This window comes from Kickxella alabastrina (genome assembly GCF_025024165.1).
Source record: "Kickxella alabastrina strain RSA 675 chromosome Unknown BX661scaffold_35, whole genome shotgun sequence".
Taxonomy (NCBI): Eukaryota; Fungi; Kickxellomycota; class Kickxellomycetes; order Kickxellales; family Kickxellaceae; genus Kickxella; species Kickxella alabastrina.
This window is the reverse complement of record NW_026251506.1, coordinates 1-105,007: the sequence shown is the minus strand read 5'-3', so window position 1 is coordinate 105,007 and position 105,007 is coordinate 1. Positions and strand designations below refer to the sequence as shown.

Sequence of the window (105,007 nt, the reverse complement as noted above, 5' to 3'; positions counted from 1 at the left end):
GAAATTTCAGTCTTTGTATTTTCTTTATTTCCTAAGTGATGCTTTGTTTTGTTCATTTAATGCACATTCTCATGCATATAATCGTGCATGCTTTAATTATATGTTAATGCATCACTTCTATGTCAACATGTTCAGTTCCCCTTTTTCATATAAACATTCTTGTAAAACAAAAAAATAAAATCAGACTTTTGTTATGTAAGAGGGAGGTGGGGAGCACTACTGTAATAGTGTTAGAAGATGGGTATATAATTATAAAGATTTTTTATTACTAGTGTTTCTAAAGTGCTATTGTCGCCGGCCTCGCCTTATATATATCTCCTTGTCTTTGTGGCACTCACTGGCAATTATGTGCTCCGTTCGCGAGAACTGGTCCTTATGAAAGTAACCGGGGTCCCTGATATGGCATAATTGGCATGTCTGTATTCTTGCGCCCAGCACATCCATTTCGGGACAGGCAGTATGTCCGGATGTCAATTGTGGCGCCTAATTTGGTCCCCTGTGGTTTGGTCCATATCAGATCCATCTGTGAGCTGACGAGAATCTGTCTCATGATTTTCGCCCTCAGCGTCTACCTCCATATCCTCGGGCTGCGTAACAATGGCGAGCTTTATTTTTTTACGTGGTAATAAAAAGTATGAACCTACAAAAACCAATATATTGTGCTATTTTACGCAAAATTTGCTGTTTAATCCTGCCTTGCCAAGGTTTGTTTCAATGGTTTTATCCATTAAAAACTCATCATTTTAGGGTGTGCATTTATTTATCTACTAAAACTGCACATACATAAAATAATTTTAATAATGGGTGTGAATAATAAAGTGAACATTACTTGGCAAAATTGCGCAATAAATTATATTTCAACAGTTATGTCAAGGGCTATACTTACGCTCACTTACTATGACCCACCGCATACGTTGCTATGTCCATCAAAATGTTTATACAATTAGTGACATCAAATGACCAATTTTTGGCAACACGTGCGGATTGAACAAATAGCGGCATGCATTGATTGGGTGCATTCGTTTTTTGGCTATAAAATATGCGCACACTAATATTTTTATTAATTGACAATACATGTGTAAAAAATTATTAGCAAAAGAAGCTGCTTGAAGAAAATTGATGTGCACAGATTTACTGCGAAAGACGTTATCCATGCTTGCTTGCAATAAATGCGAGCATGTATATAACTCCAATTAGCTTACAAAAATTAAATGACACACATACACTGACAGCTGACTGTGTTTTGAGAATAATTAATCGACACATGTGCAAACAACGCTCAGCAGCACTCATTTTGAATCGTTTTGCTCGACATCATATTATTGCATTTCCCCTCCTTTATATGGCACGGCCATGCCCATACTATTGCTTGTTTTTGGATTAATATTATATTCATTTTTATTCGAAAAATTAACAAAACGCCACCTGCAAACTTTACTTTTTTCCGTTCATTTTTCAATATTATCAACAACATCAAACCTACAAAAGATATGATCCAGTCTGTACTTATATTCAACCAGCTAGGAAAACCGCGCCTTGTTAAATTCTATGAGCCTTTGGACGCGTCCATTCAACAGACCCTCGTGCGTGAAATCCATACCCTCGTGTCCAAACGCCCCGACACCTTGTGCAATTTTCTTGAATCAAGCCAATCAGTCAATGGCGCGCGCATAATTTATCGGCACTACGCCACACTCTTTTTCGTTTTTCTTGTCGACTCTTCCGAAAGCGAGCTGGGAATACTGGATTTGATACAGGTGTTTGTGGAGGCCCTGGATAGGGTTTTTGAGAATGTGTGCGAGCTGGACTTGATTTTCCATTTCGATGAGATACACTATGTTTTGGCCGAGGTTGTGTCGGCCGGGATGGTAGTGGAGACCAATTTGAAGGAGATTTCGAGGGCGGTGACCGAGGCTAAGCGGATGGCCAAGCCTGTGCAAGAAGGATCAAGGCTGGGCATTGGAGCGCTCAGACGTGGATTCGCTTGACGGTTACGTTTTTTATTTTACTGTCTCACGTACTCGATGTAAACACATAGTATATCAAACGGTCGGCTAATTCACAATTACTAGCTCTTGATATCAAGGCTAATACGCCAAAGAAAATAATGAGACTACAAATATGAAACAACTGTATTTTATTGCCCTTTTATGCTTTCAGCCACAAGCACCAACAGCGCGCACCCACTCTTGTCCATTTTTTTTAATTTGCTTTGTATTATTTCAATGTCATCAAAGATTGAGCGCATTAACTCCAACAACCATGACTGGGGCTCCGATGCTGCCGATCATTTTTCAATGAAGGAGTACTTGGCAGATTCAGCTCACTTTAGTTCGACAGACCAAAAGCTGGACAAGTATTGTCGAAAAATTGACACTCACATCCTCATATACGCAATTGTGCTTTGCATCTTGGGCCAAAGCGACCGCGGCTCCATTGGTGTCGCCAAGGTGGTCGGTCTAGAAAAAGACCTTGGAATGGTCAAGAATGACTTCAACATTGCTACGACGCTATTTACGGTTGGGTACCTTTCGCTCGAAATGTTTTCCAACTTTTTGCTCAAGCGCCTGGGCGCATCTGTGGTGTTGCCTACATTGGGAATACTCTGGGGCATAGTGTGTGCATTTCAGGGAGTCATTAAAACAAAAACACAACTCTACATTATGCGACTGTTCTTGGGAATGGCTGAGTGCGGATTCACCGCGGGTATTCTGCTTATAATGTCGTTTTTCTACCCCAAAAGCAAGCTGACTACGCGCGTCGGGTTTTTCTACTTGAGCTTTCCGTTGGCCAACGTGTTTTCTGGCCCTCTGGCTTTTGCCTTGTCGCATATTGACCATCCGACAATAAAACACTGGCAGTGGGTGTTTATTCTCGAAGGGCTCATAACTGTCCCCGTGTCTGCCCTTGGCTACTACATTCTTCACGATCATCCAGAAAAGTGCTCATTCCTGTCTCAAGACGAAAAGTCACTCATTGTGGCATACAAGCGCCGGGAGGGCACCCTGGGTGGGTCCGAGCAGCTATCAATGCGGGATACAAAGCGGGCACTGATGGACTGGCAGCTGTGGTGTATGACATTTGCAAATTTTGCCGTCTGCACAGGGAGTCACACTTTGTCGGTGTTTGCACCCGAAGTTATCAACGAGCTGGGATTCTCGCCCATGCATTCTCAGATAATGAGCGCCCTGCCATCCCTCTGCGGTGCTGTTGCTATTTTATTAGCCGGAAAAACTGTCAAATTGTGTCGGAGCCATTGGCTCGCTGCATGCCTAGCCTTGGGCTTCTCTCTCCTGGGCAGTATACTTATGTTGGCCACGCTTAATGTGCCTTTGCGCGTCTTTGGGCTCTGTTTGCTTGGTACTGGATCGTTTGCTGGCTTGGGCATTCTGCCGGGATGGGTTATTACAGCAAATTCGCAGACCGTTTCCAGCTCGACAGTGGCATCTACACTAACTGTATTTATGGGCGCTACTGCAAGTTTTGTGTCGGCAAATGTATTTTTGAACTGGGATGCGCCAAGGTTTGTAATCGGCCATACAGTGAATGTGGCTCTTCTCACCCTGGGGATTCTGGCATGTATCGTGACGCGGATAAGCATGGGTTTCAGAAATCGTCAGTTTGACCAACAGAAAAGACAGATGAAAATCAAAATCGAAATTGAAAGCATAAAAGCTTTTCGTTTTGTATACTGAAAATAATATTTCAATCCTTTTAATTTGTATTTGTTTTAGTTGGTGAGTGTTTTGTGAACAATTTATAAAGGTTATAATACAATGCATATCTTCAGTCTGTGCAACAACATTTAGCAGAGCCATCTTTACAGGGCCAGAAACCCGGGCCGAGACCCATCGGCATGCATGTATGTATAGGATAGATGTGGGACGTCACTCCGACGCCCTGATCCAATTCCATCGATTTCAAAACCGTGTGGCATTCATAATTGAAACTGTTTTTGCTATAGAATGATAACTGCATATATTGATGCAATTTTGTGGTACATCAACATAGCATTTGTTATGATAGTTATTTACATGTGAGCGGCACTGGAGATTTTGCACACTTGTGTTGAAATTCTGGGAGAGACGTCCTGTGAACGTGTAGAGATAAAATGCTACGTATAAAAGTGTATTGAATATATAAATGCTATGCACTGGAAAAAGGTAAGGAACATATTGCTCTGTTTAGTCATTGTGTGACTTATTAATGATTGTATATTTGGCTGGAATAGCCTATCGTGATCTATAAAAATGTGGGTCTAAATCGATATATTCAAGTCTTAAAAATTACTTAAGGAGCTGGAAAAAGGGGGCAGCGCTGTAAACATCATGGTGTTCCTTGTTGTCAGCCAGCAATAACAGAAATGTGCATAGTGGCCATGAGGGCGATCTTGGTTCTTGAAAAGGGAAGATAGTAGCCTGGAATGTGTGTTGGGCACCACATCACTCCCTACGAGACTGGTCGCTAATCTTGTCCCAGTACTCCTGAATCAGATCCAGTGATTCAAAGTTGCTTATTGGCTCCCAGGTGCTGTCGCCATTAATCCAGTCAATTAAGTAGCGGATACCACCACGTGTGTTCTTGTGCCCAGTGATGGCTAACACCTCGACATGTGTTTCATCAAAGTCGGGCGCTGACGCAAGAGGAATAAGCTGTGACGTCATATAATTGCGCAACAGTGGTTCACATGTCATGTCCTCCAGCTTGTAGGTGCCAGGTGCTACTACAGCGACAATGGGTAAGGACCAGTATGCTTGGCCTCACGTTTGTGCATGTGCTTGCCGCGGATAAGGACTGCTGTTCCAACCTCAAACTCCATTACCTTGTGTCTGTTCTTGAATCGTGCAGTTTGCTTGTCATTAGTGACAGCTGTGTGCTGCGCCACTGTTATAAAGAGAGTGCCTCGCATGCTGAGTGCACGTTCACGTAACTGCTCGATCTGTTCAGTGGTTGCCTCCACATCCAGCAGCTCTTTATCAGTGTGGTCGGCAAGCATGTTTGGCTCACGCCCAAACATGGCAAATAAAGGCGTAAAACCATGACGTGGAGAAATCTTGGTGTTCATCGCATATTGTGCGAAAGGAACACAGCGGTCCCATGTTGCTTTGCGTCCTGCCACCAGCTTGCTGATAACTTGGCTGGCTGTAATGGAACTTATAGTGGATTTCTGAAATATATATATATTTAGTACGAATAAGGGAGCTTAAAGAGCTCCGCTTATTTATTCAACACTATCGACAGTGAAAATAGAAATCGTGATCATAAACAATCACAATTTCAAATAATCGTAATTTCACAATTGCAAATTGTCACGTGACATTGTAATAATTGATGTCACAGTATATACCATTGGAGATCAGATATTACCTGCCCAAGTTCGTTCGCACTTTGGTCAAGACAAATTTATTACTCTTATCTTCTGCAAAACTGGTATTGTTCACGCCAACCTCAACATCAAACCGCGCACTGCCAATAGTGAATACTTTGTCAAGAATGGCATTGATCCCGTATTTGCCAAGTGTAAAAAATGCACAAGAACGCCGACCCAGCAGAATCGTATTTCACCAGGACAATGCACCACCACCTCACAAACCAAAACGTACGTTGTACCACATTTTGCAGATTGTGATGAAACAACTTGAAGCAGTACCATACCAGGCCTAGCGACTTGTTTTTAATGCGCGGAAAAATCCAAATCTCACAAGCTCAGAGGTCTCAATTTAAAGGATATTCGAGCGGTGAAAAATGCATGGCTGTGGTACCAAAAAAGCACCGTGTCACGTAATCATTGAAGGTAGCCAATCACCGCCTAGGCGAATATTTGTTGTTTCGCGCAAGGCTTATAATAAGTCCTCGCGGACGCAAAAAACTAGTCGTTTTTGGTTTCAGTTTAGTTATAATTGAAAGAAAATACATTGACACGCTTAAAAATAGCTGTCTCATTGCTGACAATTCGCGACACGAACTCATGCAGAAACCCAATGCACCATGGGGACATTCCCTGGTCATCCTGGCGGACACATGCAGTGATGACATCGACAGCGCCCAGCTCCAGCAGCTGCACCATCTGTGGATTTGCCATCTCCATTTCGTTTTCTTCTGCTGCTGCCAGCCGATATGCCATGAGAAAAGTACACAGCCGCACGAGACTCTACACCGGCATGCGCAAAAGCTCAAGCTCAGACATTGGCTGGCGTGCGACACCGAGCAATGCAGACAGAAATACCAGGTCGATCATCCGCCGGTGGTACTCAGTGCGCAGCGCAAACTGCTTTGCCATAGCCGCACATAACGACACAAGCACAGCGTCTAGCTGCTGTCTCTGCTTGCTGCTGCCTCGAGCCAAGACATTGGCTGACTGCAGAAGTGTTTCGCTGAGCACCTCAAGAAACCCGCAGCCAGCTGCCTGCCGCATGTGCCGCTTGGATACTGCCGCGTCTGATGTGTCTAGCAGCCCGAGCAGCGTGGTGGCTGCCCGCATTGCCACTTCTTTCTCCCTAGGCGCGTACATAGCGTTCACCAGCACCTCAATTCCGCCAGCCCAAATCACCTTGCCGATCCGCTGCAGCATCATCACCAGCACCTGTAGCAACACAAATGTCCTCAACCGGCCCTCCTCCTCTGCTGCTGAACTGCCCAGGGCCTGCGCGACTATCAGCTGCACTATCTCTCGCCACATGGCCATATCGAGCAGCAGCTCAGATGCAATATCCCACAGCTTAAAGTTGTCTGAATGCAGCACCAATTATGCCAAGAGATTAGCCATTTCAAGCGTCTGAATGTCCAATTCTGCCTCATTGTCCGCACTCCCTTTTGGGATTTATTGGTCCTGGAATATCAGGCGTGTCGCTGTTGCTGTCTTTGGCTGTGTGCAGCAGAAATCTAACTCATACTGTGATTGGTCTAAAAGATGCGAAAGTACCTGGTATGTGCCGAGTGCTGCTCCGACGCCAATTGCGAGGTGGTACCAGCTATCGTCTATGGCAGTGAAAAACAATATTGAAAGTGTATAAAAAAGAAATAATAAAATGTGAATTGTGAATTGGAAAGGAAAGGAAAGGAAAAATAAAGTAAGAAAGAAGAAAGAATAACGTTAAATTGAAATCATTTGGCAAAATAACAAAAATCGAAAATTATGGATGAAATCAACCATGTTCAAGTAAAATTGGCCAATGTGCGAGTTTAAAAGGATGTTGTTTACAGTTAAAGTGATTGGTGAAAGGTGATCGGTGGGTTGGTGAAAGGTGATCGGTGGGTTGGTGAATCTGTAAATAAAAGAGGGACAGACAAGAGTTTTAATCTTTATTAAACGTGAAGAAAATATGAAGAAAATGTATAATTTTATCTTTTGCAGTTAATTTTTTGGGTCGTAAAAAGATTTATTAAAAACAACAAAAACCTAAAGAGCTAGCTTCTTGAATGACCCAGCATTGATCTCGTCCTCGGCTGGTCGCTTAAGCTGGCCATTATCCTCTCTGAGGAGCTCAATTGCCTGAGGATGCATAAATCTGGGAGCAGCATCCCAGTTAGCCTGTTGTTTAAATGTACTGTCCCGCCAGAGCTGGTGGCTAATGTACTGGTTTCCTGGTTCAAACAAGAACTGGCGCATTGAGTGGAATAGGTTCCTGAATATCTTCCCTGGATTTCCTATCCCAAACAATTCCAGATACTTTTCCTCAACCATCATGATGCTGTACCGACTCAAAGCCAGGCTTTGGTTGTCCAGAAATTTGAACCTCTGAACGTCATCCCTCTTAGTGCCAGCTGGACGCACTGCGTCCATAACGACACAGAGAACACTCTCCAGGTCATCAAGGATTCCCTGGATGGGGCTGCTGAGCATAGGAATGCCCATGAAAAGCGGCGTCCCTGTAAATGGGTCCTTGGCCACCTCCACCTGTCCCACTGTCGTCGCATTGAACCCCCACTGCTTGGCAATATCAATGTGATTGGGTTGAGTTGGGCCAGTGTCCCTGGCAGCATCCTCAGCAGTGCCCCAGCCAATGACCTTGGCACAGCTCCAGTCAATGACATACACCTTGTTGTTTTTGACACACACGTTCCCTGCTGAAATGTCCCTGTGCAGGACACCAGTTTCACTTGCCTGGGCAAGACACAAGGTTAGCTGCTCGACAAAGCCAGAAACCAGCTTGTCTTTCTGATTGTCGGCCTTGTCTTTCAGATACTTGGCTATTGGCTGGCGTTACGTTAAAAATCGATCTTGAACAAAAATGAACTAAAAGGAAGCTAAGGGATGAATAGCCTCCACTGTTCATATCATTAGTATTTATGTGTGCGTATGAATTCCCGCATATCCAAGTAGGGAATTAACTAGCGATTGATTCATTAATCAATTGCCAGAGACAAGCCGCAATTCCTTGTATCACACTTCCTATCTTTTTAGCTCCCTACCTCTATGCCTTTATATTGCCTGTTTTCTTTTTCTTTTTGTCATGAGTTGCATCTACAACATCACAAGGTGATCAAACTTGTAATGATTGCTGTGCCGCCATGTATTTAATAATAAATTTAACAAAACCCCGAGAACATTTTACAATGTTTCAAGGCCCATGGACACTCATCTTTTGTTCTTTTTTTTTGTTTTTTTGTTCAGGCAATACATTAGCAAGGAGGGTGGTCAGCAGCAAAGGGAGGAGTGGGTAATGAGGATACAAAATATGAAAATGAGGGCTGGTTGTATGACAAAAGAGAATGACGTGGAAAGCCGATGGATGTATTTGAACATCCCTTGGCATAAGTTGTTTTGAAAGTAAAAATGTGGACTGTAGATTTTGCGAGTAAAGGGTTGGTTATTGAAAAGTCAAGAGAAAGTAAGTGGTGTCCGCGGTCGCTGATGATATATTCCATATATGAACATGGCGCGTAAAGTGTAATTGGTAAGTGGTGTTGTAACAAATTGTGGTTGAAATGAGAAACCAAAGAAATGTCTTGGGAAGTGGACGCTCTATTTATATGGAATGCGGCATTCAAATGAATGAACAAGAAAGGCAGCCGAAACAGACCTACCATTTAGAAAAAGAGATGGAAAATGAAAATACAGCAAGCTCTTCGTTTTGCGCCAGCCTAAAATAATTTCCCCATGTTTTTGCACCAAGAGGCTTGTATTTGGGCGATATAATAAGCCCAAACTGCCAAAAATAGCAGCAAGATATATCTCCATGTGCTTGAAGAAAAATGTGAACATTGCATCATTTTGATTCCAACATTGCATAATTTATGCTGTGAAATAAAGTGAAAGTGATTTTGATATTTCCAAAAATACAAACATGCATTCGGCCATTTTTGCAAGCCAAACAATGATGTATTTTTTTGGGGGGCAACTTTTATTTCAAAATTTTACATGTATATTTAGAGAACCTGGATAAGAGGCTAGACTTGAAACATAAACAATTAGTATTTGCTACAAATAATATTAATCAAAAAAGGATATTTATTTTTCCAAGGAGAACAATTCTTGGCTGCCCAACAGCCATTCCTTATATGCTCTTGTTATGACATAAATAAACTAAATAAAACGTATCATCATTGCTCTGATTGCCACGTGCATAATCAATTAATCTCAGTATAACAACATACAACGCCATGTGCCTTAATGTTGGAATATAGGAACGTTCTATGAACGTGTAGATAAACTATAATGACAAAGTATATTTAATGAATAAGTGCTATGCACTGTGAAAGGTGAAGAGTAGAAAAGCATATTGCTTTGGTCACTGGGTGACTTATTGTTTGTGTGGCTAAACAGCCAACACTGGTTAATCAGTTGATCACCATCAACCAATACTTAACTGTGACATATCTGGAGTCAATTCACACACTGGTTTGAATAGTATTGGATGTCAGTGCTTTAAAAGCATGTTCACAAAATGATGAATCATTTCCGGCAATGACATGTACAGGATGCTGCTTCCATTATTGCTAAAAATGACATGTATAAATAAGACATGGTTTCTCGAATATTCAGTTGGTAGTTCTTTAGACACTCTTGCTCCTTTTTTACTCACAACTGCAAACATCTTTATTTTATTTACCAGCAACCATCATTTTCAACATGCAGCTCTTCTCATTCACCACTCTTTCCCTGGCTGCCGCTGCTGCCAATGCTGTTGTGCGCGCCGACGCTTATGCCGATGCCATTTTTTGACAGGTTTGGAGCGTTTCATTACCCAAAGCAAGCCTCTTGGTACACAGAAAGAGTAAAAAACATATTTCAGGCTGGCAAGCCTTAGAACCCACTGCGTTTTTCATTTTTCCATCTCTTTTTTCAATTGGCAGGGCTTATTTACTGCTTTTCTCCATCTATTTGCATGTCTTATTTCATATAAAAGGAGCGCCCAGTTTTCAAGCTATTTTTTGGTTCCCTATCTCTCTCCCAACAACCACCACTTCCTCTAAAATACTACCACCTTTTTTCTAATACGCACACATATTTTCCTAACATTACGATATCACGACTACAGTACACACGCACACACACAGCAGCATCAACTTTGACTTTAGCATGGATTATCAGTTCACAATACACAACTTTTGTGGGAGGGGATCGCACACATACAACAGTTCTCGCCCAGCGTCATCCATTGCACTACATTGGCCCATATATTATATCCGCCGTCTGCCACAGCCACGCTCATTTGTACATCACAAAAAATAATGTGTCTAGTAAACACTCGGTAAGATATCTGCAACTGGTCTCATCAATGTCATGTCTGGGATGTCTGGGTATATAAGGGGACCTAAAGAACACCCTTATAATAAAAATCGGGCCGGTTCCATTCCATAAGACCTGTAACCGTGGTATATACGGGGGCCCACAGAACATTTGTTCAATATGAATCCGGCTGGTAACACGCCTAAGACCTGAAATCAGAGGCAGCGGAATGGGAGGAGGGTGGGGTTTACCCATGTACCTTCTCCGGATTGCCAGCGTCTGGATGGGCTCCTCACAAAATCACAACACGGGCATGGCTAGAAAGAGTAGCGCATGTACCAAACCCACAACATGACAACCAGTTGCAAATATCTCCGAGCGTCCAACGACATTTTGCACTCGATGCTCTATGAGCTCTAAACAGCTATAATTTGCGCGGTGATGATTTTTAAATGGCACTTTACTTTTAATTGTGCTAATTTTTGTCTTTGCCATCCATCATGGCAGAAAATAAAACCAGTGTACACACACCCCCAAAGTTTCCATTGAAAAGTACAATTACAAAAATTAGACTGAAAGCCAAGAGAATGAATTTCGTAAATATCGCTCGAAAAAATCAGATAATATTAGAATAATAAATTGCATAATTTCAGTTTGCATGCACTTTTGCAGCCGCTGATTTAGTCTGTGTTTTGGCTGATCATGTGCAACAGCCATCAAACAGAAACACATGTACAACTGTTGGGCACTTGTCCAGCTTAATCTGCGTTGTGCTTAATTTGCTGTTTAGTTGATAAGAGAGCGTTGATAAAAATAAAAATAAAATAAGAGATGACAGCAAGCATACAAACAATGTGGCTGTATTGACATTCGCTTGGGATTGCGATTGGTATTGGAGAGCATTGCAGAAAAAAGCTATCGCAGCAAAAAATGCTTCAGCTTTTTGTTAAGAAAAAACAGGAGATATTGGAGTGTGTACAGCTAATGATACATTCAATTAGGAGTTATTCGTTAGGATTGAGATGGGCATGTTCATTGTGTAGATAATCTACAGCCCCATTTATACAGCCTGTTCTGCAAAACCACATCGAGTGCAGCTCAAAAATAGCAGCGTTAATGTAATGCTGCGCAGCCTGAAGACATGGAAGTAGATGTCGAGGATCGTGAAACAAGTTTCCGTCTGCATGCCGGTTGATAGGGCACTAATTGGATCATGCAGGCGTAAATTAGGAAGGTATAATAATGATGTCCAGACATGCTCCCTACTTTGCAATGTACACGTACAAACGCAAATATGCAAAAACCACAACATTGACTTGCCAAGACACCGGTTTGCTCACAGAAAAACCAGTTCTCGCTAGCGGAGTGCACAGCTGGCAAAGTGCACAACAAAGGCGATGAGATACATATATAAGACAAGGCCAGCCCTAGTTCTGCTTTTGATTCCCTTGATAATAAAAACTATAACAAAACCCAACCATACTTTTAACACTAGGTGACTAGTGCTCCACTCAACTCATAATACCTTTAAAACTAGACAAATAGTGTCTCCTCCAAATTACAACTGCAAGAACCAATTAACTGACAAATGAATAAAGTATTGGGGTTTAAACAACAAAGCGGAAAATATGAAGAAAAAAAATTTATACAATGCGTTGTTTTTCTTTTATTATAATTTCAAACCAAAAAGAATAGACTTAAAAAACGTCTTTATACAATCTGGCCGCAAATCTTTCTCTACATTTCTCTTTTCCTTTTACTTTTTTATTTATAAAAAAATGCGCAGAAAAAGAAAAACTATGTATAAAAAACTGGACGGTAAAAATGACGCTGTATTTTTATACTGGCTTTGATGTTTCTTGTATCCACATTTGTTTTTATTTATGCCAATAATTATAAGATTTTATTTAAGCATGACCAAACCTAAAAACAAGCATCAAGACATAAAAGCTAACACCCAAAGTACTTGAGTCTTGATAATATAAGAAAAGCAAAAGTAAACACAAAAACTGCCTACGTATACCTAACCAACAACACGTTCGCACACATTGGGTCCATAAACGATGTCCAAAGTAAAACATACTGATACGATTTATAGTTACTTAGGCAAACAGGGTATGTTAATTTGTACAATCCTGGCCATAGATACTTTTTATGTCTGTTACCTGCTCGAAACTGCTAAGCCCAAATTTTAAAATGCGTTAGCTAAGCCCACATTCAATGTTTTATTGAATAAATGTATTAGTTTGGAAGAGGGTATATTTAAATAATACTTTTTTTTAAAATATTTCTCATCTTATTACAAAACCAATACCAGCACTCTTTTGTCTCCTTGTGTGAGTTTTTGTGCTTGGTCATCCAGTTAACTGAGTTAGTAAATTTTTTACTCTATATTTATTTTTTATTGGTTAAATGAAAAATATATACTATCTTGCGTGTGTTATGAGGGAGTGGTGTAAAGAGCATTATGGTAGTAGTGTTATGAAAGTGGTGGGTGAATTTATAAAGGGTTTATTTACTAATGTTTCTAAAGTACTTCTAGCCCTAGCCTCATGTTATATATGTGCCTCGTCGCCTTTGTTGTGCACATTGTCAATCGTGCGCTTCGTTGGTGAGAACTGGATCTTCTGCGAGCAGACCAGTATCTTAGCAAGTCAATGCTGTGATTTTTGCATAAGTGCGTTTGTACATGTACATTGCAAAGTAGGGAGCATACCTGGTTATTATTATGTCTCCCTAATTTACACCTGCATAGTCCAATTAGTACCCTATTAATTGGCATGCAGATGGAACCTTGTTTCATGACTTTCAACCTCAGCATCTACTTCCATTCCCTCGGGTTGCGTAACACGTGTAAAAGTACTAGTAAAACTTGGAAAAACTGTTACATTATTAAATTATTATTTTGTAAACAATATATATATTAAAACAATGACATAAAACAAGGATAAACGAGAAAAGAAAAAAGAAACGCAATTAGCCAATGCATTATACTATACATTGTCGCATTGCGTGTTTGTTATTGTATATCGAAACACATTCTTATACATATACAGGTCGCCGATTCTGCGCTTGCAAAAGCTCCGACTTGTCAGCAACCTCAAAATTCTCCAGGGCAAACTCTACATCAGCCTTGACTTTGAAATTAGGCGTAATTTTAGTCCCCTCGGTGATAACAAGAATAGTGCCCTGGCCGTAATACTCGACTTCCCACAAAAGCCTTGAAAACAGACGCGAGTTAGCCAGCGGAACCCACAAATTGCAAACAGACTTTGCCCGCAACTCAGGGCTAGAAAACATGCGCGCCAAATCATTAGCACTCGACTCAGTCATCGGGCGCTTCTCAATCATGCTCAGGCGCTTATCCGCAGTATGCATGCGCGAAAATGATGGAGCCCAGGCTTGGATGGCGGACTCCTCGTCGGCTACTGTGAGACAGTCAGGGCCGAGAAGCCGTGGGAAGGCGCGCAAGGTCAGTTTGATCAGGGACGCGGGAACCAGCGAGCTGTACATTGCGTACACCCAGTTGCGCTTCTTGCGCTGCTCTAAGGACAAAGTGGACGTGCTCGATGTGCTCGGCAGCTCAATATCGTCATCGCCGAGAACGTCGGGGAACTCACGTGCCAGCAGCGGGTTACGCTCAACGTCGGCGGCCTTTTTAATAGGCAGGTGGTTGATCGCCGGAATATACACGTCGTTGATATACAGGTGAGCCACAATGGTGAAAAGTAGAATGCCGACGGATACGACCACGCGCATAATGGAATCCGCACTGCTGCCCAGTCGGGCAACCATCATGCAGATCATATAGATTTCAGAGATGTAGATTGCAACAAGCATCTGCTTGATGGTCTTGGGGTACGACAGACCGCCGGAAGTCCACTTGCAGTCATTGTAGACGTAGAGAAACTGGTAGCGGTAGATGAGATAGAACAGGCCAAAGTACACGGCAACAAACCAGCTGACAATTGGCGCGATAAACGAATAGGAGAAGCCCATGAGGAATATAAGCGAGTGTGTGGGGATAGCCGTGGCCCAGTCAAACTCGGACGGCTCCTCGGCCTGAGACAACGCCCGCGGTGTCTTGGCAAAGAGCTTGGGAATCAAGTAGCGCATGGCCAGCGGCACGCCCTGTAATATTTCGCGAGCCGCATTGGTGAATGAAAGCAAAAGCACGTATGCGAGAATGCCGGTTGCCGACTTTGGCACGTCCTCCTGGATGTGCTTAATGATAGTTCCTGGGTTATTAATCGAGTTTGTGAGAATGAGCAAGATGGAAGACGACGAGATGTTGACCAGGTAGACGTTCCACACTTGGAAAAAGAACAGGCGGTTGATGAGGCGCATGTTGATAAGGCTGGTCTGTGGGGTGCCCTCGAGGCGCAGCAGCAGGCGCAGTATAACAGGCAACAGTGACATGAGCACCAGAATGATCGCGGGCGGCACAACACCGCTAAAAATCCCCAGAGCAATGTCGTTGCCCTTCAGCCACTCGAATTGCTTCAGCTTGACAAGGTTCTTGGCCTGCACCAGACCGGTCACAAATGCGGCCAGCAATGTCCACAGAACAGTGATCCCGACGGTAATGACAAATGACACGTACCCACGAATGCGGCGACTCCACGGGCTAATCTTTAGGTTGGACCAAATGACGTCCTCTGGGTTAACGTCAACCGCCACGCTGCTCATCGAAAACGGCCTATAGTCAATGACGGCCTGCGTAGCCATATGGGCGGCAATCTGCTTATTGAACATGACCATTGCCGACGACTCGCGCTTAAACCCGTTGACGTCCTTGATACTCTGAGCAATGAAATGGTTGCACATGGCGATTTCAGCCGCCAAGTACTCAAAGGTCTCGACCTTTTTTCCAAACAGGGGCATCCACCCCCTTTGAATAACCGGGCGCTTGGGCTGCACGTACATGTCGCCGGACAGGGTTGACACGGCAAACTTCTTGCTGCACTCAACGGCGTAGCGCGTCAAGAGGATTTCAAGCCTTTTTGCCAACTTGTCGCGCTTGTTGACCACGTCGGCAAGCTCCTTTGATGTACGGTTGACAAATACCTGGCGGACGCCCCCGGGCAGCATGTCAAAGGTCTCGGCGAGCCGGGCTTCATTGTTGACTAGGCTCTTGGGCACATCGGTGATCAGAACAGTCGAGGCAGCGGCCCTCGCAGCGTAATCGGGGTGTGTCAGCCACCACATGCGCAGGTGGGTGTAGATGCGCAGCTCCCCAATAATGCACCATACGGTCCAACTAACAAGCAGCGCGAGAAATCCAACATGAGCCCAAAGCCGGCTACTCATAGGGTCCACGTTTCCAATCGACAGCGAGCTGAGGTCCTTCAGCCCGTTAGTGCCCAAAATATTTATGGGCAAAATAGACGCGGCCGACAAAATACTGGTGACTGCAAAAATAATAAACATGCACCGGATGCTGCGCAGGAACATGTATGTGTCGAGTCCAGAGCGCCGGATTATTTCCTCGTCGGGTACGCGCAGTACGGCGGGAATCCAAGCAAAGAAGCCGTTGCCGATGGGGTCGGAGCGCCTTCCGCGCTCAATCGCGTATGTGCGTGGCGCGTAGACGCGCTTGAAGCGCGGCCGCAAAATGCAGAATAGCATAATTATTATAAGGGCAACGCCAGCATTGATAATAAGGGAGGCTAGGAATGTGCGAACCGAGTTGGATGTGTCTTTGTTGGAGCCATCCGAGCTCAAAAGCGAGGAAAGGGACATGTGTTTTTTTGTGAATGTGTGTAAATAATTAGAAATATTTGAAAAGGAGTTTAATGAAGTGGTATGTAATGTATGAAGTGGAATGAAATGATATATGATATGATATGCTGTGTGTGGAAAATGAAAAAATGAAAGATGAAAAATGCAAATGCAAATGCAATAATATGAATAAAAATGGAGTTGAGGAAAGAAAGAAAAAAGAATTGCGCAGACGGCGGCAGGGTGCGCTCTGGCTATTATTATAAGTGAAAGAAGATTTTACGAGCGCGCACAAAAAAGCCAAATTTTCTTTAGTTGGCAATTGAAATAATAGAAAATGATGCGCGCGAATCTCTAGGCCAAATCCCAAAAATAATTGCATTTGCCTTTATGTAAAGAGAAGTTCTGTTTCTTTTTTATTTAAATACAGAACATGTACCTCAAATTGCAGTGACATCATCTATCGAGGACAAAAAATACATGTTTTCTTTGTAACCTTCCCCCCAAAAAACTGACATACTTAAAAACACAATTGCGCGTGATTGGGGGTATCAAGAAACGATGTTGTTGCAAAGGGTTCTAATAAATCAACTTGAAAAAAACGTGCTGCAAAGGGGTTCGTTGGCGGTGTGTTTTTATGAAATCGCTACAAAGGGCCCTCTTCTCTCCGGTTGATCATTTGAGAGGGGGCTTGGTGTGGTTTGGCAGGGAACAAAGCTCGAATTCAGTGGTTGCTTGGCTTGGCTTGGCTTGACTGGGTTGGGCTGTATTTGCTTCTGGGCTGTGCTGCGCTTGTGAAGCTTGTGTCTCAGCAGCCCGTGTGTAATTTAATTTTCTGTGATTTTAAACGTACGTAATGTGAATGAACAAGTTGGTTTTTAATCATGTTGGACCCGTGGGCTTTTGCATTGGGCAAACGGATAGACAGGCGGAGGGAAGAGACAAGTTATGTGGATAAATCAATCCATGCGCTGCCTGCGGGGGATGAGTAGCTGCAGCAGAGAGCTGCCTCCTTGGCTTTGCACCCGGCTGCTGGTGCTGCTGCTTGCTGCCAAGTCTCTTTCCAAATGATTGCACTTAATTTCCTAACTCTGGCGAAAGGTTTCAACTCACCTTTACGTTTCGTTAAAAGGAAGGCACCTAAATGCACACTCCAAGGTTACTCCCCGCAGGTTGGGAGGGGCGGGGGGGGGGTCTGTTATGGTGTAGTTCTTATAAAATTTTGATTACAGCTTAATTTGGGTTTGGGTTTTCTGTTGGATAAAGAGCTTATAGAGCCCCCTTTTATTTTGTTTTAATTTTTATTTTGCGGCAAAAAATCGGGGGAAAAAAGCCAAATATTGACCTTTATTCTTCTTCCGCTGGTGGATTTATTTTTGTTTTTTTGCGATAAAGCCCAATCGATAAATCGAGAGGGAAAAAAAGCCAAACAAAAGGAAAGAACGGATGGATAGGATGGGATGGACGAGCAGATTATTCACACAGCGTTTTTGCTAGTGTTATTATTTTTAGCAAACACAAAAAAACAGCCTCTTCCCCGCTTCACTATATCTCTCATTTTATTCAAGTTTACTTTCTTTTTTGTTCTTTTTCTCATCTCTTCTTAAAAATAAGACAAATTTCAAATTATTCAAATTTATAACTACTATTTTTTATTTCTTACTTTTATTTCATATTTCTTTTACCCAATACTTTCTTTACAAAACCAATCGAGATGACCATAGTCAAGGAATACAGAATTAGAAACAACTGCACGGTCGATGAGTACCGCATTGCCCAGCTCTACGCCGTGGCCAAAATGTCCATGAACGAGACTGGTGGCGGCGAAGGAGTCGAGGTGCTGAAGAACGAACCCTATGACAACGAAATGGGAAAGGGCCAGTACACATACAAGATTTACCACCTGGGCAGGTAAAGTATTTGAAGAAGAAAAAAGCATTTTTAGTAATTTAGCACTAATTTTATTCTGTTTGTGTATTATTTATTGTGGAGAATGTTGCTATTGTTCCCTATAAAAAAATTGGTGTATTAGGGTTGGTTGGATAGTTGTACTAAAAATAACGTATTCATTTTATTCTAATTTTACTATTATTATTATTATTATTATTATTATTATTATTTTGGTTAGCCGTATCCCTGCTCTGCTGCGTCCCCTGATCCCCAAGGATGCACTGATCCTCCACGAGGAGGCCTGGAACGGATACCCCCACTGCAAGACAGGTAACGTTCCCTAGACAGCAAGCATATTGCGAGAGAGAGCCAAAGCCAAAGCCAAAGCCAAAGCCAAAACATACACACACAGCTAACAACAAACCCCCTTCAAACAATTGCAACCTGTGCTCATTTTATGCATCCCTGTATAAACCATTTTTGTTCCCACAACAACGGACAAATGCAATATAGTTGTGACTTCGCCGTACATGAAGGAGAACATGCGCGTGGTCACCGAAACGATGCATCTGGCCGACCGCGGCACCACGGAGAACGCTCTGAACCTGAGTCTCGACCAACTGGCACAGCGCCAAGTAGAGTACATTGACGTAGCAGACAACTCGACAATCTCCAAGGCTGCCTACAAGCCTTCGGAAGACCCCTTCACTTACAAGTCGAAAAAAACCGGGCGCGGGCCGTTGAACAAGTCTGGGTGGGAAAAGGACTGCGAGCCCGTAATGACTTGCTACAAGGTTGTCACTGGGGAGTTCAAGTGGTGGGGGATTACGTCGACGGTTGAGCCCCTGATACAGAGCAATATGCGCAATGTCTTTACCATGTTCCATCGCCAGTTGTTCTGTGATACGGATGAGTGGTATGGAATGACTATTGAGGATGTGCGTGCGTTGGAGGAGGAGACTGCAAAGAAGCTTGTGGAGAAGCGCCAGCAGGAAGGTTCGTCCAAGACTGACTTTAATTGAGGAAATGTAACTTTAGTTTCATTGATTTTTACAACAATTTTATTTATCTTTTTTTCTTCTTCTATACCCCCATCATCTATATAACATTCTTTTTTGTTTGTTTTGGTTACAGTGGTTATAAGCCGAGTTCAACAGGAGCAAGTTTAAAAATGAAAAAATAAAATAAAATAAAAAGCGTGACTTTTTCCCACAGTACAGAGTCAAAAACAGAAACCTCTTATATTTTAAACCTCATTCATGCGCTTGATAAAAAAAGTAATGCTTACCACCTCTCATCTTTCTTGAAATTTTTCTTTTTCTTTTTGTATTTCAACTTTATACTATATTACAAATCCCCTCTCTCCAGACAATACAAAAAAAACAGATAGATAACAAGAACGAGAAAAAAAGGGGTTTTTTTAATTTTATTATAACTATCATTATGCCGAAATACTACTGCGACTATTGCGATATTTTCCTCACGCACGATTCCGTATCTGTGCGTAAAGCGCACAACACCGGGTGGAAGCACATAAACCAAGTGGCCGCATACTACCACGGCCTCGACCACGACAAGACACAGGAGATCATTGCAACCATTAAAACGGCCTACGAAGGTAAGGAGCTTCCTGATCTGCCCACGGTCGTGTATCCGCCGCCTGGCAGTGGATATGAGGGTGCGGGAAGCGGCAGAAGGTATTCCGGCGGCGGAGCCAGCGGGTATGGTGGTGGGAGAGGCGGGGGGAGGGGCGATTATTATGGCGGGAGAGGCGGTGGAGGACGCGGAGGACGCGGTGGGCCGAGAGGCGGTGGTGGGTCAAGGGGAAGCAGCAGCGGTGGGTACCGTCAGAGATCCAGATCCCCATACGGTCGCAATAATGGTAGTGGATCATTGGCCATGCTGGCTCCGCCGCCAATGTCAATGCCGATGCCTCAGCAGATGACACTGCCGGTTCCGCCAATGGGAGTGCAGCAGCAGTATTCCTCCAGCACAGGACGCTTGTTTAGGTCGCCAGGCGGGGGAAGCAGTGCAGGGCAGTATGACCAACAGCAGCAGCAGAGCCACTACAGCAGCGGTACTGGTGGACCACCGCCACCTCCTGGCATGGCATCGTCGTTGTCGTCGAACTCCCGTAGTATGCGCTATCCCGGGCAGCAGATGCCGCCACCACCTCAGTCGCAGATTCACGAGCGCGAGCGTAGCCGCGAATGGGACCACCGATCATAATCTTATAAAAAAATATATAAATATAAATCAAACACTCGATACGCCTAGAGTTTGTTCAAAACATTAAATGTTGTTTATGTTCTTTTTTATCATTTTAAAATTAAAGCAGTGATAGTGATATTAAAAACCACACTAACAAATCCCTAACCATTGAGAAACCTCTGAAAGCGTGCTTACGCATTTATTTTTGCTTTTTGTTAAAAGGTAGGTTGTGTGCGTTGACAATTCTTTAACATCTTTTTCAAAAGGTAGGACAAAGGCAGCATTACTCTTAGGCACTTGGCAGCGGATTATCGATTTCCCCCCATAGAAAAGTTAAAGAATAAGACTGAAGATATCTATTACTAATTGCACTGAGGTAAACGTAAAAAAGAACCCTCTTAATTTCCGTTTTCCTTTTCCCTTCTCACATGGCGTCGTAGCCGACCAAAACGTACGCTGGGCTGGGCTGGTACAGCATCTGTGACACCAGCTCAAAGCCGGAGTACATGAATGCGCGCACAAGCGTCGCTGCCGCCGCCGTATCCACCGGCCCACCACTCACCGTGCTCAGCGCCTTAGGCAGAGCACAAATAACCGACGCACAGCCCAGGACATCCTCAGCAAGCTCCATCAGCGCCATAACCGCCGTGCGAAAGCTCCCCTCGCTAGCGACAAACTCAGACACATACACGAAAAGCACATCGTCAATGATGAACCCGTGCCAGGGGCGGCGCTCACACCCGATGGCGCGGAACTTGATGTCGGCTGAAATATGCCGCACGCCGGATTTTAGTGTGCCTTGGCTGGGCACGCCGTGTGGGAAAAGCTCGCGCTGCAGATCTGCTGCTGATTGGAGGGCAATCTCGTGGTTTCTTTTCCTCGCATCAGCCGAAGCAGATGCAGAAACAAGAGCGCCTCTTCTGCAGCCTCTTTCCATGTCCTGCATCATGCGAGGCATTGTTCTATTGCTCATACTGTTGCCGTTGCTGCTCCCAAACGACTGCTGCTGCTCCCGGACAACCGTCCCTTGCCTCTGGACTATCGACATGCGGCCGTCGTCCCCAACCGCATACCTGGCAGCGCTGTCACCGCCGCCAGGCTCAATAGCACCTACCGAAGAGCCGTCAAAAACACCACCCTACTTCCCTACCCACCGTGTAAAAGTACCGTTCACCCCTGCTGTTTGCAGCACGCTCAACACTGCACTCGGCAGGGAAGAAAAGATCACGACCGGTCGCCGCTGAATTATTCTCCAGAGACGAAGGGCTCATCTGCTGGTCAGCGTACTGGCCATCGGCATTCTCGCCAAACACCGCCGCCATGCTGTCCAGATACCCAATGCCTCTGACATCGTTGGAAATAGTCGCCGCACTCCCGCTAGCGCTGCTGCTCCTGGGCGACAGGTCCTGCAACGGGATAAACGCATCCCTGGTTGCCTGGCGGACACTGTCGCCGTAGATACTATTCGGTTTACCATCATCAACCGAGGTATTATCATTGAGGCTCGAGCTAAAGCTGCTAGCAATGCTGCTTGAGGAAGAGGAAGAAGAGGAATAATCGCTACCGATAGTAAACATCATTTCAGAAAGAAAAAAAAAGTTGACTTGAAAAGATTGAAAAAAAAGGTGGTGGTTAAAAAAAATAAAAAACTAACTGTTATAGAGCTTTATGTTGGGCTCTGAAAATATTGACGATGAGGAGTAGAGAAAAATGACCAGTGTCTTTGTCAGCTTCGGGTATTGATAATTTTCCTTTTTCAACTAAAAAAGGAAATGTAAAACAGATTTGAAAAGTTGTTAAAAGATTTTGTTAGGGCTTTTTGTAGTAAACAAAAAAAAAGCTATTCTTCGTAGTGGAGATATTGTTGTATTGTAAAAAATAAGAAGAGAAAAGAAAAGAATGGACAAACAAAAAAATTTTATACTGCTTTTATATTTTTTTTCTTGTCGTGTGTGAAACAACCCAACCAATACGAAAAAATGAAAATGAAAAGAAGAGGCGCATTTGTGCTTCTGTCTTATCACAGCCAATCACAGCGCAACAATGCGGGAGTGTTTATTTTTCGAAACGAAGATTCCAACCTTCTTTCTTTTCGTTAATATTTGAGTCACAAGGGGTCCAAAACAAAACGCACGCTCAGAATATTTAAATAAAAATCTATATATAACAAAAAAAACCAAGCCATTTTCTACATTTGTTTTACTGCACGCATAAAGCCATGATCAACAAGTTCGACGAATAGCATAAAACAATAAAGGTAATTCAATCAGTACATATCGCCGAGCGCCTTCTGCAGGTCCCTTGCAGAGTTATACACCCGCTCGGTATTGCTCGTGTGCGCGCGGCCGCCACTGCCACCGCCACCGCCAGAAACATTGATGCTGCCTCCACCATTCTCATTAACTCTCTCCAAGCTCATCTCAACACTGTCATCCCAAAAGGCCCTGCGCTGCTGCTGCAGCTGCTTTCTCTGTTTTAAACCTTTCCTCTCGCCCACCGCAGCAGCCGGCGCCGCCGCCACACGCGAGGTCGGCAAAGTATCCGAGTGATGCAGCCCCGCCAACGTCGCAATCTGCTCACCCTTGACATCCAAAAGATCAACCAAATCCTTCAAATCCCCAGCCATCTGCCTCCTACGCCTCTGGTCGCTCTTCCGCGTCGGATCCAGCATCTCGTACTCCCCAACCATCCGGCGGTACCGACGCCCCACAGCATCCAGCTCCTCCCGTAATTGCTCAATAACCACCCCCGTAGTCCTCCGTGTATCCCCCAAGGGCGATCCACGCTGAGCCAAACTCCGCGCAATTACCTTCCCGCTCCGCGTCGGCGTCGGCGTAAACGAATGATAGAGTGAATCTCCACGCACACCCTGCAAATCATCCTCACGCGAAACATACGCTGGCGGTGGCGACAATGTTGACCGCTGCGAATGCGGGCGCTCCATAGTCATGACATCAACGTAGGCATTCAGAAGCCCCTGCAGCTGACGCATCGGCAGAGACTTGTACGCCACTGCGTGCTTCCCATAAAGATACGGATCATGGTTCTGTGCCTCCAGGGACCGACACACCGGGCAGTCTGCCGCCTTGGTGCTTCGCAGATGGTGGAACCGCTTAATATGCTCCTGCTCAAGCCCTGCCAGTGTCTCGCTAAGCTGCCGCACAATATGTGCACTGTAGATAGCGTCATTCAGACTATCATATCCGTCATCTGCGCGTACATTTGTTCGCAGACTCTGCTGCTGCTGCTGCTGCTGCTGCTCATGCTCATGCTCATGCTCATGCTGGTGTTGTCGACGAAGAGAATCTAAGGTCTGGCGTCTCCCTAGTTGGTCGCTGTTGCCTAGATGCGAAGTTATGGATTCGCCAGAAATCCGCTCGCTGCGTTTCTGCGCAGTCATGGACAGCGGCGGCAGCTGGCTGCGGTGGCCGGGCGTGCTGGCCGCATGAACTAAGGCAGGGCCGACAGAACCGGGCACCGGCATAGGCGCGTCGTCCTGCACCGTCGTCATCGTGTCCGATAGCTCGCCGTCATCCTCATTGTCATACTCGTCGGCCATAGCATCCATGGCTGCATCAACATCAGCAGCATGGTCAGTATTGGCAAAATGACTTCCAAACGCACTCATCGCTTGCTGCTGTTGGTGCTGGGGGCGGCCCCGCCCAGCCAACGGCGACATCTGCTGGCGATAGCCACGGCGTCCCCCCATCGAGAAGCGCTCCCGCAGCGGCGACACAGCCCTCGGCGCCGGCGGCGACGCCAGGCGTTCTCTCAGTTCAGGCTCCTCCTGGCTACTGGGCCAATGCACCCCCTGCGCCAGCCGGCCTCTCCTTGTCGGCGTCTCGAACACAGGCGCCCCCACTATCCGCTGGCGAGCAGCCAATGCCGGGCTTCTGCTCTCCCTCGGCTCGGACTCTTCCGGCACAGACCCCACGTCCGCCGGCTGTTCCGGCTGCGCAGCTTCCGACTGATTCTGCGTTTTGGCGACCAGCAGTTGCTTGCCAATACGCTCAAAATGAGATTCCATCGATGCCAGAACACTGCGCATAAACGCCTTGTCCACGGGACCATCATCCCCAGCATCAGCATTATCAGCTGAAACGTCCTCCGTCTGCACAGCCGTCTCGGTCGCCATCCCACGCCTTGGCTGCTGCTGCTGTGGCTGTTGCTGCTGCTGTGGCTGATCCAGAGTCTCAGAAGCTTGTTGTGCGGAAGCTCTTTCGAAACTACCATTCTTACTGACGACCGCCGAAACCATCTCCTCCAGGGTCCTGTAAAGATCCTCCTTGGATATCGACCCCTCACCCAGGGCATCCAGCACTCTGGCCAAGCCCTGCGCCAACCCACCGCTACTGTCACCACCATCAGCTCCGCTGCTGCCGCTGATTTCACGGGTGACCGATGCAGACAGTGGTTGCGGCAGCGATGACACCGACGGCATAAGCGGCGACATCCCGCGCATAACGCTATAATTACCGGCCGCAGTATCGCTAGTATACCGCTCGACATACTGCTGCGTGCTCTGTGTGCGCTGAGGTGCCACCTCACTGCGGTATCTCTGCATAAACCTATCAGTGGCATTAGCCTCGGCATCCGACGCCGCCACCAGTGCTGGTGGTGCCGGTGCAGCTTCTGACCCGACAAAACTGCCTGACTCATCGTCAATAAACCGCGAAAAATTATTGCGCCTACGCGGCGTTGGTGCAGCTGGGCGGGAATCTGGATACGACCGGTTGCTAATATCCGCTGCCTGCTGCTGCTGCTGCTCGCGTTTGCGCTCGCGCTGCTTCTCTTCAGCCTCCATGCTTATTCCCGCATACACGTTGTTCAGCTGGCGATCCAACGTACTCATTGTGCGCATCCGCCGCGAGTCATGGTCAACAGCAATCGGCCCAAGCTGCGAGCGACCAGTGTCAGCCGGCCGACCACCCTCTTTGGCACCAACACCGGGTGGCGTTTCTATCTGCGTCTGCGAGCTCATAGTCGTAAGAACAACCTTGACCATATCGTAGATCTCCTTCAACGACGGTGTCCCTTCGGCATTCTCCGACACCACCTGCGGCTGCTGCTGCTGCCCACGCCCAGCAGATTGCTGCCCTTGATGCCCCTGCTGCTGCTGTGGTAGCTGCTGGCCCCTGCCAAATCCGCTCATGCCCATATGCCCCATGTCCAATCCTCCATTGACCCCACGGACGGCGTCGGCGACTCATACCTTATAGTATGCACAGCGTCAGACTCGTAGCTCAGCATCCCGCGCAAATCACCCTGCGACCTGCCACCCCACTCCGAACCCGGCCATCTGCAACCACCCGCGCTCTCGGCGAGTTCTCCATCGACGAAACACTGTCAATCTTTCCCAGCGCTACATCCTTATACCTCGGCAGCCTCGCAATATCCACCGTCGGTTCCTGAAACGGCACATACGCTGCCGACGTCACCGTCGACTGCGACGTCCAATCACGCGACACAAACCCGTGCCACCAGCTGCGTTGCACTGCGCATAGGCGACGCCATTCCACGTGACGCTCCCAGAATCCGTGCATGCGCGGGTGCGAATTGCCCAGTGGCGAGGGGCGTGCGGTTGATACGGATTGACTCGGTTGGCTGCATGTCGCCTAGAAGCAGTGAGCCGAGTCCCAGTGAACCATCGTCGCTCTGGTCATAGTCTGGGCTGACTTGAGCGGCCTGTGCAAACTCGGCTGCTGCCCGAGCATTGCGCTGCTGCTGCTGGTAGTCCTGCTGGTGGCTCGCCTGGTGGCTCGCCTGGCGGTCCTGCTGATGCTGATAGTTCTGCTGCTGCTGCCGGCTCTGCTGCTGTTGCTGGTAGTGGTGGTGGTCGGGCGTCGACTGTCGCGAGGCAATCGTCAGCGGCGGCGGGCGGCGCATATCATCAATGGACCGCGGCCCCGCCGGCCTGGCATTGCGCAGAGGCGCCATCTGACCCTGGGGCTGCGCCCTCTGCATCTCGCCCTGTGGAATTCCGACGGCGGCGTCTGCAGTGCATGGGCATCAAACGGCGGCACCACATGCAGCACACGTGTGGACGGCCCATGGTATGGGTCGCGGCTCATGACTGTCCTTGGGGTTGTTGGCGGCGGTGGCAGCAGTACGGCGCCATCAGCCTGGCCATTGTTCTCGCGCTGTCCATAATGGCCATAATGGTCATACTGGTTGTTTTGCGCATGGCGTTGCTGCTGGGATGATCCGTCACAGGCGTAGGCTGCGCGGTGCCCAGGGACGCGACGATATTCCGGTCGCCAGGCCCAGGCGCTGCGAAGCGGATCCACCCGCGACCCATCGGCGATTTTGCACTGCGATGGCTACCCTCAGTTGAGTGGCTGAGATCGGCAGGGATCAGGCCACTGACCTCCGAGTCGGCATCTGACATGCCCAGGCTGTTGGCCTTGCCCATCAGTTCAATGGGGTTGCGCATATCCATAGCGAACCGTTCCTCCTGCTCTCGCATCGCCTCCACCGTGGCCTCCCTGCCATCCCACGTGGAGAAATTGCGCCTCCTCGCCAACGTTGACTGATTTTGCTGCTGCTGGGAGACCCGATGTCCCGGCCGCATCCATTGATTGCGTCCATTGCCAATAATCGACGAGCTCGACGCAAACAGCGACTCCGGCGGCCGGTCGAACCAAATCCATCGTTGTCATGGTCAGATTCACCCATAAGATCAGAGAAATCCATTTCATGCTGCCTCGCAATATCCTCGTAATCAGGGTTGCTGCTGGTCGCGTAGTTGCCAAACATCTCATCAGCATCCTCCACCGGCCCAAACCCGCTATCCCTCGCGGAGCCACCCCCCCGGGAGTGCTTGGCCTCGACGAATAGCCCAAACTACTGACCATATTCCCGAACCGCCCACGGCCCGAGTTGCTGAACGGGCTGAACTGCGTCGGTGACGACAAATGCCCACGCTGGTGTGAGCCACCACCGCCACCGGCCCTGCCCTGGCTAAAGTACTCCGAGTCCTGCCGCATGGACTCGGGCGACTGAGCGCCCAGGGTCTCCTGACTGCCCATATTAGGATGGTCAAGCGAATCAAACGACCCATTCAGCGAGTACTCCCCCCTCGGCACAACAAACCGATCATCCAGCGACCGATGCGCGTCGATATTCTGGAAAGGCGGAGGCTCCAACCGCAACGTCGCATCATCATCCGCTTCCACCCTAAGCTCCTCAACCACCCTGATATTCTCCGCTCTCAAAGCCGCTACAGCCTCTGTCATTTCGTCCACCTGCTCATTCTGGATCTCCCTGACGACTGAGTATACCTCGGCAATGGTCGAAATGATTTGGCCTTCGCTTGAGTTGTCGGGGGTAGGAAGTGGATTCCTCAACTGATGCGCTGCACCAGGCTGAATTATCATATTGTCTCGCCCTATATTCGCGTATTCAGCGCATCTTCCTCGCTGTTCGTCGCTGAAGTTACTGAAAGCTGCGCCGTGGTGAATGTGGTGTTGATATCGGGTGTATCTGGAATCTCCCGCCATTCTCATCCCAGTCAACCTCCTCCTCCTCCTCCCGCTGCTGCTGCTGCTGCTGTGGGAAAGACTGGTTGAGCCGACCCATTACTTGCGCCAACTGAGCGCCTATTTCTTCAATCCCACCAACCTCTCGCGTATGTTCAGGCGAGCTAAATGTGGTCAGCCTCTCGTCACGCTCATCGCTCTCGTCGTGTTCACTGTCCGAGGGACCATCCCTTATAACATTAGGACCATTAGGCTGGCGACCATCGGGGTGGCTACGCATAGTGGAGTGTCTGTCGAGCGTGTCTGAGTGCAACGAGCGCGTATGGCTGTAGTCGCCGACACCACCGCCATTAGCGCGGTTCAAAAAAGAGTCCTCGGAAATATCCTCGGCCGTCAGACCCATCGTCTGACGCGTACCACCGCCAGTTTCCCCAGAGTGCGTGGAAAATTCCTAGTTTTAGACAACAAAGAAAGCCAATGACAATATACAGAACCATTAGCTTAAATCAGCCTTATCATTTGCAAAAAACGCGATCCTTACTTTTGTTATGCGTCAATCGCACAGGCATAATCCAAAAATCCAAAAAGAAGAATAAAAACAGCTTACCATCTCCTCCATTCCTCTGTCATCCTCAAAACTATGCCCAAACATATCGTCTTCTTCACTATCATCTCCACGCCGTCCATTTCGGTACCAGCCCTGCTGGTCGACACGGGACTCCGCCGGCGTATCGCTCATCCGGCGTATCTCCAGCCGCTCTAAAGGCCCATCAAACTGGTCTGCAAAATCCACCCCCGTTTCATCCTGGGACACAGCACGGCCAATCTCCGACACTGCATAACCCAAATGCTCAGCTGTGTTGTCCTCGTACCCGGAAAGTTCCTCTGTTGGAGGCTCATTGTGATCTGAATACATTGCCTGGTAATTAATTGAAGGCGACATTACTTTTAAAAAGGAATAAAGTTGTTAGAATTGAAATTAGCGAAAGAAAATAAATAAATAAATACGAATAGATGTAGGAAATATAAAAGTGCAAATTTGGAAGCGAAAAAAGGGTTTAGTTTTTTGCTTGGAGGGTTTTTTTATTTGTTTAATAAAATAAGTGCAAAAATGAATAGTGTTAGGGAAGTGAAAAAAATAGAGGGTGGGCAAACAAAAAAAAGGATGAACGGAAGAAAAAAATAAGACCTTTTTTATTTACGTTTTTTAAAAAAAAATTACTAACGCGACTTTTTTCTATTGTCCAAATACTGAAAAATAAAAATATTATCGCGACGCGATTCAGATTTTCGTCCTTCCCCCTCTCATCATTTTCACAAAGTTCATGAAAATAAAACTGCAATTCCTGCCTAGTGGCTTTCGTCACAAACATAAAAAATGCAAGCTTTAATTTAATCACGTGATTAATACCCATTATATCTTAAAATATATGTGTATTATTAGTTGTATTTGATGTTGAATAATAAAATGTGTTCTTAATTAAGCTAGTTGTTCTCTCGCATGAAATCTTTTGTTTTAATCGTTTATGCTGTTTATTGAAACTAGTCGGCAGCACTAGTTTTCTTTGCTTGCTGATTACTCAGACTGCTAATCAAAAGTGGGTTCAAACCTGTTGAGAATAAGTGAGAAATAGCTATGTAGGAAAAAATTGGCTACCTTAATTCTGCGCCACTTGAGCTCTTGCTCGTCTGACTATAGACAATAGACATAGGCTAAACTCTGCGCATGTTTGTCTCGATCGTCTTTTGTCACTTTTTGCGTGAACCAAGTAGGTGCATTCCCAATTGTTTGCTAAAACAATTAAAGATGATGTGCATGTTTGGGCTTGCTGCAATACCTTTGTTCCAAAAACGTCGTCTGACTTCAGGCACTGATTATTCTGCTGGATGGGCTGTAAAGTTCACAGGAGCCACTCCAGTTTCAGCTTGTGCCATGCCATTAAGGATGGAGGTAGAAATCCTTGAAACTGGGAGTTGGTTATCCAAAAGAGGCTCAGTGCTATTAAACGCTAATTTTGAATTCGGGATCAGGCCATTAGAAAAAGAGGACAGAGTGAGAAATGGAAAGTGTGAGAAATGGATAAAAGGATAAAAGCATAGTCACTGTAATGAGGACTTGTAGTTATAATATATATTAATAGAAATGGGACTACGAAAAGAGCTGAAGAGCTCACTATTCAGAACTCGCTGTGCGCATAAAATACCATAAACATATTTCACACGTCTACGCTGTCACATGACGCAACCTCCATTTCTGATGTCACAATCACTCATTTTATTACAAAGTATTATTTTTATACTTCTTACTTAAACCACCACTGTGAATTTCAAGCATATCAATGATTCTTTTAATATTTTCATTTATATTTATATTTGATGGTTATGTATTACTTTTGCAAATTTGATCAAGAATATTTATAATAAATATCTTCTGGAGAGGATCGTAATTAATAATTGGCTCATTACTGGCATATTGGCCAAGCACCTGCATTAACATTTTCTCATTACTCGATGAGAACCCAGCATTGCAATTACCATCAATAAAATCAAATAGTTGGTCTCCATTTAGCTTCAAATTAAATGCTGAGCTACTACCACAGCTATTTAAATGCTTGTTTTCTTCGGAATATTTTTCCTGAATGATTCTAGCAGGAAAAATTTGGATCATAATTTATTTCATACCCAAACTCAACACGAACAAACCTTTCCATTATTTTAGTAGAATTGGAGAATCAAGATAACAGCCATAAATGTAAAATCTGCTGTTCATAATATTTAATGATTGTATTTTGAATTTAAATTATTTATCTTTCATTACTCAATTATTTATTTTAGGCTTATCAAGGGTTTTCTTTATTATACTATTGGTTGATGGCGATCAACTTATTGTTTGTGTGGCTAAACAGCCAAGACTGGCTAATAAGTCACACAGTGACCAAAGCAATATTCTTTCTACTCTTTACCTTTCACAGTACATAGCACTTATTTATTAAATATACTTTGTCATTATAATTTATCTACACGTTCATAGAACGTCCTATATTCCAACGTTTTTTTATATGTACGCTCATGCGTGTACTTTGCAAAGTAGGGAGCATGTCTGGGCATCATTATTATGCCTTCCTAATTTACGCCTGCATGATCCAATTAGTGCCCTATCAACCGGCATGCAGACGGAAACTTGTTTCACGATCCTCAACCTCGACATCTACTTCCATGTCTTCAGGCTGCGCAGCATTACATTAACGCTGCTATTTTTGAGCTGCACTCGATGTGGTTTTGCAGAACAGGCTGTATAAATGGGCTGTAGATTATCTACACAATGAACATGCCCATCTCATCCTAACGAATAACTCCTAATTGAATGTATCATTAGCTGTACACACTCCAATATCTCCTGTTTTTTCTTAACAAAAAGCTGAAGCATTTTTTGCTGCGATAGCTTTTTCTGCAATGCTCTCCAATACCAATCGCAATCCCAAGCGAATGTCAATACAGCCACATTGTTTGTATGCTTGCTGTCATCTCTTATTTTATTTTTATTTTTATCAACGCTTCTTATCAACTAAACAGCAAATTAAGCACAACGCAGATTAAGCTGGACAAGTGCCCAACAGTTGTACATGTGTTTCTGTTTGATGGCTGTTGCACATGATCAGCCAAAACACAGACTAAATCAGCGGCTGCAAAAGTGCATGCAAACTGAAATTATGCAATTTATTATTCTAATATTATCTGATTTTTTCGAGCGATATTTACGAAATTCATTCTCTTGGCTTTCAGTCTAATTTTTGTAATTGTACTTTTCAATGGAAACTTTGGGGGTGTGTGTACACTGGTTTTATTTTCTGCCATGATGGATGGCAAAGACAAAAATTAGCACAATTAAAAGTAAAGTGCCATTTAAAAATCATCACCGCGCAAATTATAGCTGTTTAGAGCTCATAGAGCATCGAGTGCAAAATGTCGTTGGACGCTCGGAGATATTTGCAACTGGTTGTCATGTTGTGGGTTTGGTACATGCGCTACTCTTTCTAGCCATGCCCGTGTTGTGATTTTGTGAGGAGCCCATCCAGACGCTGGCAATCCGGAGAAGGTACATGGGTAAACCCCACCCTCCTCCCATTCCGCTGCCTCTGATTTCAGGTCTTAGGCGTGTTACCAGCCGGATTCATATTGAACAAATGTTCTGTGGGCCCCCGTATATACCACGGTTACAGGTCTTATGGAATGGAACCGGCCCGATTTTTATTATAAGGGTGTTCTTTAGGTCCCCTTATATACCCAGACATCCCAGACATGACATTGATGAGACCAGTTGCAGATATCTTACCGAGTGTTTACTAGACACATTATTTTTTGTGATGTACAAATGAGCGTGGCTGTGGCAGACGGCGGATATAATATATGGGCCAATGTAGTGCAATGGATGACGCTGGGCGAGAACTGTTGTATGTGTGCGATCCCCTCCCACAAAAGTTGTGTATTGTGAACTGATAATCCATGCTAAAGTCAAAGTTGATGCTGCTGTGTGTGTGCGTGTGTACTGTAGTCGTGATATCGTAATGTTAGGAAAATATGTGTGCGTATTAGAAAAAAGGTGGTAGTATTTTAGAGGAAGTGGTGGTTGTTGGGAGAGAGATAGGGAACCAAAAAATAGCTTGAAAACTGGGCGCTCCTTTTATATGAAATAAGACATGCAAATAGATGGAGAAAAGCAGTAAATAAGCCCTGCCAATTGAAAAAAGAGATGGAAAAATGAAAAACGCAGTGGGTTCTAAGGCTTGCCAGCCTGAAATATGTTTTTTACTCTTTCTGTGTACCAAGAGGCTTGCTTTGGGTAATGAAACGCTCCAAACCTGTCAAAAAATGGCATCGGCATAAGCGTCGGCGCGCACAACAGCATTGGCAGCAGCGGCAGCCAGGGAAAGAGTGGTGAATGAGAAGAGCTGCATGTTGAAAATGATGGTTGCTGGTAAATAAAATAAAGATGTTTGCAGTTGTGAGTAAAAAAGGAGCAAGAGTGTCTAAAGAACTACCAACTGAATATTCGAGAAACCATGTCTTATTTATACATGTCATTTTTAGCAATAATGGAAGCAGCATCCTGTACATGTCATTGCCGGAAATGATTCATCATTTTGTGAACATGCTTTTAAAGCACTGACATCCAATACTATTCAAACCAGTGTGTGAATTGACTCCAGATATGTCACAGTTAAGTATTGGTTGATGGTGATCAACTGATTAACCAGTGTTGGCTGTTTAGCCACACAAACAATAAGTCACCCAGTGACCAAAGCAATATGCTTTTCTACTCTTCACCTTTCACAGTGCATAGCACTTATTCATTAAATATACTTTGTCATTATAGTTTATCTACACGTTCATAGAACGTTCCTATATTCCAACATTAAGGCACATGGCGTTGTATGTTGTTATACTGAGATTAATTGATTATGCACGTGGCAATCAGAGCAATGATGATACGTTTTATTTAGTTTATTTATGTCATAACAAGAGCATATAAGGAATGGCTGTTGGGCAGCCAAGAATTGTTCTCCTTGGAAAAATAAATATCCTTTTTTGATTAATATTATTTGTAGCAAATACTAATTGTTTATGTTTCAAGTCTAGCCTCTTATCCAGGTTCTCTAAATATACATGTAAAATTTTGAAATAAAAGTTGCCCCCCAAAAAAATACATCATTGTTTGGCTTGCAAAAATGGCCGAATGCATGTTTGTATTTTTGGAAATATCAAAATCACTTTCACTTTATTTCACAGCATAAATTATGCAATGTTGGAATCAAAATGATGCAATGTTCACATTTTTCTTCAAGCACATGGAGATATATCTTGCTGCTATTTTTGGCAGTTTGGGCTTATTATATCGCCCAAATACAAGCCTCTTGGTGCAAAAACATGGGGAAATTATTTTAGGCTGGCGCAAAACGAAGAGCTTGCTGTATTTTCATTTTCCATCTCTTTTTCTAAATGGTAGGTCTGTTTCGGCTGCCTTTCTTGTTCATTCATTTGAATGCCGCATTCCATATAAATAGAGCGTCCACTTCCCAAGACATTTCTTTGGTTTCTCATTTCAACCACAATTTGTTACAACACCACTTACCAATTACACTTTACGCGCCATGTTCATATATGGAATATATCATCAGCGACCGCGGACACCACTTACTTTCTCTTGACTTTTCAATAACCAACCCTTTACTCGCAAAATCTACAGTCCACATTTTTACTTTCAAAACAACTTATGCCAAGGGATGTTCAAATACATCCATCGGCTTTCCACGTCATTCTCTTTTGTCATACAACCAGCCCTCATTTTCATATTTTGTATCCTCATTACCCACTCCTCCCTTTGCTGCTGACCACCCTCCTTGCTAATGTATTGCCTGAACAAAAAAACAAAAAAAGAACAAAAGATGAGTGTCCATGGGCCTTGAAACATTGTAAAATGTTCTCGGGGTTTTGTTAAATTTATTATTAAATACATGGCGGCACAGCAATCATTACAAGTTTGATCACCTTGTGATGTTGTAGATGCAACTCATGACAAAAAGAAAAAGAAAAACAGGCAATATAAAGGCATAGAGGTAGGGAGCTAAAAAGATAGGAAGTGTGATACAAGGAATTGCGGCTTGTCTCTGGCAATTGATTAATGAATCAATCGCTAGTTAATTCCCTACTTGGATATGCGGGAATTCATACGCACACATAAATACTAATGAATATGAACAGTGGAGGCTATTCATCCCTTAGCTTCCTTTTAGTTCATTTTTGTTCAAGATCGATTTTTAACGTAACGCCAGCCAATAGCCAAGTATCTGAAAGACAAGGCCGACAATCAGAAAGACAAGCTGGTTTCTGGCTTTGTCGAGCAGCTAACCTTGTGTCTTGCCCAGGCAAATGACTGTAACATCAGAAATGAGCCCGAGTCACGTGATAGCGTAGACGCATGAAATATGTTTATGATATTTCACGCGTACAGCAAATTCCGAATAGTGAGCTCTTTAGCTCTTTTTGTAGTCTTATTTTAATTAATATATATTATAACTGGCCAAATTTGCATTACACTGGCTGCCGAGCCATATAATGGCATTTTCAGGTAGACATACGATTTATTGCATGTAACAATGTTATATATATTTGTTCTGGACAAGCCGGCAAAGTTCTCAATGAATTGTTGGCAAAACCCAATGTGCGTTGCCTTAAGTCCATCAGTGAAGGAATAAAGTACCAATTGTCGATAAACCATTTTATAGCCCAGATCACAATGCAAGACCTTTTGCATTGCTGTTACCAAACAATTGTACTGCTCAGCTAAATTCTCAGCTTTTATATGTGGAGATTAGTCGGCTTTCTTGCAAGTAGCAGCACCATGAAGTTGTGCAATTTTGAGCTTTAGACGGCTGCTTTGAGGCCCATTTTGAATATACATGTTTCCTCGATAAAACTTGCTAACCCATTTTTAACTGTTGATATGGAAGGTGCGCCTGTGCTGAAATACTGGTGTAAAACTTGGTGAATGTCCAGCAGTGTCTTTCTCTCTAAATAATGATATTTAATAAAACCAATATTCAGTATTTGCATTATTTTTAGGCAGATATCGTTAATTAAAGTCATTTTAAAGAGTTTTAAATGATAAAAGTGTTATAGTAAGAGGGGGGTGTGAGGAGCATTAGTTGTCTAGTGTTAGAAATACGGGGTTGAATTTATAAAAGGTTTTATTACTAATGTTTCTAAAATACTACTAGGGCTAGCCTCGTCTTATATGTGTGCCTTGTCGCCTTTGTTATGCACATTGTCAATTGTGCGCTCCGTTGATGAGAACTGAATCTTCTGTAAGCAGACCGGTATCTTGGAAAGTCAGTGTTGTGGTTTTTGAGTGTGTGTGCGCTCATGCGCGTGCATTGCAAGATGGGGAGCATGTTTGGGCATCAATGTAATGCCTCCCTAATTTACACCTGCATGATCCAATTAGTGTCCTATCAATCGGCACGCAGGTGGAAACCTGTTTCGCGATTCTCGATTTCAATATCCACTTCCATATCTTCATCCTGTGCAACAATAGAGGCTTGGAATGTGTGTTGGGCACTACACTGCATTACAAAAAATGGTTCATTTTTTCTTTTTATATTCTTTTGCTTCATAATGATCACCAATAACATTAAATTTAGTTATTCCTGTTTTATATCCTTGGATTCCAATAATAACACCTCTACACTTCTGCGTCATATCTTTTATATTTTTATATTTTTCATCGCTTAAAGACTGCATGGTTACTTTTTTGCCCTCTTTATTTTTTAATTTCATTGTAGTTTGTTTATTATTTTTATTCTCCCCATCCTTTGCATCCTTTTTATCAATTTCTTTATAATAAATCTCAATGTTTATATCTTCGGGGTTCGTGATTATTTCTTTGTATACTGTATCTTCCCAGTATTTTTCTCCAGTAGGAAAATAATCCTTGCAATTATAAATGGCGACAACCCACATTTTATCTTTACATATCTTGTATAAAGCTTCAACAAACGCGTATCTTAAGTCACCCTTTTTTGGTACTTTTATAGTGGATTGGTCTGACGGAGATTCGGATGTTTCGAGTACAATGTGTCTTTTTTTTTAACACTATCTTTTTTATTGATAACAACATGTCCTTCAAAATATTCATCATTCTGACCCATTATATGGTATTTTATTTTGACCATTTGACTGTTGTCCTTGTTTCCATTCTTGTTGTTGGAATTCCTGAGTCCACTAAAGAAGCCGCTTCCCCCCTCCCTTGTTTTTGTCGATGTCATTGCTGTTTTTTTGGCGGTATCAATAGTACTGCTACCTTTGCTCTCGACGGGTTCGCGGACGTGGTCGTGATTTTTGGTCGAGGTAGGTTTAGCCCTATTAAAATGAACAACTAATAATGATAGATATTTTCCATGGTTTTTAAATAAAGGTAGTAAATGTATAAATTTAAATGGAGAAAAGAAGAGAAAAGAAAAAACATTTGCTTAGTTGCTTCATTTTGGTTTGGTGTACAATTTTATAAATTGAAGAGCGACATTATTTTTTCTCAGCATAATTTGCAGAAAAAAGCTGGAAAATTGAAGTATTCATTGTACATTTTAAAGACTACCATTTTTTTTATAAAAAGCATACCGAATACTCGATTGTAGTTTGTAGTATTATAGAATAATGTAAATAGCCATGGTTTATTATAAAAAGACGTTCTTAGTATATCAAAGACAAATGGGTTTTCTACCCCCGCTTGTTTGGCTATTCACTTGGCATTATAATGCTAGAATGTTCATCTGCTTAAGTGCTTAAGCGATTATACAACTGAGCACTTGAAAGTTTTGGCACCTAACAGCTTGGACGCTTGGCGCCTCGATTCAAACGCCCACAAAGACCGAGCAAACAATTTTTGTTGTTTGGGGCTGGTCTGCTCATCGGTAAGAGCGTGAAATAAATGCAGCTATTGCTTGGCACAAATTTCTTCACTTGACTAAATAACGAATTTGTATATTCAACACAATAAAAAAACAGGTTCATTTTGTTTACCACTTGGCGCGCTTGCTGCGGTGGTTGCGGCGGTTGCGCTTTTTACTAAAGGCAGCGTTCTTGTGCAAACGGAAGTGGCTATCAAAGTAGCCAGAAGGGTTGGGCGACCCACCAAGGCTTGGGTCGTCCTCCGACGAGACACTCCCGCCAGTCCCATTGTCCTTTATCATCGAGTCATTGACTTCAATCTTCAAGTCCCTCAGAGAGCCAAATAGCGCGTTGCTCTGCAGGCGATACTTTGGCGTGCCAATCTCGGGGATGAATACAGGCACTGGGCCGGGCGTGGTTGCCGGAGTGTGCGACGGAGTTCCGTCAGTCTTCCAGTTGGACTTTTTGAAGAAAACGTCTGGCGGCGTCAGCATGCCCAGGGCGCGGCGCATGTGTGAGGTCAGGTAGGTCAGGCCGACCTGGTACGACGCATTCATCCAGCCGAATCCCTCGCGGGGCACGTGCTTAAAGTCAACACCAACGTTGCCATACTCGACCTGGAAGCGGTGCGTCATGTTGACTACATCAAACTTTTCGGGCACAACGCCGTTAAAGTCGACAAAGGCCTGCGTGATGGTAAACAGCCAGCGGTAGGCAAAGCGACGAGCGACATCGACAAAACCATAGTTGTACAGGCCGTACCAGGCAATGATCTGGTGCGGTGCCCAGCCAAAGGGGAAGTCCCATTGACGGTTAGGGCGCTGCAGCGAGATGACGCCGCGCGACTCCTCGGTTCCGCTGACCAAGCCGCCCATGACCTCGAATTTGCGGCAGCTCACTTCAACCAGCTTGCGCGCCTGCGCTGGCGTTGCACACCCGGCCCAAAGGGCCCACAGAGCAGTCACGCTCTCGTAGACGGACTGCTCGCCCAGCAACACGTCGTAGTCAAAGTACAGCCCCTTTTGCTCGTTCCACAGGTAGCGGTCAATGTTCTGCCGCCGCTGCTCAGCGCGCACGCGCCACTCGGCTGCCGTAGTGTCACGTCCACCAGACCACGAAAATTGCCCGTCAAAGTGCTCGTCCAGCGTGTCGGCAATGTCCACCTCGTACTTGTACAGGAGGCAGTTGAGGTCGGCCGTCGCCAGGTTGGCGCAGCGCCGCTCCAGCCGGTATGATGTGTCGTGGCCGGACTCGCGCACTGCACGGTCGTGTACAAAGTACGCATCGAGCTCGGGCTCGCTGATTTGGTCGCTGGCGTACAAAGTCTTGTACTCCTCGATGCTGATGCCCAGCCGCTCGGCGTACGGCTTCATTGTGTGGTCAAAATGCGTGCTCTCGGTCTCTGGTGGCATGCCGATGCCCGTTGGGTGGTAGCAGCTGAGCCCAGTCTTTTGGTCAAATCGCGGGGCTTCCATCCACACAGTCAGGTACTCGGTGATGGCCGCATCGAATGAGCGCTTCAACCACTCGTGGTTGCTTGCCTTTTCATCAGATGTTGATGCTGGCAACGCCTCGAAGACCTTGAGAATCATGTCTGTGAGGAAGGGCGGTTGCGAGCGTGTCAGGTAGTACGAGCGGTTAGCGTTGAGGATCTTGCCGTAGTGCTTGATTTCGTAGGCAAAGTTGTCAACCATGTTCTTGGACAGCTGGTAGCGGCCGTCATTAAGCAGGCCCAAAGCCTCAAAGTAGCTGTCCCATCCGTACTGCTCGTTGAAGCGCCCGCCGGGAACGACAAACGGCAGCGGTCGGTAGACCAAGCGACCGTTGGCATCGTACGAGACATCGGCGGCCAGAGATAGAATGCCAAACTCGTTGTTGATCGACTTGACGTAGCGCGGGGTGATGTCCTTGGGCAGCTTGACAACCTTGATCTTGAGGTTGCTCAGATCGCGCGCAATGCCCGTGTAGTACTCGAACGCTGGCTGGTCATTGTATGGCACGTAAATGATGGGGCTGGCTCCGGGCTTGGTGTTCTTTGGGTCCAGGCAGATAGCCTGAATACCAGACTCGTCCATGCAGCGCACCAAACCGTTCCAAAACGATGTACGGATCATGCGCGACAGCCGGTTGACGGGGTTCTCGTTCAGCCGCTCCTCATCAATGACCACCTGGTTCATGCCGCAGTCGCGGGCCAGTGCCATCTCCTGCAGCAGGTTGGACAGCATATACGTGCCACGCACCTCAAATGTGCGGAAGCCGCCGCTGCCGGCCGTCGGCACCTTAAGCACTTTGGGCCCAGAGTCCTCGATTGTGATCTGGTAGTCGCCGTTTGAGTCCTCCTGCGCAAGAAGGGCTTTCTCAATAACGTCAATGTCGATAAGGAAGCGCCGGGGATGCGAGCTCTTGTCATCGACTGACCCACGCCGCCGGACATTGCTGAAAGTGGAAGTGGTGCGAAAAATGCGCTCGGGACTCTGATTCAGGCTTTCGGATGGCTCCTCGTCAAGGAGCTGCATTGGCAGCGATAGGTGCGGGTCCTGGTGGTACGGCCTCTACAATTGTAAAATTGATAACCAGGCCAAAATATTCTTTTTTTTAGTAGAAAACAGACCAATGAGGATGAGATTGGGTTGGGTTGGGGAAAAAAAACAGTGATGACGACATCATCATGCATTAATGCTAGGCCAGAGTGGAAAAATAAAAAATTATCGAGGCGGAGCAAAGCGAGGCGAGGGGATAATATCACTGAGCCAAAAAAGCTGCCGTAGCAATATCGAGAATATCAAGAGCATGGTGTGTGGGGGGAGGGGGGGTAAAAAAAAGTAGTAAAAAAGACCAAAAATATGCCAGTACGCATGCCTGACCTTTGTATTCTGGTTTTGTGTGTCAAATTCACAAAAGAAAAAACAAAAATATTATGCAGTGATTACTATGAACAAAAACAGGAAATGGTGGACCGTGCATACAAAAAATAAACAACTTGATTGATGTTTTTGTGCCTTATTGAGCTTTGCTGTGTGCCTGATATGAGATTTCGTGAAGATGAATCATATTATAAATGGGCTTCTATTTACCTGATAGGTACGGGACCGAGACCGATGAATACCAGCGGATCTGCGCGAGGCTGGTTCGCGGTAGTACTCGCTGGGAGGCGCATGAACGTCGATCTTGCGGCCTGTATCCACTACCATGGTTTTTTTCTGTATTGCTTAGTTGGCTAGAAAGTGGATGGAAGAAAAAGTATGGTCAAGGAAAAATATAGAATAAAGCAGCAACCACAAAAAATAGAAAGAGAAAAAAGCAAGAGTGAAAATAGATGGAGAAAATTAAGGAGAAAAAACGATATCCAGAGACAGGGAATGGCAGACTCTTTATATATGGAAAACTAGAAGAGAACAAAACAAATGTATGCGTGCACTCACAGAGTGAGAATCGGAGAAAGCTAAAAAAAGAGAAAAAAATGGAAATGGAAGTAAAAGTGATAAATGGCGAGTGAATGCGCAGTGGAAAGAAAAAGCAGATGGAGGCTTCGTAACCAGGAGAGGACCAAGCGACAAAGAGGGATAAGGGGAGGAGGGGGAGAGCAGAGGTTTATGCGTGTATGTGTGTGTGCAAAATAACGAACGAAATAAGAGAGAAGGGGGTGATAGGGGTGGGTTTGCGAGGGGGGTTGGTCAGTTCCATTTTTAGTTATATATTTTTTTCAGGGGACGGGGGTGGCCTAAAAATGGGTGGTTGCGTGGCATCGAATTAGCGGGAATTTCTTTAAAAAAATAATTTGGCGCAACATCGCGAAAGAATAGCAAAAAAACAAGATTTATGCCAGTGTATTTTTTCCCTTATTGAAATATTTTTTTGTTGCCGAGCTGTTGCTTTTGCATGGGTCGTCTATTGTTTTTATTGTGTAAAATTTTTCAAATAAGCTGCGCCAAATCAGTTTAGTTTTGATGTATTTTTTAGACGCCGTGTTCTCCCCATTCTCATATGCACCAATTAAAAATTATTGGGAATCCAGCAGTTGGGAGATGGGAAAAATAAAGCAGGCACACGATGACAAGCAGTCATAATACCATACATCCCCTCACCCACCCAGCCTGCCTGCCTGCCTGCCTGCCTGCCTGCGTGAGCATATTGTGCATTCTGGAGTTGATAGAATGGCTCACATGTCTCACCGGAAGCAGTCAACGGGGGATGATTTTGAAATCCCTGCTTTATTTCAAATCAATTATTTTTAAAGATTGTATCTTGGTTTGAATGGCCAGAGTCCCATGCCTCATTTGCTTATTTCAATTGTCATTTTTGTTGCATTGAGCATCTTTGCTTTTTTGTGATCTTGCTATAAAGGCTAAAAGAATGATGAGAATAAAAAATGTTGCTGCTGTTGGTTGCATTTGTGACAACTTTTCTAATACTCATTAATCGAAGAAAGCGTCTTTTATATGGTCACGATGCACCAAATATCTACTGCCGAGTCTGTGCGGGTCATTTTGCAGTAATGAACATGAACATTTTTTCATTCAAATAAGAATACAAAAATTGGAATACATTTGCTTTTTGCTGAACTTAGACATGGATACAATTAATTCAGCCACAATTTTCCCAGACATAAAACAATTTGTACCTGAGTTGAATCTTTCTCCGAGTCAAAAAAGCAAAAGTGCTTAAAACAAATCTTTATGTTGAATCTTTATGTTTTACTCGTTTGTTTAAGTTTTTTATTGCTTTCACATCATGATACAATCAGGCTTTATCTAGGAGTAACAAAAAAAGTAAACAATCTCATTGTTGTTGATGTTGTATTTTGTTATTGTTATTGTATTTTCTAAATGCGCACAGGACGGGTCCGACAACAAAAAAAAGACAAGCACATGAAATTACATGCACGCACGCATGTTTTTGTATTCGGATATCCTGAGTAAGGAAAATTATTACAATTAGTGTCAGCTTTTATTTTTGTTCAAATAAACATTTCAATACGTAAAAAGAAAAAACATCCACCTTTACAATTTTTGGATTTAAAAAATAACAAGAATTTTTAAAGTGTAGATCGGTCAATTATTTGCTTGCATCTAAAAATACAAAATACGCATTTTTCACAATTTTCTGCAATTTTTTGTCTCTTTTTCGTTCTGGTATTATTGCAAAAATATAAAAAGATCAGATTGTATCCGATTAGCAAGTCGTCAGACACAAATACAAAATAGAAACACGAACACATACAGGAAAATTAATTATTTTGTTCTCCATTTGTACCTAAGCAATATTGATTGATTGCTTGCATGACATGTGCGGAATTACATGACCTGACATGACCTGACATGACATGACATGACATAACATAGCATGACATAGCATAGCATATCCTGGAAAAAAGGTAATGCCATTGCGTTATTTTAAACACATTTCTATTTGAACATTCCCAATTTTTTTGTTCACTGCATGTATGTATAAATGTATGTGTTTGTGCATATAACAAGAGAAAGGAGCATCCAATGCACAATGAAATTGCAGTCGCATTTGAATATATATGCATATGGGTGGTAAACAAGCAAAAAACTTAATTAGCAACTGTTCTACTCCGTGCCAGATTTTGTTTTCGGATACTTCCAATCTCAACATCCATCAAGGTTCCAAAAAAACAATAGGTATTTATTTGACTAATTAATTAACTTATTAATCGTTATAAACAAAAAAAATAATTTAAAGTGAGTTATAAAGTGAGTTAAAAAACCATTTTTTGTTTACCCATAAAAATAATCATCGTCAGCTGAATACGCATTGCAGCTGGTAGTACGGCTCTTGCGTAATTTTCTCGAGCGTTCCTTAGCCAACTCAGACTTTCTATCAACAACAACCCGTCCTTGATTCTGCACCCCCGCGTCTCCCGAGGTATCAAACTCGACCTCAAAGATATCGCGCAACAGCGGATTATCGACAAAATGCACCGGCAACCCACTCCCCAATACAGCCTTAAACACGTGCAAGCGAATAATACGCTCCCAGCGGTCAAAGATAACTGAGCGGCCAACAAATATCAATTGCATTTTGGGCGCCTTTCCAGTCTCGATGGATTTGAGCACATCGCGCATAGCCGACCTCTGCGCCTGGGTGACTCTCTTTCCGTGTCGCTTGGAGCTCTCATGTTTAATGCTCAGGAGCGTAGCCACAAGCTCCTCCTGCTGATCAAACTCATACAGGTGGGCGTCATGGCTAAGGGCTTCATGCATTAGGGCAAAGTTCTGCGCCGCGGCCAGACGCAGATCAATGCTTTCAGCACACAGTGCCTTCATATGAGCCTGGAAGTCACTCTGCTGGAACGTGCGCTCGGCCAGTGCCTGGTTGCCGGCCACAAGCACGGTCATTAAAAACCCGTACGTCTCCAGCGCCTGTCTGAGCACAACGACGGGCGCGGCGGCGGTGGCCGAGAAAAAGCGGTCGCTGATAAAGCGCATCACCTCGGCGGCGTCATTATGGTCGGTGCCTGAGATGAAGTTGGCCAGGCCTAGCATGTTCAATGCCAGGGCGCGCACGCTATCAGTCTTATGGTCGTTAATCAGCGTCTTGAGCTGCTTGTCGATGGACGCATACTCGTTGGCGTGCTCCATGCCAAAGTTGACAAACCATTGGCCGATTGCCAGTAGTGCAAGCAGGGTTTCTTTTTCGCTCTTGTTGTTGCGCACGCTGCGCTTTAGTGCCTCTAGGAGCGTCACGCGGCTGTTTTCCAGCCCATCGCCGATGAATCGAAGCGACATGACGCGGACAATAGTCAACAGACCCTTTTCTCGCGAACTACAGGAAAATATATAAGTTAAATAAATGCGTTTAGGCGCAAAGAGCCGGGAATAAATACAGAATACAATAGGGAAACAGTACAGCAACAAAATTAGAGCAATTAGTGGTACTTACACAGCGCGTTTGTCACCTACAGACTCGAGGGCATCTCCCAGAATGCTCTCCCAATTGTCGCCGGCCTCAACGGCCTTGGCGCCGGCCTCCTCGTCTCCGGCCACCACCCATGCATCGTCTGACGCCACGCTGTCTGTATCATCAAACTCATCGTCGGATACGTTTGCGCTAGGAGCCTGCTTGGGTGTGCTGGCCTTTGAGCTACGCTTGCTTGATGGCCGACCAATACCACTGGAGCTCGGTGTGCGTCCAGAGTTGAGAGCTGCTTTTAATAATTCGCTTGTGCTTGTTCCGCCAACCATTGCCTGCCGTACTTGTGGTTAATGTGGGGTTTAAATAAGAAGACGTGTTCGGGTAAATTCTACAAAACAAAATAAGTAGAAAAATAAAATTCAAAGTGAATAATAGTAAAAACGAATTATTAAAAAGCCGAGGCGCTGGCTCAGTGGTGTTTATATAAAGTAGGACGAGGGATGGAACCCCCTCCCCCACTGTTTTTGTTCGTTCAGGCATCAAACAAGCCGCAGCCGCATGCATGTGTCGTCATTTTTTCGCCGCTTTATTTTTCTTCAATACTGCGGCTACGCCAAGCCAAAAATTTCCATAAAGAACTTTAACAAAAAATTTTGAATTCAGCGCTCTTTGGGCAAAGGGATTAAAAACTCATCCAACCTGCGCAAAGTATCGAGATCCACAGAATACTTTTCTGCCAAAAGTGTAGCAGCAGCAGTCGGCAATTCTCCACCAGAGGGCCTCAGCTCTCTCAAAAGCCCTGCAACCTGCACAGCTGTGATCCGATTCCTCGTGCCCGCAGCCACCTCGATATCGTCGTCCTCACGTCTGCTGCGCAGCGTCTGTACGTTTGTGTTTTCATTGGGGTTGGCCGGTGTGATTGTTGTTAGGAGCTCCTTTGGGTTAAGAAAGCGTTTGAGGTTGGAGCTGAGCTGCTCGTGTTCTTGCTGCTCTTGGGCGTCCTCGGCTAGTATTTGTTCGCGGGTGGGCATGGAAACTGGCCGGTTGACGGTGCTGTTGGTGCTGCCGGTGCTGTCAGTGCTGGTTCCGGGTTCGATTGTGGGTTTGGCGGCGCCTGCTGGCTGCTGTGTGTGGACTGGCGTGCGCGGCAAACGCATGTTTTTGGTTAAAGCGGCCTTTGATGCTGACTGTCCCATTATTTTAATGTAAAGTTCTGGAAAAAAAAGCTCAAATTAAAGGAGCGAATTTAATTTGTAAAGGGCAAAGTAAAAAAATGAGGTATCAGCAGTTTCAGCAGCACACTTTATTCGTTTACGTATTGTCATTTATTTTTATCTCACTCTGCCCATCTCCCCACTTGATGAATGATCTGGAAAAAAAAGCGCTGGCCACAGAGGGCAAAAAAATAAATGTAGTTGATCAGTAATCAGCTAATCTCAGTGCGGCAATCAATCAATCAATCCACTCCTATATTTTTTTTGCAGGCTTTATCTTGACCAGAAACCAACACCAAGCATTAAAGAGAAAAATGCTGGTCTCAATTCAAATTTCAATTAACGAGCCTCTACCTCTTTTGCTTTCTTTTTCTAGTTTATTGTTGTTGTCTCGTTAATTTCAAGCACACTCGCTTTTTTTCTAATTCACTTATCTTTTTCCATCTCTCTTTTTCTCAGGGTTTCAGCTTGACTTTCAATCCTGGCTCTACATTTCATATATTTTCTATTCTTTTTCTAAATTCGCCCCCCTCCAAAAACCCCCGTTTTAAGAAAAGAAAAATGTTGCGTTCGCTGTTTACTCGGCCGGCATCAGCGGCACTATCGTTGTCAGCACGTACCCTGCTTATCTCCACACCTACGATGATTATCCAGCAGCAGCACCAGCGCAACTACGTGACGCGGCAGCAAACAGAAATCATCAAAGCAGTGACCCGCGATGCGCCAATGGAAGTCAACCCACGCATTGATGTTCCCGAGCCAATGATTTCCGCCAGCGACCGCCAGCGGCTGCGCTCCGACCCTCTTCTGGCTCAATTAGTTAATATGATCATGCGCGATGGCAAAAAAATGCGCGCCGAACGGTTTGTTCAAATGGCATTGTTGGATATTCGCGAGCATTGCAATTCTGATCCGTACAAGCTTTTGTCTGATGCTATTGAGTCGGTTTCGCCCCTGATGGATACAAGGAGTGCGAGGCAGGGGAGCAAGGTTATTCAGGTACCGAGGGCTCTGAATTTGAGGCAGAGGAGGAGAAAGGCCATTGTTTGGATTCTGGAGTCGGCGAAGAAGAGGAATGAGAGGGAGATGCACTTGAGGTTGTCTGGGGAGCTGCAGGCTATTGTTAATGGCGCATCGGGCGTACTGGAGAAGAAGTTGCAGCTGCACAAGGCTGTTCTGGCCAATCGCTCCAACATCCGCACAACCAAGCGCTGAGCTTCATACTCCCCTTTTAATCCCATTTCTGGGATTTTGGGATGGTGCATGGTGACCAGGTATGGCCCATATATTTTTTTACAAAAATAAAATGATCTTATTATATATTAAAGAAATACTTTGTTGCTATAGGTTCGCCAGGTGCTTGGCGTATGCCCGGTGGCTGACCGACCAAGAGAATGCGGGGGCTCGCGATGTGCCAAACTTGGGCAATGGCAGCATATTCTTTCGATTCACAATGTGCGCCCTGGTCAGACAGCAGTAGTCCACGTCGTTGGACCCCAGCTGCAATGTGGTTGCCCAGAGCAAGGAGCTGATTCCAGCCCCATGCGTGACAAACACTAAAACAACCCTTCGTGTCTCCCTTCCCAGCACCTTAGCCTTGGTTACCTGTCCAATCTGCCAGCTGACTGCATGATCGAGTGTCGACACGAACCGGGCCATCATGTCCTGAAATCCCTCTGGATACGCCGGCATCACCGAGCTCGCCGCCACATATGCGCCACTATACGGCATATTTGTGCACGCTTTTCCGTTCTGAATGCTGCTGATGCAGCTATGGATTAAAGAGTCGGGCACTTGCTGGTCGAAATAACCTTCTCTCATGACCTCGGAAAGCCCCGGCTCAACGGAGATTTTCCAACTAGTAGGCTTTTGGTGTCTTTGCTGGAACCCAGAGCAGAGCCCCTCGGATGTCTGTGCGCAGCGCAGAAAGGGCGAAGTGAGAACTAGATAGTCTGTGTTGCTCGCAGTATCTGGGCTGAGGCCATTGATGTGGCTTGTTTCCAGCTCGTAGATTAGCGCTCCTGTCTTCTCTGCTTGTAGGCGGCCTTGGGGCGTCAGTGGCGGGTCATGGGGCGCTGAGGATGTTGCCGCCCATGTATCGTCTACGTGGTCTGTGCGTTCGCCGTGGCGCACGAAATAGCATGTCAAAGTGTCCAATGGTAAATCGATAGGAGGCATTATGAAAAATAATACTGAAATTATTAATAGAAAAGAGAGGAAAGGATATAAAATGAAAAATGAAAGTCATATAAGCATTCCAACAACTGTTTAAAATGGTTTTGTATGCACTGGCATGTGATTATACTCTGACCACGCGGCCTCTCTAGAATAATTTTCGTTATAGGTGCATGTAGACAGGTCTGGAATTAGCCCCATGATGGCCAAGGTGGCGTGGTTGACAATTCGATTTATTCATTTAATTGAGCATGTTTTTTTTTCTACATGTATGATATTTCACTCAGTGTATCTTTTTTTCACCCTCAGCCCATCAGCACATGGGTAACAAGGATACCATTTTCAATTGTCTGTAAGGCAGAGAATGTCCATCTAATTTTATAGTTTGCAAGAGCATTATTCATTATTAGCAAATGACAAGCCGCACAGTACTGTCTAGAGCCATTCTGGGAAATAATACCGATGTCGTTGTATACGACGGATGCGCATAAAAAAGGAAGCGAGCAACGCTTTATCAAAACAACAGACATGGCAGTGGATATGTTATCAGTGGAGGAAAACTGCAGCTACCACAATGTCATTGATTACAGTGTGCTAGAGCTTTAACAACTTGTTGTATTGCAAAGCACAGTAACAAACCAGCGTTGATAACAAAAGAGACCAAGCGCATACTGAAAGTGGTGGATAAAATATAGATCGACTCACATAGCGCTGATGTGCACAGGTATGTTGGCGACAAGACCGCTCGCAGCACGATGACTTTATTCAATCGTCCATTAGTTCAGAAAATACAGTTGCCAATTATCAAGTCTTCGGAAAACGGGGAAACTCCGCTTATTAAGTTGCTAACAGTGGCAGTAGCCATGTCTTTTGAAGATGGGTCCCCTAACGTCCAGAAATAGTTGTGTAAACCGCTACGCAGGATTAACAAAGTTTTATTGCCAAATGTTTTGACAGCATCAGGCTTAATCAGAAGTCTGTGCAATAAAATAACCCTTGGTGGTACTTGCAGAAATCTTTGTTATTGCTGTTATAGGCCAGCTTCAAATTGGCCCTGTGATTCAAAAAAGGCCAGCTGGAAATTGTGCCGGCCTTAGTTGTAGTCTTAATGGATTTGATTGAGCTTGTCATTGATTTTGCGCATGGTTTTCAAGGTTTGATGTGCTTTGCGCCTGTTGCGCTGGCCCAGAATGCAGCTCTTGATCGTGCCAAAAGCACTCTTCTGGGGTTATTTTCCAAGGACTCGGAATGTTTTTGGAATATGTATTTGGATAAGATTCGGATCTGAAACAATACCAGTAACAAAATAAGGTATTTTTTCCATGGCTGGGCGCAGATTTATTCTGAAGCGATTATTGCGAAGACGCTGGCTATGGCTATGACACCAATGGCGGCAATGACAGCCATATTACTGCCTGTTGTTTATGTGCTCTTTTACAGGTTGCGCAACTGCAATTTGAAGCTGTCCATCATGCTGACATAACGCCGCCCATTTACTCGATGCTGATATTATTGTTTCCTGATTGGTTATTTAATGAGCAGCTTGGCAATTTTTATTTGCCTCAATTCTGGATCCATGTCGCGCCGGAATTGCTGGTCAATTCAACCAATGCCAGGCGCCAAGTCATTTTTTAATTTAGGCGTAGTTGTAGACGTTACCGCTGGTGCCGCTGAAAAATACACCGGTTCAGTCGCTTGCTGCACGGTTTGTTGAGAAATCGCTCGCCAAAAATCATGTTTTTCATTCTGCTTTATTTCAACTGACTCCTATATGTGCTTAAAGCAAGTCTCAAAACAATTATACATCGATTATTTGTCCGCGCTCTTCCATTCAATGCTGCCCTGTCATTTTATTTGGTTATAAACAATGTGATCAAAAATAAAGCGGCGGTTAATAAACGGTTAAATACACACCTCGTTGCTTGTACAGCCTGTTGTATCCTTCGTACGGCAGTGCTTCTTTTATTTGTGTGTAGATGATTGCGATATTACTACTTGTATAAGAAGTAGAAATAAAAGGATACATATAGCTTAATTTAAAGCGTGAAAGAATGAGAAAAGTCGGTACCGCACGCGTATACATTTAAGCTCGTGTATTCTTTTAAATTAATGCTAAAAAGCGACATTACTTCTTTGGCTTTGAATTGTTTGATTGACTGAATGACGGCAAACTGGCACAGCCAACCATTAGGCCCAGTTAGAATATTAGAGCCAGAATAAATATTGACCGCCCAGCTTTTTCTGTTACTGTGACAGTGAAACGGATGAGGAGATGATCACCACATAAGCTCGGTTGAGCAGAGAGGCTGCGAGCTACTGGATTAATGCTAAACAGGAATTAATGAAGTGGCATTTAAGGAGGTTTTCAATTGCCTATAAAAGGGCAATTAGGGAGGACTCAGTAGGAGGCCTCTTTAGTGAATTTTGAAATAGTTCTAATACCAAATATAATTGATGGGTCTAAATAGTTTTCTCGGTGGCGCAGCACTTCTACTTCAGTGTGAAACGTGTCAAGCTTATTGTGAGCAGTGTTGGTTTGTTTGTGGGCTATGGAAATTAGATGCTGCAGAACTGCCAGTTTAGCGTGCGACTTTGTGAGGTCAGATTCGACCATAATATGGGCCTGTGATTCCTGAGCGTGAGATGCGACCAGCTTGGCCTGTGCAACTTTGGCAACTTTAAGGGTGGACTCCAGCTTCAGAACTACAGCGCCAATGCTGGCACAACCAAACTCGGCTGTGTTTTGGATCTCTGCTTCCTGGGTGCGAGCTGCCTCCAATTCGGCGAAGCTCATCAAGCTGCGCATAAAATGCGTCGATTTCAGTGCGCAGAGCTGCGTTCTCAGCATTCGTCTCCGCGCGGTTGGTCTCGGCCACATAGAATAGCGCTTATTGGTTTGCATACTGGAGCTTGTAGATTGTACGAGAGGCTCCGTTGTTGTTGTCGTCAGTCTCGGGCTTGGGCCTAAATAGAGCGCGGCAGGCCCGACGAAGCACACTGGCTGTGCATGACGCAGTCGATTCAGTGGTTGATGCGGCAGTTGAAGTGGTCAACGTGACAGGTGTTGTGGCAGCAGGAGTAGCAGTGGGTATGCGCAGGGTTGGGTGCACCTTGCGTGCGACAGTATTCATACGAAAAGGCATGGTAAAAACGATGGATAACAAAAAGAAAAGAAAATTAAAAAAAACAATAATAATAAGGAAATGACAAGGTGTTCAAGTCGTAGTGGTGGTAGTGATTTTATAAACAAGGTATGAGTTTGTTGGAAGAAAAAAATGGAGCAAGGGGGAGAGGGGAGAGGACCGTTTTTTATTTTTCAGTTGGGCAGAAATTTTTGTTGCTCTTTTTTTCTGTTTTCTGCGATTTGAGAAAATGCAGCATCGAAAATCGAACTATGCGTTTTGAGAACATAGAAATTGAACACGGCCATATTCTTTGCTCGATATAGGTCAATCACGCCACTTGAATTTTTATGAGGTCGACGCGTTATTCATTGCATTGTTATTGCAAATAGTAAAGCATGGATATTTGTATTTTTTGCATATCCTTTGCCTTCATTCGGAAGACATCGCATGCACGCGTGTGGATTGCCAATCACTATTTATTTTCCTTTTCAAGGCGCGTATCTAGAGATTAGCCGAAAAGGATCTACACTTATTAATCCTCAGATAATGATGAAAGATGCCTATTTACTATCAAGAGGACTGCTTTTCCAGTTTGTCGGGCACATTGCTCCCCACAAGCAGGGTCAACAGCAGTATCAGTATCAGTATCAGCTGCTGAAGCTGACATCCATATTCATGGTGGTGACTGTGCGGGGGATCACGGTCAAACAGGGTTTTTTGTTTACTTTTCTCCTCAAGGATCGCAATGGTGCGTCTTTGCTATGCCTGAAAAAAAAGATGGTGTCGCGGCAATAATTCACTATCTACTTGGTTAAAATAATATCGCTATTTTCGATTTGTTTCTCTTCTTCCATCCATTTCTCTTTTTTTGAATGCGTCGAATAAACGGGAGGGAAACAAAAAAATTGATAACTTTTTTGTTTATAATGGGGAGAGGGGGTGAAACAAAAAATAATTCAATTGTTGTTGTGCGGAAAAATAGACAATGCGCCGAACAAGGTGAGGGGTCAAAAAATAATCGGCGTTTTGATGATTTGACGCCTTTTCCCTCCACATTCGACAGAAGAAAAATAATAAAGGCACAATGAAAAATTAGTTTGCCGACACCCTCATTGTCAGGAACAGCCAGAAAAAAGTAGCTATTGGCCTAATTGGCTCCCCTTAACGACACCAAGACAGAACAGCTCAAGTCGTACAGTTGGTCCTAAACCAGTGCGGACGAGTATTCGGGGCTCGAATGCTGAATGCATCTTATTTGGTCAAAAAGAGGCAAAGAAAAGAGACAGACAAATCATTTTTTGAAACTGGCGGTTGCTAGCAGTCTTATTGCACGTAAACAAGCGTTGTCAAAACGGCGCTTGCTTGCTCGCTTAGTCTAGTGTTTCTTTTATTTTTGTCACGCACATTAGTGCTTGGTTTTTTTGTCGTTTAGGCTTGCTAATTCAAAAATAAAATGTCGAATTTGGAATTCAATTTTCCAATTTTGCAAAAAGCTCTTTTTGGCTCGATTATATTGTGCATATTTTAATCGAGTCCTTGCACAAGCCTCGCAATCAAATCAGAAGCGCATGAAAAAAGTTAGACGACCCACGGTGAGTAGCAATATCCATTGTACCGGAATCAGAAACAGATGGCCTGTCTGTAGACTTTCTGGGAAGCCAGAGCGATTCTGAGAATTATTTGGTGGCCTTCACCCTAATTGGAACCATTGGTAGTTCAACACTCGCAGGCAGGCACGGTGACGGGTACTATTTGCGCTGCTCAGTGCATGCAGGAAATAAAATTGTTATTTATTTTATAGCCAAGGATCGAATTTCATTATATCCACGTGCGCCGATTGGAAATTGAATTATTATTTGCTAATTTCCAAAAAATAAACAAAAAATAAAATAAAATCCAAAAGTCAGGATTCAAAACTCAGAACTGATCAACAATTTATAGAATAAACAACTTGACTCAATCCTTTCACAAATAAGTATTGGCAAAGCTTGCCTTGCGACATCATATTCCCCTCTCTCTCTTCATTCAGCATATTTTGTATATAAAATTAAATTGTTGACTATAGATTATTGTTATTTAAAAATGATTATTTTGCTATCATTGGCGTGAGCTATGGCAATTTTAGTCATTGTCAGTAGTCGCAAGAGCGAGCTGTTTATAACATTTTAATTGAGCCCTACCCAATTTTGCATTTGAGACACAGCACGCCTTTATTTTTATAAACTAAGCACATATATATGCAGTCTGATGCGGAGGTGAACCTATTGTGAGTGTGGCAAAAGGGGAAGCCAATGATATTCAACTAAGCAGTGTTGCGCAGACTAAAGATATGGAAGTGGATGTTGAGGTCGAGAATCGCGAAACAGGTTTCCATCTGCGTGGCGATTGATAGGACACTAATTGGATCATGCAGGCGTAAATTAGGGAGGCATTACATTGATGCCCAAACATGCTCCCCATCTTGAAATGCACGCGCATGAGCGCACACACTCAAAAACCACAACACTGACCTGCCAAGATACCGGTTTACTCGCAGAAGATCCAGTTCTCATCAACGGAGCGCATGATTGGCAATGTGCACAACAAAGGCGACAACGCACATATATAAGACGAGACCGGCCCTAGTAGTATTTTAGAAACATCAGTAATAAAGTCTTTTATAAAATCACCCCTAACTTTTAACACTAGACAACTAGTGCTCCTCACACCCCCCTCTTACTATAACAGCAGCCACAAGGAATACTGGAAAAAAGGAAATAAATATTTATTAGAAAATTAAGGTGTCGTCATCCTCATGGTGGGAGCACCTTGGTATTTATCGAAGCTAAACTATAATAAGTACATGGCATCTCCTATGCTGCATACATGTACACAAACTTCATAACAAATGACAATAGCAAAATAAATGATATTTTTGATGCATCTCAAAATTACATTAATTTCTGTTGATATCACTCTCTTGCAAAAACAGGTTCAATCATGAACAACGCGTGCCTTCACAATCAATGTGATTGGATCAGAACATCGGGTGACGTCCCGAATCTGTCTGATGCATGTGTGCGCGTCTGCGGATTTCACCCCGGGTTGCTGGCTTGGGTTGTAGCCCCCTAAGGGGCTCTCAACAAACCAATACTAGCACATTGCAAAATGGTTAAAATACTATCAGGTGCACTTCCCAGAGTCACTTTATGCTATCAGCAGTTAGCAGATAGACAAACCTAATGATTCAACTTGGCACCAAGGACATATATACAATCCAGTTCACGATAGACCAACTAGGCGCAGAATAAAAGCAAGGAAATTATGTCAGCTTATCTCGGATACGGCTTCAACAAGACAAAAAACAAACATGCCCAAAAGCGCATGAGTGATATGGGCCATATGGCCAGATTTTCAATAGAGACCATGATAAATAAAATAGCATAGTAGACATTTCGTCTAGTTTATTATCTTTTTTTGTATTTTGCTTGTTTGATATTTTGCTCAATAAATTTAATTTGACCACTCGCACTAGCATATAATTACTGGCAACCCCGCTTATAAGGATGCTGTATACTAAGGCTATGCAAACCCAACTACATCTCCAGTTGCGTGGTATCCGCAGTAATAGAATCAAGTGTATGTGTTTATTCTTAAATATTAACTATTTCTATATATTCAAATCAATATATTCAGGTCATATTTTAATCTAAAGAATTAATTAAAAACTAAAAAGCATATCAAAAACAGTGCAAATATTATACTGCAGCTTAGTGGTCAGTAGGAATGGTATTGGTAATGGGGTGGTCAGCAACATTGACGATCTGGCGGCGGTGCTTTCTGACAACGTTGTTGGTAATGGGATAGTCACCGGCATTGACGATCTGGCGGCGGTTCTTTCTGACAACGGTGTTGGTAATGGGGTGGTCAGCAACATTGACGATCTGGCGGCGGTTCTTTCTGACAACGGTGTTGGTAATGGGGTGGTCAGCAACATTGACGATCTGGCGGCGGTGCTTTCTGACAACGTTGTTGGTAATGGGATAGTCACCGGCATTGACGATCTGGCGGCGGTTCTTTCTGACAACGATGTTGGTAATGGGGTGGTCAGCAACATTGACGATCTGGCGGCGGTTCTTTCTGACAACGGTGTTGGTAATGGGGTGGTCAGCAACATTGACGATCTGGCGGCGGTTCTTTCTGACAACGGTGTTGGTAATGGGGTGGTCAGCAACATTGACGATCTGGCGGCGGTGCTTTCTGACAACGTTGTTGGTAATGGGATAGTCACCGGCATTGACGATCTGGCGGCGGTTCTTTCTGACAACGGTGTTGGTAATGGGGTGGTCAGCAACATTGACGATCTGGCGGCGGTTCTTTCTGACAACGGTGTTGGTAATGGGGTGGTCAGCAACATTGACGATCTGGCGGCGGTTCTTTCTGACAACGGTGTTGGTAATGGGATAGTCACCGGCATTGACGATCTGGCGGCGCTGGTTGTCAATAGCGCTAGCGACGTGATAGTCAGTGACATCGGTAGGCTGAGGACCATTAGTCGGGATGGGAGAAGCAGTAGGAGCAGGGGAAGCAGCGGCAAGGGCCAAAAGAGCGAGAACGGGGATAAAAAGCTTCATTGTTGAGTATTGATTAAAAAGCTAAAAGGTAGATGAGTGGGTAGGGTGTATTAAAAGTATTAGCGTGGAGAAAGATAGAAAAAAAGCTGGGTGTTTTTGTTTGCGTGTGCGGTTTGTAGTGATAATAAGATATTTACGACAAACCCGAGATTTAGCTGTCCTTATATACTGCAATTTTTGCTGATTAATGTATGTGGATTTTGCTTCACATACAAAGTTTTTATTAGGAATGAACATTAAAACATGCATTGTGTAATTAATAAAAAATTCGTATTAAATATTTTTACTTTGCTTCAATCACTTGTGAGTTTAATGTTCAAGCGCATTATAGCAGAAATATCACACTATTCTGTTAAATTATCGAGGTGGGTACAATTAATTGTGTCATCCACCTACCAACATTCATTGGCCCGCCTTTTCCTAATCAAAATCATTGTGCAGTTTTGTCTACCCATCTGACAAGCCAATTGAAACAACGCATTAGATGACAACCTCCAAGCATTTTTTTGTAAATCTGTATTGTGAGACAAAGAAGCAATTGTTGAACATTGCCACTATTGACCCTTTCTCTCTTCCTCCCTATTTCGTGTTTTAAAGTTTTATATATGATTTTATTGGATTGTATTTTCAAAAAAGGGGATCGTCACTTGAATACACAAGCAATTGATGCTTTTGTATGAGTGGGCAACTGCGCTTTATTGTTTGATTGTTTTTTTTGCATAACCGTATTTGTTCTTGCCTGTGCGTAATAAATGGAGTCAGTGGTACAACTAATACATAATGTCTTATGAATCTGCCAGAATGTAGTTTCTGGATCATTTCAATAACGAAACAATTCTACACAAAGCATCATAGGGATAGGGTGGGAGGCAACATTAGTGTCATCAATGTCAGGAAGGATCACTTTTTTTTGTATTTTCAATGAAAGTGCAGCCATTTCCCGCACTTTTATTGTTTTCACAAATGAAAAAGTATAAGGGCAATACAATAGAAAATTGTGCCCCTTCTTTTTTCTTTTCAAGGTCTGCTATACACAATGCGCTTGCGTGCAGAATAGAGCCATTTGGTTGTTTGATTATTCTTGATTTTAATCTGTTACGTATCAGGATTAAATTCCACATTTTTTAATGATCAGGATCACTGTGACTAATGCGGTTATATTCACGTGACAGTGCATTCGCCTGAGAGAAAAGATACTGCACTGCATGCACGCAGACACACGCAGACGATTGAGGATTGGGGATTTGGAAATGAAGCGTTGTGGGCGGACGGACGGGCAGCAAAAATAATGGTCATATTCAGGGTATTATTAAGCCACTGTTGTGATTGGCTGACATTACAACAGCTCTTTTACGTTTGCTCTTTTTTTCGTACATTCCAGAATAACTAATAATTCAAAGCTGTTTTTACGCGGTTTTGCGAATTACGTCTCTCCCCTTTTTCTCTCTTTCTCTCTTTCTCTTTCAATATATTATTTTCTCCAAATCTCATTGAATCAGCTAGCTTGAATTTGTACTTTGGCTTGTTAGTTTATTTTTTATTGCTCTTTTTTGCTTTGTCCGGAGGTTGTATCAAAAACCCAAACATTGTATCACGGCGTCAAAGTAATTTTTATTTCATTCATTCAATTTTACTTATTTACTATTTCAATTACTTGACATGGCACCGCCAGGAACTCAGCGCGGCGCAGGACGTCCGCAACCAACATCCGAGCGCCTCATGGGACTTGCAAAGGTAAGAAGCATAGCTGAGTTAGCTCATCTCGGGGGAGGGGAGTTTAAAAAAATTAATTGAATCAGCAGACATTTTGCAAGAAATTCAAACCGGAAAGAAACTAAAATCACAGTAAGAAAGCAACTTCTTTTACTTTTTTTATTACTTGTAGACAGCCCAGTTTTACTGGTGGGTTGGACACGTCGTTATGCTGGTTTTCGGGGCAATATACTACGTGAAGCGGCCTTTCGGATGGCAGTCAGCGCAGTGGTACTACAGCAAGGCGTACATGGGAGCGATAATGAGCTACGTAATTGTAATTTACAAAACCTACGGGCCACCGCAGATCAACCTCGAGTTCCTGCACCGGCTGATGGTGGATGAGAATGTCGAGTATCTGATGCTGGCCTTTTACTGGCTTACGCAACCGTCGATGGTTGTCACCCTGTTGCCGTTTGTTGTCTTTTCGCTGTTCCACGTGCTGACTTACCTGCGGTCAACGCTGATTCCAGCACTCTTCCCCGATGTGACGGCGGAGCTGCAGCGGTCGCGCACGCCGGCGGCGGATCAGAGCGTGAGATTGTCGGCAGCAGCGCGTGCGAGCAAGATCATGAACGATTGGAGCTCCAAGTATTACACGCCGGCGCTGCGGGAGGTTGGAGTTTGGGAGGTGGCGGTGATCGGGGCTTGGCTTGTTTTGGGCGCTGTAACGTTCCAGACGCCGCTGCTGGCGCCGCTGTTTTACTTCCAGTTTTTGCGCATGCGGTATGCGCTGAGTGCTCCGACGAGGGCGGCATTCCGTCGTGTGCGGTCGACGCTGGATTCGGTGTTGACGCCGCCAGGCGCCAGCACCAAAGTGCCGGCTGTTGTCACGGACTCGTACATCAAGGTCAGAGACTACTTGGTTGCCATGGGAACCAACATTTTGAACCCAGTTGCCCAGCAGCAACAGCAGCAGCAGCAGAGGCAGAGATAGGCTCTTTATTCTTTTCATTTTTTTTGGCTTGTGTAAGCTCTCAATTAAATCTTTTTGGTTAATCAGGTGCTTCAACGATCAAGCAAAATAGAGTGGGGGGGGGAGTTGGGCGGGCAGGAGCAGGGGCTGGTTGGTGTAATTGAAAAACAATGTTTTTTACTCTGTAGTACAGTGGATTGAGTGAGCCCTCCCCCCCTACTTCAGAATTTCCATTCTTATTTTTTATTATCTTTTATTTTTTTTCCCAAACCGAGAAGGAAATACATTAAACGCATTTATTTCAATTTCAATATAAACAGTCAATGATCATTGGTACATTCACAACCTCGGCGTCGCAGTCTCTCGCACGCGTGTCCAAGACACTTCTCTCGCGCCCACTCCCAGCCTACCGCCTAAGCTCGTTCCACACGACCACAGCATTCCGCAAAACTGCCAGCAGCAATGAGGTTAAGCTGAATCTAGATTGGGATGGGTTTTTCAAAATGCGCCGTCAGAGACGCCTTTGGGAGCGGCTGGCTGCACTGCCGTGTGCGATGCTGGGACTAGGTGCTGGAGCCGCGGTATTTGCCAGTTTGCCGATTAACCCACAGCAGACATTCATGGGACTTGATCCGTTGATCGTGTTCAGTGGCGCGACGATTTTCTGCGGCGTGCTGGGGTTTGTCGTCGGCCCGTCGGTTGGCCGCGTGTGGTATCGGATTGGAAACGGGGAGATGGCTAGGGCGATTGATGCGAAGGAGGCGGAGTTCTTTAAGCACGTGAGGGCGAACCGGTCGGACCCCAACTTTAGCTCTGCAAGCAACCCACTGCCGGACTTTTACGGCGAGAAAATCAACTCGCTCAGCGGATACCGTCAGTGGCTAAGGAAGCAGCGCGAACATGAGCGCAAGGGCACGTTCAAGCTGGGCTCGGCCAAGAGAAAGTAGTAGATTAAAAAATATATATTTGTGCTTTCTTTTTTTTCTTTTTCTTTCTTAGTTGTTCACCAGTGATTTGATTTTGGAGATGATGCCGATTAGAGCGTGGGCGGCGGGTGAGTCTGCGTGGGCATCGAGGAATGGCGTGCCTTGGTCGCAGGCACGGCCGATGCGCGGGTCCAGCGGAATGGTGCCAAGTAGGGGCAGGCGCAGCTCCTCACAGAGCGCCTTGGCGCCGCCAGTGGTCGGATAGAAGATTTGCGATTCGCCGTGGCACGAGGGACACACAAAGCCGCTCATATTCTCGACAACGCCAATGATGGGCACCTTGGCCTTGCGGCAAAAGTCAATCTCCTTGCGCACATCCTGCAGGGCAACCTCCTGCGGCGTAGTGACAATAACGGCTCCCGTGATTCCGCTGTCGCGCAGCATCTGTACAACCGACAGATGCTCGTCAGAGGTGCCCGGGGGGGTGTCGAAGAGCAGGTAGTCGAGGGCACCGCCGTCGCCTGTGCTCCAATCGACGTCCTTGAGAAACTGCTTAATCATGCCGTTTTTCTTTGGCCCGCGCCAAATCACCGCTGACTCCTCATCCGGCAGCATAAAGCCAATGGACATGACCGCCAGGTTGTCCTGCACGTACACCGGGGACCACCCATTGGATGACCGGTGGATCTCCTCGCGCTCGCACCCCATTATCTTGGGCACTGACGGCCCGCAAATATCAATATCAACGACGCCAACGTCGACGGTTTCGTCGCTGGACAGAGCAAAGGCCAGTTGGGTGGTGAATGTGCTTTTGCCGACGCCGCCTTTGCCCGAGAGAATCAGGATCTTGTGCCGGATGTTGCGCAGCCGCTCGGATATGATTGAGAGGTCCGGGTCAGGCCCGGATGCTTGTGTTGAACAGATCTCTTGGTTCGGGCAGCCCTCGCAGCCGGCTGCGCGGCCTGCGCCGGTGCTCTCGGGTCCTGGGCAATGCTCATTTGCGTTTTCTGGCACGTTGCTCGCTGGGCCTGTGTTTTGAGTTTCTGTTGTTTTGGAAGTGGACATTTTTTGTATTTGTAAGTGTTTGAATTTAGAAATATAAATTAATAGAAAGAATTGTGGAAAGAGGAAAGAGGAAAGAGAAAAGGGGCGTGGTGTTTTGCCTATTTGCAAATTGGGTCAATGCGCTGCATTTTGTCCAATAAAAAAAAAAAAAAAAAAAAAAAAAAAAAAAGAGGCATAATTTTTTGGCTTACAAATCCAGAAAACAATCATACAAAATTGTTATTGGGTGAGTTTTTGACAAAGTCCCTCTATCCATTCATTTTGTAGCCCCCAGATAACACAAGTAGTGGTTGGGCTGTCAGGCAAGTAATAGCTGCCATGATGTGAGAAAAAGTGTTTTTAAAAATAAAATAAAAAGTATCTAGTCTTGTTGCGCTTTTGGATGCTGGGCCAGCCTTTGGGATCAGGCTTTGCCGATGTAATGTCGCGGTTTCAACACCCGAAATTAAAGTTAGACTCGACGGCGGTCTCGGCTTAATCCTTAAGCAACCAAACTTTTAATTTTCTGTGAAGTGCCGGACCTTGTTTTATGATTTTTTTTGAGTATCATATATAAATCGTGTGACTGTGAATACTGTATATATAATTAAAAATTAAAAACCTACATAGTTCTAGAAGAATTTTATATTCACCACATGAGGATACATTTGACTATATGATTTGATAAAGTCTTTATACTTGAATTCATCCGGCAGACAAGTAACGTTCTTTAACGACAGAATTGCCAGCAATAAATATTCCAAGCACTCAATCTGTGCCTCCTTATTATCGTCTACCACAACCATACCCATCACGCTTATTTCCGTAATCGTATGCGAAATAGGACTAACCTGGCAAAAGTTGAATTTACTATTGCCGTTGTAGATAATATCAGTAAGGACTAGTTGGCTCAACCCAGGTGTTTTTACAATAAGATCCAAGAGTGCAGTGTAGTCTATGGGTGAGCCTGCTCCCAAGTTGTGAAGGTTGGTCCACGCGATTTTATGGGGGTCTAGGGTGGTGTCCCCGTTTATATCTATGTAGAGCCCGGACTGTTTTATTTTAATCGGGCCTGTGTAAAAATCATTTGTTACTTGGTATAATACGTCATCTATAATATCATTGGGGGGTTTTGTGCGGATTTCAACATTGCACGTGCTGATTTTTTATTTTTATTTTTGCTTATGGTGGAATCACTCAGCAGCTTTAGCGCCCTGTGTGAACCCTTTGATTTCCACATTACCCAGGTGGGTGAAACTAATGGTTGCATTTAATAAACTGCTGTTATTGTATATATTCCTAACGATCAGATTGCGCAAGCAAGGCATGTGTAAATTAAATGGCTGGTTGTTGCTTTTGATCAGTTTATCATTTGGATTTTCCAGGTATTCGCCTGCCTGTTCTACTTCAAAATGTTTGAGATTTTCAAAAACAATATCCTTTACTTTAGTATTATCATTGTTTATGTTGGTTTTGTCTACAAACATTTGCCAATTGAAATCATCAAGGTTTCCATAAATACATATCTTTTCGATTTTTTCCGGATTCACCCTAGGCAACGTGATCACTCCCCGGGCGCCAACATCAACAATCAAACATCTAATATTCGACAAGAATATATCTGCATCCAACATCACATTAGGCAAAATATTACACTCATACGATTCAGCCTGATGCGCATATGCGCTAGCAATATATTTGCAGAAATATTCTGCATATATATCGCAATCACTTTCCACACAGGCAACCAAGTTACTGATGCTGGGCATGCCAGAGACAAAATATTCTGCAAATAATTTAGTCGCCTTGAAGTAATTTTCATCGCTGCTGTATGCTTCAGCATAATAAAAGTCACAATTGCGTGTGGCGACATGCAGGGTTTTGACCGTGGACCATTGACAGTATCCGTAAGGCATTAGTCTTTGAAGTCTGTTGATTGTTGCGTTAGTTACCTTTACGGTGTGAAGTTTTGGACAGTTGATGGCCAATACAGGGGTTTGGCCTTGTCCCTGAATGCTTTCCACACACATTTGGTAATCCGCTATTTCGTCGTGTTCGAGCCAGCCAAAATTAACGTCTATCTCTCTTAGCTGTTCAAAATTCAGCGCCCCCAGTGATGTTGAATTATTATCTCCAAATAAGTCCCAGGAAAAGCACGCGTCTGCGTCAACAAGCTGGAATTTCTCCAAAGTTTTGGCGAATAGTCCAGGCAAACTGCGCAAAGTGTAAGAGCGCGAATGATGCAGTATCAGGTGAGTAAGCTGCGGCGCAAACCGAGCAGCGGTGAATGTCACCGGGTACGCCAAATCCACGTAATCTAGCTGATCCACGTACATATTAAATAACATGTTGTAGAATGCAGTTCTATCGGCTGCGCATTCGTTGAGGGTTAGTTGGGTCACTTTGGGCATGTTTCGTTTAATGTTGGATGCCAGAGATTTGACGCGCTTTTCAGTTACGTTGAATGAATCGTCAGAGGTGCTAAATTTTAGTTCTTCCACGTCTATATCGAGCGTGGTGACGTTTGGCCAATGGCATTGTTTAAAGCTCAGGATGTGTTCCAAGTGAGCAAAAGTGGGGGCTGTAATGTCCAGTTGTATGACTGCTGGGAAGTGCACTTTACCTTGACTGTTCATTGATTTTATATCGGCAGCCTCATCAATGGACAGGGTAAAGTTGAGCAGGTTTGGGAAAACAATGCTGGAAGATTGCTCGCCAATTGTTAGTTTTTTCCAGGCAAAACTCTCGTTGACGTTTGTTAAAACCAGGTGCTCCAACATATCCACATATACGCGTGGAACAAACTCAGTCGAGCCCAAATCAACTTCTAAATCGGTTAGCTGGGCAAACTCGGTTGATTCCACGAGTGCAAGCGGCTCGCAGCATTCCAGGTATTTAAGCTTAGAAGCGTAGAGCCGGGGCAGCATTTGGGTAATAGGTTGAATGCCATTGGTTTCGTCGTTTATAGGCAAATGCAGTTCGGAAACATTGGGCATGTGTTTGGCAAACTGCTCAGCTAAAGTGCGTGCCTCGTGGCAATAGTCCGACTGCACTTCCTCCTCTTCATCCTCGTTGCTGCCGACCTCGATGGTACCCACAATGGCGATGCTTTGGACGTTGGTCCAGTTGCAATCATCAAACGAGAATATCGACGGCGATTTGGTGACTAGCGACTGGCAGTACTGCGGATAATCCAAAGTGACATGCAGGGTTTTGACCATGTGGGTGTTCCCGGTGGCCCTGATCAGGCCGATGTTCGTGAAGATTAGCTTGGGCTCTGTATTTGCGGTATCGGTAATGGATTGAATGAGCTTGGTGAAGCCGGTGCCGTGCTCGTTGGTTCCGTCCAGAATGGCGTTTCTGTAGACTAGAGGTGCTGCTGTCTTTCTCCATTTACGACAGACGCCCAGGAGCGGGAGGGTTGCGGTCCATGCATCAATGTCGAAATTGTCCGGGTCTATGATCTTGCGTAGTATGAGATGGAGAACTACAGATGGAGGTTGGCTGAAACAAGGCATTATTTGAAGACTGTAATTAAAAATAAGCAAAAATAGGGATTGAGATAAAGGAGAGAAAAAAGGGAATGGTCAAGAACTTGTACTATTTTAATTATTTATATACAGAAAAAGAAAAAGAAGCGTTTAAGCACGTGTGTGAAAAAAAGAAAAAGAAAAAGAAAAGAAAAAGAAATAAAGCGACAATGAAAAAAACATAATATTTTCTAACAATGTGTGTGTGTAAATAAAAATAAGGTAATTTCAATCGGGAGTTTGAAGAAAAATAAAGAGTAGCCGCTTATTTTGTAATCAATTACATGTTGATTAATTACACAACTCATCACATTATGTAAACCCATAGGATTGGTAAATTATATGCTTAATGCTATCCGCAATTATCAGCCCCTCCCCTTCCCACCCCCCTGGTACAAAACTCGCTTACTTTTTGTTGTTTTTCGCAGACCTCGTAACTTATTTCAATCCTTAATTTCTTATAAATGGCAGGGAGCAGCGGCAGCAATAACAACAAAAACAACAACAGCAACAGCAGCAAACAAAAGGGCAGCAATGCCAGTAGTGCTAATGGTGGTGGAGGCAAACAAAAGGCAGCAGCAGAGCCCACCAAAGACAAGAAAGCAGGCAAAGACACTAAAGCAAGCAAAGACACTAAATCCACCAAACAATCAAGCAAAGACACAGCGATCCCAACCACAGGAACAGCACTAGCCGCCAAGCCCGTTCTTTTCAGCGGCTGGACAGGCAAAACGCCAGCAACCTTGCTAAACGAATACGTGCAGAAGCAGCCAACCTGGCACCGAGCGTCCTACAATGTCTCGGGCGGCACCAACACAGGCGGCTACACGTGCTCGATCCACCTAGGCAAAATCGACCCCAAGAACAAATCCACGCCCTTGGCAGTCCACCTCCGCGCACCCGCCAGCCTCGTGGAGAAGCAGCCGACACCCGTGGAGGCCCGGCACATGGCAGCCACGTACGCCCTGTATCGCATGCGCTCAGACACCAGCATGTATCTGAGCCTGCCGCCGGAGCACCGCGCATACTGGGCGCTGCTGCAGGAGCGGCGCGAGGACGGCCGGTGGAAATACGCGGCGGATCCGTTTCTGGCGCAGGCCGAGCGCGAGAAGGCGCAGGCGGAGGGCGACCAGGCCAGGGCAAAGCGGGCAGAGAGGCTCAGGCGCGCAGAGGAGGACGGGCACCGCGAGGAATTGCTGGCGCCAGGCCTGCGCGCGCGCTGGGAGGAGATGGCCGAGGCAAGGATGGCCGAGCACCACCGGCTGCGCGTCGAGGCAGTTGTGCGCGAGTGGACGCGGCACTGGGGCGTGGCGGACCAGGACGCCGGCACGTGCACTGTGGAGGGCCTCGTCCGCCTGGGGTTCCGCCCGGCCCACGCCGAGGAGGCCCTGCTGTATGCCCGGTCCAAGGAGCGCGCGGTTGATTGGCTGTGCGTGCACGTGCCCGAAGACGACCTGCCGCGCCAGTTCATCAGCCGCGTGGAGGCGCCGTCGGTGGTGCGCGGTGGCCGCGTGCGGGCTGCGGCGGAGCGCACGCTGGCGCAGTGCGGCTTTGCCACGGCGCTGGTCAGAGACGCCGTTGGGCGGGCGGCAGAGCGGCTGGGCGACGCGCGCGAGGACGCGGTGGAGGCCGTGGCGGCGCAGCTTCTGGTCGCGCGGCTGCTTGGCGGCTCGGAGGCACGGCTGCTTGGCGGCTCGGGGGCGCGGCATGGCGACCCCGGCCCCGAGCTGCTGTTCGCCGAGGAGGTCGAGTCGCTGCAGGCGATATTCCACGGCGAGGGCTCGCGGGTCGTCAGCAGGGGCGCCTATGCGCTGAGCGTGCAGCTGCGGCCGCGCGGCATGGACGCGGCCGGCGGCCTGCGGCTCGAGGTATGGGTGCCGCCTGGGCTGGACTACCCCGGGGCGCAGGCGCCGTTCATGGCGGTCAGCGGCGCGCTGCCGGCGTTTCTCAAGCTGCATGTGGCGCGCAAGATCGCCGCGTGCGTGCGTGCCGACGGGCTGCCGCTGGTCTTCGACGCCGTGTGCGCCGCCGAGGACGGGCTGGCGCAGTGGGTGGCCGCGCCGCCGCCCCTGGTCGAGCTGCGGAGCGGCGTGGCCAGCGCCGGTGCACGCGAGCCGACCGGCGGCCGCGAGCCGGGTGCGCCGGGCGCAGCGGCCGCGCCGAGGCCTGGCCGCCGCACCCGCCCGGCGTCCAACGCCACCGCGCAGCTGGCCGCCCAGTTTGCGCGGCTGCAGACGGACGCCACGTACCAGAAGATGCAGGCGGCGCGGCGCCTGCTGCCGGCGCACGCGCGGCAGGCCGAGATCGTCGCGGCCGTGGCGCAGAGCGGCTGCACGGTGATCGCGGGCGCCACGGGCTGCGGCAAAACCACGCAGGTGCCGCAGTTCCTGCTGGACGACGCGCTGCGCCACGGGCGGCCGGTGCGCATCGTCTGCACGCAGCCGCGGCGCATCTCGGCCATCGGCGTCGCCACGCGCGTCGCCGACGAGCGCGCCGAGACGCTGGGCCGGGGCACCGTCGGCTACGCCGTCAAGGGCGACGCGAAGCAGGGCGCCGACACGCGGCTGCTGTTCTGCACCACCGGCGTGCTGCTGCGCATGCTCAGCAGCGACCCGCTGCTCGAGGCGGTCACGCACGTGGTGTGCGACGAAGTGCACGAGCGGTCGGTCGACTCGGACCTGCTGCTGGCGCTGCTGCGCGAGTGCGCAGGCCGCCGGCCGCAGCTGCGCGTCGTGCTGATGAGCGCCACGGCGCAGAGCGACGTGTTCGCCGCGTACTTTGGCGGCCGCGCGCCGGCGCCGGCGCCGGTGCTCAGCATCCCCGGCCGCACGTTCCCGGTGGACGACGTGTTCGTCGAGGACTTTGCGCGCGAGGGCGCGCTGGCCGACGTGTTCGGCGCGGCGCACCTGGGCAAGGCGCGCGCGCGGCTGGCGGCCGTGCGAGTGCGCGCCGCCGCCGCCGCCGCCGACGCCGCCGCCGCCGCCGACGCGGCCGAGTGGCTGCGCCGCGTCGGCGCGCTGCAGCAGGCAGCCGGGCTCGGCGACGTGCATGCCGCGTGCGTTGCGCTCTGGGACGACCGCCACGGGCTGCTGCCGGGCGCGGCCGCCGGCAGCGGCGAGGGCTGCATCGACTTTGCGCTGGTGGCCGCCATCGTGCGCCACATCCACGCCACGGCGCCCGTCGACCAGTCCGTGCTGGTGTTTGTGCCGGGCGCGGCCGAGATCCGCCAGTGCATTGGCGCGCTGCCTGCGGGGCTGCACGTGCTGGCGCTGCACGCCGGGCTGTCGGCCGCCGAGCAGCGCCGGGTGTTCGACCGGCCGCCCAGGGGCAGCCGCAAGGTCGTCGTGGCGACGAACGTGGCCGAGACCAGCATTACGATCGAGGACATCGGCTTTGTCGTCGACTCGGGCCGCGTGCGCGAGGCGTGCCGCGATGCGCACTCGGGCATTGCGCGCCTGGCCACGCGGTTCTGCTCGCAGGCCGCGGCCACGCAGCGCAGGGGCCGCGCCGGCCGCATGCAGCGCGGCACCTGCTACCGCGTGTACACGCGGCAGACGCTCGCGGCCATGCGCGAGCATGCCGAGCCGGAGATCCTGAGGACGCCCCTGGAGCAGGTCAGCCTGCAGGCGAAGGCGCTGGGCCACAGCGACTCGCTGCACTTCATGCAGCGCCTGCTGACGCCGCCCGAGCCGGCGGCGGCGCACAACGCGGAGCTTTTGCTGGTTGCCCTGGGTGCTTGCGACAAGGTGGCCGGCCCCCTGGGCGCGCTTGGCCGGCTGATGGCCGAGATCCCGGTGGACCTGCGCCTGGCCAAGATGCTCGTGTATGCGGCGGTCTTTGGGTGCTTGGACCGCGCGCTGGTCTTGGCTGCACTGATGGCCCACGACAAGCCGCTGTTTGCTGCGCCGTTCGAGAAGCGCGATGAGGCTCAGCGGGAGCGCATGCGGTTTGCTGTGGATGGCCACGGCGACTGGATCGCCGACCTGTGTGCGTATGAGTACGTGGCTGGGCAGCGCGGGCAGCTGGACTTTGTGTCTCGCGCGGTGATGCGTGATGTCAGGAACAACGTGCGGTCGCTGCGCGAGGCACTGGCCTTCACAGGCCTTTCGGAGCCGTCGGAGCCGTCGGAGCCGTCGGAGCCGTCGGAGCCGTCGGAGCTGTCGGAGCTGTCGGGGCCGCCGGGGCCGCCGGACCCGCTGAAAATCACCCGTGGCGGTGCCGATCCCATGGTTCTGCGCGCAGTGGTGTTTGCTGGTTTGTCGCCGAGCATCGCGCGTGTGCGCGTGCCCAAGCAAAAGTACTACGAGGTTGTCGGCGGTGCTGTTGGGATCGACCGCGAGGCGCGCGAAATGGCATTTTACGCAGTTGATCCCCTGGGACCCAGCCCCAAGTGTGCGCAGCGGTGGCAGGGCCATGATATGCGCGCGGACCGCCGTGTATTTATCCACCCCCAGTCGACGATGTTCTCGGAAAACAGATACGCCGTCCCGTTTGTCACGTTTTTTGCACTGACGCAATCGGGTGCGCAGAAAACCTACATGCGGGATGTTACGGTGCCTGGGATGTACGCTTTGCTGTTGTTTGGCCCGCAGCTGGTCGTTGATCCCGAAAATAAGGTTGTCTGTGTTGGGCCCACGGGTGGTTTGGCTGTGAGGGCCTGGCCGAGGGTGGCGGTGTTGGTTAATCAGCTGAGAAGCCTGTTGGATGAGCTGCTGAGACGCAAGCTGGACGACCCCTCCCTGCGTATTGCTGCGCACCCGGTTGTCGAGGCAGTGCTTGAGCTGATTCGCACCGACGGCAAATAGGATCAAGTTTTGATTAGACATAACATAACACAACATAGAATACATTTATAGACTTTTCTCATTAGAAACTTCAAGATTAAAAAAGGCTCATTATTATTGATGTTATTGTTATTGTTACCATTACTGTTACTGTTACCGTTGTTGTTATTGTTACTGTTGTTGTCATTGTTACTGTTATTGTTTGATCCTACTCCAACCCCTGCTGCTTCATACCCCTCATATCCACTGCCCCAAAGTCCTCCTCTTCCTCCTCATTTCCAAAGTCTTGCTGGTGCTCCGAGCGGTCCTTCAGCGTATACACCACGTAGAACATTGGCGGTAGAGAGATGGCTAGCAGCACCCAGTTTCCAATAAGCTGGTTCAAGTACGACACGTTCTTGGCATCCAATTGCCAAGCGACCGTCGCTCCCAACGACTGGATGCCCTTGTAGAACCCAGCATAGCGCGACAGTTTCTGGCTGTCGTTCGTCAGCGACCCAATGATCCAGTAGGCAAAATTCTGGTACAGCGCATCGCCAACGCCATAAAGCATATACAGGATGATTGGGCCCGCCGCACGCTTGTGGTCCAAAAAGTCAATCAGGCCGCCAGGGTAGTCTGTTGGCTCGCCGTTGGACAAGGGCCCGTGGGTGTACTTGAGCTGCATCTTGAGAGTCGCGCCCCAAATGACATTGAAGAACACCGCGACGATGCCAAACGCAATCAGCCCGCGCTTCTTGCGTGTCATCCGCGGATTGTCCAAGAGAAACGATAGCGCGTAGGCACCGACCATTTGCGCGCCCCAGTAAAAGATATTGTTGAACCCACGCGTGCGGATATTGAAAATGGACGCGTTGACAGGGCCGAACTGGTACGAGTAAAAGAAATTCGACGTAAAGCACATGGGCAGCAATGCGAGCATCAACGGGTTGAGAAAAAGCTTGGCAATCTCAGCAGCCTCTTTGCCCGCACTCGTGTACTTGACCAGCACGACGGATGCTCCGTCGTCGCGCACAACCTTGGATGGTGGAGCCAGTGCCAGGCCTAACAGGGCGCCGAGGCATTCGAGCACGACAAATGCAATGTACACGCCGTCTGACAACGAGTCCTTAGCGCTATGGTAGTTGATCGCAAATGGAAGAATTCCGCCCAGCATGCCGCCTAGATTAAATATTATCCAGAAAATGGCAATGTACCTGCCCTTCTCCTCCTCTCGCGGATACGACACCATGATCATGCCCTGCGCCGCCCACAAAATCCCAGCGCCTATACCCAGAATCGCGCCAGCCGCAATTGTGAAGGCACCGTTCCCCGTGTGGTTCAGGTAGATGTACGACCCGGAGTACAGCGCGTAGGTTAAGCCTGATGCAGCGATGGTCCAGCGCACGCCGCAGAGATTGACGATTGAGCCGCCAAGAATCCCAAAAACAATAAACGTGCAGTAGAGCGCTGTGTTGGCGTTGTTGCCTGTTGTGCGGTCCATCTGTCCGCCGCCGCCCATGCCGTTGAGCGCGTTGAACATGCCCGGACACAGGAAACACACAAACCCAACCAGAACAATTTGCGTCATTGGGCTGTAGTACCGGACACCTCTGAACTTGTCAAAAAAGCCCATTGTAATTTTTTTATAAGAAATAAATGGTTGTAATATTAAAACAGATAAACGAATGCCAATTATAAAGGGAAAAGAAAAATTGAAGTGGGAGGAAAAGTGAAAGAAACAAAATGGATTAGACGAAGAGCCCCCGTATTCGACCTATTATATTCCCGAATCACAATGGAATTACAAAAAGAAACGAATTCTTGTTTATTTTAATTTTATTCTAGCCAACGCATTGAATAAATGCTACATCAATTGAAGCCAATAAATAGACCATTTTTAATATCCAAATCAAGGCAGTAAAAAAAAAAAAAAAAAAAACTGCCTCGGATACGGCACCTAACTATAAATAGAAAAAATATCCAACGTATTTTTTAAACTCCAGATAAAATCCATTTACTATAACCAACTAGCTATCAATTATCTAAAAGTGCCGATCGATTGCAATAAATAAATAACTCAAATGGAAAAGCGCTGAATCACCTTACTAAACAAAGATCCTCACAAATGATTTTCTAGACATTTTAAAGGTATTCAAAATTTTTCAATTAATTTTACACTTATAAATAATTTATAGCAACAAATGCTAATCTATTCGTAATAAAAAAGAAAATATACATCGAGAAAGATAAAAACTATAATAGGGGGAAAAAACACTTATAAACATAAAACACTTAGATTGCGATTTTCTTGTACCTACGCAGTGAGCGATATTTATTAGCGCACTGAGTAGGTGTCTTTGTAGCAACAATATCAGCAAAATGCCTCCAATTCCTATCCGCGCCATGAGTCACCGCATACCTAACCAGCAGTTCCGTCTCCTCATCTGTCCACTTTGCCGAATAAAACGCAGGATCAACAACCACAACATTACTGCCAATATTGCTCAATTCTGTTGATAGCTGAGGTGCTGTTAGTTTGGGCTTGCGGTGGGCGCGACGAGACATCTTGCTGGCGCCCAGTGGGTGTGCACAGATAAGGATAAGCGCGCATTTGTCGGCTGTCACTTGGTTGTAAGCGGATAGGGCGGAGCGAACACTGTCGAGCAGCTGCGTGATCTCCATAGACCTGTCCTCAACGTACGTGTTGACGAGGTTTTGCGCCGAGGATATGGCTGGGGCGTCCAGCTCTGCAGGAAGCATTGTTAGCTGCTGCTGCTGTTGATCCTGATTCTGATTCTGCTGTTGGGTATTGAGCGCGCCGTTGGCAAACAAAGACAGGGACATAGACAAAGACAATGAAGATGAAGAGGATAAAGAAGAATGTGCCTGCTGGGCGCGCCACATCAGTCGCGCCTGAGCCACCCGATTTTCAGTCATAGTAGGCGAGAACTGACGCGCAATCTGCATATCCGACCATCCCAGAGCCGACAATCTAGCCAGTTCCTGCAGGGCCGAAGCATTCCAATCAAACCGGCCACAGAGCAAACCGTACATCGTGATACAATCGGGCATTGAGACCCAAAGAAAGTTCGACACCGCTGCAAAATTAATGGGCTCAGGAGCTGGATAAAACTCATTAATTAAGGTGCGCAGTGTCTCGGCCATGTCCCAGCGGAACGTCTCGGGAGAGTAGATCCACGGCTGCTTGCCTGAGTCACAGTGGCTGTTCTCAAGACACTTTTTCACTGGGAGTCCGGTTTGCTGGCTCACCACAGCCCAGTTGACCGGGCCACCCGAGAGACATTGCATTTCGACACATTCGGAAATTCGAATGTTATCGATTTCAGGTATATTAAGCTGCGTCTTGTGCAGCACGTTAGTATGGCCAGTGGTCCACGCCACATGGCTGACCGAGTCTGGCCCCTTCTCTTGCAGATCCACCTGGTCTGCGCTCTTCTCCTGCTCCTCCACCGAGGAAATCTCTGGTTTTTTCAGAGTTTTGCGGCGGCATTGTAGAGGCAGTTTTGAGCCAATAATCCGCGACGCCATGCGGCAGGGGATGCCCAGTTGTCGGCACAAGGCCAGGATTTCAGTCTCGCTCGCAGTCCACTCGCGTGTAATCCTCGAATGTACCGAGTATCCGCGCCAGTTCTCTGCCAAGTCGCCGCCGCGTATGCCCATTATTTGTCCAATCAGCAGCCAGTTTTCACCATGTCGTCTGATGAGCCGCTGCGCCTCGTAAAACTGGTCGACATTAAAGTACGTCATGTGGGCGAGGCCTGCTGGCTCGTCAGTCTTGAATGACCGCCTGCCGCCAGCGCGTTTCCCCACATTTTTAGTGATTGTGGACAATGTGGTCATTGCGCTGCCGGCTGTGATTGAACCCGGTGTTGCTGGCATGGTGCCCTGGGAATTGGCAGAGTGTGTACCTGTTAGGTGGTCTGGTGTATTGGCATTGCGATTCAACTCGGCGCTGTTCTGCGGCAGGCTGCGGCAGACGGTTTCCCAAGAGACGCCCTGCATGCCGTGGTTTGTAATGTGACCAAGCAGGCTATTAGTCAATGCAGACATATCCTCTGGCACAGTAACCAGAGAGCTCTGCTGCTCCTGCTGGTGCTGGTGGTGCTGGTGGTGGTGGTGTGTTGCTGCGATGGTGTTGATATCTGCTGTTTCAGCAAATGGTAACTGCGGAGAGAGCGACAGTGTGGCATCCATAGGGGAAAACATTCCAAGCAGCTGAAAATCCGGGCAGCTGGGCGACGTCATAGACTGGCTGCTATAAATCGAAGCCGTGACCTGTGGGAGCTGCGCATATTGTGTGAGAAAGTTCAAGGAGAGCTGTGCACTCTGAGGAAACTGCGGCCACGCAGACATTGAAGCAGATGCACCAGTAGTTCCAGAGGTGCCAGAGAAGCTGCCAGAAGTGCCAGAAGTGTCAGAAATTGAGGCTGGAGCAGCATCAACTGTGTTGGGGAGCTGTGCAAGCAGAGGCTGCGCAACTGGGCTAGTGTTCATAGGATACGAGGGCCATACCGATGGTGGTTGGATTTGGGTATTTGTTGGGTGTTTGGAATTTGAGCTTGTCTGCAGTTGCAGCGGCTGTGTAGCTGAGATTATGTCACGCTGCATTTGGACCAGTTCCATTGGGGTGGAGAGCATGAACCGCTGGAGTGGATGTCCCTGCTGCATCTGGAATAAGTTAAACGGTGGCATTTCCAAGTATATACGAGCAAAAAAAATAAAGTTAATGTTTGCAAAAAAAGAAGGTAAAATAGTGCTACTAATAATATTAATAAAAAAGATAATAAACAAAGAAAAAAGTTTTTGGCAAAAAAATTTGGCAAAACAAAAAAAAGAATTAAAGAGACAATTTGGGGATATGCAAGTGTACTTATATACACATATGCAGAGAAAAAAATAGATGGGGGTTGTTGGGAAAGAAAAAAAGAGCGGAAAATAAATGTAGCCCGGAGACATGTTTCAATTTATTTTTCAAAATACCATTGTTTAGTTCCTAGCTTTCTTATTTTATTTTTCCCGAGAAACATAATTTTTTTATTAAACTTGAAATTGGATGAGTGATTAAATGAAATGCGGCTCCGGCAAAAAAAAAAATGATGAATGACATATGCACATCCCAATTTTTTTATTTCTCTTCAATTTTTATTCTTAAATATGGTACAAAGTATGTAAACATAAACAAAAAACAAACATAAAGAAAACTGAGAAAGCCTTTGTATGCGAGTCGTTGATTTTTTTGGTTAGTTTTAGTTGGGAAATATCTATTCTTGTACTTGCCGAGTTTTGCAAATACACGATGAAAAATAAATGTAAACAGTGTTTTTGCCATTTCCCTTAGTTATTGAGCTTAAAAAGTAATATAAGGTTTTTTCAATTTCAATTTACTCAAAACAAGCTTGCAAAATGGAAAAAAAAATTGTTTGCCTATCCCAGTAAGGCAAATCCCAGGCAATGTCATCAAATACGCAGCCACACTATCCAGCTCCATCCACATGCGCAATTTTTTTTATTTATTTGAGCTGGAAAAAGAGGATGACCAAAATGCTGCAAGGGGCCTCTGTCATTCTCATTATAAAAAATCAACAGTATACAAAAGCAAGAGATTAGCAGCCATCCAAAAAAGCTTCATATCTCACACACGCACACACTCCCGTTATTCTTTTTCTCTCAACCACATGCAACCGTATACATGCTCACATGCTAATTTTTTTATTCAATACTTGAAATGGCGCAAATGAGCGGCATATAGTTGCTTTGCACCATGCAGCTCCATCATCTGCAGTGTTGGGGGAGGCAAGGTGAGAAATCAAATTTAAGGGCCTGCCCTGACCCTTGCCATGCCTCGGCTCGATGCACAATGATGTATGTATGTATATGCATAAATTGCACAATTAAAAAATAAAATAAATTAGATGCCGAGCTTTTTTTTTGACGAGTTGCGTTAATTAAAAATCAATATTAGTCAAATTCAACAAACAGTTTTGAGCTGATATAATGTCTCTGAAAGTAATGCCTCTCACACACAAACATTAACGCACACCCGGAGTATCAAACCAACCGTCTCCCCTAAAAAACATATTTGAACAAACATCGATACTTTTATTTAAAAGAAAATACAGTAAATACTGCATTAATTTGCATTCCTTATCAACCATTTGCTCGAGTCAAGTTTTTTATTCCTCGCACACTTGGAGCCAAGCGACAGAAAAAAATTTCAAATAAAAAGGCAAGGCTAGCACAGCACGTGATGGGACGCAGCCTTTGTCAGGCGATTCATCACAGCGAGGCCCTCGTTGGCGTCAACAACGCCCTGCACAAGAATCGCCTCCACGTGTTCGATCTCGTCCAGCTCGCGCAGCAGCGCAAAGATACTGTGGGCCAGTTCACGCGCCCCGCCGACGCAGTGCACTGTCAGCTCGCACCCAGCAGGCGCAACAAACGCAGGCGCCGGCACGTCATCGCCAGCAGCAGCAACAGCGACAGCAACAACTCCGACCTTGCGCACGCCCTTCAGTGCCAGCGTGTCGATCTGTGCCTGCATGCGCGCACTGATGGCCTCCGACTGCGGGCCGGGCACAAAGACGTGGACAGGTGCGGTGGGTGCGTAGTGGCGGTACTTCATGCCGGGCGTCGTCGGCGCCAGCTCCAGCGCGGCCGACGTAAAGTCGCGACGGTAGACGCGCAGCCGCTGCCACACGCCGCCTAGCGCGCGCAGGTCCTCGTATGTGACTCCTCCAGGGCGCAGTATGCAGGGCGCGAGCTCGCCGTCGACGTGTGCCGTGGCCGAGTACGCGTCCAGCACGGTGCTCTCGACCCCGACATCACACGCGCCGGCGTCAACAATGAGCGGCAGCCGGCCATTGAGGTCGTGCATGACGTGCGCAGCGGCGGTTGGTGACGGGCGACCCGACGCATTGGCGCTGGGCGCTGCCAGCGGCAGCCCGCAGGCCGAGATGGCCGCGCGCGCCACGGGGTGAGCCGGGAAGCGAAAGGCAACAGTGTCGCCGTGGCCGCCTAGCACAGCCAGCGGCACGCAGGCGGGGCGCGGCAGCACCAGTGTCAGCGGCCCCGGCCAGAAGCGCCGGATGACGGCGTGGTAGGCGCGCGGAATCTCTGGCCACACCCCGTCGCCGCCCTGCTCGCGATCGCGCGTCTCGGCGTCGGCCATCGCGCTGGCCACTGCAACCGGCTCGGCCAAGCCCGCGCCTGCGCCCTCCGGTCCGGCATTAGCAGTGCCGAGGAATGGCGGTGTGGTGCCGGAGCTCGCTGGCGGAAGGTAGTAAAGCGCACGAAGCATGCGCATCGACGACACGTGCACAATCAGAGGGTTGTCTGACGGCCGGGCTTTAGCCGCGTAGATGGCCGAAACGGCCTCAGCGTCGAGCGCGTTGGCTGCCAGCCCATAGACCGTCTCAGTCGGTAGCCCGACGCACCGATTGCGCCGCAGCTCCTTGCAACACTCGGCGATCCACTGCGTGTCGCTGCCTGTCGCCAAAAATGCGCCGTCGTCCAGCGTGCTGCTGAACGTCAGCTCCACGTCATGGGCCGGAAGGATGCGTGTGGCAAAGTGAGCTGTCGCTGTTGCAATTGTCATTGTCGATGTCGTTGTGAAAGGGCTGCGCTGGGATAGAAATAATAGTCGATTAAACCGAGTTTTGGCTAAAACCATGTAAAGAAGCTAAAGAAGAGGAGAAAACTCTTTTTGAAAAATCAAACAAGCGAGAAAAAAATAAAACGATGAGGTGAGGGGAAGCAAGAAACGGCGAGAAGATCGGCGGACGCGCAGTGATGACCAACTAGCCCACCAGCCCATGGGGAAGCTGTTTTTTTATGTCGCACGGCAAATCTCACATAGCATTCAGCATACATTGTCGATCAACAAATCACCGGATCAGCCGATCAGTTTTGCGACGCAGAATCCACCGCTCTCATCAGGCTTTGGCAGCCCGACGATGCTCGCAAAAATAAAACCCGATGTTTTCAATTGTTGATTGTTATTCGCTGTTTGTTTGCTCCGCAGTCCACACTTCATTTCTCATTTTCCATTCTTATTTTCTCGATTTCATTCGCAATTCCAACACAAAATGGCAAATGACGACGATGCCAGCACGCTCCACATTCTCGTCGCCACCGACAACCACCTCGGCTACATGGAGCGTGACCCCATCCGCGGCCAGGATTCGTTCCACGCCTTCGCCGAGATCCTGCAAATCGCGCGCGCGCGCAAGGTTGACATGATTCTACTAGGCGGCGACCTGTTCCACGACAACAAGCCGTCGCGCAAGTGCCTGCACAGCGCGCTCTCGCTGCTGCGCCAGAACTGTCTGGGCAGCGCGCCCGTGGCCGTCGAGTACCTCAGCGATCCGGCCGTGGACTTTGGCACGCAGTTCCAGAGCGTCAACTATGAGGACCCGAATATCAACATTGCGCTGCCAGTGTTTTCGATCCACGGCAATCACGACGACCCCTCGGGCGACGGCAACCTTTCGGCCATGGACATGCTGGCCGTCAGCGGCCTGGTCAACTACTTTGGCCGCCAGGCCGAGGTTGATAACATCCGTGTGTCACCAGTGCTATTGCGCAAGGGTGCAACCCGGCTGGCGCTATTTGGCCTGGGCAACGTGCGTGATGAGCGCCTCCACCGCACTTTTGCGCGCAAGCATCTGACCATGTGCCAGCCGGCAGAGGACACCGCCGAGTGGTTCAATCTGCTCGTCCTGCACCAGAACCGCGTTGCGCACGGCCCAAAGAACCACATTCCTGAGCACTTCCTCAGCGGCTTTTTGGACTTGGTCGTCTGGGGCCATGAGCACCAGTGCCAGGTTGATCCTGAGTACAACCACCAAAAGTCGTTCTATGTAACACAGCCCGGCTCATCTGTAGCAACATCGCTGTCATCGGGTGAGGCCGTGCCCAAACACGTCGCTATGCTGCACATTAACAAGCGCAACTTCAAGGTTGACAAGGCGCGCCTGAAGAACGTGCGCCCCTTCATCATCGAAGATGTCGTGCTGGCTGCTGTGCCCAGTCTGTCGCCACAGAGCTCCGAGGATGAGATTGTCGAGTTTCTGCGCCACCGCGTCGAGGCCATGATAATTCGCGCGCAGCAACAGTATATTGAGCAACTTGAGAACGGCTTTAGCGACATCGAGCCGGCCCTCGGCCTGCAACCAAAGCCATTAATCCGAGTACGAGTCGAGTACAGCGGCGGCTTCGAGAGCTTTCATCCGCAGCGCTTTGGCCTCTTGTTTGCCGACCGGGTTGCCAATCCGCGCGATATAGTGTACTTTTACCGCAAGGCTCGCGCCTCGTCGTCTTCGCAGAACCGCACAGCTGCCAGCCAGAGCACAACTGCCGGGGCAACCCAGGACAGCCATGCTGGCTCCTCGGTGCCCGCGCCTGTCGACGCTGTGCATGTTGAGAGTCTGATCGGCGAGTTCCTCGACGACACCAGTATGCAGATGCTCGTTGATCTTGAGCTTGCTGAGGCCATCCGTTTGTTTGTGCAAAAGGGCGACGCGGATGCCATCTCGCAGTCACTAAAGTCCACCATTAACGAGACGCAGAAGCGCATCATGGCAGAAACCGCAAACACCGTGATTAGTGAAGCCGCGCTGGACGCTCACATTGCCCAGGCACGCGAAGTGCGCCGACAGAAGGCTGCTGATAGCGGCCATGGCATGGTGCACTCGTCCCGTGACGATGCCATGGTTGCTGTTACGCTGACTGGCGGCAAGCGCTCGGCGATTAACGTGGCCGACCGCAAGGCCATACGCGAATTTGAGCGCATCGCTGCCGCCACTGCTGCCGCCAAAAAGGGTTGTATCAGAGGCGACGTTCAGGGAGAGCCTTCCAGTTGTTTGTCTGATGACGAGAGTAATAGCGACAGCGACAAGGGTGACAGCAGCAAGAATGACGAGTTCAGGAATGCAGGCGGCGAGCTGAATCCCACAAAGGGCCGCAGACAGCCGATACGCAAGCCACCATTGCCGCCCTTGGGATCAATATTGGCGCCGGTGTCGGCGTTGGCGGCCAGCAAGCGCGGTCTTGCGACCAAAACCAACGCCAAGGCGAAATATTTGTCCGACAAGGACATGGCTGATGAAAATGAAGAGGAGCAGGGCACCGACGAGGACACAGACGATATTGCAAATGTAAAGTTTTCGGTTCGGCAACCGCCAGCAATGGTGTCGCGGCCATCACGCAACGCGCGCACAACCCTGGCCTCAAGTCGCAGCAACAGCTCGGCAGTAGCCACACAGCAATCCAATGATACCAGGGAAATCGAAGAGAGCGATAATGACGATGCTGATAGCGGCAGCGAGAATGTCACTGACCACAACGATGACTATGACGACAGCGACACGATTGAGGCATCCAACAATGTGGGTACAAATAAGAGACAGCGCGTAGTCCCATCCACGCCCAGCGCCAATGCCCATGCCGCAACTGCTGCTACCAGGGGCCGTGGGCGCGGTCGGGGCAGAGGCCGGGGCAGTTTGGTTGTGACCGGGGCTACCAAACGAGGTAGCCAAAATCCCAATACCACTCAGCGCTCGAACTCCAGTCAAATTCCTGTTGTCAACCTCGATGACGATGACGACGATGACGATGCGTTTGACAAAACCCCTGCCAGTGCCAGAAACACCGCTGGCAGCGGGTTCAGTCGCTTTTCGCTTAGAAAGAAGACTTGAGGCGCACAAATGCTGGTTCAGAATAGATAAAAAACTAACCAAGTTGCTAATTTTTTCCTGGTCTCAGTTCTTATCAAAATGGTTAATTATTTGCTTCATTTTGTAGAATCAACTGCATGGCAGACACAAAGTAAAATAAATAAAATGAGGCGAAAAAATTCTTTTTGATATAAACTTTATCGACACGAGTCAAAAAGAACCAATCCCCTTTATATTTCAAAGGATCAGTTATTTTGAAATATAAAGGAAGCTGAATCCTTCTGATAATTGGCAATTGAAACCTAAACATGTGTGCTCAACTCTCTTTTTTATTATGTATTTGCTTGTCCATTTTCTCATACTTTCACATATTCGCTATTATTTAATTGATCATTATCCATTATCCATTTCATTGCTATTTACACCATTTCCTACGGTATATTTTAATATTAGTCATTATGAAGCTCAACTGGAAAACCGGGTTTCAGCCCCGCACCACGCACAGTCTTCAGCTGCCATACGAAGAATACGTCTACGCTTTGGATATGGCCAAAGACATTGGCGACTGCTCGTCTCGGCTCATTCGTCTGCCAAACAACATGATTGCACTGTGTATTCAGGATATGGGTGCCAAGCAGGCAGCGGCCTCCCTGAGCATCAACATTGGCAGCCTGGCAGACCCGCCAGAACTGCAAGGGCTGGCACATCTTCTTGAACATATGCTTTTTATGGTAAGTGCAGCCAACATAATTATAATGCCATCCACTGTACGTTGTTTCATTTTTATGTGCACTCATATACTCCACAAGCATTATTGCTGATATTTTCAATTGGTCGTGAATATAACACTCAAATGCCCCCCAGAATCCTTATTTGTTTCGCACCATGTTTCAACTTAGGGCTCTGAAAAGTATCCCGACAAGAACGAGTACAAAAGGTATATCACTGACAACTTTGGATTTCCAAACGCGACAACGTCATCAAACAAAACAAATTATAATTTCCAAGTAGATAACAGCGCCCTGGAGGGCGCTTTGGACCGGTTTTCGCGTTTTTTTATTGATCCGCTGCTGAGCGCTGACCGCATCGAGCAAGAGCTTTTGGTTGTGGACTCTGAATTCAATCACTATGTTCACGACAATGATCACAGGTCGCACGCAGTGTTTCGCGCAACATCCAACCCCAATTTGCCATTCTCGCAATTTACAACAGGAAATATTCAATCCTTAAAGGTATCAGCCAAAAATTTGGGCATGGATCTGCGCAAAGAATTGCGTGCGTTTTTTAACACATACTACTCGGCAGACATAATGAAGCTGGTTGTTATTGGTAATCACTGCCTCAACCAAATGGTGGAGTGGGTCGTCTCCATGTTTCCATGTGTTAATAGCAAGGGCGACACAACAATAAAGCTTGCTGGCCACCCGTTCAGCAACAATGAGTTGGGCCGGGTGATTCGCTTCGAGTCTACAGGCAAAAAATACAAGATAAGGATGGTTTTTCCACTGCCAAAATTTCAACTAGACAGTGGTAGCATAAGTACGGCGTTTCTATACATTTCCACACTGCTGGCGCACGAGGGAGCTGGCTCATTACTACCTTACTTGAGGCACATGGGCTGGGCGACACACATTTTTGCATACCGCAACAACTGCGATGCTGACGGGTTTGGTGTATACTTTATTGAAGTTAACGCCACGCCGCTGGGCACAAAGCATTACGAGGACATGACCATTTCTGTGCTGACATATTTGCGCGTGCTGAGCCAAGTTGAGCCGCACAATTGGTTTATAAAGGAGGTTATTGAGCACCAGTCTGCAATTGATGCAAGCCAAGTCAGAAGCAGTGGTGTTAATCTTGCACAAAGGTTGGCCAACACAGCCCACACTTTGCTAAACCCAATCAACAACATGCCACACTGCAAGGCTGATGTTGATTTTAAAGAGCAGTTTGCATTCAAAGAAATAACGCAAGTTCTTGGTTACCTCAGCCCAGAAAACTACTGCTTGTACGTGGAGACTGCTGCATCTACACACTTTGAATGCATGCATACAGTTGAGCATTATAATGTCAAATATAAGGTGAACACACTCTCTAATTATATGACGAGCTTGGTTGACATTTCAAAATCTCCGTTAGCTATCAAATTTAGCATGCCACAGCCAAATCCATATACATTTACATTAAACGGACATAATGTCGATGACAAGTGCAGCTCAGCCCCTGCGGCCACCACCGAGCCAACTATGATCAGGAGCAATGATTCATTAGAGTTGTGGTTTATGAGTAATACTCAAGTTACAAATCGAAATGGCGTGACAGTTATTAAATTGATGCTTCAAGACACTCAAATTTCACCATTGGCAGAAATCATGTTTCGAGCGCTCTGCTCATACGCAAATATTGAGCTCAACGAAATTATGTTCCATGCCTCCCGCGCTGGCCTACAGTTCTTGGTTGAGACAATTACACGTGTATTGAAATTAAAGTTGCTGGGCACATTGCGTTGCAGAGTATTTTGATTGGGGATATTGTCAAAACGTTAAAAACAATAACTATAAAAGAGCCGCAGCTAGACCAAGTGCTGGCACAATTAAAATACGAGTTTTGTAACAGCGCATATTCAAATCCACTGCGCCAAGCTGAAAACGCACTTGATCATATGAATATCACGCCTAGTTGGCAACACGCAGAATTAGAATCCAAGCTATACCAAGTAACACCCGAGGGGATGCAGTCCCTGGCTAACCGCATATTTACAAAAATGCATACAAAATTGCTGGTAGTTGGCAATTTGCACCAGGCAGACGCTTTGCAGGTTGCTAACATTGTGCAGGCTGGATTTGCATCAGCACCACTGCACAACCCCGCCAGTTACTCGCGACGCGCTACCAATATTTCCAAGGGCACTACATCTGCCAAATACCCCTAGTGACAAAAACTGCAAGGACAGTGCCCTTATCCACAGCGTTTATTGCGAACAGTACAATGACACCGTGGATATGTAGCAGGGAACTTGCTAATCAAAATTCTAAGCGAGCCATTTTTTGACCAGATTCGCAACAAGGAGCAACTCGGCTACGCAGTAAACATATCTTCTGTGCGGGTTGTCAATGGGCGAAGAATTATCAAATTTTCTGTGCAAGGCAAAAACAGCCCCGCGTATATGGCTTTGCGTGTTGACAGATTTATATACAACGCTCGTCAGACATTGCATGAGTACAGCTCCAGAAAGTTAGCGAGACTTGTTGAGTCAATTGTCAACACGGAATGCGAGAAAGCCGGGAATCCTGGAAAACAAGTTGATGCCATTTGGAACAAGATATCATCGGGATCATACAAGTTTGGACAAAAAAACGATATAGTTAAACACTTAAAAAACGTGACTAAAGACGATTTGCTCATGTTCTGGGACACGCATATCAGCCCCAAACTTGCTCCAGCCTATACGTGTGTAGATTACTACGCATTGCTGCGGAGTTCCCCAGCCGACAAAGCCTGATATGCATTTGTATCCAGCAGAGATAATTGCATTGCATAGCTGTCTTTATAATCTTGGTGCAACATCTATTTCTGTTAATCGTTTGTGTGCGGCAGTCAATCTGGCAGCCAAGAATTGTAATAGTGCCGACATATTGATGGGTCGGCTGGAAAAGTTTCTTGATGACAAACCCTTTTTAAACTTTACACCAGTGCTAAAAACGCAATTGAAAACTGCTTTGGTGCTTTGCTTGGCAAAGTAAATACTTTAAGGGTTGAATCATATTGGTTGATGGCAATCAACTGATTAACCATTCTTGGTTGTTTACAGCCAAGCGCAACCATGTATAAGTCACACAGTGACACATATCACAGTTGTTATCTCTCACCTCTCCAATGCATAGCACTCATAATATACCATTGATTAAATACATGGTATTATATTATTTATATTCAGTTTATAAAGAGTTTCCCAGAACTCAACAATATGATGGAACACATTAGCGCAGGTAATTATTATTCAGGCTTTTTATAATGTACGCATTTTTATGAACATTTGCAATGGACATATTTTTTTATAAAAGGTTAGGCTAAAATTTAAAATTGTGTATGTATATGGAAACTGAATTTTTAGAAAAGTAAACATTTGGATCCACTTGACAATACCAATTTCTTATCGGCTTGTAGTTGTCGCCTTGTGAATTGGTTTATGGCAATTGAGCAAAATATTTATTTGATTAAGCTATAAAAAAGTTAAACTGAAAACATATTAGTAAAATAAGCTTGGTTACATTAGTGGACCCGATTCATTCAACGCTTTAAGGCCGTTTTCAGTCTTTTCCCTCCAGCTGTCACCTTACTAATAGCTGTATTATATGTCATATTTAATTTATTTGCAAGCTTGTTGTGGCATATGATATAAGCTTTAAGACGTCCATGGATAATATTTTTTGTATCTACAGTGCACTTTTCCTCACAGTAATCTGAAATGCATACTTTGTGCATAACCGCATTAGAATTGGGACCCACAACTATAACTTGAACGTCATATTTTTATAGTTATTTTCATACTCAGTTTTCAGGGTTTTAGTTAGCATGCCCACAGTCATTAGTTTAGTAAATTTGCACTCCTTGAGCTTTTCATCAGCATCGGAGGTAATATCCAAATCGCCATTATAAATTTTTACATCCAAGTCAATAACTGTTGATGGGTCGCTGTCCTTGTTTTTGCTGGGTCCCTTGGGGCTACGCTTTGATAAAAACATTGTATATTATTGTTATAAAGCGATAGTGTTTGTGTATTAAGTAGTGGTATAAAAGCAGTGCACAAATGATAAAATAATTATTGAATTGAAGAAAAAAAAATTAGGGAAACCTTGTCCATGCCAGTTTATATAGCCAGACTAAAAGAGGGAAAAGCGGTGGCCAAAAATTTAATAATAGATGATTGCTTGGTTGGAGTATTCCACTGTTCTTTAAGTTGTTAAACCCCTTTATATAATGGAATAAAAAATTGTGACTGGCTGACAAACGATGCAAATAAATTATATTGATGCGCAGTCTGAGAATATGGAAGTGGATGTCGAGATTGTAGACCGCGAAACACGTTTCCATCAACATGCCGACTGAGAGGGTACTAATTGGATTATGCAGGAGCAAATTAGGGAGGCATCATAGTGATGCCCAGACATGCTCCCCATTTTGCAATGCACACGCGTAAGTGCACACACACGAAAACCACAACATTAACTTGCCAAGATACTGGTCTGCTCGCAGAATAAACAGTTCTCGCCAACGGAGTGCACAACACAGGCGACGAAACATATATAAGACGAGGTCGGCGCTGGTAGCACTTTAGAAGCATTAGTACTAAAAACCATTTATAAAACCATACCCTTCTTTTTTAACACCCCTACAGTAGTGCTTCCACACACACCCTTCCCATTTCAATAATATATAAAGACAAAGACAAAGACAAAGACAAAGACAAAGACAAATTCAAATGCAAATGCAAATGCAAATGCAAATGCAAATGCAAATGCAAATGCAAATAATAAATTAAGAAAATATTAAAGAAAACAAGAAAAAAGGAGATGAAGAATGCTAGAAAAATAATTGGGTTTTTTTTGCTATTGTTGTCACATTTCCGCAGCCATTGGAGGTAGCCTGCGTTATGAGAATTTTTCTAGCATCTATAAGGAAAACATAGTAAGTGACCTGGAAATGTGAATGAAAATAAAATAAAATGACCACGGCTAGAAAGGCGCTATATATAGCTGAAAAGCAAATGCAAAAAGTACGTGGGAATATGCAATACAAATAAATGAGCCAGTACACGCACGCAAAATATCAATTCAAAGCCGAGTTGCAGCATGTTGGAACCATTGTCATGGTTCAATTACCAGCGCATTTATATTCCAACAGAAGTGCCAGAACATTGTCGTGACAGCAGTTTATAGAAGGTGGTAATTAAAAGGTTGCATGCGCCTAGGCCAACCACTCACATTTTTTAGCTCACTGGTAGAGAACCTGCATGCGTGGCATAACAGTTTGGTAATCAAATTGTGCACTGTAATCAGTTCTGGTAAATTAACGCATAGGCCCTTTGATCAATCGACGCAATTTCGCTTGGCGTCCTATACATATTGTATTTTTCAAACCAATTCATCTTTTTTCTTTCTTTCCGTCCTTTGATATTTTATTTTACATTTTCGCATTTGCTTTCTAGTTTATATTAACAAAAAATGACCGACGCATCAAATACCGCTTCAAGCACTAAGCGGGGCAAGCAGCCGCAGCCGCAGCCGCAGCAAAACAAATTGAGATTCAGCGTTTTCCACATTCCAAGCGACATTCTCGCAGGGCTTCGGCTGCCAAGCCAGCTGAACAACAACAAAGTGTACTCTAGCAAAACCACTGACAATAGAGAGAAGCAAGCAGAGCCGCTGCGCGCACATTACTCGACGCCGACTATGGACTATGGCGACCACAGCTCGCACATGGTCCGAGCATTTGCGGCCGCGCGGCTGGCAAAGCCAACATGTCACACATGCGGCGGGGTCGAGTTTGAGACCACTGAGGAGCAGCGCTCTCACTTTAAAAGCAGTGCTCACCAGGTCAATATGGCACGCAAGATGGCGTGGCGCAAGGCTCATGCGGACGTGGAGGTGGAGGCCAATGAGTATCCGTGGGAACCCGTGGTGGTTGAGGGCGTGCTGGCTGCTGATGATGCCGATACACCGGAGGGAGCGCGCTTGAGTGGCAATTCGGACGAGAGCAACGAGGAGTCGGCTTGGAGCGAGTCGGATGCCAGCGTGGTTGGCGGCGACGATGATGGCGACAGCGGCAATGCTGTGGATTCGTTCGTGGGGTCTGGGCCTGTCAGTGCTGAGCACGCGGCGGCGGGCGGCTTGTCTAGGGTCGGTGCATTTGGCAGTCGCGGCAGGGCGACGATGGACGCCGAGGCCCTGGCACAGGAGCTCGAGGCGCAGCAAAAGTTGGGGCTGCGCGGAAATAGCCTTGCAGGAAGTGATGGTGCTGCTGCTGGCGACAGCGACGATGGCGACAGCGATGGCGGCAAGAGGCCCAGCGGCAAGGATAGCCGACACACTGCGCCCTACTTGTGGTTTGCGCCTGCCGCCGAGCCCAGCAGTAATGCTGGCAGCGAGTCGGAGCCGCAGGTGGCCACAGCCTACGGAATCCAGCGGCGCATTCTCGTGCCCAAGGGCCAGCACGGCGTACATATCGACGGCGACCAGGTGCTGCGGGATCTGGTGCAAATGCAGCTGCCGGCGGCGCCGGCCAAGAAGACGCAGCTTGAGCTGAAGGGCTCTGAGCCCAAGGTCTCCGAGAACAGCAGCATGTGGGTGCTGCTAGCGATCAATGGCGGCTTTTTCGCAGGCGCCGTGTATGACAACCGCACAGGAGCAGTGGTTGCGCACAAGACGATCCAGCGGTACACGACGCGGCGGAAGCAGGGCGGCTCGCAGGCGCGGCAGGACAACGCGATGGGCAAGGCGGCCAACAGCGCGGGAGCGCAGATCCGCCGGCATAACGAGCAGAAGCTGCAGGACGAGGTGCAGGAGCTGATGGCGCTGTGGCGGCCGCTGCTGCACGACAGCACACGAGTGTTTGTGCGTGTGCCGCGCACCCAGCACAGGGGCTTCTTTGGGCCAGCCGGCGACGCGGCGGCGCAGGCCATGCAGTGGAGCGACCCGCGCATCCGCTCGGTGCCGGTGGCCATGGGGCGCCCGTCGCTGTCCGAGCTGAACCGAGTGTACAAGGAGATCACCACAGTCAGGGTGCGCTCGGTCGCCTCGGGCATCTTCGCCACTGCGGCCAAGCCTGGGCCTGCAGCGCCAGCTCAGCTGAGTAGCGGCGTGTCTGCAGCCGATGCTGCGGCTATTGCTGCCGCGATGGCCGGTGAAAGCTCGGGCGAGGAGAGCGACCATACACTCGAGCCGGAGCCGCGGCCGGACCTGCTGGCGTTCCTCTTCCACGTCGCCAAGCTGGTCCTGGACGAGGTGCAGAGCGACCAGCAGATCATCGACTACCTCAACGCCAACATGGTGCAGCTGCTGGACGCGCTGAGCGACCCGGCGATTGGGCTGCGTTACCTTGGAGACACAGACAGCGTTCAGGCGCACCGCACGCCGACGCTGCTTCATCTGGCGGCTTTGCAGGGCCGCGTCGCCCTTGTGCCGTATCTGATGGACCACGGTGAGGACCCCACGGTGACTAACGGGCACCCGCCGCTGTTTGCCGGCGGCATGACAGCGTACGAGGTGGCCAGGGACCGGCCGACGCGCGATGCCTTTCGTGTGTACCGGTTCGAGCACGCCGACGACAAGGGCAATGCGGTCGAGTGGGAGCGGTCGCGTGTTCCGGATGAGCCGCTGTCGCGCGAGAAGCAGGAGGAGAACGAGGCCAAGGCGCGTGAGCGCAAGCGCAAGGAGCGCGAGCGGCGCAAGAACAAGGACAAGGAGAAGAAAGAGCGCAAGGCCAAGGCCAAGTCGCAGGCCGAGGCTGACGACGAGCAGGTGTTGGACCAGGCGCTGCAGGACAAGCAGCAGAAGGCGCAGGAGGACAGCAAAACGGCGTCGTGGAAGGATGGTCTGCACACGATGTCCGAGTCTGAGCTTCGCGTGCGCATGCTCAGCATGGCTTATGCGTCGGCTGGGTCCTGGGGCGCGTCAGGCGCACCGTCGACGTTGCCGAGGATGGTCGGCGGTGGAGCGCGGTCGAACCCAGCAGCAGCGACTGAGTCGACGCCGCAGCGGCCCTTATCGCCGGCCTCGCAGCGCGCTCGCGACCGGGAGCTGCGGCTTCAAGCGATTGAGCGCCGCCAGCAGCAGCAAGGGCAGCAGCAGAACAGGGGCAGTGCAGTCAATATTGCTGCGGGCGGGTGCACACACTGCGGCAAGCTGCTGCACGGCTTGACTCCGTTTGAGCAGTTTGACTGGAAGTGTTGCAGCCTCAAGTGTCTGCAGGAGCACCGCATTCAGTTTGGCTAGAGTGTGAGGTTCTGTGTACAAATTGAGTTTAATAGATTATTGGTATTCAATTTTTTTGTTCGTTATTCTAGCAGCTTTTGGAGAAGCAGGCTTGCGCCATGCTTGCTGATGCACTTGTTGCGCTCAGTGCACCCCGAGCGCAAGTACACGCAACCAAAGCACCCAGCGTCATTGTCATTGTCACCATTATCACTGCTATTGTTGTCGCACCGGCAGCCGCTAATGCGATCCAGCGCGCAGTGCACAATATCCCGGGCATGAGCCAATGACCTGCGCACAGGGCCCTCCAGAGAATAAGAAGCACCAGCAGTGGCCGGCTGTCTTTCAAAAACCATGATTCTTGGCTGCCTGGAACTACTACTGCTGCTGCTGCTGGCTCGCAGCATCATTGGGGCCTTGCACTCAGTGTCCAAGTCAGCCACCAAGCATCCCACATGCTTGCTCATTGCATACATCAGGGCATGCTGGGCCGCGTGGATGCTCGCCTCGACATTGTGGTTGGCTGTGGATAGTGCGGTGGCAACGGATAAGGGCACGTCGATCCAGACGCCGGCGACATCAAGGGTGATGCTGGGCAGTGTTGAGGGGTGGTCGACCACTTCAATGGTTTGCTTTGTGCGCGCGTCTATGCGAATGTACCCGAATACTTTTGTGACCACTTGGAGTTTGCCAAACAAATATGGCGTGGTAAAGCAAGAAGAGGGAGAAGAATGCAGTGACAATGGCTGTGCCAATGGCAATGGCAATGCAGGGTCGGAGATAGCGGCAAGAGCTCCTCCTCCCCTTCCAATTTCGGTTGCTGCCAGCTTCATAGTAGGTGTGACATGGCGAGTACCGCGCTGGGCAGTGTACCAGGAGACGTTGGATTCAGACACCAGGGCGACACGCGAGTCCATGTCCACTTGATCAATAGAGTACGTGCGTCCACGGTGCAAGAATATACCACCCTCATAGAGCAAATAAGTGGCGCGCTCGCGGTCGACTTCTTCGAGCAGGCGCAGGCCATGACTGGGCGAGGCCGCGAGGATCACCTGCCAGATATCTTCCACCTGCTGTTGAATGGATCGGATAGGGACCTTGAGCGGAGGCCATGGCTTGAAATGCATGGCGCAGATCCAGCGGCCAGACACATGGTCCCATGGCAGCGCAAACCCAGCCGGTTCAGCCAGGACGGCTGTGTTCTGTAAAGACTCTGGGGTGATACCCATGTTTTTAAGAAACAGCTGGTCTGCAGCAGCTGTCGGGTTAATCGGCCTTTCGAAGGCCGCGCACTGCAGATGTGCCCAAGTGACAGGTGGCTCCATGGCGAGCTCAATAGGAGCGGAAATGTTGCGCGCAAAAATATGGGTTGGGTGTTTGAGCGCAGCCTGGTCAACTACACTGGCGGTGGCAATGACCATGGCCAGTGCGCTTCTTTGTGGCTGGCGGCCAGCACGTCCGATCTGCTGCCACAGAGCGGATGCGCTGGTGGGCAGACCAACTATGAGGACGGCATCCAGGGAGCCGATATCAATGCCGAGCTCCAGCGCGCTAGTGGCCACAACCATGCGTGTGTGGCCAGCAAACATTGCCTGCTCAATCTGCCGCCGCTCCCGCGCCGAGTAACCGGCCCGATAGCTCAGCACCTGTTGTTTGAGCGCATGCATCCCACGGTTGGCATCCAGGTAGTCAATGATTTCGCGGTAGACCAACTCGCAAGCTTGACGATACTTACAGAACACTATGCTGCGCAGCCCGGCATTAAGCAGCCGGCTGCAGATTACAGCAATGTCGTTGAAGTCGCGCTTGTGCTTTGCCCTGGCCGTGTCCCAGACAATTATATGGCGTGGGCCGTGTGGCGACCCGTTGGTGTCAATGACTGTGGGAGTTGGAGTGTGCGTTAGCCGACGCATGTGGTCGCCAGGGTCACTGCTAGCCGTGGCGCTGCAGGCGACAAACTGCACATGCGCGGTGCACAGCCGGCGTAGGCGCGCCAGAATATGGGCGACGTGTTGGCCAAATAATCCCTCGTACGTGTGCATCTCGTCAATGATGACCAGCCGCAGTCGGTCCCAGAACGACTGCCAACCGCGCGCGTTCGGCAGCATGGCTGCATGCAGTGTGTCGGGGTTGGTCAGGATGACAGACGCCAATTGTCGGATGTCTGAGCGTGCGCCAGCCATGGTTGGGGTGTCGCCATCGAGCGTGCTGACATTGACGTTGTGCAGACCTGGGGTGCGGTGGATGAGGTCGCGCAGTGCGGCCAGCTGGTCCTGCGCCAGCGCCTTTGTGGGGAAGACCAAGAGAAAAGTGGCCGAGGGCGTTTGGTTTAGAATGTGCAGGATCGGCAGCTGGTAGATGAGTGATTTGCCGCTGGCCGTTGCAGTGCTCACCACTACGCTGCGGCCTTGTAGTATGGCGCCAATGGCCTGCGCCTGGTGTGAGTACAGCTGGTCGATATTGCGCACGCTGCGCAGTGTGTCCCAGATGCTGTCGCTGCTGACCGCTGGCGGAAAAGACTGTGGCAATGGCGATGGGGTTGGTGGACTGAGCACCAGCGGCTGGTACTGGGCGTCAACGGCGGGTGTGACTACAGTGGCTTCTTCGACAATCTGGTTCTGGTAAAAGTCGGCTGCGCGCAGCTCGGCCAAGAAATCGCAGATGGACGGCGCTGAGTCGTTGTTTGGGCCATCATTGCGACTGGCGTGTTCTGCTGCATGTGGCGTATTGGTCGGCATATTATCTTGGATGAGCCGTTGCTGCCAGCCGTCCAAGCTTTGCTCTCTGCTTACTGCGGCACCGAACGCGTCGATCATATCAGCAATGAGGGCGACTGGATTCGGTGCAGCTGCAGCCTGGCGCTTAGGGGCAGCACGCTTGCAGCGACCACTGCCCTGGCCCTGGCCCTGGCGATTGTCGGCACGAGTAGTGCTTGTGATATTCAGCGAAAAAAACAACTGACGTTCGTCGTCGCTGTCGCTGTTCCTCCTTTCATCAACAGAACCGTCATTATAGCCTCCGCGGTTTGTTTCTTTTAAGTAATACGACGGCCTGGCTCTTTTATTCTTATTCTTATTCTTATAGTTGTTTTTGTTAGCAGTGTCGGCGTCAGCGTCCTGTTCGATGCGCGCCCGAGTCGACCAGAACAAGTCAATGGTTTGCGCGCCCAACAGGCCTCGGAACACGGCCATATCCTGCGCAGTCAGCTCAAGCCCGCCCGTGGCCTGGGCCACACCTGCAGCTACTGTGGACAATGCTATGGGCACGCTACTACTGCTGCTGCTGCTGCTGCTGCTGTTGAGCGAGACAAACACGGCGAGTGTGGCAACCGATCTGAACAGGCGTAGAAGCTGTTGTGGCGGCCTGTCTGCCATTATTACAATTACAGTTGAGATGAGGTAGGATATCAGTTTGGCAAAAATGGAGTCAGGGGACAGAAAACGAAACACGAGAAGCTGAATAAAAAATCAGCGGTATACTGAGAATTAAGAAATACATGTATTTATGTTTATATCTGTTGTTGTAATGGTATATTTTTCTTGTGAAACAATGTAGAGAGAGTACAATATTTGGGGGCTGCTGCGGATCGCGGATTAGATCATTGGATCATCGACGGTGATTCATGAGCCTGGGTTGCGGCACTTCCAGTTGTCGCGCACCTGCACCATGACGTTGACCAGCTCGTCCAAATCCATCGTGTCGCCGATACTGGCGATAATACGTTGGATGACCGACGCGTGGTTGCCGTGCGGCTTGTCGTCGCGGAAGCGCAGGAAGCGCCAGACGGCTGGCGGGCTGTATTCGGGGTCATAGATGGTCTCGGCAATGCGGCCATCCAGGCGGGCAAGATCGGCAAAGTGCGTGGCCCAGTCGTCGGGGCGCACAGCCATAATGCCAAAGAGCTCGTAGTTGTCGCCGCCCAGCCACTGGTGCAACTGCAGCTCCGGTGCATTGCTACTGTTGCGTGTGACGCGGATCTTAAAGTCAATGGAGTTCTCGCCGGCCGGCTTCCACTTGACTATGGTGTTGCACGTGCCGGGCATATAGGGCGCCTTGACGGCGGTGAAGATCAGGCCGTCAGACTTGTGGTAGAGGCGCGGGATGATCTGGTCGTAGACCTTTTGCACGCCGTAGCTGCGCTCAAACAGTTTGACCTCGGCCACCACTGGCACGAGCCGAGCGGCCTCGGGGCTATCGTGGCGGCGCGCGGCTCGGAACGGCCCAACGATGTGGTCTCGCAAGAAGCCGAGCCGCTTCTCCAAGTCGCGCTGCATGCAGTTCGCGCCAAACACGACCAGCGCGTCAAAGGCAAGCAGCTTGCGCACGCGCGAGCCGTCGGGCATGACGTCGATAACGAGCTCGGCGTCGATCAGTGTGTTGTGGTGGAAGCGGCTGCTGTCGCCTGGCGTCGGGAATGCCAGGTTGGGTGCGAAGAAGTACTCGTTTTTGCGCGTGATGAAGAACGTCTGCGGGCCCTTGTCCGTCGCCAGCATCAGCACCAGAACGCGGACGCCGTCGGACTTTTCACATACGAGGTAGTTGTGCGCCAGAAGCTGGCTGATGCTCTCGGACGCTGTGAATGACACTGGCTGCGCCCCTGGAAACGTCGTCCGGTTGGTGCCGGTAATTTCGCCAACCAGCCGCCGCAGATTGTATGCAACGTCTGCCGGAACAAGCCGCCCGGGGATCTCTGGAATTTCGCCAGCCATCGTGAGAGGAATTGGAGCAGGAGGGGGGAATTGGCGCCGATTAGCGAGAGAGAAAAAATAGGAAATAAGGAAAGAGTGCAAAGGAGAGAGAGAGGCAGGCCGCGATCAAGCGGGATAAATCAGGATCAACCGCTCCCCTTCCTTCGTTCCCTCTTATTCGATTTTGGCCGCTTGTTGGATAATTTTGTCGTCACCCATGAAAAAAAACCTTTATTTTTACTGCTCAAAATAAAAAATCCGAAGTCACATTGCTTCAGCAAGCCTTCCTCTTTCTCGCCGCCAATCATTTAAACATCCCAAATCCGCCTCTTTTAACAACCAATGTCCCGCGCTCAGCCCGAGGACAAGGCCGCCGAGCCTGTGTCGCATTCCATTTCCAATTCCGAGTCCGAGTCCGAGTCCGAGTCCGATTCTAAGTTCATCACCACTTTAGAGCCCAAGCACATTCAAATCGAGGCCACTTCCAATGACATTACTGCCAGCTCGAATGGCAATGACAATGACAATGGCAATTCCAATGCAAATGCAAATGCAAATGCAAATGCCGACTCGGCTTCAGAGAGCGAGGCCGAGGCCGACGATGAGCCCAAGGCTAGCAATGAGCCCAAGGCCAAGGCCAAGCCCGACGACGACGATGATATCGACGACCTGCTGGCCGACTACGCCGACGACGAGACCTCCATTGAGCTGATGCACTCGCGGCTGGACTCCCTCGACGGGCTCGGGCTGGAGCGCTTCCATGCGCTCGAGTTCCTGGGCTGCCGGCAGAATCTGATCAAGGACATGCGGCCAGTCACCGTACTGCAGTCGCTCAAAGAGCTGGATCTCTACGATAACCGGCTGAAGCGGATCGAGGGCCTGGACCGCCTGACGCAGTTGACGTACTTGGACCTCTCATTTAACAATATTCGCCGCATCGAGAACATTGATATGCTGGATCAGTTGCAGGAGCTGTTTTTTGTCACAAACAAGATCCAGGTCATTGAGAACCTCGGGGCGCTGACCATGCTGACCAACCTGGAGCTGGGTGCCAACCGCATCCGCACCATCGAGGGCCTCGACCAGCTGGTCAACCTGGAGCAGCTGTATCTGGGCAAGAACAAGATCGCTCGGCTGCAGAACCTGGGCACGCTGCGGCGGCTGCGCATCCTGAGTATCCAGAGCAATCGCATTACCAAGATCGAGGGCCTCGAGGAGCTCGAGTGCCTTGAGGAGCTGTACCTGAGCCACAACGGCGTCGAGCGCATTGAGGGGTTGGAGAACAACACGCGGCTGCAGATCCTGGACGTCACTAGCAATAAGCTGACGGAGATCTCGGGCATCCGCCACCTGCCTGTGCTCGAGGACCTGTGGGTGTCGGGAAACCAACTGGCGTCGTTCGAGAACATCGAGAGCGAGTGCGCGCCTGTGGCGTCGCTGAGGACTGTGTACTTTGAGTTCAACCCTTTGCAGCGCGCACAGCCCGCAAACTACCGCCGCAAGGTCATGATGACTCTGCCGCAGCTGACGCAGATCGACGCGTTGCCATGCCGGTAGAAAAGCGAATGTCGCCTTGGCTCCTTCCTGAAAGAAAAGGACATTCAGAGGCTGTGCGCCCATTCGCTGCCGCTGCTCTCATGCTTGTCCTGCTTTGTGGAGCAGCGCCTTACTTTTATACTTTTATTTTTTGTCTAGCGTGTGTGTCGAGTCTTTGTAACAATTTAAGTCAATTCTTGAGAAAATCGAATAAATATCAGCGTTGCGGAGAACAGCACCATGTCTGCCGCCTCAACAGCACAGGGTTGGCACTGTACACCTCTCCCCCGACAAAGCGCAGAGAGGACACCTGGCAAGCCAAAGAGCGACGATCCCTCCCAATGTTATTCATTTTTATTAGACATTTCGCACTAGCGCCTTTTTTCCTGTCCCCTATTCCTGCGCAATTGTAATTATTCTAAGCGGGCCGTTGTTTGTATTTCCGTCGCTTTTGTTTTGTTTATGTTTCTATTTCCCCGCCGCTTTTGCTTTTGCCCTTGCTTTGCTTTGCTTTGCTTTACTGTGCTTTGCTTTGCCCTTTGCCCTCACTTCACTTCACTTCAATAACTTGACCCCTTTCTTTATCTTTTTGTTTCCTAGTCCGCATTTCACAACTTTATTATTATTATTATTATTACTTTCCATTTGCTCAATGCATCTCGCTTGCATTGGCTCGAATATCTTTAACTGAAACTAAAAATTAAACGGCGGCTCTATTAAAATACCCAGTCCACCCAAACAGCCACACCGGCTCGATACGTTATTAATATTATTACACATTTTTGCTTGCAAGACCAAGACCAAGACCAGGACCAGGACCAGGACCAGGATCTGGACTAAAAGCACACACATATACTATTTCTCATTTTTTCGGTCTCTTTCGTCCTATATTTCTTTGACGCTTCGTCTGCCGCAAATATAAAGATGAAGTACAGGTTCGTTTCACTTTCAAAAATAACTCAGGGCAAGGCACTGGACTGGTATTACACTCCTCACATTAACACAATAGTGTTCCCATTCTGACTGCTAATCAGCCCTGCCGCAACTTTACTTGTTTTTATTTTATTTACATCGTGCCATGCAGTAGCTTTGTATTTGGAATGCTCGGCAAGGATCAGCCGGCAGCGCAAGACAACAGCGGCGAGTCCTCTGGCGCCCGCAACATCTCTGGAAATGGCAACAGCAGCAACAGCAACAGTAGCGGACCCAACATCGGCACAATCGCGTCCAACAACGGCGGCATGGCCAGTGGCGATCCAGCGGGCGAGTTTCAGGCCGAGTTTGTGTGCAAGCAGCGGTTCGCCGACAATTTCTGGTCGCTCGACGAGCGGTGCATATCGGTACTGATGCACAAACTGAAGAACGCCAAGCAGACCAGCTGCGACATTTTGCAGATGGTGTCGACGCGGGCCACCATGGAGGACGACTTGGGCAAGAAGCTGGCCAAGCTGTCGCGCGCCGGCCTGGGCACTGAGGAAGTCGGCAGTATCAAGGATGCCTTGCGCACGGTGCGTGCCGAAATGGAGAGCAACGCCAAGTGCCATTTGGAGCTGGCCAGGCAGCTGCGCACCGAGATTGAAAAGCCGCTGTCCTCATTCATCAACGACCAGCGTGCAAAGAGACGCGCGCAGACGTCGATCATTCAAAAGACCGAGGGCGATCGGAACTCGCTCAGGTCGCAGCTGCGCAAGCTGCAGGACAAGCGGCGCGGCGACACAAAAAAGGTCGGCGACCTTGACTTACAGGTCAACGGGCTGCAGGGTGTCGGCGACCCCAAGCTGCGCACCAAGCTGGACCGCGCACAGATGCAGCAGAAGGCCACAGAGAACGAGTACGTTGATGTGAGGGAGCGCCTCAAGGACGCCGACCAGCAGTGGTACAATGTCTGGCGCTCGGCCTGCGACGTGTTCCAGGTGCTCGAGGAGGAGCGCATAGAGTACCTGAAGACGTGTCTATGGACATTCACCAACCTCATCTCGAGCAGCTGCGTGGCTGACGACGAGTCGATGGAGCGGATCCGCCAGGATCTTGAAAAGATCAGCGTTGCTGACGATATTGCAGAGTTCATCCAAACATTTGGAACTGGCGCCCCCGATCCAGAGCTCGCGCTCGGCCAGCCGGCAGCCGGCGGCGACACCGACCGAGGTAGAGGCAGAGGCAGAGATAGGGGCAGAGGCGGAGGCGGCCACAATTACAATCACAGCAACGGCCAGCAGCCCCATCGCAACTCGTCGGACTCTGACGATGCAGGCAACACGGACAACGCGCTCAATTCCGGCGCGCGGATGCATCGCCCAACACCCAGCACTGGCGGCCAGGGCTCGGCCATCCCGGCACCAGCACCGGTCACGTCATCGCCGGTGTCGTCGTTCTCGCCTGGCACTGCCATGACGCCTGAGCATCCAGCGTACCTCAAGCGCTCATCCACGCCGAACAGCATTGGCAATAGCAACAACACTTTTCCGTCGATTGGCACCAGTGGCACTGCTCGCTCAGGGTCAATATTGGCACCGTCCATGTCATCGCGGCCGCAGACGCAGGAGTCCATACGCCAGCAGCACCAGCAGCAGCAGCGCCCGGTATCGATGCACGCTGCTGCCGCCGGCAACCCGCCTATTTCGGGCAGTCCGGCGCTGCACGGTCAGGCGCAGCACCTTTTCAACGCCAATTCCAACTGGAACAGCCGCCCGGTGTCATCGATGCAGGGGTCCATCGGGGCCAACAGCAACTTCCGCCGTGCAAGTAACAACGATATGTATGCCATGGGGGCGGGTAACCATCAGCAGCAGCCACAGCCACAGCCACAGCCACAGCAGCAGCAGCCGCAGCAGCAGCCGCATCAGTTTGTCCAGCGCACGAACTCGCAAGTGGCCATGCGTCCTGGCGATGTGCCGCCTGGTGGCTACATGGGCGCAGGCAACGGTGGCGTGTACATGGGGGCGATGGATCCGCGTGCACCGAGCAATGTGGGCATGTACCGTGGTGCCAGCGCTGAGCCATCGCTCCCCATAACAAACACGGCCCAGCAGCAGCGGCCAGGCACTCCCAGCCAGCAGCCGATGGGTGACATGAACAGTGGATATGCAATGAACTCGTTTGCTCAGCAGGCACAGCTGCAACAGCCGCCGCGATTGGACTCGCCGCGGTCGCGCGCCAACACGTACAACGGCCCACAGCACACCGGCAACTTTGGCACCCTGACGGGCAACACGCAGATGCACCCATCGCCACAGCAGGCCTTTGTCGGCCCAGCCGTTGGTGGCGTTAACGGGGGCATGGGGCCTCACAGCCAGCCTAACTCCGCGCCAAGCAGCCCGTACCAGCAGCCGATGGGCGCCAACAACCGGCCTATGTCTTCAGCAGGCATGCACAATGGCCAGGCGCCTGGCCAGATGATGCAGGCACCTGCAATGCACTATGGTGCAATGGGTATGCCGCCAAACGCCGGCCCGCCGCAGCCTGTGTATCGCTCGGCAACACCTGTGCAGCAGTCTCCGCAGTATGTCGGCAATATGATGAGTCGCCCGCCAACGCAAATGTCGCACTCGCCGGTGTCTCGTGTGCACCCGCAACAGATGGGCAGTGCTGTGCCATCGCCGCAGATGAACCAGCGCGTCCCCAGCGTCATGAGCGGTAACTACCAGCACCCGCACCATACGCAGCAGCAGCAGCATGCAGCGCCTGCTGCCACGAATAGCTCTGCAGTGGCAGGCGCTAACCAGCTGTCAGAGAGCGGCAAAGAGATTTTGTTTTATGTCAAGGTACTCTACGACTACGACGCCGATAACAACAAGGAGCTCACAATAAGAGAGGGCGACGTTATCTCTGTCCTCGCGGTCAGTGCCGACGGCTGGTGGGACGGCGAGATGACTGACCGCCGGACTGGCCGCGCAATCCAGGGCACTTTCCCGTCAAACTTTACCGACCCAATCTCGCACTAGATTGATTTTTGCGCCAGACTCTATTTCATTATGCGTGCGTGCTATTGCCATTGCCATTTTGATAATAATATGTGTTATTGTCGTCCATTGGTTTATTTTGTTTTAGTTGCAATGGCTCCCATCCTTTCATTATTAGGACTTTTGTTTGCATATATTCTGGTACTTGTCTTTTTTGTTCTTTTCCAAATCCTTTTTATTGTTTTTATAACGAGTGATAGACATGTGTGCCGAATAATTAAAAAAGAAATGGATAACCGGATAATCAAATAGTTTAATGTAAAACGTGTATATTGAAAATTATTTTTAGAGCATAATGAATATTTAAACATGCTGTATGTTAACTTGTGCATTTCATAAGTATACTAAATTTATATTCTGTGAAAGCTAAGAAAAGAGAAGAGCGAGAACTAATACATGTTGTTGGTTTGCCCTTTTGATGACTGTGAGTCTTTGTACCCACAAAGAAAAGGGCAACTGATGGACATTGCCTGTAAAGGAAAGCTGTGCCCAACACTCCTTCATCCTAAGATGTTACCAACTGGTCTGAGTAATGCCTAAATAAGTCATCATCAACATTATATTCGTCGATCCAATCTGACTCGGCTTCTGAGTAACCAGTCCACTGGATGAAATATTGTCTGTGGCCTTAATGATCACGATGATCCAAAATGTCATCGACTTCAAAACAGTCTGAAGTATTGTCAACTGGTCCTGGGCGCAGCAGCTCAGTTGGTCTTGAAATGTATGCCTTGGGTTATGATATGTGGAAAACATTGTGCACAGACATTGGGAGGCAGCTCAATGCAGTATATGGCAGATGAAAGTGCCTCTAAAATCTTGTATGGCCCAAGCCAGCAGTCACACAGTTTAGCAGGTGAGCAGTTGCATTCATAGTCAGAGTTGATAATGGTGGCACTGATCATGAGATCTCCAGCCTTGAACTGAATGTCGCAGCAGTTACAGTTTACTTGGGCTGTCATTGCATCCTGGACAGCTGCCAGTGTGTCGTGTGCTTGACAGATGACTTGCTGGTGACGGTTCATGAAATCGGACAGGGACAAGTTGGCCTGCTTGGTCTGTGGGTTGAGTAGGACATTGGGTGTGACTGGTTCATGGCCATGTACAACATGCATTGGTGTGAGCTCAGTGCCAGCTTGCTTGGAAGTGTTGATCGAATACTCAGCAAATAGCAGGATGTTGTCCCAGTTCTTTTGGTTGTAGTCAGTAAATGCATGCAAAACTTGTTCAACTATTCGATTTCTCCTCTCTATCTCCCCATCTCCTTCCGTGTGTCTTGCTGTTGTCATATTCGTCTTGACACCACACAATTTCATTAGCTATTTCCAAAAATCGGACGTAAGACGTGGGTCATTGTGATACAAGAAATTGCAGCTTGTCTCCGGCAATTGATTAATGAACCAGTAGCTAGTTAATTCCCTACTTGCATATGTGGAAATTCATATGCACACATAGATACCAATGAATATGAACAGTAGAAGCTGTTCATCCCTTAGCTTTCTTTTAGTTTATTTTGTTCAAATATATATCTTTAAAATAACAATAAGCATGTGCAAAATATGAACTAGGATTGTCCAAGTAAATGTTTTGTTGAAAGCCCGTTGTAAATTTTTCCAACACATTGTAAAGAATGCGACTAAACTGGCAAGGGTGGTTAAGAATGCCAAACTCAAAATGACATTTGTATTTTAAAAATAGAAACCACCATGCATTTAATAAAATAGTATTTTAACATGTAAATTTTGAACACATTAAGCCTGTTTTAAATGAATTATTTGCAGCGCCATTGCTGAACTAATATTTTAAACCGAGCAGTTTTGCAAACTTGCAATTGTATTTTATTAGCTGGTCGAGATCAACTGATTAGTCAGCCTTGGTTGTTTAGCCAGATAAACACTCAATTAATAGTCATACAGGGACACACGTCACATAGCTGTACTGTCGCACTCTATCAATGCATAGCGCTTTTAGAATACATAATTATATATATATAGTGTTTATCTCTTCACCTTCACCGAACATTCATAGAGCTCCCAGATTCCAACAAAAAAAGCTGAAATTGATCAATAAAATTGATTGTCTACTGCGCCACCTTACCCACCACGGGCTCTATTTTAGAACCTGGCTACATGCCTCTGGCTACGCAGAGCTGTGTCTAATTTTCTGGTGGTGGAAGTGTCTGCTGAGGCGTTAGTAAAATTAAACCCAAGCACTCGATCTATCAACTAAAGCATCAATCGTGGTCATATAGCTAGTGTGTGCTACAAGAAATTGCGGCTTGTCTCTGGCGATTGATTAATGAATCAATCGCCAGTTAATTCCCTACTTGGACATGCGGGAATTCATATGCACATATAAATACTAATGAATATGAACAGTGGAGGCTGTTCATCTCTCAGCTTTCTTTTAGTTCAAATATATATTTTTAACACAACATAGTGTGCATATATCCTGCCCTCATTTCTATCGTCTGCAGCCACTTTGGTAAGCCATCATCATCTTCTTGTTACTGATTTGGTATTCAGGATGTTTGTTGTAATAGAACTTATTCGTACTAACTAATTTTATTAAAAATCCACTATAAGGGAGCTTAAAGAGCTCCGCTTATCTATTCGAAACTATCGCCCGTGAAAATAGAAATCGTGATCGTAAACAATCACAATTTCAAATAATCGCAATTTCACAATTGAAATCGTCATGTGACATTGCAATAATTGATGTCACATTTGTCGAGATTGGAGTTCTTATCAACAATCAGCATTTATTAGGCGTCAAGGATACCCTCATTTCCCGCTCGACATGCAAGCTCACACTGTCTCTTGTAACAGCCCTGCTGATTATGTACAATCTCATTTACAAACACCGTTGCTTGTTTTTGCGTGATTCCCTTGAATTTTCTTGACCAGCGTTGTGTACCTATACTCTGTCAGCTCTTGCCAACTACGACTCATATCCAGGTCCAGCTTCTTGTCCTGGTAATGGGGGTCTACATGTATCTTGAGTTTCTCCAATGTGCCATCTATTGGTGCCGGATGCACCTGGAGTTTGTTAACCATTTCAGCCAAATGATCTTGCAGCTGGGTCTTAAAGATCCAAGTCAAAGTTCTCTCGCATTCATAATTTTATGCTTCTGTTGTGGACACATGAAACATGTGGCTCTGTGTCTCAATTGGCTTGACAGCCAGGCAATGGGGCATAAACGCATCTCCAGTTCAGTGTACGTGTCAGGGAAGCATATTTTTTTACAGCAGTGAATGGCAGGGCCACCATGCTCCCAAAAGAAACAATATAAGCTCAGAATCAATGCGCAAGGAAAAAGAACAATGCCGATTGGAAATTAATCTGTAAATATAATTATTTCTTGTTTCCATATTTCAGCCAACCAAATGCAAGCATGAGAAGCTCAAAGTTTTTTGTTTATATTAAAAAAATTGTTTTTTTGTTTTTGGCGCAATCCATCGCAACAAATTTTCACCTTTGCAACTTTCCACCTTTACTTTTACTTTTAATATTTGCTTTTTTTTTTCCAATTCGCACCATTTCGTTCAATTTGTTTTTTCTTCGATTTTTATTACTTTTACCATACCTTAGTGCTTATCACACACACACACACACACACACTCTCTCTCTCTCTCTCTCCCTCTCTTTATATTTCCCTTTCCTTTTCTCTCAATGATGTCTGAGCTAACTCCTCCAAATAAGACCCCGCCGAATCAAATAGGCGTAAGTACTTGAGTATAAACAAATTATTACGATATTGATGAATTGTTTGTTGTTGTTTATTTTGTTTGCATATAAAACTAATTTGGTCACTAATTTAAACTTTTGTATTACTTTTTATTAGAACAGCAAGACAGGTGGCACTATCCAAACGCCCCAGAAAATTCAAAAAAGGGAGGAACTGCCGCCCGGGGAATCGGAACCCCCCGAAGTACGCGATAAGCGCCGTCAGCGGCTGCTGAAATGTCTCGGCGATAACATTGAGAAGGTTGATCTGTTTGATGACTTTGTCGAATCGCTGGGCGTGAAGCAGCAGTATGCCCGGTTCATCAAGGATTGGCCTGATCTCTTCCTCAGTATAGCCAGGGGGTCGCCAATGGCTGATAGCAAGGGCATCTTAGCCAATACAGATCGCCCGGTTGAGGAGTTCAGCGATTTCCCCATTGCTGACGTGTTCAAAAGCAACTCGGGGAAATTGATGGGGTTGGCTAAGGAAGCTCGTTTGGTCAAATATTTTATCTTCCTCTTCGACGCGATGGTCAATGCAGTTCGTGTCGCAAATAGAGTTATTTCAGCAGGCGAAACTCCAATCCCAGACCACAGGCTTAAGCTGAAGGACCATCAGACCAAGGTTATACCAAAGACTCCGCACAAGCCAGACATCGCGTTTTACTACAGAAACTACGCAGAGGAGAACGCTCATTCCATCCATGCTATACTCGAGGCTAAGATGGATCCAGATCTCAGCGGACCCATAGAGGATACTCGTGGCCAGCTCGCAGATTATGGCCATTTGCTCAACGATAAGCAGGCAACCCGCACGTTTGCGCCTGTCTTCTACCTCCATGGGCATCTCCTGACGCTTCATGCATATTATCGTGGCGGGCTGTATATTATCGAGCTCGGCCAGCTATTCTTTGATACTGGTCGTTGTACGTCTGACGGAGCTGAAGATATCCAGACATGCCTCATGCGGTTCTGGTTCCTGCTGACTCTTGAGTCGAACATCTTCGGACATTTCTGCGATGTCTCGAAGAAATCTAGCTCTTTCATTTTTTCGCAGCAAGTCGATGTGGAGAGCAAGGGCAATTCGAAGATCGAAGTCTTATATTCGGTTTCCCAGGATGTCAAGGGTGTCAAGGATGTCAAGGATAGCGCTGCTCTATTTTGTATCAAGGAGACAATAGCGCGTTATTCATACATGATTGGGCGCCATGTCCATTTATTCCGGGGGAAATTCAATGGGAAGCATGATGCTGTGCTGAAGCTTTCCTGGACCCCAGTCAATTGTTTGCCCGAGGGCGCTGCATACGCCATCCTCAACAAGAGACCAGTCGAATGTATTCCCAAGATCTTTTCGAGTGGCCTGCTCATCAGCGACCTTAATGGATACCGGCTGGAGTTTGTGCTCATGGAGTACTGCGGCCAGTCAATGGCCGAGTATCTGAAAGTCAAGACTGACAATCAGAAGGCTGAGCTGGTTCCTGGCTTTGTCAAGCAGCTGACCCTGTGTCTTGCCCAGGCAAATGATACCGGTGTCCTGCACAGGGACATCTCAGCAGGAAATGTGTGCGTCAAAAACGACAAGGTGTATGTCATTGACTGGGGCTGTGCCAAGGTCGTTGGCTGGGGCACTGCTGAGGATGCTGCCAGGGACACTGGCCCAACTCAACTTAAACATATTGAGGTTGCCGAACAGTGGGGATTCAATGCAACAACAGTGGGACAAGTGGAGGTGGCCAAGGACCCATTTACAGGGACGCCGCTTTTCATGGGTATTCCCATGCTCAGCAGCAGCCCCATCCGGGGAATCCTCGACGACCTGGAGAGTGTTTTCTATGTCGTTATGGACGCAGTACGCTCAGCTAATACTAAGAGGGATGATGTTCAGGGGTTCAAGTTCCTGGACAGCCAAAGCCTGGCTTTGAGTCGGTACAGCATCATGATGGTTAAGGAAAAGTATCTGGAATTGTTTGGGATAGGAAATCCAGGGAAGATATTCAGGAACCTATTCCACTCAATGCGCCGGTTCTTATTTGAACCGGGAAACCAGTACATTAGCCACCAGCTCTGGTGGGACAGTAAATTTGTCCGGCAGGCCAACTGGGATGCTGCTCCTGAGTTTATGCATCCCAAGGCGGTTGAGCTCCTCAAAGAGGATAATGGCCAGTTTAAGCGACCAGCTGAGGACGAGATCAATGCTGGGTCATTCAAGAAGCTAGCACTTTAGCTTTTTTTGTTTTTAATAAATCTTTTTACGACCCAAAAAATTAACTGCAAAAGATAAAATTATACATTTTATTCATATTTTCTCCACGTTTAATAAAGATTAAAACTCTTGTCTGTTCCTCTTTTATTTACAGATTCACCAACCCACCGATCACCTTTCGCCGATCACTTTAACTGTAAACAATAAATACTTTTAAACTCGCATCTTGACTAATTTTACTGAAGGCTGATTGCATCCATAATTTTCGATTTTTGTTATTTTGCCAAATGATTTCAATTTAACGTTATTCTTTCTTTATTTTTCCTTTCCTTTCCTTTCTAATTCACAGTTCGCATTTTACAATTTAGTATTTTTTACACACTTTCAATATTCTTTTGCTAGCATAGATGATAACCGGCATTACCTTGCAATTGGCGTCAGAGCAGCACTCGGCACATACCAGGTAGTTTTGCATCTTCTAGGCCAATCACAGTATGAGTTAGATTTCTGCTGCACACGCTGACAAAAACAGTGACATGCCTGGTACGCCAGGACCAATACTTCCAAAAGGGAGTGCAGACAGTGAGGCGGCGTTGGACATTCAGATGCTCTGAATGGGTAATTATTTGGCACAATTGGCGCTGCATTCAGACAGCTTTAAACTGCGGGATATTGCGTCTGAGTTGCTGCTCGATACGGCTATACAGTGAGAGATGCTGCAGCTGATAGTCGCGTAGGCTCTGGGTAGTTCAGCAGTAGAGGGTGGCCGGTTGAGGATAGTTGTATTTCTGTAAGTGCCGGTGATGACGCCGCAACGGGTCGGCAGGGTGGTTTGGGCCGGTAGCGTTGAGGTGCTGGTGGATGCTATGCGCG

At 47.4% G+C, this 105,007-nt stretch overlaps 32 protein-coding genes across 32 annotated transcripts; 16 read left to right on the top strand and 16 right to left on the bottom strand.

The window, feature by feature from the left end:
* The first annotated feature begins 1,440 nt into the window (after nucleotides 1-1,440).
* On the top strand, nucleotides 1,441-2,197 carry BX661DRAFT_189094 (adaptor-related protein complex 3 sigma 1 subunit). The gene has a single exon (XM_051537528.1). It carries the CDS (start codon nucleotides 1,491-1,493, stop codon nucleotides 1,986-1,988), a length of 498 nt encoding a protein of 165 aa, XP_051388769.1. The 5' UTR covers nucleotides 1,441-1,490; the 3' UTR covers nucleotides 1,989-2,197.
* A 100-nt stretch (nucleotides 2,198-2,297) lies between these two features.
* Nucleotides 2,298-3,695, top strand: BX661DRAFT_146631 (major facilitator superfamily domain-containing protein; the record flags this gene model as incomplete). The annotated part of the gene is made up of 1 exon (XM_051533183.1): nucleotides 2,298-3,695. The coding sequence occupies one exon, from the start codon at nucleotides 2,298-2,300 to the stop codon at nucleotides 3,693-3,695; it is 1,398 nt and encodes a 465-aa protein (XP_051388768.1).
* A 588-nt stretch (nucleotides 3,696-4,283) lies between these two features.
* On the bottom strand, nucleotides 4,284-6,685 carry BX661DRAFT_226924 (uncharacterized protein; the record flags this gene model as incomplete). Its single annotated transcript, XM_051538983.1, has 4 exons — nucleotides 4,284-4,723; nucleotides 4,765-5,002; nucleotides 5,951-6,067; nucleotides 6,158-6,685. The coding sequence occupies 4 exons, from the start codon at nucleotides 6,683-6,685 to the stop codon at nucleotides 4,443-4,445; spliced, it is 1,164 nt and encodes a 387-aa protein (XP_051388767.1). The 3' UTR covers nucleotides 4,284-4,442.
* A 6,887-nt stretch (nucleotides 6,686-13,572) lies between these two features.
* Nucleotides 13,573-16,600, bottom strand: BX661DRAFT_189057 (uncharacterized protein). The gene has a single exon (XM_051537527.1). It carries the CDS (start codon nucleotides 16,412-16,414, stop codon nucleotides 13,715-13,717), a length of 2,700 nt encoding a protein of 899 aa, XP_051388766.1. The 5' UTR covers nucleotides 16,415-16,600; the 3' UTR covers nucleotides 13,573-13,714.
* Nucleotides 16,601-18,107: 1,507 nt separating this feature from the next.
* BX661DRAFT_173579 (phosphatidylinositol transfer protein beta isoform) lies at nucleotides 18,108-19,305 on the top strand (the record flags this gene model as incomplete). Its single annotated transcript, XM_051533883.1, has 3 exons — nucleotides 18,108-18,304; nucleotides 18,522-18,613; nucleotides 18,797-19,305. The coding sequence occupies 3 exons, from the start codon at nucleotides 18,108-18,110 to the stop codon at nucleotides 19,303-19,305; spliced, it is 798 nt and encodes a 265-aa protein (XP_051388765.1).
* Nucleotides 19,306-19,726: 421 nt separating this feature from the next.
* On the top strand, nucleotides 19,727-19,900 carry BX661DRAFT_137818 (U1 zinc finger-domain-containing protein; the record flags this gene model as incomplete). Its single annotated transcript, XM_051532705.1, has 1 exon — nucleotides 19,727-19,900. A coding segment is annotated over one exon (174 nt), but the record flags the coding sequence as incomplete, so codon positions are not given.
* Nucleotides 19,901-20,592: 692 nt separating this feature from the next.
* On the bottom strand, nucleotides 20,593-28,888 carry BX661DRAFT_226921 (uncharacterized protein; the record flags this gene model as incomplete). Its single annotated transcript, XM_051538982.1, has 14 exons — nucleotides 20,593-21,604; nucleotides 21,645-22,024; nucleotides 22,768-25,641; nucleotides 25,680-25,793; nucleotides 25,832-25,978; nucleotides 26,019-26,450; nucleotides 26,480-26,661; nucleotides 26,706-26,951; nucleotides 26,992-27,038; nucleotides 27,118-27,287; nucleotides 27,326-27,805; nucleotides 27,933-28,378; nucleotides 28,580-28,637; nucleotides 28,668-28,888. The coding sequence occupies 14 exons, from the start codon at nucleotides 28,886-28,888 to the stop codon at nucleotides 20,919-20,921; spliced, it is 6,483 nt and encodes a 2,160-aa protein (XP_051388763.1). The 3' UTR covers nucleotides 20,593-20,918.
* Nucleotides 28,889-35,942: 7,054 nt separating this feature from the next.
* Nucleotides 35,943-37,021, bottom strand: BX661DRAFT_189035 (uncharacterized protein). Its single transcript, XM_051537526.1, is given in 3 exon segments — nucleotides 35,943-36,264; nucleotides 36,277-36,504; nucleotides 36,642-37,021. The coding sequence occupies 3 exon segments, from the start codon at nucleotides 36,792-36,794 to the stop codon at nucleotides 36,112-36,114; spliced, it is 534 nt and encodes a 177-aa protein (XP_051388762.1). The 5' UTR covers nucleotides 36,795-37,021; the 3' UTR covers nucleotides 35,943-36,111.
* Nucleotides 37,022-37,430: 409 nt separating this feature from the next.
* On the bottom strand, nucleotides 37,431-40,359 carry BX661DRAFT_70189 (neutral trehalase). Its single transcript, XM_051539433.1, has 2 exons — nucleotides 40,281-40,359; nucleotides 37,431-39,968 (listed from the first exon to the last, which is right to left on the bottom strand). The coding sequence occupies exon 2, from the start codon at nucleotides 39,930-39,932 to the stop codon at nucleotides 37,545-37,547; it is 2,388 nt and encodes a 795-aa protein (XP_051388761.1). The 5' UTR covers nucleotides 39,933-39,968; nucleotides 40,281-40,359; the 3' UTR covers nucleotides 37,431-37,544.
* Nucleotides 40,360-43,157: 2,798 nt separating this feature from the next.
* BX661DRAFT_173574 (interferon-related developmental regulator-domain-containing protein) lies at nucleotides 43,158-44,624 on the bottom strand (the record flags this gene model as incomplete). The annotated part of the gene is made up of 2 exons (XM_051533882.1): nucleotides 43,158-44,205; nucleotides 44,323-44,624. 2 exons carry the CDS (start codon nucleotides 44,622-44,624, stop codon nucleotides 43,158-43,160), a joined length of 1,350 nt encoding a protein of 449 aa, XP_051388760.1.
* Nucleotides 44,625-44,954: 330 nt separating this feature from the next.
* BX661DRAFT_173573 (uncharacterized protein) lies at nucleotides 44,955-45,491 on the bottom strand (the record flags this gene model as incomplete). The annotated part of the gene is made up of 1 exon (XM_051533881.1): nucleotides 44,955-45,491. The coding sequence occupies one exon, from the start codon at nucleotides 45,489-45,491 to the stop codon at nucleotides 44,955-44,957; it is 537 nt and encodes a 178-aa protein (XP_051388759.1).
* An 83-nt stretch (nucleotides 45,492-45,574) lies between these two features.
* BX661DRAFT_189028 (ribosomal protein S7 domain-containing protein) lies at nucleotides 45,575-46,814 on the top strand. The gene has a single exon (XM_051537525.1). It carries the CDS (start codon nucleotides 46,071-46,073, stop codon nucleotides 46,722-46,724), a length of 654 nt encoding a protein of 217 aa, XP_051388758.1. The 5' UTR covers nucleotides 45,575-46,070; the 3' UTR covers nucleotides 46,725-46,814.
* On the bottom strand, nucleotides 46,815-47,724 carry BX661DRAFT_189027 (histidine phosphatase superfamily). The gene has a single exon (XM_051537524.1). The coding sequence runs from the start codon at nucleotides 47,685-47,687 to the stop codon at nucleotides 46,851-46,853; it is 837 nt and encodes a 278-aa protein (XP_051388757.1). The 5' UTR covers nucleotides 47,688-47,724; the 3' UTR covers nucleotides 46,815-46,850.
* Nucleotides 47,725-50,082: 2,358 nt separating this feature from the next.
* On the bottom strand, nucleotides 50,083-50,850 carry BX661DRAFT_218046 (uncharacterized protein; the record flags this gene model as incomplete). Its single annotated transcript, XM_051538792.1, has 2 exons — nucleotides 50,589-50,850; nucleotides 50,083-50,482 (listed from the first exon to the last, which is right to left on the bottom strand). Exons 1-2 carry the CDS (start codon nucleotides 50,825-50,827, stop codon nucleotides 50,083-50,085), a joined length of 639 nt encoding a protein of 212 aa, XP_051388756.1. The 5' UTR covers nucleotides 50,828-50,850.
* Nucleotides 50,851-54,599: 3,749 nt separating this feature from the next.
* Nucleotides 54,600-55,533, top strand: BX661DRAFT_226916 (uncharacterized protein; the record flags this gene model as incomplete). The annotated part of the gene is made up of 2 exons (XM_051538981.1): nucleotides 54,600-54,861; nucleotides 55,282-55,533. Coding segments are annotated over 2 exons (409 nt in total), but the record flags the coding sequence as incomplete, so codon positions are not given.
* A 1,810-nt stretch (nucleotides 55,534-57,343) lies between these two features.
* BX661DRAFT_146618 (uncharacterized protein) lies at nucleotides 57,344-58,111 on the top strand (the record flags this gene model as incomplete). The annotated part of the gene is made up of 1 exon (XM_051533182.1): nucleotides 57,344-58,111. The coding sequence occupies one exon, from the start codon at nucleotides 57,344-57,346 to the stop codon at nucleotides 58,109-58,111; it is 768 nt and encodes a 255-aa protein (XP_051388754.1).
* Nucleotides 58,112-58,285: 174 nt separating this feature from the next.
* BX661DRAFT_189019 (mitochondrial import protein Pam17-domain-containing protein) lies at nucleotides 58,286-59,134 on the top strand. Its single transcript, XM_051537523.1, has one exon. The coding sequence runs from the start codon at nucleotides 58,414-58,416 to the stop codon at nucleotides 59,035-59,037; it is 624 nt and encodes a 207-aa protein (XP_051388753.1). The 5' UTR covers nucleotides 58,286-58,413; the 3' UTR covers nucleotides 59,038-59,134.
* On the bottom strand, nucleotides 59,006-60,216 carry BX661DRAFT_189018 (cytosolic Fe-S cluster assembly factor nubp1-A). The gene has a single exon (XM_051537522.1). It carries the CDS (start codon nucleotides 60,079-60,081, stop codon nucleotides 59,086-59,088), a length of 996 nt encoding a protein of 331 aa, XP_051388752.1. The 5' UTR covers nucleotides 60,082-60,216; the 3' UTR covers nucleotides 59,006-59,085.
* Nucleotides 60,217-61,062: 846 nt separating this feature from the next.
* On the bottom strand, nucleotides 61,063-63,724 carry BX661DRAFT_70077 (uncharacterized protein). The gene has a single exon (XM_051539432.1). It carries the CDS (start codon nucleotides 63,576-63,578, stop codon nucleotides 61,254-61,256), a length of 2,325 nt encoding a protein of 774 aa, XP_051388751.1. The 5' UTR covers nucleotides 63,579-63,724; the 3' UTR covers nucleotides 61,063-61,253.
* A 330-nt stretch (nucleotides 63,725-64,054) lies between these two features.
* Nucleotides 64,055-68,395, top strand: BX661DRAFT_146646 (P-loop containing nucleoside triphosphate hydrolase protein; the record flags this gene model as incomplete). The annotated part of the gene is made up of 3 exons (XM_051533184.1): nucleotides 64,055-66,478; nucleotides 66,614-67,954; nucleotides 68,000-68,395. 3 exons carry the CDS (start codon nucleotides 64,055-64,057, stop codon nucleotides 68,393-68,395), a joined length of 4,161 nt encoding a protein of 1,386 aa, XP_051388750.1.
* Nucleotides 68,396-68,453: 58 nt separating this feature from the next.
* On the bottom strand, nucleotides 68,454-70,202 carry BX661DRAFT_189007 (major facilitator superfamily domain-containing protein). Its single transcript, XM_051537521.1, is given in 2 exon segments — nucleotides 68,454-68,497; nucleotides 68,510-70,202. 1 exon segment carries the CDS (start codon nucleotides 69,987-69,989, stop codon nucleotides 68,583-68,585), a length of 1,407 nt encoding a protein of 468 aa, XP_051388749.1. The 5' UTR covers nucleotides 69,990-70,202; the 3' UTR covers nucleotides 68,454-68,497; nucleotides 68,510-68,582.
* Nucleotides 70,203-70,541: 339 nt separating this feature from the next.
* Nucleotides 70,542-73,283, bottom strand: BX661DRAFT_189005 (uncharacterized protein). Its single transcript, XM_051537520.1, has one exon. It carries the CDS (start codon nucleotides 73,067-73,069, stop codon nucleotides 70,649-70,651), a length of 2,421 nt encoding a protein of 806 aa, XP_051388748.1. The 5' UTR covers nucleotides 73,070-73,283; the 3' UTR covers nucleotides 70,542-70,648.
* Nucleotides 73,284-74,430: 1,147 nt separating this feature from the next.
* On the bottom strand, nucleotides 74,431-76,198 carry BX661DRAFT_189004 (DHBP synthase RibB-like alpha/beta domain-containing protein). Its single transcript, XM_051537519.1, has one exon. It carries the CDS (start codon nucleotides 76,044-76,046, stop codon nucleotides 74,610-74,612), a length of 1,437 nt encoding a protein of 478 aa, XP_051388747.1. The 5' UTR covers nucleotides 76,047-76,198; the 3' UTR covers nucleotides 74,431-74,609.
* Nucleotides 76,199-76,367: 169 nt separating this feature from the next.
* On the top strand, nucleotides 76,368-79,223 carry BX661DRAFT_189003 (Metallo-dependent phosphatase-like protein). Its single transcript, XM_051537518.1, has one exon. The coding sequence runs from the start codon at nucleotides 76,462-76,464 to the stop codon at nucleotides 79,069-79,071; it is 2,610 nt and encodes an 869-aa protein (XP_051388746.1). The 5' UTR covers nucleotides 76,368-76,461; the 3' UTR covers nucleotides 79,072-79,223.
* Nucleotides 79,224-79,508: 285 nt separating this feature from the next.
* On the top strand, nucleotides 79,509-81,572 carry BX661DRAFT_173559 (Metalloenzyme, LuxS/M16 peptidase-like protein; the record flags this gene model as incomplete). The annotated part of the gene is made up of 2 exons (XM_051533880.1): nucleotides 79,509-79,781; nucleotides 79,950-81,572. The coding sequence occupies 2 exons, from the start codon at nucleotides 79,509-79,511 to the stop codon at nucleotides 81,570-81,572; spliced, it is 1,896 nt and encodes a 631-aa protein (XP_051388745.1).
* A 199-nt stretch (nucleotides 81,573-81,771) lies between these two features.
* BX661DRAFT_188999 (Metalloenzyme, LuxS/M16 peptidase-like protein) lies at nucleotides 81,772-82,825 on the top strand. Its single transcript, XM_051537517.1, has 3 exons — nucleotides 81,772-81,923; nucleotides 82,059-82,502; nucleotides 82,531-82,825. Exons 1-3 carry the CDS (start codon nucleotides 81,782-81,784, stop codon nucleotides 82,791-82,793), a joined length of 849 nt encoding a protein of 282 aa, XP_051388744.1. The 5' UTR covers nucleotides 81,772-81,781; the 3' UTR covers nucleotides 82,794-82,825.
* Nucleotides 82,826-85,215: 2,390 nt separating this feature from the next.
* BX661DRAFT_188995 (uncharacterized protein) lies at nucleotides 85,216-88,086 on the top strand. The gene has a single exon (XM_051537516.1). It carries the CDS (start codon nucleotides 85,275-85,277, stop codon nucleotides 88,041-88,043), a length of 2,769 nt encoding a protein of 922 aa, XP_051388743.1. The 5' UTR covers nucleotides 85,216-85,274; the 3' UTR covers nucleotides 88,044-88,086.
* Nucleotides 88,087-88,105: 19 nt separating this feature from the next.
* Nucleotides 88,106-90,760, bottom strand: BX661DRAFT_146654 (P-loop containing nucleoside triphosphate hydrolase protein; the record flags this gene model as incomplete). Its single annotated transcript, XM_051533185.1, has 2 exons — nucleotides 88,106-88,815; nucleotides 88,879-90,760. 2 exons carry the CDS (start codon nucleotides 90,758-90,760, stop codon nucleotides 88,106-88,108), a joined length of 2,592 nt encoding a protein of 863 aa, XP_051388742.1.
* A 745-nt stretch (nucleotides 90,761-91,505) lies between these two features.
* Nucleotides 91,506-93,139, bottom strand: BX661DRAFT_188991 (mRNA capping enzyme, catalytic domain-containing protein). The gene has a single exon (XM_051537515.1). It carries the CDS (start codon nucleotides 92,729-92,731, stop codon nucleotides 91,643-91,645), a length of 1,089 nt encoding a protein of 362 aa, XP_051388741.1. The 5' UTR covers nucleotides 92,732-93,139; the 3' UTR covers nucleotides 91,506-91,642.
* Nucleotides 93,140-94,584, top strand: BX661DRAFT_188990 (uncharacterized protein). Its single transcript, XM_051537514.1, has one exon. The coding sequence runs from the start codon at nucleotides 93,422-93,424 to the stop codon at nucleotides 94,265-94,267; it is 846 nt and encodes a 281-aa protein (XP_051388740.1). The 5' UTR covers nucleotides 93,140-93,421; the 3' UTR covers nucleotides 94,268-94,584.
* A 960-nt stretch (nucleotides 94,585-95,544) lies between these two features.
* BX661DRAFT_134204 (uncharacterized protein) lies at nucleotides 95,545-98,166 on the top strand (the record flags this gene model as incomplete). Its single annotated transcript, XM_051532636.1, has 2 exons — nucleotides 95,545-96,391; nucleotides 97,610-98,166. Coding segments are annotated over 2 exons (1,404 nt in total), but the record flags the coding sequence as incomplete, so codon positions are not given.
* Nucleotides 98,167-101,880: 3,714 nt separating this feature from the next.
* On the top strand, nucleotides 101,881-104,155 carry BX661DRAFT_173553 (uncharacterized protein; the record flags this gene model as incomplete). The annotated part of the gene is made up of 2 exons (XM_051533879.1): nucleotides 101,881-101,928; nucleotides 102,050-104,155. 2 exons carry the CDS (start codon nucleotides 101,881-101,883, stop codon nucleotides 104,153-104,155), a joined length of 2,154 nt encoding a protein of 717 aa, XP_051388738.1.
* Between the last annotated feature and the right edge of the window lie 852 nt (nucleotides 104,156-105,007).

Coding starts and splice junctions, on each gene's coding strand:
- BX661DRAFT_189094 (XM_051537528.1), top strand. CDS start 1,491: ATGATCCAGTCTGTACTTATATTCAACCAGCTAGGAAAACCGCGCCTT.
- BX661DRAFT_189057 (XM_051537527.1), bottom strand. CDS start 16,414: ATGTCCCTTTCCTCGCTTTTGAGCTCGGATGGCTCCAACAAAGACACA.
- BX661DRAFT_189035 (XM_051537526.1), bottom strand. CDS start 36,794: ATGACATCGACAAAAACAAGGGAGGGGGGAAGCGGCTTCTTTAGTGGA. Junction 36,505..36,641: donor AATATTTTGAAGGACATGTT/GTTATCAATAAA, acceptor GCTTTATACAAG/ATATGTAAAGATAAAATGTG.
- BX661DRAFT_70189 (XM_051539433.1), bottom strand. CDS start 39,932: ATGCAGCTCCTTGACGAGGAGCCATCCGAAAGCCTGAATCAGAGTCCC.
- BX661DRAFT_189028 (XM_051537525.1), top strand. CDS start 46,071: ATGTTGCGTTCGCTGTTTACTCGGCCGGCATCAGCGGCACTATCGTTG.
- BX661DRAFT_189027 (XM_051537524.1), bottom strand. CDS start 47,687: ATGCCTCCTATCGATTTACCATTGGACACTTTGACATGCTATTTCGTG.
- BX661DRAFT_189019 (XM_051537523.1), top strand. CDS start 58,414: ATGATCATTGGTACATTCACAACCTCGGCGTCGCAGTCTCTCGCACGC.
- BX661DRAFT_189018 (XM_051537522.1), bottom strand. CDS start 60,081: ATGTCCACTTCCAAAACAACAGAAACTCAAAACACAGGCCCAGCGAGC.
- BX661DRAFT_70077 (XM_051539432.1), bottom strand. CDS start 63,578: ATGCCTTGTTTCAGCCAACCTCCATCTGTAGTTCTCCATCTCATACTA.
- BX661DRAFT_189007 (XM_051537521.1), bottom strand. CDS start 69,989: ATGGGCTTTTTTGACAAGTTCAGAGGTGTCCGGTACTACAGCCCAATG.
- BX661DRAFT_189005 (XM_051537520.1), bottom strand. CDS start 73,069: ATGCCACCGTTTAACTTATTCCAGATGCAGCAGGGACATCCACTCCAG.
- BX661DRAFT_189004 (XM_051537519.1), bottom strand. CDS start 76,046: ATGGTTTTAGCCAAAACTCGGTTTAATCGACTATTATTTCTATCCCAG.
- BX661DRAFT_189003 (XM_051537518.1), top strand. CDS start 76,462: ATGGCAAATGACGACGATGCCAGCACGCTCCACATTCTCGTCGCCACC.
- BX661DRAFT_188999 (XM_051537517.1), top strand. CDS start 81,782: ATGCAGTCCCTGGCTAACCGCATATTTACAAAAATGCATACAAAATTG. Junction 81,924..82,058: donor ACCACTGCACAACCCCGCCA/GTTACTCGCGAC, acceptor GTGGATATGTAG/CAGGGAACTTGCTAATCAAA. Junction 82,503..82,530: donor ACTTGCTCCAGCCTATACGT/GTGTAGATTACT, acceptor ATTGCTGCGGAG/TTCCCCAGCCGACAAAGCCT.
- BX661DRAFT_188995 (XM_051537516.1), top strand. CDS start 85,275: ATGACCGACGCATCAAATACCGCTTCAAGCACTAAGCGGGGCAAGCAG.
- BX661DRAFT_188991 (XM_051537515.1), bottom strand. CDS start 92,731: ATGGCTGGCGAAATTCCAGAGATCCCCGGGCGGCTTGTTCCGGCAGAC.
- BX661DRAFT_188990 (XM_051537514.1), top strand. CDS start 93,422: ATGCACTCGCGGCTGGACTCCCTCGACGGGCTCGGGCTGGAGCGCTTC.